This window comes from Quercus robur, chromosome 4, assembly GCF_932294415.1.
Source record: "Quercus robur chromosome 4, dhQueRobu3.1, whole genome shotgun sequence".
NCBI classification, from domain to species: Eukaryota; Viridiplantae; Streptophyta; class Magnoliopsida; order Fagales; family Fagaceae; genus Quercus; species Quercus robur.
Window position 1 is genome coordinate 11122982 of NC_065537.1, and position 144179 is coordinate 11267160.

At 35.5% G+C, this 144179-nt stretch overlaps 2 protein-coding genes and 2 long non-coding RNA genes across 6 annotated transcripts; 2 read left to right on the forward strand and 2 right to left on the reverse strand.

Moving 5' to 3' along the window:
* Positions 1-6779: 6779 nt before the first annotated feature.
* LOC126724367 (uncharacterized) lies at positions 6780-10307 on the forward strand. Its single transcript, XR_007654948.1, has 2 exons — positions 6780-7987; positions 10051-10307. It is a non-coding gene; the product is annotated as an uncharacterized LOC126724367 (long non-coding RNA).
* A 22961-nt stretch (positions 10308-33268) lies between these two features.
* LOC126720571 (G-type lectin S-receptor-like serine/threonine-protein kinase At1g67520) lies at positions 33269-84683 on the reverse strand. The gene is made up of 8 exons (XM_050423172.1): positions 83396-84683; positions 81956-82003; positions 35046-35138; positions 34753-34949; positions 34455-34665; positions 34105-34342; positions 33870-34020; positions 33269-33782 (listed from the first exon to the last, which is right to left on the reverse strand). Exons 1-8 carry the CDS (start codon positions 84615-84617, stop codon positions 33474-33476), a joined length of 2469 nt encoding a protein of 822 aa, XP_050279129.1. The 5' UTR covers positions 84618-84683; the 3' UTR covers positions 33269-33473.
* A 42452-nt stretch (positions 84684-127135) lies between these two features.
* Positions 127136-132268, forward strand: LOC126720572 (L-ascorbate oxidase-like). Of its 2 annotated transcripts, XM_050423175.1 has the most exons (6): positions 127136-127304; positions 129712-129876; positions 130046-130138; positions 130247-130459; positions 130545-130724; positions 131107-132268. In XM_050423175.1, exons 2-6 carry the CDS (start codon positions 129832-129834, stop codon positions 132061-132063), a joined length of 1488 nt encoding a protein of 495 aa, XP_050279132.1. In that variant the 5' UTR covers positions 127136-127304; positions 129712-129831; the 3' UTR covers positions 132064-132268. The 2 variants fall into 2 exon arrangements, with proteins under 2 accessions (XP_050279132.1, XP_050279131.1); XM_050423174.1 differs by lacking the exon at positions 127136-127304 and having other exon boundaries at positions 128728-129876.
* A 1623-nt stretch (positions 132269-133891) lies between these two features.
* Positions 133892-136962, reverse strand: LOC126720573 (uncharacterized). Of its 2 annotated transcripts, XR_007653512.1 has the most exons (4): positions 136525-136962; positions 136361-136432; positions 134971-135003; positions 133892-134146 (listed from the first exon to the last, which is right to left on the reverse strand). It is a non-coding gene; the product is annotated as an uncharacterized LOC126720573 (long non-coding RNA). The 2 variants fall into 2 exon arrangements; XR_007653513.1 differs by lacking the exon at positions 134971-135003.
* Between the last annotated feature and the right edge of the window lie 7217 nt (positions 136963-144179).

Sequence of the window (144179 nt, forward strand, 5' to 3'; positions counted from 1 at the left end):
ATCTGTAAGGAATGTCGAGGAATCCATGGGTACAATGGTGAGGATTACACTAGATTCAAATTCATGGATCCAAGCACATTGTTATGTGCTATTCAATTGTGAAGAAATCACCCCATTTCGTGAGTAAGTAATATGTCATTGCATATCCTTTCATGGCATTCAAGTACAATATTCTAACTTAACACTATCACGTTTGTCCACATATTGTACACATTGTGGAGATCAAGGCTGATTTCCCTTCTTATGTAACCGATGATGTTATTCAAAAGCAGCACATGGAGAAATTCTGCAATTGGTTTAGGAATTATGTAAGTAAAGCATATATATAAAACTTGGTTGTTTATAATAGGTGATGTTAATGTCTATATATAAAACTGTGTTGTAACACTTTAGATAGTATACTTATAATAAACATCATTGTCTATATTAGGTGATGTCAATGGATGTATCTAAGGAAAAGAAACTCTCTGATAAAGTCATATGGCTTGCTCGATATCCAGATAATGAAGCAAAACAATTCAAGCGTTATGTTATAAATGGTGTGAAGTTTCGCACCAAAGACTCTGAGGCAATTAGGAAAACTCAAAACAATGGAGTTTGTGTTGTTACTGAAGGTGGTGTTACTTATTATGGTGTACTAATTGATATTATTGAGTTGAACTACTCTGATAAATAGTGATTTTTTTTCTTCATTTTTTAAATTGAAGTACTTGTTTATATGTCCTTTTTATTTTGTTTAGTTCTTAGTTTTGGATGAAGTAGATAGAGTTCTGGATGTTGGATTTGAAGAGGAATTGAGGGTTGTCTTTAAGTGTTTGCCAAAAAATCGGCAAGATATGGGCTTTTGGTCTGCCATCATAGTTGTCTCCACCTACAGGTACTATTTCCTTGAACAATACAGTCTGAATTTTTGAAACAGTTTTCTAATGTTTGTTGTAGTTTATTGTCTTTCCTACTTGCACTTGCACATATAATCACAGTTAACATTTGGTTGTTGTGAACCTTTCAATAGCAATTTATGCATATGCAATGAAAGTAGCTTTTAAAAAAAAAAAAAAATTGTTTGATAAGTATAATTTGCCATTTTTTAATATGATTGTGTTTATAAAATATTCTGCATGTATATGGTCCAAGTCAATAAGACTTTTGAGTATGGATTCGAGTGATAACTAGGCTAGGGATTTTAGTTACTAGTTTGCCTTTGTTGTTTGAAACTTCAAGCTTTGAAGTTTGAAGTCACCAACATGTTGTATTGATGCCACTGGTTTGCCATTCTAATGCAATAATGTGAACCATTTCCACTTGCCATACAAATAGAGCACCTTTTTATAAGATATCAACAACAGTAGCTAAATCAACAATGCTTGTATTTGTGCATTCTGCACTAAATCAACTGCTATCAGTGGAGCCAACTGGTATGCAAGCTCCATTCATTTGACCCAGTAGCCCACTTCATTCATTTTTCTTCTCATTTTGTGCACAAAGATGATTATAGCAGTTCTGTCATTGAGGTATGGAATTCTTATCAAAATTTGTTTTTTACATTTGGTTTTAGGACCGAAGAGCTGGACGCTTATAATGTGATGGTACAAGGGATATGTCGACGGAGAAGCATATCTTATAACTAGAACTTCTCAGGATTAAACTATTTGAGCAACTATTCAATTAAATAGAATGTACATATTGTATATTAAACTATTTGAGGCAAATATTCAATTAATAACTAGACAATGTTATATGTAAATTGATAATATATTTTGATGTTACTATTACATTAGTTTGGAAACATTTTTGGTGTTGTTAATTAGTTACATTTGTGGTATTGTGTTAATTAGTTACAGGTTCTTTGTAACAGGTTTGTAAAAAAAAAAAAAATTAGTGGTTTTAATACAGGCTAGCCAAGGGAAAAAAAAAACTTTATAGCGGCAGTCAAAAAGCGCCGCTAAAGGCACACATATTATGATTAAAATGATTCCCTATAGCAACGTTTTCGCCCACCACTGAAATGTTTACATATATAGCGGCATTTTTACCTGCTGCTAAAAGTTCAATGAGTTCGTTTTATTTCTTTTCCTATAGCGGCGCTTAATGCCCGCCGCTACAAGTTGCCACAATACTGGCGGGTATAACCCGTCGCTAAAAATCAATAGACACGAATTCTAACAACATATGGCGGTGATTTTCTTCCTGCCACAAAAAACCAAAACCGCCACTAAAAATGTGAATTTATAGTGGCGTTTTTTGTTACGCCGCAATTGAACTATTGCGACAGTGCATAACAAGTGGGTGGAACTGCCACAATAGCACCTGCCGCAATAGGCCAAATGGGCCTTTAGCGGCATTTTTTGGGCTTTTGTGGTGGTTTTGGCCTGCCGTGGTAGCCCAGTTTTTTTGTAGTGTAACTCTAATGGTAAAGTTGGTTGTTATTGAATAAGAAATTTGAAATTCAAAGTCCATATCTCGTAAATACCAAAACTAATTTGTATTTTGGTCAGATGATAAAGATGAATTATTATGAGATGCTATAAATTTAAATTCTATTGTATCCATAAAATATATTCAAATATTCATTCTCAATCACATTCATTTTTGAGGTGGTTGAAGTCTACTAATGACATTTATTGCCACGTTAGTTTGTTAAGTTTTATATAGTAAAAATTATAGTAACTTTATCATTTTTCATATGGTAATACATCCATTGAATAACAACCAGAAATTTAGGCTGTGAGTAAGCTTTCCTTCTTATCAGGTGGCCATTTTATTGGAGGTAGTATTTCATGGACCAAATTATACAATTGTTCAATATATATATATATATATATATATGAGAGGATGCATTGTACATGTACACATTGAATAACTCCCATAATTTTTTTTGAGAAGAAGACCCATAAATTTAAGCTGAGTAAGCTTCCATTCTAGTCAAATGGCTATTTTTGAAGGGAGGTAGCATCTCAGGGACCAATTGATTAGGGCTTAGCTTACCTTCAATACTTTTTTAATTGGAAAGACATGTCCTTTTATTTTAAATATATAACGGCAAGTAGTAATGAGTTTTAATCTCTACATTTTATTTAGTTAGTGAATGACGTGGTAGTCTCTTATTAAAACAAAAAGAGATTCCTTTTTGAAAAGTATTGGAGGTAAACCAAACCCAATTGATACAAGCGTTCAACAATTTTGTCTCGGGAGCGAATCTAGAATATAGATAACCTCAAGGGCTTATTTTTAAACATTAAAAATTGTTTTCCTGCCATCTTTACATCATCTTGTAATAATATTTATTAGGTATAATGACCATTTTGCTATTTTAAACACATACAGACAACATTATATAAATTCTTTAGATGGTGAGTCTATGCAGCTTTTTATCACTTGAACTTTTTAATTTCTTGTCAATTTTCAAAGGGTTGGGCTTTCCTCCAGTACTTTTTTTTTTTTTTTTGAGATAGTTTCAACCTATGGCGTCTGCTCCTAATAATAGCTCTTTATTATTAGATCAAGACACCAATCGATTTTCAGTGTAGGCAGGGATTGAACCCCAGATCTCTTATTCAGCTATCAGAAATTTTACCAGTTGAGCTAACTAGAATCCACACCTTTAGTACTTTTTAACTGAACATGTCCTTTTGTTTTAAATATACAATGATAAGTGGTAGTAGATTTTAATCTTCACGTTTTATTTAATTAGTGGGTGACGTAATAGTCTCTCATTAAAACAAAAGGACATTCCAATTAAAAAAGTATTTCAAGTAAACCAAACCCATTTTCAAACATCCAATATTCCTACCCATATATATACAAACATTATTCTTAAAAATTATATTTACTGAAGAGTGTAAAAGGGAGGTTTTACAATAACTATTTTGAAGTGAAACTACAAGATATTCATGCATTGCAAACATGTCATAACTATTTTAGTAAAAGATCAATTACAAACTACAACCACATGCATTGCAAACATGCCAAATAGCTATTATACATGAACATCCATTTAATCGCAGGACTGACCTATTACAACATACCGAACATGCCATAAGAGTGATATATAGATGAAATCTCACATTTTGAAGTGGATCAATTCTATAGTTTCTAGGCAAATTTCCACATTAAACCCTATAGTTTAGGGTTAGTCCAAACTAAACCTTATAATTTCAAAGTTAATAAGTTAAACATTGAAATTTTAAAAGGTAAAATATTGAACTTTGATTCTAAGGTTTAATTTGGATTACAATTATAGGGTTTAAAGTTGAAATTTCCATAGTTTCTATCATTTATTTATTACTAATGTAATAGGCTGTTAACCTTTACAGTCTTTTAATAGGCAATTAAATAATTAGGTTTATAAAGAAGAGTAATGCAACAGACACAAACTATTTTACAATATTTTTACAAACTGTTGATGTGGTAAATTCTTACTAGTTGTAATATAGGCCCATCACTAACATCATATTTTTATTTACAATAACTATTTCAAAAATGTTAAAACCGCATCAGTAGTTTATAAAAATGTTGTAAAATAGTTTGTCTGTAGTATTACTCCATAAAGAATTGCACATACCTTTATAAGGTGAAAAAATCTTATTTAATAGGAGATTAACCTTCACTATCGTTTAAACCATTTTAACTTTTATTCCTTTGCAAATGTAGCGCCATCTATTTTAAGCAAATTGAAAAGTATGAATCAATGAAACTCAAATGTTGACGTAATACTTTCTCAAAAAATAAAAATAAAAAATAAATAAAAATTTGACGTAATAAAAGCTTTTTACTCAACTATGCCAACATTTACTTGGGCCGGACCTTACTTGATCTCAAAGTTGGGGCAATGTTCAATCTGGACTGTGTTGGAAGCTCAACTGACTGTGTTGTCTCAAGCGCATGTGATGATGTGAATAGTCCAATTATTTAGAATAAGTAAGGGACTCATATGGGATCTTAAAAAAAATAAAAAATAAAATAAAATAAAATAAAAAAGCAAAAATTAAATGAAATAAGTGTCTAATTTACATAGGGTCTATAGATAATAGGAAAAATAAACAATAAGGCGATAAATTATATATCAACTAGTACAGTGGAGCAATTACAGAAAGGTGGTAAATGATGGAGTAGCTAAATTTGATAAGTTCTTAGGATCATATTATTAATCAATTGTTGGAAGTTGATGGGCCTTTAAATTTTAAACACTCACACACCATTCATAATGGAAGAGGCTTACACTCTAGGAACAAACAACTTAGAATGGAAAAGAAGAGGCTTAAGGCCTATTTGGTAAGAGATTCTAAACAACAGTTTTCAGTGTTTAAACACTGAAAATTGAGGGCCAAAAAAAAAAAAAAACCAATACCTTCGATAAGGGATTTCATTTAGAAATATTTAAGTTACGTTTCTCATTTTAGGATGTTTAAACATTGAATTTAGAGAACTGTTCTTACCAGTTTTCATTTTTGTAATAACATTACTCAATTGCACTTTTGTAAATATTTAGAAAAATGTGAGACCCATGATTTTACAATACTTAATTGAAACTCTCTCTCTTTCACGTTCTCTTCATATCTCTCTCTCTCTCTCTCTCTCTCTCTCTCTCCAGGTCCTCTCTCTTTCATGTTCTCTTCATCTTTCTCTCTCCCCAGATCCTCTTTATTTCTCAAAGAAAAAAAAAAATAAAAAGCTCTCTCACCAATTCATCCTCTTTCTATTTCTCAACCACTACGAGCCACCTCCACAAGCAACCCACCTCAACCCACCACTGGATTCATCTCTCTCCCTCATTGCCTGCTCTAATCTCTCTCTCCTCATCTTTATGAAATTTCCCTTGTTTTATTTGGTTGATATGGCTATTGTATGGGTTTTAATTTAGGCTCCATTTGGGAGTTCATAAGGGAAGAGAATGAAATGGAATGAAATGATCATAAGAGAATGAAAATGAATGGAATGGAATATATTTAAGGGAAAATAATGGAATGAAATGAAATTAAGTAACCCTGATTGAATATTTTAAAATAAAGGAATGGAAAGAAATGAAAATGAATGAAATGTAAGTAATCTTGTTTGGGAGCAACATGAAGGGAATGAAATGAAATTATTTTATGACAATATTACTATTAGACCCTTATTTTAAAATAAAGAGTTGAATATACAGGGATATTTTGGGAGTTTTAGTAAAAAAAATCATTAAATCTAATTTCATTCCCTCTCAATCTTCCCAATTTCGGGGGGAATGAAAATTTGAGATTTTAAGGGAATAGAGAAAAATGAGTGTTCCCTCCTACCGATTTCATTCCCTCCTATTTAAACTCCAAATAAGGGAATGAGCTTTCCATTCTCTCCATTAAATCTCCCAAACAAGGAAATGGAAGAATATTCTAAAATGATTCTTTTCATTCCTTTCCATTCCATTCTATTCCTTCCTGCTAAATGAAACCTTAGGGTTTAGGGTTGATTTTGAAATGGGATTGTGTGGGTTTAGAAAATAGGGATTTTGCTATTGCTATTGTGTGGGTTTTGATTTAGGGTTTGGGATTCATTTGAAATGGGTTTAGGATTTTAAAAGCAGTTATTACGGATCTTCATGCTTCCAATATTCTCCATTCCATATTTAGTTTTCCTTGTATAGCAACAGTCTCTAAGTTTGGTAGGAAATTAGATCTTCCCTTTTCTGTATAGCATGATTTATGGCTTTGACTATTGTCTCTTGTGTTATATATACACACAGTTGTACATGTAAAGTATATTAATGTGAAATACCTTTTCCATATGATCTATTCACTTTCTAACAGGGTATCAGAGCAGCCTCCTCTGAATCTGAGGTGCCACCCACAAGTATTCCAATTTCCAGTGCCTCACATCCATTTATGGCCTCCAAGTCGTCTACTAGTTCGGCATCCTGACAAATCACGGATGTCTTATCTCCTTTCTTTCTCCATTCGGCAGATCATCCTGGTTCTGTATTGATTTCAACTCCTCTCAACAGTGAGAATTATCTCACTTGGAAACGTGCCATGAAGATGGCTCTCAATGCCAAGAACAAACCTGGCTTCATTGATGGTTCTATCACAAAGCCGACAGAATCCCAATCTGATGCACAACTTTGGGACTGCTGCAATGACATGGTTTTGTCATGGATTCTTAACTCCATTGATAAAAATCTTGTAGCTAGCCTTATATTTCATGACAGTGCTCAGACTGTTTGGCTTGATCTTGAAGCTCGTTTTTCACAAAGTAATAATCCACGAAATTACAAGCTAAAGCAGGACATCGTTACCTTAAAGCAAGAGTCTATGTCTATTTACTTCTGTCCCTCCATGCACTTGTGGGACCTTAAAATCTCTTCATCAAGTGCAAGAAACAGAGTAAGTTTTTCAATTTTTGTTGGGCTTACATGATTCTTATTCTTCAATTCGAAGTCAAATTCTGGCCACGGACCCACTTCCTTTTGTAAGCAAAGTGTATTCCATTCTTCATCAAGAAGAGAAACAGAGCCGCCTTCACTTGCCCACTCCTAATTCTGATGCTATTGCGATGTTTGTCAATAACAATTTTTGTTCAAATCGCTTTACTGAATCCAAGGGAAGGGGTCGTGGACGCCCTAAATGTGGTCATTTTGGGGCTCTTGGACATTGGAAGGATACGTGTTACAAGTTACAAGGCTATCCCACCAATCTTGCATAATCACGCAACTCGGATAGAAAGGTTACTCCACAGCCTACTGCTAATCAAGTTTCTGCTACTTCAAGCTCTTCATCTGACAGTGCAATTCCAGGTCTCTCAGCCGAGCAATATCGACAACTCATGGATTTTCTCTCACCTACAAACTCCACTTCAGCCAACTTTGCTGGTAATCTCGCTTCTTGCAATCTAGTCTCTTCACCTAATAATTCTGAGTGTGTCATTGATACAGGTGCCTCAGATCACATGTCATCCCAGTCCTCTTCACTTGTGGGCTATCATTCCCTTGAACATCCATGCCGCTTAAAATTACCCACTGGTGAAATTATTTCCATCACAAAAATAGGAACTATTCACTTGTCCCTTGATTTTTCCTTAACTAATGTCTTATATGTTCCTAATTTTAAATTTAACTAGTCATAGACCCGCGCGTTGCGCGTGATAATATTATTTTTTTAGTTATTATTGGTTAATAGTTGGTTTTTTATTTTCTTTCAAGTTAATATATTGACTTTTAAAAAATATAGAATCTAATATATTAATTCAACAACAATAATAATAATAATAATAATGTTGAATAAAATAATATGAGAAGAAAAAAATAAAAATAAAAGATATAACAATAAATGCCAGATTAATTATCTCTAAATAAATACCAAATTATTTAAATCATATTATTTAATATTAATGTTTTACATTCTTATATATTATTGACTTTTAAAAAATATACAATCTAATATATTAATTCAACAACAATGATAATGTTGAATAAAATAATATGAGAAGAAAAAAATAAAAATAAAAGATATAACAATAAATGCCAGATTAATTATCTCTAAATAAATACCAAATTATTTAAATCATATTATTTAATATTAAAATTTTACATTCTTATATACTATTGACTTTTAAAAAATATACAATCTAATATATTAATTCAACAACAATAATAATGTTGAATAAAATAATATGAGAAGAAAAAAATAAAAATAAAAGATATAACAATAAATGCCAAATTAATTATCTCTAAATAAATACCAAATTATTTAAATCATATTATGTAATATTAAAATATTACATTCTTATATACTATCTTTAATTCTTTACAATGCAATATGATAAAATTTAACAACCAAAAAAACAAACTTAAAACACAATTAAATTGGATCAACCTAAAGTAGAGTTCTAAAAAATACAAAAATTTCTCAACCTAAAGTAGAGATGCAAATTATATATATATCACCAAAAATTGAGAGGGAAAGAGAGAGAAATAAATTTTTTTGTGAAGAAAAATTATGCATATAATGGAAAAGAGAATGCCAAATTTATACTAAAAGGATAACAATAAGAAGAAACAAAATAAAGGGAAAGATGAAGAGTGATATTAAGACAGAGGGTGGTGAGGAGATGAAAATGTAAAGAGAAAGAGAAAGGTTGGAGAAAGTATAAATGTTAAAAAAAGTGAGTATAATTTCATTTATTTAAATTTAAATAAAATATTATATGTTTAATTAAAAAATATAAATAATTTAATTATATGGAGGATGTGACTAAGTTTAAATATTGAATAAATTTTTTAAAAAGATTAAAAAAGCAAAAATATAATATATATATATATAATAATAAATACCAAATTACCCAAATTATGTTATGTAATAGAATAATATATATTATATTCTTATATATTATCTTTTTTAATTTTTTTTATAACGCAATAGTATAATATTTAACAATCAAAGAGAGCAAAAAAAAAACTTAAAACAAAAAACTAAATCGTACCAACCCAACGTAGAGTTATAACAAACACAAAAATTTATCAACTTAAGCAGAGATGCAAGAAAAAAAAAGAAAAAAAAATCCAAAAATAATTGTGTGAGAGAGAGAGAGAGAGAGAGAAACAACCTTTCTGTAATAGAAAACTATGCAAAAAATGGAAAAGAGAATAACAAATTTATAGAAGATGGTGTGAATATGAAGAGACAAAATAAAAGAAAATGAATGGAAAGATGAATAGTTACATCAAGGTTGAGGGTAGTGGGGAGATGAAAAGGTAAGGGAGGAAAAGATGAAGAGACAAAATTAAGAAAGATGAAAAGTGATATTAAGGTTGAGGGTAGTGGCGAGATGAAAAGGTAAAGGCGTGAGAAAGGTTGGAGAAAGTGAAATTATTAAAAAAAAAAAGTAAATGTTAAAAAAAAATTATAGGAAAATTGAAAAGAAAAAGGATAATGACGTAGATGCTGATGTGGCTCAACGTGAATACAGTAACTTTAAATGCTATGCTTCAGCTTTTAGTAATATATAGATTTATTGTCAATTAGCGAAATAACAGCTGTCCTCAATTGTGTTGCCATTTTCTTTTCTACTTTCCGTCTCTTTCAGGACTTGTCCACGAAGAGGCTGATTGGAATGGGTGAAGTCGTGACGGTCTCTATTACTACAAACCTCTTCCTTCCATTGCTCTCCATTCTCAAAGCGCACCAGCCTCCGATGACTTGGACACCCTTCTTCTTCTTGCATCCTTACAAGTCTTTCCTATTCCCCACATAATTTTCCATGTGATGTTTGTGCTTGGGCAAAGCATACATGATTGCCTTTTCAATTAAATCATAATAAAATTCCATTTATTTTTCATCGAATTTATTTGTGACATCTGGGGTGGCTATTCAACCCCTTCCTCCTCTGGTGCTCATTATTTTTTTACTATCATTGGTGATCATTCTCATGCCACTTGGGTCTACCTAATGCGTATGAAATCTGATACATACACGTCTTACACATTTTCATGCTCAAATAAAAAATTATTTTCAACGTTCCATCCTTAACATTCGCACTAATAATGGCCAAGAATTTTTATCAACTAAAATGCAAAAAAGTTTCATCAAAATGGCATCTTTCATGAGCGCACATGCGTCAAAACCCCCCGACAAAATGGCGTTGCTGAATGTAAATACCGTCACCTCCTCAATGTAGCTATTTACGTTTTCAAGCCAATCTTCCAATCTCTTTTTGGGGTGTGTACATTCTGACTGCCACTTACTAATTAATCGCACTCCTTCCCCACGTCTTAATCACAATTTTATACTCATTTTCAACAAAACACCATCCTACACACATCTTCGTGTTTTTGGTTGCTTATGTTATGCCAGCACTCTTCACTCTCATCAGGATAAATTTTCTCCCCATGCTTTCCATTGTGTTTTCTTGGGATATCATCTCCATCATAAAGCCTATCGGGTGTTTGACTTAGAAAACAAATGGATTTTTTTGTCTTGTGATGTCACCTTCGTCGAACATGTATTTCCTTTTCAACTCACACCTCCATCTTCTCCTTCTGTACCTATTGTTCCTCTCCCTCTACCAAAGCCTCCCTTTCCACCTTCACCTACCCTACCACAACCACTCACTAACTCTCCACCTCCACCGTCCACATCTTTGCTTCCTCCACTTGCACCACCTTCTCGTCCTAAACGCCCTTTCACACATCCTGCCTATCTCCAAGATTACGTCTTTCCTACTCTTCCATTTGGATTGTCCACGACTTCACCCACTCCCCAGCCTTCTTCAGGTACAGCCCATTCCTTTTCCTTCTTCCTTTCTTATCATCATTTTTCTAACAATCATTGTGCTTTCTTTACTGTCCTTTCTCATTAAGTGGATCCCACTGCATATTCTCAAGCTATGCGTCATTCTCATTGGCATGATGCCATGGCTGCTGAGCCCCAAGCCTTGGAAGCTAACCATACATGGACCCTCATATCTCTCCTCCTGGTAAGAAACCAATTGGCTGCAAGTGGGTTTTCAAAACAAAATTTTAGGCTGATGGATCCATTGAGCATCATAAGGCTCGCCTCGTGGCCAATGGTTACACTCAAGTTGAAGGTCTTGACTATCGTGACACCTTTGCTCCAATTGCAAAACTTGTTACTGTTCGCAGTGTTCTTGCTATTGCCGCTAATAAAATTGGTCTCTCCATCAATTGGATGTAACCAATGCTTTTCTCCATGGCAATCTCCATGAAGAAATTTACATAATCCCTCCACCGGGATATTGCAAACAAAGGGAGACCTGTGTTTGTCGCCAACAAAAATCTCTCTACAGACTCAAACAGGCCTATCGTAATTGGTTTTTCAAGCTCTCCTCCGTTTTTCTTGCTGCTGGTTTTAGACATTCACATGCTGACCACTCTCTTTTCACTCTTTTACGTGGATCATCTTTTACTCTTGTTCTTGTTTATGTTGATGATCTTCTTGTGGCAGTTAATGATCTCTCTGTTATCAGCAAGCTCAAGTCTTTTCTTGCCGAGACATTCAAAATTAAAGATCTTGGAACATTGAAATATTTTCTTGGTTTGAAAGTTGCCCACTCTCCAACTGGAATTTTTCTTAAACAACGAAATTATGCCTTAGACATCCTCATTGATAGCGGTCATTGAGGTGCTCGCCCTGCTCACTTTCCCGTGGAACAAAATCTCACGTTCAATGACATAGATGGTGCTATCCTCCCTGATTCCAGCTCCTATCGTTGCTTGGTGGGAACATTAATTTATCTCACCATTACCCGACCGGACTTTGCATTTCCTATTACTATCCTCAGTCAGTTCATGCAGAAACCTCACCAGCCACACTATGATGTTGCTGTCCACATTCTTCGCTAGATCAAATCCTCTCCGGGTCAAGGCATCCTGTTTCCTGCTACCAACTCTTTACAAGTCTTTGCTTATTCCGACTCTGATTGGGCTAGTTGTCCACTTACCAGGCACTCTACCACTGGTTTTTTTATCCAACTTAGTAACAGTCCATCTCTTGGTGTGCCAAGAAGCAATCCACAGTTTCTCGTTATTCCGCTAAGATGAATATCCACTGAAGCTGAATATCGTGCGCTTGTTTCCACCACATGTGAACTCACTTGGCTTAAGAAATTTCTTCATGATCTTCAATTACCTCATCCTCGGCCCATGCTCCTTTATTGTGATAACCAAGCTGCTCTCCACATTGCTCAAAATCCAGTTTTCCATGAACACACTAAACACATTGAAATTGATTGTCTCATTGTTCGTGAAAAACTGCAGTCTCAGCTCATCTCCACTGCTCATGTCCCCAATAAACTTCAACTTGCTGACATTTTTACCAAAGCCTTGGATCGTGAACATTTTCAGAATTTGTCAAGCAAGTTGGGCATTATGGATCTTCATCCAACTTGAGGGGGAGTATTACGGATCTTCATGCTTCCAACATTCTCCATTCCATATTTAGTTTTCCTTGTACAGCAACATTCTCTAAGTTAGGTAGGAAATTAGATCTTCCCTTGTCTGTATAGCATGATTTATGGCTTTGACTATTGTCTCTTGTATTATATATACACACAGTTGTACGTGTAAAGAATATCAATATGAAATAACTTTTCCATATGCTGTATTCACTTTCTAACAGCTGTAGCCTGTAGCAACTGAATTAAGGGATGATATCAAAGTGACAGATTCAACTGACTTTGATTCAAGGTGATGGCATATACATCAGTGTAGAATGTGTTGAGCACAAGGAAGTGGCAAGACCAAAGTATGCAAGAGCAGTGGAGCTTGATTAGGACAACAAGCACTGCATAAACGACATTAAATAGCATTTGTACTCTATACACGACTTGTAGTTTAGTAGCTGATTTATTTCTATAAGTGATTGCATGTGGGAGTGTTAATTATTGTTGTGTACTCACGTGTAAGAGTTAATTACACGTGATATAAATTACATGTGAGATTTAGAAATAATTTATAGTAGCACTCTATTTCAACTGCTGCTCTTTGCCTAAGGAAGGTAGCACCTATAGGAGCTATGATATGGACAGGCTTGTATGTGAGAAAGTCCTATAAACCTAAGTCCAAAGGAATCCTACATATAAAGACTAGAAAGAATAAACCATGGGATTTGGCACCACTCCTATGAATCTCATCAAGTGAGTTAATGAAAAGAGATGGCAAACTCATAGGAGCATCAATGACAAGAGTATAAGAACACACATCTCTTAATGGGAATAGTGTGAAGATGAGAGATAGGCCAAATACAATGACAAGAAATCCAAAAAAACAAATAGTTGAGCTCAGTAAGCTCATGAGAAGTGACACGATGATTAGTACCCCAACTAATTGAAGTATTGGTGATGAGTGACATAATGTCATCGAGGTGAGGGGTCTCAGTGTGAGGGTACACGGGCTGTTGTACCAAAGGTACACCAAGAGCAGAGGCCACTACATCAGGAGTAATGACATACTCTTCACCCCTTATTTATTCTTCACATATTGAATGAGTTAGGATATATGTGATTCATGTTAGGAACATATGTCAACATTTTATGTAATTGGCTAATCTTTTGACAAAATACACTTTACTTGTAATTGGATAGATCTAGGATGTGTTTAATACTCCAAGAAACAAAATTTCAAGTGTTAAAACTATGCAAGTCTGTCCAAGAATCAAGTGAAGAAGTGTTGTTCATTAATCTCGACAGCTAGTATCTATCGAGGTTTAAAAGAGCTGTTTCGGCTCGAGGCTTGACAACTGCTCGACAAATAGGGTATCTGTTGAGATTTATGAAGTTCAATTTTCAGAGCTAATTTTCATCCAATCCGTGAATGTATGTTTGAGCTTTCTTTTCTCACAATCCTAAACATATATAAGGATTATTTTAAGGGCTGTAAAAGATGATGCAAGTTGCACAAGAGCACAATTTCACAAGTGTGAAGAAAATTGTGATCGGAAACTAGTTTTCCCTACTTCTTTTTTCTCTTGAAGAAGCTACTATGTTTGTACACCATAGGGTTTTGTGACCAAGTAACTTCATGATCTTCATCGTGTGATGAATAGAAGAACTTTCCAGTCAACATCCTTCTCAAGTTGGTGATCAAGTCACGTACTGGGATCCGCGCATCAATTGATTAGTCACGTACTGGGAGCCGTGCATTGAAAATAAGAGATTGTCACTACAGAACAACTCCAATTGGGTATTGGGGTAAGGGTTCAACTGTAAGTTGGTATAAGGTACTGGGATTCCTTTACTTGTAACCACTTGTTTTGGTAATAGTGAATTCTCGGGAGTGGTGACCTTAAAATCATCCAGTAGGGTTTTTGCAGTGTAGGTTTTCTTCATATGTAAACAAATCACCGTGTCAATTTATTTTCCGTTGCATACTTTAGTTAATTGGTGATTTGTTTGTGCTACCACGCGCTTTGCATGTTAATTTGATTAATTAATAAACTTGGCTAATTAATCAATTAACATATCACAAGAGGTAAATACATTCTTGTCCTATTAGAATGTTGGAGGAAGTGGAGTGGACAGAGAGGTTCAAATAGAACTCTCTAATCAAAGTAGTCGGAGGAGGATGCTCAACCTCTAAGAGTGGTAACCAACCCCTACACTTAAAATTCCTATGTATCTCAAGATCAACGTCATCTAAAATGACCTTACGCTCAGCTCAAACCGATCTAAAGATATTTAGCTTCTCATAAGTTTCTTGGTTTTTCATGGTTCTAAACCTATCACTCTGGAACTCCGGAGTAGATGGGGTAGGGGTTTTCTTAGCTCTAGTCTTCCTAACCATGATGCTAAGAAAAAAAAAAAAAAAAAAAACCAAGGGCATATTGCACTAGAGAGGGTTAGAGCACAAAAATCTCAATAAATAACAATCTCTATGATGCATGTAATGAATGCACATATGATGCATGCTCTAATGCATTGAAATTTGTTCAATTTTACTATATAAACTATCAATTGACTTGACCATAGAGTTTTAATCCAAAAACCCCAAATTTTGAAAACCCCAAATTCAAAAATTAAACCAAATTGATCAATTAACCATTATACTAGTTAGGAAACATCATATAATGACTTAATTTATCAATATCACAAGTTAATTTCATCAAATTAATCTCAATTGAACAAAATCTCCAATTTCACAAAAATTCCATACCTTAGAATTTCCAATTGTTCTTAAACCAACAAATTAATCAAATTAATGCATGGGAATCATGTTAATAGCATCCAAGAACAAAATCCCTTTGAAAAAAAAATGATTAAAAACAATTGCAACAAACAAAAATTCTAAAATTACTATGTTTGAAATTTTCAAAGAAAATGCATGAAACATGTGATTAGATTGAAAAAGAAAGGATATAAAAGGCTTACCAATGCTTGAGGACAAAAACCTTGGAAAATTTGTGGAAGAAAGCGACAAAAAATCCTTAGATTGGATCGGTCAAAGAGAGAAAGTGAGAAAAGGTTTTGAAAAGCTTTGAAATAATGAAGAACATGTGAGGAGAACCTTTTTCAAAAACTCAACTTTCAAATTTCAATCGGTCGAAATTGGGCTTCGATCGATCTAAAAATAGATCCGATTGATTGAGCACCAATCGAGCACCGATCAATCCAGGCAGATTCAAACCAAAATTTTAAATGCAATTTCGATCTGTCGAAAAATAGCTTCGATTGATCGAAAATTTGGAAAAGTTAAATTTTTGAAAAACAATGGAAATTTTACGTAGAAACCACTCAAACCAACTTATTTCAAGAATGAAATGCATAAGTATGAGTTTAAACATATTTTGTATCAAAATAAAGATTTTCACACTTGAATTCAACCTAGATCTTCCAAAAACAAGATTTTCACATTTTTTGTCCCCAAAACTCAAACAATAAACATATTTTGTATCAAAATCAAGGAACATATAATCTTGGATGGTCAAAACAAATTCACACACAATATCATGCACTAAGTTTAGCAAAGAATAACTTGTGTAGTATGTGTAACTAGAAATAACATGAGATACGGGTGAGGTGATATGTAAATAGTAATCAATCACAATTTCTACATTATTCATCACATAAGTTTGAAAGATACTATCACTTAAAAAGTTACATCATATAACTCTCATATCTCTTAGAAAACAAGCTTGCAATCATGTAATTTTTTTAATTTTTTTTTTCTACCTCATAATGTACACACCATTTTTATTTCATTGTGAAATTGTTATTTTTGCCATATAATGTACACACCAATTTTATTTCTTTGAGTAATCTTTATTATAGCCTAATAATGTACATATCAATTTTATTATTAATCTGAGTCTACACTTTATGTTCTTTTTGTGCATGGGCTACACTTTCTTGAGCATAAAATTTTATGATATGCACTAAGGTGTTCATGATTGGCTAGTAAATAGTGGTGAGATGGTTATTTATCCCTTTCTCTTAAGTTCTAGTCTTAACAATCAAAAGCATGTAACTTCAAAATCAAGATCATGTGATCAAAAACTATAAACAACTCCCACACAACATACACTACATAGCTAAAACTAGTAAAATGCATAAAAAAAAAAAAAATAAATAAAAAAAGCTCATCCAAGCTAAACAAGGTACACAAGCATGTTATGTAAAGATAATAAGCCAACCTTGATTATAAATCCAAGATATATAATACAAAACATATTTCTCCTTCCTCCCTTTTTAAAAAAAAAAAAAAAATTAAAAGGAATAACAAACACAACCTATCATGAAATACATGAATGTAATGCAATGCATATCCTAAAAAAAAAAAAAAAAAAAAAAAAAAAAAACAAAAATCAAAAAACAAAAACAAAAATCAAAAAACAAAAAAAAAAAAAAAAAAAAAATACAAAACAAAATATCAAAAGAAGAATGGTCACAAAGAGTATTGAGATGAAGCACAAGGACCATGTCAAAAAGACTCAATTAGATTGAGCTTTTTACATCCAAAACTTCTTAGATGCAACTCTGGCTTTGGAGTTATTATTCATATTAAAATGATGTGCAACTCTAGGATTGGTGTAAATGTTTAAAGCCTTTACCAATTCACCAATAAGTACCATAGGATCTTGTGCTTGAGGCATAGGTACTCTTGGCTTATTTGCTCGCTTTGGGAAAGTATGCCCAACCTTTCCACAAAAATAACAAACCCACAAAGGTCTATCATGCTTCTTATCCTTAGGAAGGTTAGGATTCTTAGGCTTAAACTCTTTAAAATCAACCCTAATCTTCCTAAGAGGTAGTGTAACTTTTACTGGTTTGACAATCTCACTCTTGGGGGGCTTAGAAGAAGAAACAAAGTTTGTGGAATGAGTTTCAGACACCGAGATGCTATCTACAAAACGTAGACTAGTTTTGTGTAAGGGAGACATCTGAATGCTCAACATGTGATTAAGTTTAGAACTAGCAGTCCTATCAGTTTGTTCTCTAAAAACAGATAGTTCTAGTTCTAAGTTTTTAATCTTATCAAGCAACATTATTTTTTCAGTCTTCACCTTATCAATCAAATTATTAGCATCAAGCAATTTTAGTAACAAGTTTTTCTTATCAAGTTCAAGGGAGGCAATCTTCTTTAAACCTAAGTCAACACTCATTGCATCCTTTGAAGCAACCTTGCATAGCTTATTAAAAGTTTCTTGCAAATCAGCACATTCAGAAAGTTCCTCATCAAAAGAGTTCTCTTCAACCACAACATTTTCATCAATTACAGCAGTAGTTGTGAAAACAATGAAGTTTCCATCTTCATCACTACCAGACTCGTGATCAAAAACTTCATCATTACTAAGATATACAGCCATAGCTTTACACTTTGATCTTAAGAATGTAGGACATTCAGATTTCACATTACCATACCCTTGACAACCAAAACATTGTTGACCTAGTGAATTACTAGAAGTTTAACAAACTTTCTCTTTTGATTTATTAGTATTATTAACCTTAGTTGGTTCATTCCTCTTAAAATTTCTAGGTTTAACATTGTTTTTACCTTTTCCCCTTCTGTTGTTTTTCCTAAGAAAGTTTTTAAAGTTTTTGGCAAGATATGCAATCTTGTAGAAGAGAGTTCATCATCAAATCCATTCCCATCAACATCATCAACTGACTTAAGAGCCATTGACTTGAATTTGTTTATCTTGGGTAAGTCTAACTCATAGGACTAGAGAGATCCTACAAGCTCATCAACAGGGAAGGAGTCCACATCCTTGCTTTTAGTAATGACAATCACTTTAGGTCTAAAGTCCTCAGTCAAGGATCTAAGTATCTTCCTAACAATCTTAGGTTGATCATAAATTTCACCCAAATTATAAGCAGAATTAACAATACCATTAAGTTTAGCATAGAATCATCAAAACATTCATCATCAGACATTCTAATGCTTTCAAATCTAGTAGTTAATTGCTGCAATTTATTAATCTTAATTGCCTTTGTGTCTTCATGCACAATTTGGAGAGTATTCCATGCAGTATAAGCAACCTCAACATTTGAGATTCTCTTGAATTCCTCCATAGAAACAGCATTAAAAATAGCATTCATGGCTTTGCTATTAAAAGCGAATGCCTTTTTTTGAGAAGTTGACCACTCACTAACAGGAGGTGTCGGTTTCTCCCATCCGTATTCAATAGAATTCCAAACTCTCTCATCAATAGATTTCAGGAATGCTTTCATCCTTATTCTAGTAGACATAGTTGTTCCCACCAAAATGAGGTGGGATCACAATAGAGTGACTGTGTTCCATGACAACTGGGATCAAGAATCAACTCTTAGATCAAAAGATCTAAAAACATAAGAGTTAACCTGCTCTAATACCACTTGTACGTTTTCAGACCCCTTAACACAAGTTGTTTAACCTAGTTATTTAGCCAAGTGATTAATTAGATAAATTATTCAGTTCTAGGTTAACACAATAAAATCATATCATGTAAATAATGCGGAAATATAAAGAACACAACGATATGATAATTCAGGAAAACTTAACTGGTAAAAAAAACCTAGGGAGGATTTAACCTAACTATCCTCCAGGTAAAACAGATCTATTATGAAAGAATTGAAGTTTTTACAATAGAACTTAGACCACTAACATCCTATTATTACCTCGAGTAGAAAACTTACTACCATGACCACGTGAGAGCTCCGAGTCCACAGACTACTTCTTTCCTTAATCTACAGCAACCAGAAGTTCTCTTACTTGTGACATTGAGACTCCACTCAAAAGTTTCAAATCTTCTTTAAAGTTCTTTATGCAACAACTAAAGAGATCATCAAGTTTTTGACTCAAATCTTATTTTGATAACTTTATGTGTGTGTATGAAGGTAAACATCTCTAGATCTCACAAAAGATTCAACACATAACACTCTAAAGACCTCTAAAACATAGCTAGGGTTTTTCTTTCTATACTTGGAGTAAAACACAAAACCCCACACATTAAACGGGTTTGGACTGAATTGGAATTTCTGTAGAAAATAAATTTGCACTTGTTTTGATCAATCGAGCCTAATTTTCGATTGATCAAGCCTTCCAGATTTTGTCCAATAATTTCTACAATCACTCGATTCCAATTTTACAATTAAATACACTTTGAGCAAGCCTAAATCTAGACTCTATGTTTTGATCATGGTTTCCCAACATATTACAAATTGAAGTTCTAATACATTAGTTCCTAAAGTCTTAGAACATAACACCATGGGTTTTGAGGAGATAGAGCAGAGACCCACTGAGAGAGACAGAGGAAAGAATAGAGATAGAAGTAAGTCAAGCAAGAAAGAACGGGGGGAAGCATAAGCAACAGTAATAAGTGGGAAAATTTGTCTCATATCAAATAAAATATTAGTAATTCTATTGTATATTTTAGATGAGATCTCACTTTTTTTTTTCCTTTTTTATATTTTTTTAACATATACACATACCAAACACATAATTATATTTTTTTACTTTTTAAAATATGTTATTAAAAATATGGTGCCAAACACATTTTTTGCTTTATGAGTATTTCAAATACATATTTTCACAACATTTTTTAAACCACAATTTTCACATCATTTTAAAAACTTTTGTTTGAAATCCGTACCAAACAATGCCTTATACTCTAGGAACACATAACTTAGAATGTAAAAGACTCGTTCTTATTTCTTAAAGGAAGGTAGGATGGAGAGGTAAGAGGAAGTGGGTATTTATGCAACACCATGTAACTTTAACTTCCACCATATTAAATTACATAACTTAAAAGATTTAATACTCTGTACAATAAATCCTCCTTTTACTAACTTATTTCATAATCTAAATTAAATTTAATTCCCATCCATCTTAAACTTAGTTGATAGGCCAAAAACAAATTGACCCCTTGTGATAAATTAACCAATTAATTTAGCCAAGTGAATTAATTAAGTTAATTAACATGCAAACACATAGTAGCACAAACAAATCACCAATAAACTAAGTATGTAGCGGAAAATAAATTTGACACGATGATTTGGTTATAAATGGGGAAAACCTAACGACAAAAACCTCATCGGATGATTTTCAGGTCACCACTCTTGAAATTCCACTATTATCACAACAAATGGTTACAAGTAAAGGAATCCCAGTACCTTATACCAACCTATAGTTGAACCCTTACCTCAATACCCAATTAGACTTGTTCTATAGTGACAATTTCTCCTTTCGTTGCACGGCTCCCAAGTATGTGACTAACCAATGCGCAGATCCCAGTACGTGACTTCAATCACTAACTAGAGAAGGTTGTTGGCTGCAAAGTTCTTCAGTTCTTCCACATGATGAAGATCAAGAAAATGCTTGGTCACAAAACCCTACGGTGCACATACACAGCAAATTTTTCAGAAGAGACGAACTAGGGCAAAACTTTGTCTCTGGTCACAATCTGCTTGAACAAACTATTCTCAAAGCTTGTGCAACTTGTGAACACTTTGACGGCCCTTAAAATAATCATTTTATATGTCTAGGGTTGTGAGAAATGAAAGCCCAAACACATAAAACCAAATTAGAGTCAAAATAGAACTAGAATTCTGTTTTTCATAAAGCTCGATAGATACCTATTTGTTGAGATGCTATCGAGCAGCTATCGAGCCACGGGGCTGGAATAGCTTCTTAAGCCCAATAGATAGCTAGCTGTCGAGCTTTAATGAACAACACTTCTTCAGCTTGAATCTTGGACAGACTTGTATGTCTTCAACACTTGATCTTGAAATACAGTTTCTTGAAGTATTAAACACATCCTAGATCTACCCAAATACAAGTAAAGTGCATTTTGTCAAAAGATTAGCCAATCACATAAAATAGTGGCATATGTTCCTAACAAGTGAATCACATATGTCCTAACAATCTCCCTCTTTGGCAGTCCGTGACTAAACCATATCAAACAAATGAACATATGAGAGAAGTCATAAATCACTTAACTCATATTCACTTGTTAAATACAATAAAATCTATCCTAACACAAACTCTTGAAAAACTTTGCAAGAAGAGAGTTTATGACAAGTAGACTTTGACAACCTATATTTCTGAAACACTTTAAACAAAACTCATCAAGGCATCTTTGTGTGAAACAGAAATAATAGATTGCATACAAGTAATAAGAACCATGTGTATAACGAAAGAAATGAAACAACACACATAAGGATAGGAGAAAGAAACATACATCCTCATATATAAAGAAAATAAGTACAATGTATGTCAGTAAATGTTTACAAGACCTAAAGTACAAGAATAATGTATCTATAAAAAAGAAAAGAAAAGATGCATACAATCCTCACTACATCCCTCAAGATAGATAGCAACTCTCCCCCTAACAAAAATGTCCTTTACTAACTCTCTCCCTAAATATGACTACTCTCATATACCAAAACTACTTCCCCTTTTTGTCACGAGTGACAAAGGGTAAGAGTGTCCAGTAAACATCTCATCGGAAGAGCTAGCAACTCCATCTTCATCATTAGAAGCATCATCGTCATCACCATCATCATCATCCTTATCCTCAGAATTAGAAGCCACTAAAGGAGGTGGTGGAGAAGCCTCAGGAGCAAAACCGCCCATAGTCGCTTACCGCTGTGTGATATGACCGACACAGATGTTCACCTAATACAGCTCTGTAGAGAGTGTATCAAGGTGAGCATCCATGCGCTGCAGCTGCGCCATGATGTCCCCTAGTGACACATCGCTCAAAGAAGAGGAAGGAGCGGATGTGGATGAAGCAGATCAGGATGGAGCTGAACGGGAGGGAGGAGCTGCTGAATCTGTCTGCCGTGACCTAAACTGTGCCTCGCTACATTTAACGATAGCGACGTCTATGGCACACATGACAGAAAAATGGGTGGAAGAGGGAAAAGAAACAGAAAAAGTGGCATAAGATCCTTGTGATAGCCGAAGGAAAGATGAGTTTATCACAGGTAGCCGTATCCCTAAACACATCTATAAGAGAATAAATAAAATGTGAAGGAAAATCAATAGTGAGGTGCTCTAACAAAGAAAGCAAAAATCAAGCACGAGGCTGTGGGTGTAGAACAAAAGTCATCACTATGTTTATGAATCTAGGACCTTTAGCAAAAGCCTTACATGGTGTAAATTGATGGTCACCCCAATCAGAAGGGCGCTCGCAGAAAGCAGAGATCATCTCATCTTTGGACAAAGTCCTTAGACGATCACATCCAGGGTAGTCAGGGTGCTCTACCCTTGGAACATGGAGCACATCCACAACAAGCTGCAGTGTGACAACAATGCGCGTACTTTGAACATGAGTAGAAAAGAGTGGTACTGAAGAATCAATTCCATGCATGTTGGAGTAAAACTCCTGAATCATCATGGAAGGACATGTGACCGGGACGTCACATAGTGACTCCCAACCCCTACTGTAAATGACAGTAGGTAGGTCAGTGTCAGTGAAGTCTGCCAAAATGACTCGATGTTCCAAATGAACACCTCGTCGAGAAAAGTTCTTCGAGAAGTCCTTTTGGGCATCCTCATCACAGAACCAAATATGAGAATGAGTAGGATCAAAGGAAGACGATGCCCTAAAATGAAGAGGGTTCTGGGACGGTGTGGATTTACATTTTGGTGCCATAGACATGATTTACGTAAACAACAAAGAGAGGGGGAAGAAAGAGACAATCAAAAAAGCTCTAAACAGTCCAAATATAGCAAGTATATTGAAAAGGAGTATGTATGCATGGGAAATGCATGAACATGTGACATGCAAAGTAAATTGCATCATGGGTTCAGCCCAATCCAATCTTACCAGCACACAATCAGTTTGCACACATCTAAATGCATGATAATATTGTTATTATGCTAATGTGATACAATGCATGAGATTTTAAACTCATTTAAGTAAAAACCCATCCCAAAATTTCAAAAATAACTCATCAATTTTGAAAAACCCCAAAATTTTGCAAAATCCCCAAAACCAAGGTTTCAAAACATGAAATACATGAAGAATGAGAGATTAAAGGCTTACCAAGTGAAGAAACACTTGATTAATCTCGAAGAATGCTTGAGGAAGAGGTTAGATGTGAAGGAGAGAGTGTTTGAGAGATGAACAGGTACGGACAGATCGAGAGAGATCAAGGAAATGAGAATCGGATCGCTAGAGAAGAATATATAGATCCTCAGTAATTCTTGACAGATAGAGGTGTCGAGATGTGTCGAGACATCTGTCGAGGAAGGTGTCGAGAAAAACAACGTCAAAAAATTCAGCTATCGAGGAGGTGTCGAAATACAAAGCAAAGTCACAAACAGAGAAGCTTGATCGATCCACCAGCTATCGAGGATCCAAAAACTTTCTCAATCGATCCACCAGCTATTGAGGATCTGTCGAGATTGCGATAAGAAAAAGCTTAAGAGCTCGACAGATAGCTAGGTGTCGAGGAGGTGTCGAGCTAGCTTAAAAACCGTGTTTTGAGAAGAGAAAAAACACAAACATGAATGCAATCAAGCATGCAACTCAACCAAGGATCCAATCAGCAATTTAAACTCTCTAAATCATCTCTCAACAATAATTTTAAGCACATAGATCCCAAAAACACACACACACACACACACTAAACAAGTCTAACCAATTTTATATTTCAAAAACAAGTTAAGACAGTTTAGTGAGCACACATTAACACATGTAAAACCTTGTGATGGCCAAATCTCATTGTACCTTCACATGTATCAAGAGTAGCAAAGAATACTGCGTGTTGTGTGTGAAAAACATCACGAGATTGCATAAGTGTATACATGTTATGACAATTTGAGATATGAGAAAATCACTTTAACTCACACACAATCATAACTGTTTGATAGGAACTATCACTTTCGAGGTACATCCTATAACTCCCACATCTCCTAGAATACATACTTGCAATCATATTTAAAATAATTTTTGATCTTTTTGATCTTTATTTTTCTTTGTATATTTTTCTTTTTAATAAAATCATGCATGGACATATAAGAGAGAGAAAAGAAATACCTAATTATGTTAAGCTTGTGACATTCTAATTTTACTATGCCGAAGCACACAAATGTCATTGACATTACACTTTTGCTATGTCGAAGCATACTGATGTTATTTCATGATTGGCGGGCAACAATGGTGAGATGGTTATTTATGCCTTTCTTTTAGGATTTTTTAGTCATTCCCGTCAAAAAGAGTGATACGAGTGTTGAGTACAAGAGATTACTTAATTTTACTCATCACAAAAAAGAGCCACAAAACTTACTTGCTTAGTTGTGCATAGAGATGCTTATCTAAGCTACAAGAGATACAAAGTTTAAAAAACTTTGTTTTAATAGCCATCCAAGGTACACAAGTACCAATGTACACAAAACACACACTATTTTTATATTTTTCTGATTTTTCAAAATTTTTTATTTTTATATTAAAAAAAAATAAACAAAATTGAAAACAAACAAAAACATGTTAAACAAAGAAAAGTATAAAAACTATATGCAAATGCATGAGGAAGAAAGAGGAGAGAAGGAGATCAATCCATGGAGATGACACCAATGTTTTGACGAAGGAATTCAAAACGTTTGTTGTCAAGAGTTTTGGTGAACAAATCAGCCTTCTGATCATCGGTGTGAATAAACTCAAGAGTGAGAATATCATCTTTGACAAGCTCCCTAATGAAGTGATGTCAAATCTCTATGTGTTTTGTTCGAGAATGTTGAACCGGATTCTTAGAGATGTTGATGGCACTGGTATTGTCACAATAGATGGTGAGATGCTCTTGACAAATACCATAATCATGGAGGATTTTTTGCATCCATAGGAGTTGGGTGCAACAGCTACCGACAGCGATGTACTTAGCTTCTACAGTGGATAACGAGATGGAGTTCTGTTTTTTGCTTATCCAAGAGACAAGATTGTTACCCACATAAAAACAACCCCCCGATGTACTTTTTCTATCATCAACATTCCCAGCCCAATCATCATTAGAATATCTAGCTAGGACATCATTTGTGTCCTTGCTATACCACACATCGAACTCAGCAGTGGTATTGACATACTTTATAATTCTTTTTAAAGTAGTCATATGGTATTCTTTGGGATTAGCCTGATATCTAGCACACACTCCAACATTGTAACTAATGTCAGGTCCACTAGTAGTAAGGTAAAAAAGACTACCTATCATGCTTCTATATAGAGAAAAATCTACACTTTTACCTAACAAGTCCATAGTGAATTAACATTTGGGCTCATAGGAGTTCTAACAGAACTAGCAGATTCTAAACCAAACTTTTTCACAAGATTTTTAGCATATTTAAATTGAGATAGGAATATACCTGAATCTTGTTGACGAATTTGCAATCCAAGGAATATACCAAACTTTTTCACAAGATTCTTAGTATATTTAAATTGAGATAGGAATATACTTGAATCTTGTTGACGAATTTGCAATCCAAGGAAGTGAGTCAACTCTCCAATCATACTCATCTCGGATTTTGCTTGCATGAGTTTTGAGAAGCCATGAGCAAATTCATCCTTAGTTAACCCAAAGATGATATTATCTACATAGACTTGAGCAACTATCAACTCGCCATCTTCCTTTATAATGAAGAGAGTCTGATCAGCTTTTCCTCTTGTGAACCCATGTGATACCAAGTATTGTGTGAGTCAATCATACCAAGCTCTAGGAGCTTGCTTTAAGCCATAAAGTGCCTTCTTGAGGTACAACACATGATCTGGAAAGTGTGGATCAATGAATCCTTTTGGTTGAGCCACATAGACATCTTCTTTAAGTAGCCCATTCAAGAAAGCAGTCTTTACATCCATTTAGTAAAGTTTGAACTTCAAATGACATGCTAGGGCAAGGAGAATTCTGATAGACTCCATACGGGCAACTGAGGCAAATGTTTCATCATAGTCTTGTGAGTATCCTTGAACTACAAGTCGAGCCTTGTTGTGAATTACATTGCCCTTCTCATCAGTCTTATTGCGGAATATCCACTTTGTGCCGATGATGTGCTCACCCTTCGGTTTAGGTACTAAAGTCTAGACATCATTCCTCTAAAACTGAAGCAGTTCATCATGCATTACTTCAACCCAACTTTCATCTTGAAGAGCTTCCTCAACTTTTATGGGTTTAACCTGTGACAAATAACAAGGATAAGACACAAAGTTAGAAACACATTTATCAACTGTACATTTCCTTAATGTGAGTTCATTCTTATTTCCCACAATAACTTCTGGAGGATGATTTAATTTAACCCTGGAGGAAGGTCCTTTCTCTTCATGCGATTCAAAATCTAGTGAAGTGGGTATATCTACAGAATTGATAAGAATGCAAAATGTCATATTTTTCTCTCTTAATGTTTAGTCTTTTATATTTATTTGGTGCCTAAATGTACTCATTATTCTTATATTTTGATTTAGGATGCAAACGGAGGCATTAAGTGCAAAACGTAGCTAATTGGGCGATTCTGGACAGCTTTGACATTGCTTCATAATCTGGGCATAACTCTCTCATCCAAGCTCCGATTGAGATGATTCAAGATGCTATGGAACGCCAAGACCAATCTCTACAACTTTCATTTTGAGTTTTGAGAGAAACGGGCTGCATTAAGGTCGAATCCGGGCTTGAAGTTGCTGCACCTGCACTGCTGACGATCTAGAATATTCCTTTGCCTGAAATTCTAATACGCGTATCTGATGTGGTTTATTTTTGGAAGCCTCCAGATTTGATGCACAAAATTTCCAGTTGAAAAACACCACTTTCCTAGTTGTATTAAGACTTTGTTTTATTTTTAATATTTTTCCTTAATTAGTTAGATTTGGATATTATTATTGAGGATATTTTTAGAAGATTTTGTAGGCTTGGGAAAGGGGGAATTAACGTGTAAAAGGGGGAGAAGAAATCAGAATTGGACACACACACACACGCCTCTCTCTCCCCTCTTCTCTCTGATTTTTTCCTTTGAGTTTTTATCATGGCCTTGCGTGGCTAAATTTTTATACTTGGTCGAAGGAAACTGAAGCCTCGGAATCAATAAAACTGTGATATCTAATTTGTTTTTATTGTTCAATTTATGCTTTGAATATCGGATGTTCTTTTGTGCTTATTTTCATGATTGTCTCGTTTAATTACTAGGAGGCCTACTAGTTTATTATTCGTTGCAATCTATTGCTAGATTAGATATCAAATCCGTAATTGTTTGATCTCTCTAACTTGTGAAGCAACCAAGATTTAATGATTTGCTGTGTCAGAAATTATTAGATCTTAGGAAGAATGCTCGACTAAATTAAATGCAACCGCTTGTGTTTGTGTTGTTTAGTTTCATTGATCTCTCTAATTCTTAAGGCTGCTACTAGATTAAACCTTTAGTGCTTGTCTTGGGTTGTTTAGTAGTTAGGGTTTATTAGATCGCTTGTTTTCTAATTAACTATGACTAAGGAGAGATAGGAAAATAGTTCCAACGGTGAATATTCAAAGTGTGAATTGATATATACTTGCATCGATAATCAATTGTAAAATTCCGATGGTGGATGTTGACTTGGACCAAGGTTTGTTCTCTTGATTGATTTCGATACTTTAATTTGAATTGTTTCTTAATTGTTTTTCTTAAAATTGTTTTCATCAGACTTAAACCCCCTCCCCCTCCTTGTTCACATAGCATAAAATTAGGCTAGATACTCTTCGTGGGAACGATCCTTACTTGCACTACTACATATATTTTTAGGAGTATAGGTTTTATTTTTGCTTGCCTGCGACAGCACACCAAGAATCTTCCAGAACACTGGGAGTACCGGGAGTACTTGGAGATGCAGGTTCTTGTTCAATAAGTTCTTGAACTTCCTTAGGCTCAGGAGGAAGAATTTCTTTGGGTAACTCCTCAATACCTTTCTCAGAACTGAAGACTCATCAATAACAACATTCACTGTCTCCATTACCTTCATAGTTCTTTTGTTGTATACCCGATAAGCCTTGCCTGTGGAGGAGTAGCCCAGAAATATACCTTTATCGCTCCGAGAGTCAAACTTTCCCACATTCTCTCTATCCTTGAGGATGAAACAAGTACTTCCAAAAATTCTAAAATACTTCACATTCGGCTTTCTTCATTTCCATAACTCATACGGAGTCTTCTTGGTACTGGGTCTGAAGTACACCCTATTAACCATATGACAGGCAGTGTTAACGGCTTCTTTCCACAAGTTTCTAGCCACATCCTTGTTGTATAACATGGCTCTGGCCATCTCCTGAATAACCATGTTCTTCCTTTCTGCTACACCATTCTGTTGAGGAGTAATAGGAGCAGAGAATTCTTGAGATATACTTGATTTTGTGCAAAAGGACTCCATATATGAGTTCTCGAATTCTTTACCATGGTCACTTCAAATTCGATCAATCTTCAGGCTCTTCTCATTCTGCAATCTTGTGCACAAAGCTTCAATGTGCTCAGGAGCATCAGACTTGGATCATAGGAGAATGATCCAAGTGTACCTAGTGAAGTCGTCTACCACAACCATGATGTATCTCTTACCACCAAGAGACTCGATTCTAGTTGGACTCATAAGATCCAGATGTAAAAGCTTCAATGGCCTAGATGTAGCGGATGTCTGAGTGCTTAGATGCTTAGCTTTCGTCTGTTTCCCAAGCTGACATGGTCCACCCACCACATTACTCATTCTATTAAGCTTTGGTATCCCCAAGACTGATTCATGCTTAGATACAATAGAAAAATGTTTGTAACTAGCATGTCTCATCCGTTGATGCCATAGATCTTCATTTGGAAAACAAATGCTATTGCACACAATATCAGCATTAGGAACCAATCCATAACAATTTTCTAAAGTGTGAACACCACTTATGAGTTTCTTTCCAGACTCATCCATGACAAGACACTTTCCCTCTGAGAATAGTACCATGAAGTCTTGATCACATATTTGACTTATGCTTAACAGGTTCACCCTTAGACCTTCTATATAAAGAACATTTGCAATGTCTGGCAGTCCAGGTAAAGAGATAATTCCCTTCCCTTTAATCTGTGATTTGCTCCCATCACCAAAAGTGACATTGCCACCTTTCTTAGTCTCGAAAACCTTGAAGAGAGATCGGTCTCCAATTATGTGTCTTGAGCAACCGTTGTCGAGGTACCAGAAATATGTGTCCATAACTTTAAATGTGGACTTCATCATAAAACACACTTCATGTTTAGATGACAGATCAGTGGGAATGGTGCTTTTTCTCATCTGCCTTTTTCGAGCTAAGTCTTTAACTTTCACTCTTCTCAGACGAACTCCTTTGCACATTTTCATTCTGAGACAATCTAGTTTCTTCTTAGCCAAACTGAGATCTTTTTCAATAGTCATCATAAGAGAATTCAAATAACTTTTAGACTTGTATTTTCTAATCAAATAGAGATTAGAAAAACAAGATGTATTTGAAAACAAAGATCTCTTCAAGCCAGTTACAACAAGGGTCAATGGATCAACACAACAAAGATTAAAACCTAATCAGAGTGTGCCTGCTCTAATACATTAACCAATTAATTTAGCCAAGTGAATTAATTAAGTTAATTAACATGCAAACGCGTGGTAGTACAAACAAATCACCAATAAATTAAGTATACAACAGAAAATAAATTTGACACGATGATTTGTTTACGAATGGGGAAAACCCAACGACAAAAACCCCACTGGGTGATTTTCAGGTCACCACTTCCGAAATTCCACTATTATCACAATAAGCGGTTACAAGTAAAGGAATCTCAATACCTTATACCAACCTACAATTGAACCCTTACCCCAATACTCAATTGGACTTGTTTTGTAGTGACAATTTCTCCTTTCGATGCATGGCTCCCAAGTATGTGACTAACTAATGCGCGGATCCCAGTACTTCAATCACCAACTAGAGAAGGTTTTTGGCTGCAAAATTTTTTAGTTCATCCACATGATGAAGATCAAAAAGATGCTTGGTCACAAAATCCTATGGTGCACATACACAACAACTTCTTTAGAAGAGATGAACTAGGACAAAATTTTGTCTCCGGTCACAATCTGCTTGAACAAACTATTCTCAAAGCTTGTGCAACTTGTGAACACTTTAACGGCCCTTAAAATAATCATTTTATATGTCTAGGGTTGTGAGAAAAAAAAACCCAAACACATAAAACCGGATTGGAGTCAAAACAGAACTGGAATTCTATTTTTCATAAAGCTCGACAAATACCTGTCTGTCGAAATGCTATCGAGTAGTTGTCTAGCCACGGGGTTGGAATAGCTTCTTAAGCTCAATAGATAGCTAGCTATCGAGCTTTAATGAACAACACTTCTTCAGCTTGAATCTTGGATAGACTTGCACGTCTTCAACACTTGATCTTGAAACACAGTTTCTTGAAGTATTAAACACATCCTAGATCTACCCAAATACAAGTAAAGTGCATTTTGTCAAAGGATTAACCAATTACATAAAATAGTTACATATGTTCCTAACAAGTGAATCACATATGTTCTAACATTAATTTCTTAGTAACTCGAAGCAAAATTCATAACTTGTATAAAGACTTGTACTTGAGAGGTGTGGTGCAGTTAATTGCCACTTGCTCATGATATTTTATGAACTTGAGTTGAACTTCTCTCTTGGTTATAAAATGATAATTCGTATCAATGTGCTTGTCTCGTTTATGAAAAATTGGATTCCTTGTAAAAGTTAATGCTGGCTTGTTGTTCACAAATATCTTTGTTAACTTTGAATCTTGTGGCAAATGCAGCTCCTTTAAACATTTTTTTATGCCAAATCTTATGATAAATGCTAAAAGTGGCAGCAATGTACTCATCTTCACAAGTAGAAACAGTTAAACTTTGTCGCTTTGTATAAGTCTATGTGAATGCTGTATCATAGTTATCTTTAGCATAACCTTCTTGAGAAATGAAATTACATCCTCTCCTAAAAAATACTAGGATTGCTGCATATAAAAAATAAATAATCTATGTACAAACAAACAAACAATCAAGGTGCAGTAGCAGTGTTGTTGAATTGATTGATTTTGACCATGGTGGTGATTTGGATTAGAGGAAATTTTTAATAGGTAACCTCTTCACATTATCTTTCTATGCATTTGGTGGAAGGCGATGTTACAATCGATAGTTGCTTTTTCTACCACAAAGGTAGATTAATTGGCGGCAACAGAGGCGTTGAAGGAAACAATAATATTGTATTTTTTTTTATGATAGCCAGAGCCTAATATATTGGACTGAATATAAGATGTATCATGAGAGAACCAAAGGCATTGATGTTATACATCACATCATTTGTGAGATTGTATCGCTGGGTACTGCTGTAATAAGAGAGGTTACAAAATCAATCCAACATATATACTATGACTAAGTTGATTCGTTTGCGTTAAGTTCAAGCAGATAGCCTTTAGGGGCTTTCTCAATATATTCTTGTCATGCATGACAAAACAAATACTTTCTTACTCCTATATGAATTTCTTAATGTCCACGGTAAGCAAAAATTGACCTTGCACTTTATATTCAACTTACTTGGTTTTTGCTATTTGATAGCCTCTAGGGGCTTTGTCAATATATTCTTGTCATGCATGACAAAACAAATACTTTCTTACTCCTATATGAATTTCTTAATGTCCACGGTAAGCAAAAATTGACCTTGCACTTTATATTGAACTTACTTGGTTTTTGCTATTTGATAGCCTCTAGGGGCTTTGTCGATATATTCTTGTCATGCATGATAAAACAAATACTTTCTTACTCCTATATGAATTTCTTGATGACCATAGTAAGCAAAAATTGACCTTGCACTTTTATATATAACTAGCCATGCTCAATTCTTATATATGCTCACTGTGGTGAGAGAGATCTTTGGGGTGTGCATTTTGTGAGAGTGCATTTTGTGAGAGATCTTTGGGGTGTGCTCAATTCTTATTATTTTTGTGTGACTATTAATTATTTTTCTATTTTTATTTTGCATAAGCCCATTATAATTGACTATAATAACAAGAAATTGACATCAAAGGTTTAGTAGTTATATTGTGAAGTCTGTACTTAGATTTATTGTTTGTTTGCACTAAATAGGTGGTTATCATTTGTCCTGTGTATTCAATTTCAAAGAATTTGATTAATCGTGTTTGTTTCATAATGCACGTTAGAGGCACATGACAATGCCTTGGTGTTGTCAAATTTTCTAGAAGAAAGGTTCAAAAAGAAAAAAAAGAACAAGATAATGTCTATAATGAAGAAAATTGTACAATTTCACTGCAGCCTAGTTTAAACTTGAAGTTTCAAGAGCATTGTAGCTCAATGACATAACCTACTAATCTTTATTAGGAGAACCGGAGTTTGAATCCTCTTCCCACTGTTGTAAGTATTGAATTATCAAAGATAAACTTCAACCAACAAGATGTTTGAACTAATTACTTAGAAAATATGAAGTAATAATTCTTTACTTAGTGCCCTGATATGAGCTACCTCATTGCTATACACAAGGTGTTTTTATTGTTAAAGAAAAGGAAATCTGATGATATTATTCTCACCTTCCATCTATCGTGCATCCATTTCGGAAATGGACAAGCCATTTAGTGAATGGTTATTTGATTCTTTATCAGAAATATTAGCCTCAATTGCTTTCCTTCCAATAGAAAATGCTGGTTTTTTCGGTAAAGGCAACGGCATACTTTCATTTGTCAACAAAAATAGCACATCTGACATAGTAGGTCGATCAATTGCACCATCCTCTACGCATAATAGACCGACATGAATGCATCTCAGCACTTGATATTTGACACATGAATCACTTATTGCCGGATCAACTAGTTCTATCCCTTCACCTTTTTGCCACAAATCCCAAGCCTAAAGAAAAAGGTTATAGTCATTGGAATGTCTAAAATACGCAACAATCAAAATACAGAGTCCATAGTTAAGGTTTTCTTGACATACGTATCCTACTAGATTGAGAGCATCATCAACATGTTGGAAGCTGTTGTTTCTTCTACCACTAACGATCTCAAGCATTAAGACCCCAAAGCTGTAGACATCAGATTTTATTGAAAATACACCCTTCATAGCATACTCAGGAGACATGTAACCACTACACAAGAACACAAAAAGGAAATTTTCATTTCATGAACACATAACTGAAATTTTTTAAAGATAAATGATGAATTTAACGTACTATGTCCCAACAATTCTACTAGTATTTGCTGCCAATTCATTTTGTTCAAATATTCTTGCCAGGCCAAAATCAGAAATCTTTGGGTTCATACTTTCATCAAGGAGAATGTTACTAGCTTTTAAATCCCTATGAATTACTCTTAGCCTTGAATACTTATGGAGGTATATCATTCCTTGAGCAATTCCTTCAATTATCTTGAAACGTTGCTTCCAATCTAGTAGCTTGCTTGTATTATGATCTATCCAATACAAAAAAATTAAATTCTAATTATTCTAATATATAGATAAATCTTATAAATTCATTAAAGAAATCAATTGAAGTCGTAAGATAAGAGTGGGTGTCACTCAAACCAAACAGAAAGTAGTCCAAGCTTTTATTGGGCATGTATTCATAGATTAACATCCTTTCCTCTCCATGAATGCAGCAACCTAGAAGCTTAACAAGATTCATGTGTTGGAGTTTAGATATGAGTATCAACTCATTCTTGAACTCATGTATTCCTTGTCTTGAATTTTTAGATAGTCGCTTTAGAGCTATTTTTTGTCCTGTTAGCAGTTTCCCCTGATGTGATGATCAAATAAGGCTTTTAGTCAATATTAGATATAGTCTAATTAAAACATCTTTCTTTAGAAATTTATTGGAGCTTACCATATAAACAGATCCAAAGCCGCCTTCTCCAAGCTTGTTTTCTGCTGAGAAGTTATTTGTGGCGGTCGTGATGCATGCATAACTTAAAACACTTAAATCATGCCTTTGTTTCCTATCATTTGGAATGCCAATGACGGTAGATCTCTCTGATGTCACTAAATCAAGTAATTCAATTTCTCTTTTTGTTTCATTCTTCCCTGTATAAATTTACATAAAACATCTTAACTTAATTTGAACAATAATGAAACTGCAAATGTAATTTAACAAAATTCTTGCATATCTGAACTATCTACCTTTAAGTGCAACTTTCCTCCACAGTAGATAACACAATATGCATAAGAATATTACAAGTAGAGAAATGCCAATAGGAATCCACTTCTTTGGTCCTACATTTGGTAATAAGTATTTGTGTTAGTAATCCTCAAATTATATAAATAATTTGCTTTTGGTCAAAATTATATATATAAACGGTTAGATTTTATGGAAATATAGAGAAATAGTGCAAACAGAGAATAAAGAGAACAGAAGAATTGTATAGTTTGGCCTAATGACCTCCACTCATAGAAGACACCCTTGATGACTATATCTTTACTATAATCTCAATTCTATGTTAGAATGAATCATAAGCAAGACATATAGGGATTAGGAGTTAATGTTAGGTATACATGGGCTTCACAATATAATTTGGCCGTTTGAGCCAATACACAAACCTTTTATCTCTAACATCCCTCTCAAACTCAAGGTGGAAGCTTGTTGAAGACAACTTGAGTTTGGAATGTAACTCTTGAAGATAAAGATTCCTTAAAGATGACCATGTAGAATGAATGTGAAATTCCTAATTATGAAAACAAACAACAATGCCGGATGAAGCCGAAAGACAATAAAAACCTAAGAAGGTTGCATTAGTGATCAAGGAGGGTCTGCTACTTGAGGTGGCTACACCAAGGGCCTGAGGACCATCTGCAAAGAACAATGTTGTGATGAAGCACATAAATGAGTTAATGAATGTAACTGATGTTGAACCCTAGGAGAGGGGTTAATTTTGTGTTTTGGAAGCCTCAAATCAGAAAATGAACCCAAAGTCAGAATCTATAAGAAAAAAGGGTGGGGCACACTCGATTTGAAAATTCAACTCTAGTCAAAGTTAAGATAAGGCCAATGGTCTGGTTTAGATCGACTTAAGTCAACAATCTAAATCTAGAAAAAGTTTATGGGCCAATCTGACGTTGTTGATTCAGTCATATCCAGATTGGTTTAGTAGTCTGGTCAGCAAACTAGTTTCGTTTCGGATCGGATCGAGTTAGACATCCAAGTTAACCCGACCTTTAGAAGGTTGGTTTTATTTTATTTTATTTTTACTAAACACCCTAGAAGGTTATTGTTGTGGGCCTTGTGACATGCAGTGTGGTAGGACAGGATGAGGCACATGAGGTCATTGTCATTTGTCGAAATCTTTTGAAGGCGCTTGGAGGCTTCAATGAGGCTAATTCTAATAGATTTGAGTAGACTGACATGAGCTCTACCCAACAGTATGTGTGGTGTTACGATCAGACCCCTTTGATTTTCCCACTTCCCAAGTCTTCACTTTACTATTCTCACGGCCCAATCCCATACCCCTCTGTTACTCAATAACCCCTAAACACTCAAACCCAACATACCATCACGACCCTCTCATCTCCCCCTCCACCCAACCAGTAGTCAATCTTTCTTAACCAGCAAAACCCACCTAGAAAATTACCATATAGCACTAAAAAATTCACCTTTTTGGCTTTTTCCCACTTGGACTGACAAAAAAAATAAAAAATAAAACCCAGATGGGGAAAACAGCTAGATCACAAGGTAAAGATCAAATTTTTGACTAAAATTTTGAAAACTCAAAGAGAAGAAAAACGAGTACTTAGCTTAAACCAAAGAGAAGCAACAGGTAGTGTGATTTAGCTTCAACCTTTTGGAGGCCAAAATCAATGACACAACATGGTTGGGGTGAGGGAGAGTGAGAGTGAGAAGGAGGCCAGAGAGATAGACAGGGAGAGATTGAGAGAAACACGAAGAGATTGAGAGGAATTGAGGGCAACTAAGAGAGCAATATTACTAAAAAGGGCATGCAACTTACCTAAAATTTCAATATCTTTTATTTGGGCTAGAGTTTGAGCCGGTATAGAACTTGGGGGTGGGGTTAGCTGCACCGAACAAGGCAACGTAATGGAAAATTTCCCCCAATTCTGGCCAGAATAGAACGGAATTCAAAACTTTGGCTTACATGGTGGTGGAGCTAGACCAAATAAGTCGAAGACAACTAATAAGCATTTTTTTTTTTGCTGAATAAGACATATATTAACACAAAAAAGAAAGCAGAAACACGCAGAAGCAGGGGAAGGGGAGAGAATTAGCCATCACCTCCTTCCACCAAGCTAGATACAACAGAGAGAGGGGGGGGATCCAAAACTATTACAAAAGTAAGCCCATTGGGCAAGGGAATGAGCTCCACAGTTAGAATCTCTAAATACAAAGGAAGCATTCCAACATACAAAAGAGTTAAGGACCAGCCGGATATCCTCAATGATAGCATTGATGGACCTATGAGGAGTTGTAGATGGGTTTAGGATAGCCTTTATCACTGATTGGGCATCTCCTTCTATCACAACTCTAGCAAAACCTTCTTTGCAGGCCAAACTAGCTGCTAAGAGAGCTGTTTTAGATTCCGTCCATAAGGGCTCACCTGGGCAATCTTCTTGAGAATCAGCTGCTACTATGGATCCGTTGCTGTCTCTGCAAACCACTGCCAGCACCACCTTATCAGGCTTCACTGCTACATCAAAGTTACATTTGATCCATCCAAGAGGAGGGGGCTTCCATGAGGGGGAGTTCTCTTTATTCCCAAGAATAGAAAGCCAAGCTTGCTTGTGTTGAGTAAATACCTTATTTATTTGGATGGAAAGCTTTATTGAGTCTACTGGTTGGTTTCCCCACATTGTTTGGTTTCTATTCTTCCAAACTTGGTCACAGAGCACCGCTGCAAAAAGAGAAAACTCCCTTGCTTCCCTGCCTTGGATCTTTAACTTTTCAAGTGGATTTATTATAATCTTTATCCACTAATCAATATTCATATCTTTGAAAACATTCATGTTTAGGGGCCAAACTGAGTTAGCCCAAGCCTGGACTGTGATGGGGCAGCGTATAAAGACATGTTCGACAGTTTCAGCCTCTTCCCCACAAACTGGACAGCTTATGTTCGGAATTGGGAATCTTTTACTAAGAATCTCCCGGACTGGAAGACATTTGCAGACAATTCTCCAGAGAAGAAGCTTAAGCCTCTCATGCATTTTGCTCTTCCACAATATCTTCCAATGCTCTTCATGCATTGGTCCAAGTGAGGTGCTGCTTTGTTGCATTTTTAACATATATGTTGATTTTACTGTAAACTCACCTGATGGACTAGGACCCCAACATAAGGTATCACACTTTGGGAAAGCGGGAATGTGGATATTGAGGATCCTTATAGCAGACTGAGACTCAAATAACTCAAAAATTTTCTCCCTATCCCATTGTCTTGATTCATGGTTGATGAGCTCAGCTACTAGCAAGATATTTGTAGTCACCCCAGCCTTGAGTTTTGGCCTAAAATCTGGTTCTTTGGGGACCCAAGGGTCATCCCATATGTTAATACATCTTCCATCTCCCACTTTGTAGCACATGCCTTTCTTAATGAGCTTGTTACAACTAAATAAGCTCTTGCAAATCCAAGACGCTTGTATAGGTGGCCTTGTATTGGAAAAGCTTCCACCTCTTAGATATTTTCTTCTAAACATTTTTACCCAGTGCTTATCCTCATTTTTTTGGACCTCCCAAGCTAGTTTGGTTAGGAGAGCCTGGTTGAAATCTTCAATTTTTCTGAGGCCAAGGCCTCCCATGGACTTGGGTTTGCAAATAGAATCCCATTTCTTCATGATGCAGCAACTGGAACCATTCTCCTTTGAACCCCACCAAAATTTCCTATTTAAAGCATCAAGCTTCTTTGCTGTTTCTTTTGGGAGTTTGAGAGAGGACATAACATATGATGGCATGGCTGAGGTAACTGTGCGAATTAGGGAGGTTCTAGCAGCCTGTGAGAGGATTTTAACTTTCCAGCCTTGGTACTTCTTCTCCACTCTTTCCACCACCTCTTGAAATGTGCCTTTCTTTGACTTTCCTATCAGCATTGGCAGCCCCAAATATTTTCCTTTTGCCCCTTCAATTTTCAACCCATACTCCCAGCTAGCAAGTGTTTAGAATGCCAACTAGTTAGATTTTTGCTGAAAACCATGGTAGATTTGTGGGTGTTTATCTTCTGCCCTGACCAAGAAGAGTAAGTGGATAAACATTCTTTAATGGACCTTATGTTCTCTTCATCTGCTCTCCCAAAAATGAACAAATCATCTGCAAATTGGAGAAGAGATATTGGTTGGCATCCCTTAGCAATCTTGATACCTTTTAGCTTTTTACTCTCTTCTGCTTTTTGCAAGAGTTTGGATAGCACTTCTGCTGCTACGATAAATAGGAATGGGGAAAGAGGGTCCCCTTGTCTTAGACCTCTTTGTGGTTGGAAGAATCCATATGGGGAGCCATTTATGAGAATAGAAAAAGAGGTAGTTGAAATGCATTCTGAAACCCAATTTATCCATCTCTCATCAAATCCAAAATTTCTTAGTACATTGAGAATAAAAGGCCATTCCAATCTATCATAAGCCTTTTCCATATCAAGTTTAATTGCCATCCACTTTTCCTTACCTTTTTTCTTTCTCATCGCATGAATGATTTCATGGGCTAATATGCTATTATCTTGTATTTTTCTACCTTGAATGAAGGCAGCCTACCAGGGAGATATCATCTTGTGGAGGAGTGGTCTCAATCTGTTTACTAATAATTTTGAAATTATCTTATATAGCACATTACAGAGCGAAATCGGCCTGAATTGGTTCACCATGGCAGCCCTCTCATTCTTGGGGATTAGGGTGATAAAGGTATGATTTATTTCTCTTAACATACAACCACCTTGGAAGAAGCTTAGAACTGCATTCACAACATCACCTCCTATCAAGTGCCAGTAGTGTTTGAAGAAAAGGGGAGACATTCCATCAGGCCCAGGAGCTTTATGAGAATCCATCGAAAATATTGTTGTTTTGATCTCTTCCATCGAAGGCATGGCTAGCAACATTTCATTATCTTCTGGGGTGATGCACCTTGGAATTAAATTATTAAGATCATAAGGAATGTCTGGGGTTGAAGAAGAGAACAGGTTATTAAAGAAGGTTTGAAAGCACTGACCAATCTCCTCCCAACTTGAAATCCACTCACCATTTTCTTTCTTCATAAAATCAATGGAATTTCTTCTTCACCTTATCACTGTACTTAGATAGAAGAATCTTGTATTGAGATCAGAGCTTGTAAGTGATTTGATTTTGGATTTTTGACGCCATAATATTTCCTCCCTTTTCAACAATTCTTGGATTTCCATACACAAATTTGCTTCCTTTTCCAAGTTTTGTGGATTTGGGTCTAAGCATTGAATTTGGTCTAAATTCTTCCAAGCCTCCTTGATTTTGGATTGTACATTGCCAAAGCAGGATCTATTCCATTGTTTTAGCTCTAGTTTAGCTTGTTTGATCTTCTTGCATAACCTAAGCACTGGGGAACCAGGGGCATTGAGCCTCCAAGCATTCTCCACCACAAGATTACTTGCCTCCTCTCTTGTCCATATTTCTTCAAATTTGAATGGTCTTGGTCTACTTCCCTCTTCTCCTTCAGTGAACAGAACAATTGGGATATGATCAGAGGAATTTGAGGGAAAATGCTTCAGCAGCGCTCTTAGGAAAATTTCAGTCCATCTAGTATTAACTAGAGCTCTATCAAGTCTTTCTTTTATGTTGGCAAGGCCTGGGCGTTTGTTGGACCAAGTGTAAGGTGCCCCCACAAATTTAACATCAATTAAGCCAGCCGAGTCTACCAATCCTTTTAATCCCCCAGTAGAAGATGAAGAAATTGGTTTCCCCCCTTTCTTATCACTTGGCCCCAACAAGTTGTTAAAATCTCCCATACACAACAATGCCCCAGCAAAAGACTCCCCAACCTTTTGAAGATCTTCCAAAAAGGTTTGTTTCTCTAACCTTGCACATGGCCCATAGATCAAAGACAATAGCCATGGTTCATTTATTGGATCCGAGAATACAAGGCCATTAATCATGTTGTCATTAGACATCACAATTTCCACATCTACACCATTTTTCCATCCCAAAATGATGCCTCCTGTAAGACCTCTTGGTTCAACACATTCTAATTTATAGAAACCCAAAGAATAAAGTAGAGCTTTGACTCTATTTGAACTAATTTTAACTTCAGACAAGAACAGCAAGTCAGGACATACCTTATTTACAATGGCTTTGAGAGATCTTTTCGACTCAGCTTGGGCAAGGCCACGGCAATTCCATGCAAGGAGAATCATAGCTTGCCGAAGTTGATTCCCAGCCAAAAGTGATGCCGACCCCCTCACTGGTTGTGGATTTAGGGTTATTCCAGCAACCAAGACCCACAAAAGGCAGAGCAACCCGCTGTACAGAGCCAGCAGACCAGACCCACAGACCAGAAAGAGAGGAGCAATAGCTGAAAGGTCTCAGCTAAGAGAAAACAGTATACTTTCTAACACAATCTGCCCAAAGAGAGAGAGCCGACCAACCTATGTACCTAGACAAAACCGCCCCAACTCACAGGTGAGCCAATATGACGCCTCCCTGAGCAAAAACTCGCCGGAATTGGTCTAAAGGGTTTTAGGGGAATGTTGATAGGAAGAAGCAATTTTAGATTAACAGAGAGACCCACGGCCACCGAGAGATCCACGACCACCCTGAGAAAGCTTGCGTGGGAATGGGTTTGTGGAATGTGGGTTAGGGTTCTATTAAGTTTAGAGGCTTGATTGATAGGGAAAACAGGTTTAGGTGAGAAAGTTAGGAGGAGTGCCACACGGAGGTGGAGATGAAACCACACAGAGGTGGTAGAAGAAGATCACACGGAGGTGATGGGTAAAGGCCACACAGAGGTGGAGAGAGATGCTCCTACTAGGGAGAGAGTGCTTTTGCAACTAATAAGCATTGAGAAAGATAAGATCGTACTGAAACATCCGATTACACTATAAGATAGGAGTTGTGGCTATAATACCGTGTTAGATTTAGGAAAATACAGAGAAATATAGTATAGAGAGAAGAGAGAGCACAATGATTATGTGGTTTGGCCTAATAGCTTATCTCTATGGAGGAAGACTTCGACATTTATAGCTTCACTATAATCTCAATTATATATTGCAATAAACCCTAAGGGGGTATATATAGGGATTAAAAGCCAGTGTTATACATGTAATTTAAAATATAATCAGGCCTCTTGAGTCTTGATTCAATACACATAAACCTAATCTCTCTAACATAAACAATCTACAAATAAGAGAAAAAATGGTTTCAATTTTTTTTTTCCAAGAGAGAGATTTCGATGTTTGCTGTGGCTTTGAGATGCCTAATTAACTTAAGAGATCCAGTTGGACCTAGAGTTGAACAACATGCGTCTGGGTTTGACACCAATATGAGCGTCAAACCCAAATAATGAACTTTAAAAAAAATAATAATAAATTGAAGGAAGTTTTATTGAGATAGTATAAATAGTGTACAACTTGAGCAATACATTGCATAATACAATGCAGAATAACATCCATCCTAACCAAAATATGATAGAGGCTTTCTATTTAAATGAATTGGGTAGCACATTCCACAGCCCTTCGAACAAGCAAATCGTGAGAAATGTTAGATTGTTCCAACCTTAACCGCACTTCATTTTTGTTATTCCAGAGTCACCAACTAAAGGTTCAAAAAATCTCAATGTTCCGGCCAGCTACTGTAGGAGTTCAAACATACTACCAAGCATTGACGGAGCCATGGTTGGACTTGGAGGGCAATAGTCCTCCCTTCCAATTTTTTTTATTTTTATTTTTAATATTATTATATATATGGGTATTAATTATAGTAATTTTGTTTTATAAAAGTACACTTTTACCCCTTAACAATATCATTGATTATTTTAAGAGTATTGTTATGGTCACAAATTTTTTTACAACATTTTCACAAACTATTAAGATACTAAATTCTTATTGGTTCACATTTAATCCCACCATTTACATTATTTTTTTACTTACTAATAACCAAAAAAGTTTATAGTTCTAGATTTTTCCTCATTTTAAAAAGACCATTAAAAACAATTTATAGATCTAAAATCTAAAACAAAATATACAAGCTCAAAAAAATTAGTCCAACAAAAATTAACAATAGTAAATCTAAAAAAAAAAAAAATTAAGCCTAATCAATCAATTTTACCCAAAACAAACAACTTGACATCTTAAAAATTTAACAAAATCATTTTGTTCTTACCCAGTAGCGCACACATCAAAGCCAAAAAATAAAAAGTTAAAAAAAATAAATCAGCTACTAAGTAGCAGCAAAGTCGTAGACCAAAGTCATTGCACACAGTCAACATCAAAGCCCCCTAACTTTGGATTCAAATCCTCTAAATTTCTTAGAATACTCTACCGAATAAATTTCCTTAAATCTTAACCATTTTTTAATGATGTAATGGTCTAAATCTTGCGATGTCAACATTCCACTAACAATAATCTTAATTGTTTTTTTTGCAATATTATTTTATTATTTTAAGAATATTATTAATGAAATGCTGAAACAAAATCTAGACTATTAAATCATTAAAGAGTGATTAGAATTTGAGGAAATCTGTTGGTAGAGTACCCTCAAATATCTAAAAGATCTGAATCCTCCTAACTCTAAGTTGTGGCTCTGTCCCTGCTATCAAGGACATCCGTGAAGTTGTAATGTGTACGGATTGTAAAAACTGCACACAAGCAGCTTCTCCTCCTCACTGCTTTTGCTACTACACGTGGACGTGATCGACGACATCCTCATAGCCATTTCGGAAACAATCATGAGTCAGGCTAGGTGGCTATTACTTTACATTGGAAGAGATTGTCTCGTAGTAGGTAATATGTCATTATATCCTCTCCACACAACCCTTGACCTTCTTAGCCAATCTAAGGTTCCACAAATTCTTCCATAAATGATGAATGTGTGTTTGGTTTGAAGATTGGCCATATATAGTGCGAAAGTGTTTGGTACAGAGCATAGCCTTGGCACTACTAACAATTTAACTGAATACGTTCCTAAGGTATTTCCTATCCAAATTAGAACATCATTCGGTCACCTGTAACTCAAAGGTATTCTTTTGGTAATTGAAGCCGCATGAGGAAAAAAATTTGACACATAAGTGGTACATTCAATTGTTGAGTGGTTCGGTTAATGAGTGCCTCCACTTTAGCGGTATTAGGGTAGCATTGTGTACAAGGAAGTGAGTTTGAATGAAGTGGGTGTCGGTAGTCAACAATCTCACCAAAACTCAATTGTTTTTAACGACCTACTCTCCATTGTGATCCCTTAAGCATCATAGTGTTAGGATTAGTGCTCTAAGATCTTATTGTATAAATCTATGTATGATATTATGTATGACATTATGTTATAAATAATGAATTTGTTTTATCATCTAAAATAATGGTAACATAAATATTTGGACATAATCAAATAATCGTTGAGATGCATAGGATGTGATTTATGTGATTAGTCACAGAAGATATAAATCACAAGTTCTTTGTAAACTCAAAACCTTAGTTCATAGTCGGTGATGAAATTGAGCATTTCATCTGTGAAGACTATAAAGGGTCAACTAAGATGGTTTGTCTTGATCATGGAAATGAAGATTTCTAGTTGATATGTTGATGTGTCTTAAGTGTATAAGACATATTGAATTGGATTATTGTGAGATTAATTATTCTAATAACGACTGTCAACTGAATAATAAACCTCACGAATTTAATTTACATAAACTTTTAATCCTGAGAGGATAGCGAACCCAATTATGAAATGTAGACTGCTTTAATATACTAGGAGTGAGATCTAATTCAATGGTCAAAACCTCAGTATGTTAAGGAACACTTATCCTCAAGATGGAATTCATAGTCTCTTTGTAGAGATATAAATATTCCCTTGAGATAAGTTTAATGAGTTTGGTTATTCAGAGTGTTAGGCCTAATCACTTTAGTAAAGAGTTACTAAAGTTTATATTTTATGAAATTTGATTTCATAAATATCTATGAATAACTTAAAGAATTAAACCGGGTACTCAATGATTAAGAGGTAGTAATTTTCAAAGTGGCAGTTATATATTATGACTTTATATTACTACGAATATTTCATGAAGGGGCTAATTGTTTAGATAATAAAGTCTTGGGATTTAATTTTATTAATAAAGTCTAGAGTGCAATCATATTTATATAGTGGTATTAAATATAATTAATGGTAACTTTCGACTTGTCAAGAGTTGACAAATAAGCCTGAAGCTCATTGGAGTTAGAGTTTTATTTGTCACTTTGGTCCCATCCCAAGCCACACACTAGAGCCCAAATGGGCTGGCCCAAAAGGCTAGCCTAATTAGATAATCAGTTGTTTATTTAACAAGAGTTATTAAATAAAGTAATTGCTTTTGATAGTTAAAAACGTATGTATGATTAAAAGAGAAAAATACAGTTTTCTCTAAATACATTCTCTCTTGAACAAATGCGAACATAACTGATTGAGAGACCACACATCTTAGGCATATGTGGAATTGGGGTGAAGATTGAAGGTCTACCCAAGTTCGAACTTCGTTTGTTTTGAATTTCACTGCATCAAAGTACGCCTTTCTATTCTTTGTTCTAAAATTCTAGATATTTCATTTAATCTCACATGAATGAAGTAGATGCTTTTGTTGCTTTCACTGTGGGTTTTGTATGAGATGTAAAACTAGTTTTTCCAACACATAGTTCTTCCTGCCAAGATATTGTTTCGATTTACAAGCAAAAATGCCTAGTCCACAAGGTTGGGCATGTAAAAATGAGGAGTAGGGAAAGTAACTTGATTTGAAGAATCTGAAAATAATGAATAAGTGTTCTTCAAGAGTCGCCTATCCTGCCTTTCTAACATAAAGGTTGAATTTGCCTAAATCACGAAACCCAATACCCTATTTTATTTTGCATGCACATTGATGATGCAAAAAATCAATAGTTTAGCTCCTCGTCATAGTGGATGGACGATGCTGTGAATGTGGTCGTCTCTGTAGATGGAAACTTGCAAAATGGCCAGGGTGGAAGAGTAACACGCTGATGTAGCATCAACCAAACCGCCTTCGATGCTTAAGTCAGTAAGGGAAAAAGATTCTAGAGAGAAAATGAGTAGAGAGTGATTTCGTAGAGTATTTATGTGTACCTTTAACTTCTGTTACCTTCTCTTTTATATTTGTGTGCCTCATTAATGGGCAATGATTTGTTGTATTTATGCTCAACGGCTAGTACGTTACAAAATCTTTGTCTGAAGTTCACAGCTCATTTTGTGACCGTTGCTTCGTCTGTTACGTTTGGTCATCAATGAGCATAATAAATGCACAACATCTTCTCTAGGTCAATGACGATCTTCGCTTAGTGACGACCATAAATTTCTGACTCATCAATTGCCCCTTTGTTTGAATTCTTGTCTGTTAGACGAGATAAGAACAAATTCGTCTGACGCTTCGTATTCCATGTATTGCGCATTTATGATGATTTGATGTTTGAGTAGTTGAATGCCACATGTACAGCCAGTATGGGTTCGATGTGCGGACATGTCTAGGTTTTCCCACGCGTGCTTTAGCCACTTGTTTTACATTTTTCCCTCCTCTTTCCTTTCTTCTGTATTTTTTTCTTTTTTAGTTTCTATTCTAGGGGTTTTTTTCTCCTCCGAGCTTCCTTTCTTTGTCCTGCATTTCCTGGTGAGTTCTTTGTGCTCCTGCTTCTTTTTTGGTTCTTCCATGGTCGATTATTCTACTGTTAGGGTAGAGTGTCCTTTGATAGCTTTCTTTTTTGCACATTTAGGTTGTTTACTCGATTCTATAGAGGGGGAGTGTCTCGAGAGGGTTAGTCTCTTTGTAGGGGAGGACTGTCCACACACTTCTGTCCTTTCTTCATTATTCCCTCTAGTTTCCCATTCCGTTGAGGTAGCCAAGTTATTAAAGATGTCTGAGGTAAGGTCTAATGACCTAGAGACGGGGTTATCTTCGTTTTATGATCGTGTGATCTCAGAGGTTACTTCTCCTTCCACCCCCTATAAAGCCTGGATCATTTCATATTCCCTCATAGGAAAGGATGAAATACGGATTAGGGATAGATTTTAGTTCCTTGACTCCGTCAAAATTAGGATCTCGAGTGACGAAGAGAGGGCTTATCACTCTACGCTGACGAGGTTTGTTTTTATGAGGCTAATTTTACTAGTGGCCTTCATTTCCTGACTCATCCCTTTGTTAGGGAACTCTTTTCTTATCTGCATCTTACTACAGCACAATTAGTGCCCAACTCTTGGCGAATCATCGTCTCTTGCATGGTGGTGTGGATGTCTACCAATGATGGCGATGTCAATAGGAGGGACGAATTCCTTCATTTTTAGCATCTGAGAAAGTCAAAAGACCCCGGTTATTATGAGTTTAAGCTGTGGGATAGGGCTTCTAGGTTAATACTTGACTACTTATCATCTCTTCGAAACTAGAAGCCAAATTTCTTTTTTGTTTCTAGAAATGGTTGGGAGTTCATCCTTAGTGAGGACTTGGACGAAGCCCCCAAGTTTTTTTCATAGTTGGGGAGTTCTTGTGTCTGATGCGTCTTTCTCATTTTTCTATTGTTTTTCTTTTCTTTTACGAGTGACAATTGTATGTGACACTTGTGTTTTTGTTTGTAGTTTACCAATGTCCTCGTTTGAAGAAGAGGTATCAGCACCGAGCTAAAAGAGTAAGGGAGTATTTGGAGTCCATCAAGGATTTTGACGAGCTTGTTTCTCCTCAATCTTTATTTCTTCACTTTTTGGGTCTAGAACCGTCTACTAAGGTTTGGAAGAATTTGGAAGTTGTAAAAAAGATAAAGTTCTCCTTTCCTTTTGTCTTCTTCTTTCTCTTTTTATTTTATTTTATTTTTCTTCGTCCTTTCAGGAATGACAACTAGGTTTAGTAAGCAAAAATTGGCTAAGGCCTAAGAGAAGAAGGCCAGGGGTGGCATCATCAGTGGCCTTTTGTCCAAGAAGTGTTCAAAGGCAAGTGACTCTTCCAAGGAAGACCCAGTGATAATTTCTCCTTTTGCCCATTCGCCCACCAAGCGCCCTGCCTTTCCCACATCATCATTAGAGGTGATTGCCTCTGGTGGAGAGGAGGTTAGGAAGAAGAAGAAGGCTGGTGGTAAGTCTTTTCTTCCCACCTTTTAGGATGATGCTGACGTAGTGGCTTTGAAGGCTCATGAGGCGCTCTCTGTGGATGACTTAAGTCCTCTAATGGCTAAGTCATCCAGTGAGGTGATGTCGTCCCACATTCAAAAGCTTGTGCAAGTATGCGTTGTTGGTTATCTTTATCTTTTTTCTTTTCCTTTACTTTATTTCTACTAAAGGATATTTTTTGTAGGCTTTGGGGGAGTCTTTGTTCGTTTCTGGGAAGCTCTTGGATTTGGAGAGGAAGGTGGCCTCGTCCAAGCTTGTGGTCAAGTCCCTTTTTGTCTAGAACGAGACACTTAAGAACATGGTTGCCATCCTTACCGTTGAAGCTGTGAATGATAAAGAACGGGTGGCGGTCTTGGAGAAAAGCCTACAAGTGGAGAAGGACTTCTGCAAGCTAAAGGACAGGCAAATTGGTGACCTGGAGCTGAAACTATAGAATTTTGGGGCCACGTCGGTAAAGGACTTCAAGGATTCTAATGAGTATTCTGATGAGTTGTGCAAGTACTATGTGGAGGGCTTTGAACTTCTCGTGAAGTGGATGGCAAAGCATCACCTTGGCTTGGACCTCTCTAGCTTGGTTGTGGATGATGTTGAGAAGGAACTTATGTCTGATTGTCCTTTTGAGGCTACAGTGGAGAATGTGACCTAGGAAGCCACAGACGTTGCTGAAGTAATGGAGGAGGCTGCAATTACAACCCCTGCAAACCCTATCCTTGATAAGCAATAATCTTTATTTTTTTTCTTTTTAGTTTTTTTTTTCTTATTTTTTTTGCAAGGCAAGAAGATTATTTCTCCTTGGGCCCGTTGTTTTGGGCAATTAAACAATCTCTATAACAATGATAGATAGGTTAGTTGTAGCAAGCAACTCTTTTTATGTTTGGTTGTGTTTGGACAACCTTTTATGACTATGTGCTAAAGCAACTTTTTTGATACTTAACTTGTATCTGAATAGCTCTCTATCTTTGGCTGTGTTGGAACAATCGTGTTTGAATGATAATTCTAATTGTGTTTGAATAGCTTAGTGTTCTTTAGCTGTGTTTGAACAACTTTTATTGAGTCATGTTTGAATGACGATCTTTGTTGCGTTTGAACAACTTAGTATATTTTAGCTATGTTTGAACAACTGTCTATTGAGTCATGTTTGAATGACGATGTTAGTTGTATTTGAACAACTTAGTATTTTTTAGTTGTGTTTGAACAGTTGAGTCATGTTTGAATGACGATCTTAGTTGTGTTTGAACAACTTAGTATCTTTTAACTGTGTTTGAACAACTAAATCATGTTTGAATGATGATCTTGTGCTTTACTCGTGACTTAGAGTCAGGATATTGGAGCGTCCTTAGTTTAACTTTTTTTTTTTCTATTCGTGTTTGAATGATGATAATGTTGGTTGAGTTTAAACAACTTTGGTTTAGTCAACTTTGGTGGCTATGTGTAAACATCTTTTGAGTTGGAATTTTAATGACAGAGGTTCTTGAGACGTCTCCCAAGGATGACTCCCTAAATGTTGCATATAGTTTTCTTGGCGAAAGACTCATGAATAATCATTGATAAATACGCATGGATAATGCTTTCATGTATTATTGATCTATGGATGAAGAAAGTAATAACTATCGTACATAATGATATGAAGATTAGGCAACTTGAGATGTAAAGCATTCCTTACTATTAGGCAACTTGAAATGTAAAGCATTCCTTACTGGTAGTATTTCTTCAAGTGTTCTATGTTCCATGGTCGAGGCAATTTCTTGCCGTCTAGAGACTTCAGATAGTAGGAGCCTTCTTTGGAATGACAGATTACTTCGTAAGGGCCTTCCCAGGCTAGTCCCAGTTTTCCTTAGGATGGGTCCTTTGTTGTCTGTGATACCTTTCTAAGGGCCTTCTTACGTTAACCTTTCTGTTATAATATCTGACCATTGCATCCTTGCGTTTGGCCATTCGCTTCATAACTTCTTCTCTGACTTCATTAATTAGGTCCATATTGTTGTTAAGCTCCTACTGGTTCTTCTGGTCTTCATAAGCTTTGACTTGGAAGCTCATCAGTCCTACTTTTATTGGTATGATGGCCTTAGTGCCAAATGTCAGTCTGAATGGTATTTCTCCTGTTGGGACTCTTATGGTCATCCTATATGTCCAAAGAACATTTTATACTTCATCAGGCCATGCCCCCTCAAGCCTAGTTTTGATAATTTTGAGCAAGCTTCTGTTCGTCACTTCTGTCTTGTCGTTGGCCTAAGGGTGCTTTGGAGAAGAGTAGTGATTCTTGACTCCTAAGTCTTGGCAAAATTTTTGAAACTTGGGGTTGTCAAATTGCTTTCCATTGTCTGATATTATGACGTGTGGGACTCCAAATCTGCAGATGATGTTCTTCCATACAAAGATTGTGACTTTAGCCTCTGTTATCATCGTCACTAGCTTTGCTTCTACCAATTTCGTGAAATAATCGATTGCAACAATCAGACACCTGAGTTGGTTCTTCCTTAGAGGGAATGGTCCCATAATATCAATTCCCCATTGGGCGAAGGGCCATGATGAGGATATGGGTGTCATCATTTCTCCTGGTCTTATTTGGACATTTGTAAAGCGTTGACACATGTCGCATGCTTTAACGATGTCGTATGCGTCTTTTTGTAGGGTTGGCCAATAATATCCTGCTTTGAGCACCTTTCCTACTAAGGATCTTGCCCTAGCGTGATTTTCGCAAATTCCTTTGTGTATCTCGCGAAGCACAAAGTCTGCTTCTTCTGAGTCGGCGCATCTTAGGTATGGGAGTGAGTATCCTTGTCTGTACAGTACTTCGTCAATAATGATGAAGCGAGCTACTCTGATCTGTATCTTCCTTGCTTCCATCTTCTCTTCAGGGAGCCATCCTTCTTTCAAGTAACGGACGATGGGAGTCATCTACTCTTCTTGTTCTTTTATCTTCAAAACTTGCCCACCCTCTGTGCTTGGCTGCCTCGTTATCTCTATACATAGTTCAGAGGCTGCATTGTAGTTGTCTGATGAGGCCAATCTTGCTAGGAAGTCAGCTTCTATGTTTTTGGTTCTTGGGATTTGCACAAAGTTTAGGCCGTCAAAATGTTATGAGAGTCGTTGGATGATCTTCAAATACTTATGCATCCTTTCTTCTTTGGCTTTGTAATCTCTCTTCATTTGTCCAATTATTAGTTGAGAATCAGCAAGGATGACAATATTCTTTGCTCCTAGTGCTTTTGCTAGACTTAGCCCTGTTAGCAATGTTTCGTACTCTGCCTTGTTATTCATTGCTGGGAATTGCAATCTGACTGCATACTTCAATGTTTCCTTTTTTAAGGAGACGAGCACTACTCTTGCTCCCCTACTTTCTTTGTGGCAGATCCATCTGTTTGAACTATCCATGTTTCCATAGGAGTTTCTTTTTCCTTATAGGGGTAAGTGAATTCTGCAATGAAGTTTGCTAGCACTTGGGCTTTGATTGCTGCATCTATCTTGTTCATTGTCTTTCTTATGGGCTGATTTGTCATGATGACAATGGGGTGTGCTTGGAAATAAAGATGGAGCTTTCTGGAGGTGACCAATAATGCAAAAGCTATCTTTTCCATACTTGGGTAACTTGCCTCCACTCCTTGAAATGCATGGCTGGTGTAATAGACGGGCTTTTGTACATTCCCTTCTTCTCTGATCAGTGTCAAACTTACTGCAATGTTGGATACCACTAAGTAGAGGTATAGCTTCTCTCCCATCACCAAGGGGCTTAGCAAAGGTGGCTTCGTCAGGTACTCCTTTAACTTAGCAAGGGCTTCCTCGCATTCGTCAATCCACTGAAAAGTTTTTTCAATACCTTGAAGAATGGTATGCACTTGTCCGTTGCCCTAGAGACAAATCTATTTAGGGTTGCAACCTTTCTTGTCAAGCTTTGCACCTCCTTCACTGGTTTTGGTGATTTGACCTCAATTATGGCTTTTACTTTTTCTGGATTTGCCTCTATACCTCCTTAAGACACCATGAATCCCAAGAACTTTCCTGAAGCAATAGCAAAAATGCACTTCGCAGGGTTTAATTTCATATTGTACTTACATAGTGTGCCAAAGGTTTCTTTTAAATCATCCAAGCGATTGGCTTTATCCTTGCTTTTCACCAACATATCAATAATGTACACCTCCACATTCCTTCCAATCTGGTGAGAGAACATGCAGTTTACCAACCTTTGGTATGTGGCTCTTGCGTTCTTCAATCCAAAGGGCATAACCTTGTAGCAATACAACCCTTGCCTAGTAACGAACGAGGTCTTCTCTCAATCATCTTCGTCAATAAGAATTTGGTTATATCCAGAGAATGCGTCCATGAAACTTAAGAGTTTATGTCCAGCAATTGAGTCTACCAATTGGTTAATCCTTGGCAAGGGGAAGCTATCTTTTGGGCAGGCTTTGTTCAAGTTTGTGAAGTCAACGCACATCCTCCACTTGTCATTCCTCTTCTTTACCATGACCACATTTGCAAGCCAATTTGGATAGAAGACTTCCCTGATGAAATCAGCTTCTAGTAGTTTCTCTACTTTTTTAATTATAGCTTTGTTGCATTCTGGTGCAAATACTCTTCACTTCTGCTGTACAGGTTTGCATTTCGGGTTGACGTTGAGATGATGCTGTATGATCTTCCTATCAACTACGGGCATATCCTCGTGTTTCCAGGCGAAAAAAATCTAGGTTTGCCCTTAAAAAGGAGACCATTTTCTCTTTCTCTGAAGTTGGGAGTGTCGTTCCAATCTTCAATACCTTCATCGAATCTCTTGGGACGATCTCAACTTCTTGTGGTGTTTCTGACGGTTTGGGAATGGGCTCTAGTTCATTGATCATCCATGTGTGGTTTTCTTCAGATGCTAAGGTGGCTTGATAGCACTCTCTTGCAAGAACTTGGTCTCCTTTGATTTTTCCTACCCCATGGGCTATTGGAAACTTCACTTTCAAGTAATATGTTGACGTTGCTGCTCTTAGTCTATTAAGTGTAGGTCTTCCCAAGATGATGTTGTATGTTGAAGGGCAATCAAATATGAGGAAATCAATTTTGTTGGTGACCTGTGCAGGATAAGTTCTTGCAATTACCATTAGAGTGACGATGCCTCTAGGGACGACTCTATCCCCTATGAAGCTTACCAGAGGCAAGGTGAAAGGCCTGATCCTCTTCTTATCCAGCTTCATTTACTGAAATGCAGGCAAGTAGATGATATCTATTGAGCTTCCGTTGTCAATGAGCATCCGGTGGATGTTGAACTCTTCTACTCTAAGCATGATTACTAGTGGATTGTTATGAGGTTGCTTGATGTTGCAACTATCTCTCTCTGAGAAGACAATATCAGGCTCGTCATTCTTTAGTATCTTCATTGGAGGGAGCCGCGAATGGACACTATTTATTTCTCTTCCCTGTGCTTTTTTCAAGGACTTCAATGTTCTGCTTGCTATTAGTCCTCCCGAGATCGTCTTTATTTCTCCTGCAGGGGGTTTGCTATCCCCTACCTTCAAAGTTCTGTCTTGGTCGTCCTTCTGTTAGTTTCTGTGGGGCTCTGTCTTTCTGACGTACTTCTGTAACTTCCCTTACCGGATTGAAGTCTACACTTGGTCCTTCAAATGCGTACACTCATCTGTATGATGCTTGTGGTCTTCGTGGAATTTACAGTACTTGCTCTTGTCTCTTCTTTCTACTAGAGTGCTAATTGGCTTTGGCCATTGTAGGGAAGGATCGTCTCTTATCTACATAAGGACTTGCTCAATTGGCATTATTAGAGGAGTGAAGTTAGTGAACTTGGGTTTCTTGTCTGGAAGTTCCTTCTTTTTCCTTGTGGTTTACCCAACACTTCGTGTCTCCTTCTTCTTATCACGATTACTACTTGTTCCTTCGTCTCTCTTCCTCTTTCCTTTCATTTCCTTTATGAGCACCACATCTTCTGCATTCCTATACTTCTGAAGCAACTTCACGACTATTTTTGGTGGACTTTTAGTGATTGAGAAGAAGAAATCGCCTAGTAGCAACTCTGCTTGGAAGGTCGTTAAGATAACTTGATGAACCCCAAATATCTCGATCTCTCTCTTTCTTCTCTCTTGACCTAAAAACCTCTTTTTCACCAAAATCAATCTTCCCTCTTCATTTTTAGTCTTATTCGAGCTTCTTTAAGTTGGTAAGTCTCTCTAATCTCTCCTTCTTTCCATTCTTCATGTATTCATGCATTTCGACCTAAGTTTTTAACTTTGGGAAATATTTGGGGTTTTTATGTTTTTGTCAAAAATTTTGGGTTGGATTTTGTTGAAATGAACTCATATGATCATGCATTGCATTCTAAGTTCATTATAACTTTGTTTCATGCATTCTAGGATTTTGTAACTGATTATATCTTATGAGTGCTATTAGGTTGGATTGGGTTTTTGCCCATAAGGCAATTTATTTTTTACAAGTCACATGTTCATGCATTTTTACGACTATTTTTGGTGGACTTTTAGTGATTGGGATGAAGAAATCTCCTAGCAGAAACCCTGCTTGGAAGGTCGTTAAGATAACTTGATGTTCAGCTTCATCTACCTACAATAGCTCTCTATTGAATTGAGTGACATACTGTCTTAGTGATTCTCCTTCTGCTTGCTCAATGTTGAGAAGATGGCCAATTGGTTTTTTGTGTCCTTGTCCCCCCAATGAAATGATGAACAAAACCCTTGCTGAATTGTTCAAAGTCTGCAATAGTTCCTAGGGGTATCTTGTTGAACCATACTCTAGCTGCTCCCTTCAATGTTGTTGGGAATGCCCTACACATCACCTCGTTTGGGGTCATCTGCAATAGCATCAGCATCTTGAATGATTCGATGTGATCTAAGGGATCCTTGGAACTGTCATACGACTCCAACTGTGGGAGACGAAATTTTGGTGGAAGGGGACAGTTCAGCACTTCATTGGTGAAAGGGGAGTCCGTCCTTCAAATCATCCCATCTAGATTCTCTCTGCCTTTATCCTTCATAGCGCTTTTAAGTTCGTCCATCTCCTTCCTCATGTTGTGAAGCTCATTCTCCACCCTGGTATCCTGAAGTATTGTCTCGCCTATTTGCTTGAGAGTTCGATTCTTCTTTATTTTGGTTTTCGTTTTGCATTTTGAGACTCCATTGTCTTTCATAGCTCTTCATTCTGGTGTGTTAGCTCTTCCACATTAGCCAAGAGGGCTTGGATTTGTTGTTGTTGCACAGCATCTAGCTGAGGTGCAGTCTCTACTTCCATCTTGTGCTTCAAGGAACTCTTTTGTCACTGAGAAAGATGGCTTGAATGATTAGCGTTTTCCATAGACGATGCCAAACTGATGTTGTAAAAAATCAACAGTTGAGCTCCTAGTCGTACTAGATGGACGATGCTATGAATAGGGTTATCTTTGTAGATGGAAAACCTGCAAAATGGGCAGGGTGGAAGAGTAACACTCTAGTGTGGCATCAGCCAAACCACCTCCAATGCTTAAGTCAGTAAAGGAGAAAGATTCTAGAGAGAAAATGAGTAGAGAGTGATTTCGTAGAGAATCTGTATGTACCTTTAACTTTTGTTACCTTCTCTTTTATAGTTGTATGTCTCATTAATGGGCAATGATTTGTTGTATTTATGCTCAATGGCAGTACGTTACAAAACTTTGTCTGAAGTTCACAGCTCATTTTGTGACCGTTGCTCTGTCCGTTTCGTTCAGTCATCAATGAGCATAATAGATGCGTAATGTCTTCTCTGGGTCAATGGCGATCTCCGCTTAATGATGACCATAAATTTCTAACTCATCACACATCTTAAGCTAGCTCATCCAATGTATTTTCCTTGTGATTTTTTGCCCACCAAAAACTATTCATCATGCAAGCTAGATCCTTACATTATCCTTTAGGTAATAGAAAGCATCTCATGGCATAAGTGTAAAAGGGATGTACCATTACTTTTAACCAATATCTCCCTACTAGCTTGTGAAAGAATTTTCTCTTTCCACCCTAGAAGCTTATGCCAAATTCTCTCTTTTAATGTTGTAAAGAAGGGTGTCAATTTGGATTAGCATGTCAAGATAGTGTTGTGTTGAAATAAGGGTATTCGATTAAATGCCTTAACCTGAACTCAATCTATTCAATAATCTTGTCATAACTCTTCAATCCTAACCCAACCTGTTAATGATGAAGGTTGACATGACCCAACCCACTTGACATGCTTAATAAACGGTTTGTGTTGGGTTGACATGAATGTGACACAACACATTTCAACCTGCTTAATATCAATATAACATCCATATAGAAATACGTTTTTTACACTCCAAAAAAAAGTGCATACACTTCAACCAAAATTCAAAATAATATAGTTCAACAAAAATATAACCTCCACAAATCTTGCCAAATGCTCAGTATCAATATTGAAAAAGTTGGTGCAAACAGTAGACTGATCATGACTAGGGTTTATAAAGTTTCAATTTTCAATGATATCACTTGTAAGTTTTCATAATTACTCACTTTTCTTTTTAAGTTTAAAATTTAAGAATGAGAAAAGATAGTTTTGGGTTGAAAATACCTCTTCTAAATATGAACTTATAAAAAAATATAGATGACAAAAAATATTATTATTATTTTTGATTGCTTAATTTAATGATTTGTGATATTATCTTTCTTTATGTTCTTTTTTCCCTCCTTAGCTAATATTAGTACTTCAGTTCTTAAGTGAATTACACAATTTTAGTGTTTTGATATGATATAATTTGAATTTTAAGACTAATTTATAAATTAGTTAGAAATTAAGAGATTATTATAACTATAGTTTTCATACGCTTTTAAATGATTCAATTAAATAAATGAAAGTTTTTTCCTATTAGCATGTGAAACTCATCTTGCAATCTGTAAGTTATTCAACATTCCATGAAAGAAGTTCCATTATAATAAATTTAGTGTGCTCTCCATTCTCTTACTAGAATGATCATTTATATTTTATACAAGCACTTGAAATAGTTAATATGAAAAATTAAGGATGCACGAAGCAAGTTCTATGTTGATGACTCTATTATGTGGTTGGAAGAGGTGCCAAACATTTTACTAAACAAAAATTAAAAATTAAAAACTTGACATTAGAAATTGTAATTGTCCCACACATTGCAAAAGTTTGCAACTAGTTTATCTAAAGTTCCCACTCCAGGACAAAAGCTTTCTACATTCATTATGTAAAGTTGTAATTTACAGCTATGTGTTTCGTTGGCTTTTATTCTGTGCCAAATTTGATTGTAATTTTATTTAATCTTTTGTACCCTGTATTTATTGTGGGATTTAATTATAAGGGTTGTGTGTGAGAGAGAGAGAGAATGTGAAGACTAAAGCAAATTGAAGACTGAAGAGTTTTCGCGGGTAGCTCGCGACTAAGCATCCCGTGAAATGATGCATGTGCCTTACACATAACTAGAATGTGAAGAGTCAAGATAGGATGGAGACAGCTGTGTTTCCCGAGTAACTCGCGAGTAAGGCCTTCCCATGAGACACTCACGAAACATTCTGTTTTGCCAGATTGTCCTATCTAATGCACACTTTCTCTACCCACACTATATATACCCACATTACCCACAAATGTTGAGGAGTGCTTCTGAGAGAAAACCCTAGCCACAAAACCTTGAGAGTTAGAGATTGTTATACCCACAATCTTCTACACAATTGCTTGTGGATTTTCCTCAACTCCTACCTCTCCATTTTCATATCCTTGAGAGGTTGATAGTCCAAACACTTACCACACCCTTTTCAGAGTGTTCAGTGAGGTTTTGGTGCTGCTGGGAAGCATTGGAAGAAGCCAAGGATGGCAGATGCAACATGGAGCTTGTTGCGGGATCCGGAGAGCTAAATAAGACACGATTCCGAGAAGCCTTGTTGGAGTAGGAGCTTAGAGGGTTTAGGTACATCGGGTAGATTAGGCTTGGAGTGTCTCTTGCTAACCCATGTATCCCAATTGATTTTCTAGTGGATTGATTACCACTTGGAGGGCGGCAGAGAGGTTTTACGCCAAGGACTTTAGTTTCCTCTTCGATAATACATTGTTATGTTGTCTTTGTGTTTGCATTTTTCTTCTCTACTATTTTACCTTTTATTTTACTACTGTGTTATTATGAATATGATTTAGAGTAGCTTGTTTGTTTATACGCTCACATTTACTCTTTTTTGCACTTAATAAAAGTTAGAGTAAAATCTATCGAGCCGTAATTTTTATTTGGGGGGTCTAAATAGATCTTGTATTTTCACACATTTTAGAGAATTCAATTGGTATAAGAGCAGGTACACTTGTTGTGGTTTAATTACCTTAGTATGATCCTTGACCCCATTTGAGATGGACCGGTCTCAATCTCTAAATGCTCCACCATATTTTGATGGTAGCAACTATGCCTCTTGGAAAGTTCGAATTAGGGCATTTTTGTGTTCAATGGATGAAGCCATTTGGGATGCGATGGATGTTAGATGGCAAATGGATGTTAGATGCGATGGAGTTCCACAGGATATCTCGTATCTCTATTGCAAAGGAGGCATGGCAAATATTGGAGACCACGTATGAAGGAACAAAGAAAGTGAAAGACACTAAGTTGCAGATGCTGACCACTTGGTTTGAGGAGCTGAAAATGAATGAGGACGAGTTATCTGACTCATTCTATAACAAGCTGAATGAGGTGGTTAATGGCAAGTTCAACTTGGGTGAGAAAACGAAGGACTCAAAAATAGTGAGGAAAATCCTTCAATCGTTGCCAAAAAGCTTCCATGCAAAAGCTACAGCAATTGAAGAGAGTAAGGACCTTGATGATATCAAAGTTCAAGAACTAATTGGCTCACTTCAGACTTACGAGCTGTCATTGCCATCACAAGGGAAGAGCAAATCCCTTGCTCTTAAGATGATCAATGAAAGGGTAGAAGCTCACGACTCATCGGATGAGGATGTTGTCGATAAAGATGTGACATATCTAGTGAAGAATTTCCGAAAGTTCTTGAAGTTCAAGAAAAATGGAAAGTTTACTGAGAAGGGAAAATTTCCAAGTTTCAAAAAGGAGAAAAAGCATTTTAAGACGAGATATGGAAAGGACTCTTAATCCTCTCAAGGAATCACTTGCTTCGAATGCAACAAACACACACATTTCAAGAAAGAGTGTCCCAATTATTTGAAAGCGAAGGGCAAAGTGTATGCCACTACTCTAAGTGATTCAGACTCCTCTAATTCAGATTCAGAAGAGAGCTGTGATGGAGAAGGGAATTACTCCACTTTTATGACTATTGCTCCTGGTGAGTCTTTGGATGAATTGAGTTTGCTTGTAGAAGAGCTTGGGGAGCATAGTGAGGTGGAATCAATGGGAGTAGTTGAAGAATCCGATGTTGAGGAAGATGAAAGTACAGTGGGACTTCAAGAGAACTAAAATTCCCTCCTTGAGAAGTCAGGAGAATATGCAAGGGTGGCCAAGGCAGCCGTTAAAAAGATGAAGAAGGCAGAGGAGGACTATAGATGTCTCCTAGTGTAATATAAGGAGGCCAAATGTGAAATAGAGACGTTAAATGGAGAGCTAACTAAAGCTTACTCGAAGATAAAATTTCTTGAGCTTGAGGTGGTTCAAGCCAACACTAAAGTAGAGCAAGTTTCCTCCAAGAAGCTTGATGAAGTCCTTTCTCATCAAAATCCTTTCTCCAACAGAACCAGATTGGGATATACTAGAGAGAGTAGTTCAGCTGTCAATATCTCCAAGGAAGTAAAGTTTGTGAAAGCCAAAGAACCAATGGTAGCTACCAAAAAAGCTGAGAAAGTGAAGCCAGAGAAGAAGAGGAATGTGACTGACCAACAGGTGTTGGATGAGCCTTGTAACCAATCAGTGGTTAGGTTTGAAGACAAGGGGAAATCACTTCCAAAATAACAAAGAGGTCTGAGAACAAAATATTTCTGCCATCATTGTGGACTTCAAGGACACACCAGAGCATTGAAGAATGCAAATGATCAGAGGTTAAGAGGACTAAGAAATGACAAAAGGAATTGGGCTGTTGAGCAATCAAGAGGTTGAGATGGTGATTCTGGAGTGATGGATGTGATGAAAATGACTGATGCATTCACCAATTGTTTGGCAAGCTTCAACAGAAGGTTTGAAAGCCATAACATTTGTACCCAATCCTTTAGGGATAACACCCCAAATGCATGTGTCGTGTGGGTGAAGAGGGGTACTCATGCATAAGCATTACAACATGTCCATGCATTAATACTTCCTATACTTTGTGACTTTGATTGGTTGTGTGTTGTTTGTTATCGTTCTAGCATGGGTTGAAAATTGTGTTTTTTTTTTTTTTTTTTTTTTTTTTTTTATGTTTTTACATTTTGTTGATCTTACTTTACTTGTTATGTTTTTTGAGTGTGTTAAAAAATTCAAAAACCCATAAAAATTGAAAAATCTTCAAAAAGTCTAATCGTTTGTGTTGTGTATATCACTAGTGAGTTTGGCCTAGTACCTTTGTACTAATGGCGTAGTGCATTTACGAGCTTAGCTTGTTATGTATGCACATATATCTTTGTTGAAGAAATCTTGAAAACTATGTGTGATTGTTGTAAATAGATCTTCAAGCTTGTCATGAATGATTGGTCAAAAGTCTTGATACTTACATAAACTTGTGCCTATATATCTTCCTACCTTTACTTTTATGTTTTTGCAACAGAGCTCACAAAATGTAAATCTCAAAATGATAAAGAGATTATGAGTTGCAAAAACCTATCGCACATACTAGTATTTGACTAGGAAAAAGGGAAAGCGACTTTTGTATTGAAATGTATGGTGCTAAAAAAGCCAAAGGCTAACTCTCAATGTTGAAATATCAAAAATTTCATGCACTAATCTCAAAAAGAGATGTATTATCCAAAAAGGATCAAATGTTATGATTTATGCAGAAGCCAAATGAAAAGCTTCTAAGTTTTGTAATCATTCTCTTATGGGAGGTCATATATGTTCATTTCTATAATTGAGATAGACCACTTCACTTAGTACCAATTATGTATGACTTGATTGAATTGATCATTGAAACTTCACTTTGGTCTAAGGACTATTTCACATTTGATACTCACCCACAACACACAAGATTTTGATTCAACTAATGCTTATCTCATTTGTGTGATTGTACATGTTCAAATGTGATGTGTATGCTCAATTACTTGTGGATCAAACCCAAAAATATTTTGAGTGTTTTATATATTGAAAGTGTTTTTATACTTTCGTGCTTTTAGTTTTTGTTCAAAATGCATTTTTGTGTTTTTCTTCAAAAACTGGTTCAGAGGCAGTTTCGCGAGAAGCTCGCAACTTAGAGCTTCCCGTGAAAAGTGTTTAAGGGAAATTAAAAAGTCACAATCTCATATAGAGAGTATCGTGACTGTTTCGCGAGTATTTCGCAACTAAACCCTTCTCGCGAAATGACTTTTAGGCAAAAATTGGAAATTTCTCAATTTCATACAGAGGCTATTGCGATTGTCTCATGACTGTTTCGTGACTAAAAGCTTCTCGTGAAAGCTTCTGTGCTTTTCACAACTAATATCGTGACTGTCTAACCCGCTAAAAACACATGTTTTCAGTTTTATATAACAGATGTGACAGTTTGTCAAACTCACGTCATTTCCCTAGCACTACCTCTCTTGAACCCCTCTCAACCCAAAATCATTTTTCACTCAAACCCCTTCACTCTCAAGCTTGTTTTCTACATTTTCATCTTCAAGGTATGTTTTCTAAAACATTTTCTTCTCTTTTATCTTAGATTATGCAGAAATTAAGTTAGGGTTTCCAAAATTGGGGATTTTTTTTTGAAAATGGGTTGGGGTTCATGATTTTGTGAAAAAAATTTCACAATTTTGATTGGGCTGAGTCCCATTTGATCTTTGTGTATCTGTGTTGGCCCCTTATGGCATATTAAGCTTGTACTAAGGCAGATTTCATCTTGTTCATGCATTGTTCATTTGTGTTATGCACTGTTGCATGCTATGTGTTTAATAGAATGTTCATGCGAAATTCTTGTGTTGTATTGGACTCAAATGAGTTCCAATGTTTGGGTTTACCCGTGATTAAACATGCTTGACATGTTTTGATCATTGGGTCCGTGTTTTTCACACTTTCTCATTTTGTGCCTCACAATGCCTTGGCATGCACCTTCTAGGCACCCTTTAGGCACACCCAATGCATCACCTGCTACACACACATGCATAGCACATGCGGACACATGCACAGTCACTTTTTTCATGCATTATGATATTGTGTACATGTTTTAATAGTTATAGCATGTTGTTTTACCTGTGTTTTTGTTCTGTTTTAAGTTTTTATACTTATGATTTTGGACTAACTTGAATCTAATCAAGTTTGTGTTTCTGTTTTTGTGTTTGTGCACCTATTTCCTTTCTTTGCTTTTTGTGTAAATGTGCAGATGTCTCCTACCAAACATTCAGCTCCTAAGAGACCAACCTCAAAGTGTGCATGCACGGACTCTGATAATTTTAAGTCTATTGAGGCAAATTTGAAATACAATGACTACTACAAAAGAGCCAAGATTATCATGGAAAGGGTTGTCAAGTTGGATACTGTAAGGTTGAATTTATTCAACCATCTAATTGGCTTTATTCCGTGCCAAATTTGCTTGTAATTCAGCATTTAGTAACCCTGTATTTAGGTGGGATTGTTGTAAGGGTAGTGAGTGAGATAGTGTGAAGATTGCTCAAGAGTGTGCAAGAAAACAGAGAGTCGCGGCTGGGACTCGCGACTGGACTCGCGGCTTCAACCCGCCAGAAGATGCACACGTGCCAAGCATGCTGGAAGATGAACAGTCATGCTAGCTGGAGCACTACAGGACAAAACAGGACAACTGGCCATACGGTTAACTCGCGACTGGAACTCGCGACTTAGTCAAGCAGCGAGGTCAAGCCGCGAGCCACCCCTGTTTTGGAAAAACCTGACGTTTCGCATTCCACTCCTCTTCAGTATAAATACCCTTTTAACCCACGATTGAAAGAGAGCTTCCAGAGAGAATTTTGAGAGAGAAACCCTAAAGAAAAACCAGATTGTTTTACCCACAATCTCTACCTTAGAGTCTCATCAAAATCCCTCACTCTCTTCCTCTCCATTGTCAAATCCTTGAGAGGCCTTTATACCAAACCTGGTTCTCACCATTATCATCTCTGTGAGACAGTCGTTTGGAGTTCTGGGAAGCAGTTAGGAAGGAGCCAATCTTTATTGGTTGATGCTACGGTGAAGTAGCGGAATCCGGAAAGCTAGAAAAGAAAAAGGTTCGGCGCAACCTCGTTGGAGCAAGAAGCTTGGACGGCTTAGGTGCATTGGGTAGATTAGGCTTGGAGGGTCTATTGCTGTCCTTGTATCCCAACTGTATTTTCTAGTGGATTGATTACCGCTTGGAGGGCGGCGGAGAGGTTTTTCGCCGAGGTCTTCGGTTTCCTCTTCGATAACATATCTGGTGTTATCGCTGTGTTTGCATCTTCCTTCCTCTCTATCTCTGCCTTTACATTATCTGCTGTGGTTTATTTTGTTGTGGCTTAGATAGTTGTTTAATCAATACCATGTTATAGCATATGTTAAGTTTCCGCACACTATTGTTTAACATATTGCATGTGTTGATTAAATTGGTTTTTGGGGGTCTAAACGTTCAAAAGTGTTTTTGTACACGTTTTTGAACTTTCAATTGGTATCAGAGCGGGTACACTTGTTGTGGTTTAAATACCTAAGTGTGATCCTTGACCCCTTTTGTTTATTTGCCATGGATTGTGCTTTGTATGCCTCTTTGCATGATTTGGTTGGTGATGAATGTAACATGCCACGTGTTTGTGAAAATGTCTCTATGAGTGCTAATCCTCATGATTGTGATGACATGTTAATTGAATCCATGGGTGTTGTTGACAAACTCTTGAAGAAAAATGCTAAGAAGTTTCAAAAGAATTTGAGCAAGTTATTTTGTGAAAAGGATGATTTGATTGCTAAGCTCAATGAATCCAACAAATTGGTTGAGAAATATAAAAAACTTGTTGAAATTTCTCTTGAAAAGCTGAAAGAGTTTGAATGTTTGAATATGGACTTGGATGCTAAACTTGTTTTGTCTAACAAACTTGTTGATGATCTTAAATGTGAAAATGAATCTCTTAAGATGCATGCCAAGTGTTTGATTGCTGAACCTATTGTTAAAAAGGATGAAAATATTTGTTGCAATCATGTTGTGATACCCGATTTTGTGCCTAGTGTGTGTTCTACCTTAAAGGACAAATCGGTGTACATTCCTCCACATAAAAGAAATCAAAAGGTGGAGAGAAAGGCTGTTAAGTCAAAGCCTCTGTTTAGGTCTCAACCTAAGGCTCTGGATGGATCTAAGTTTGTTCCAACTTGCCACCATTGTGGTGTGATTGGTCATATAAGACCTCAATGTCATAAGTTGAAGAGGGAACAAAACCATATTGCTAGATCCCTTCCCAAAAGGCCTAGTGGACCTAAACACATTGTGTGTCACCATTGTGGTGCCTCTGGTCATCTAAGACCTCAATGCTCTAAGTTTCATGCTTTTAAAAGAATCAAAAGAAAAGAAAAACTTGAGCTTCTTGGAAGTTGTGCTAAAAAGGATAAACAAGATTTGAGTGATAATAGCATGTTGTTAAAGAAAGTGTTTAATGCTCTTAACTCCTTGTCTATGTGCATCTCCGGTTCTCATTCTTCCAACCCTCGTCTCACTTCTCATGAGACACTCATTCCAAACAATTGTTCTGTTTGGATGAGGAAGGGTTCCTATGGTTGAGCTTTTGCTCCTTTGGTCCTTGATCTAATTCTTTCGATCTTTGTAGGACCCTTCATGCATTAGATGCTTCATTGTCATGCATTTGTGCATCTTGCATTCATTTATATGCATTGTTTTGTTTTTGATCTTACTTTTATGTTTCAGTTTTGTGTGAGTAAAAAATCCAAAACCACATAAAAAGTGAAAAATTCAAAAAGTTTGATCGTATATGTTTGAGCACATATCACATGTGAGTTTGGCCTTGTACCTTTGTACAAATGGCTTTGTGCATTTACGAGCTTAGCTTGTTATTTTTGCACTTATATCTTTGTGGGAAAAATCTTGACATCTTTGTGTGATTGTTGTAAATCGATCTTCAAGCTTGTCATGAATGATTAGTCAATAGTCATGTTGGTTTTGATACTTGCGTAGACTTGTGCTTATATCTCTTCCCACTCTTTTATTTTTATTGCTTAAAGAGCTCAATAAATGTAAATCTCAAAATGAAAAGAGATAATGAGCTGCAAAAGTCGTCGCAAATACTAGTATTCGACTAGGAAAAAGGGAAAGCGACTTAAATGAAATTGTATGATGCCCAAAAAAAAAAAAAAAAAAAAAAAAAAAGCCAAAGGCTTGTTCATCAATTTGAAATATCAAAAATTTCAGGCATCAATCTCAAAAATGAGATGTATTGCTCAAAATGAGTTGTATTGATTCAAAATGATCAAATGTTATGAATTGTAAGAAGCCAAATGAAAAGCTTCAATCTTATGTAATCATTTTCTTGTGGGAGGTCATATATGTTCATTTCTATAATTGAGATAGACCATTTGACTTAGCACTAGTTGTGTATGACTTGATTGAATTGATCATTGAAGCTTCACTCTAGACTAAGGACTATTCCACATTTGATACACACACACAACACACATGCCTAATGTTCAATGAATGTCTCATTCATTTGTTAGATTGTACTTGTCTAAATGTGATGTGTGTGTGCTCAATCATATATGGTTCAATCCAAAAAGATTTTTGATCATTTTATATGTTTTTGGAAGTGATTTTTATCACTTTTTGTGTTTATGTTTAGTGCTTACTTTGTTTTTCAATGTTTAAACATGTTCTGGTTTGAAAAACAAGTGTCAGATTTTTTGGCCACTCATTTTGGCTGGTCGCGTGAGCTGCCAGCAAGCTGCCAGTTTTGGCTGGTCGGTTTGGCGGCTTGCAAGCCGCGAGTCTAAGCCGCGAGTTCAGACAGAGAGGTTTCGCGGCTCACTCGCGACTTGGCTCGCGACTCGCCAGTCGCGAGTCGCCCAGAATCAGCTTTTTAAAGAGCTTTTTCGTGGGAAACTTGTTTTAAACCTCTCCCATCCTCTCTAAAACCCCTCTTTCAATATTTTTACATCAAAACCCAACCAATTTGAATGGTTTTTCAATCCATTAACATCTCTAAGGTAATTATAAACTCTTTTCATTGATTTTGATCCTTAGATTATGTTTTGGAGAGTTTTGTGCTCTTGGTTGGGATTTTCATCATAGGGGTTGGGAAAACTTATTTTTTGTCAATTTTCTTCATGGGATTGGTTTCTTTTGTTGATATGCATTGGATGTTGGCCCCTTGTGGCAGAAAGAACATGTATTAAGGGTGGATTTCATGATGTTCATGCATTGTTTCACATTTTTGTTCATAGTGTGCATGCTAGGTGTTTGATAAAATGCCTCTTAGACATTTTCTCGCTTGTTTGGACTCCGATGAGTACCAAACTTTGGGGTTTCTCATGTTTCCTCATTAGGAACATGTTTGGTTCTTTGGTTGTGTATTTTAACACACTTTGCCCCACATGTGCATTTTTCATGCATTGGTCATGCATTGCACTTAGCCACCTCTTGCACACACCTTTGCTACCCTTGTCATGCATTGGTCTTTACCTTATTTCTTCATCCTAGCATGTCATGCTTACCTTATGCTTTGTCTTAGGATTGAGCTTCATTTTCTCATTCATCTTGCACCCCTCATGCATCATTGCATTGTTCATACCTTCATATCTTGCCCTCGTTTCTTCTTGACCCTTTGTCTATTCCTGACAAAAAGGGGGAGAGTATACTCTAGAGTATGTTTCGGAGTATTTTGTCATTTCTATATGACTCTTGTGCACATCCTTAGAGGGAGAAATTCTATTTCTCATGCACATTTGTAGGGGGAGAGATATTCCATAGGGGAGATGCATATACCAAGGGGGAGAAGACATTGTGTTAACTAGAAAACCTTGTTCTGTTTGTTTTCTTGTTGACTTTATGGTGCTTTGTGTTATGCTTTGGTGTTCTCATTGCATCATGTTTGTGATTTGGACATGCATATATCCCTATGCTATTGTGCTTCATTGAATGCATGTTCGAATGATCATTTGCTTTGCTATGTGATCATTGTAGTCATTTCTATATGACTGGTTCGGTGTATGATCAAGTTGCTCACATGTTTCACATCATGTTTACTTGATCGTAATTTGCTTGTTACATTATACTTGTCCTTTTATTACTTGCTTTACCTTGAGGGTCTAATGTGTTTTGTGCAAGTGTTTCAGGTTACAAGTATATATGTTCCAAATGCATCACAGCTTCTCATCACATCTTCTCATCACTTTGAAGGGGAGAAACTTTATGCACTTTTAGTTTATATTGTTTAAGTTCTTATTCTATATAATGTGTTTGTACCCATATGCTTCTGTAAGCTTTCAGGGTTTATGTTTTATGCATAGTTTGTAGGCCTTGTGGTATGTACCATGCTTAAGTGCAGCCTTTATGCTATGTGAAATCAGTATTTTAAATCTAAATGTTCAGCATTGTGGTTTATGTACTGTCACTCTTGTGCCCTTGTAGGATTGTTCCTAGATGCATATGCCTTGTGTGCTATGCATTGGTTGAGTGTTGAGCATACAAGTGTCTTGCCTTGTGCTTGTTAACTTGTATGTCTTTGTGTTCATTCCAAGTGTGAATGAACACTGTGATCACTACCTTGTGGTGTTCACTTGGTTGATCAAGCCATGGTTTGTTCATTAACTCCATCTTATGCTTGATCTCTTTTTGCCTGTTTCATATGCATTAATAATTTTCTGCTTACAATGATCATGGTGTATTGTTGTGTTTCAGGAGTTTATGTTCATATGATTCAAGTGCTTCACAGCTTCTAGAATTAGGTGTGAGTGAGTTTTGATCAACTGTTCCCAACTCACATGTTAAGTCTAGAGTCTGTTTTAGGGTTTTGTCACGGAATAGCCAAAGGGGGAGATTGTAAGGTTGAATTTATTCAACCATCTAATTGGCTTTATTCCGTGCCAAATTTGCTTGTAATTCAGCATTTAGTAACCCTGTATTTAGGTGGGATTGTTGTAAGGGTAGTGAGTGAGATAGTGTGAAGATTGCTCAAGAGTGTGCAAGAAAACAGAGAGTCGCGGCTGGGACTCGCGACTGGACTCGCGGCTTCAACCCGCCAGAAGATGCACACGTGCCAAGCATGCTGGAAGATGAACAGTCATGCTAGCTGGAGCACTACAGGACAAAACAGGACAACTGGCCATACGGTTAACTCGCGACTGGAACTCGCGACTTAGTCAAGCAGCGAGGTCAAGCCGCGAGCCACCCCTGTTTTGGAAAAACCTGACGTTTCGCATTCCACTCCTCTTCAGTATAAATACCCTTTTAACCCACGATTGAAAGAGAGCTTCCAGAGAGAATTTTGAGAGAGAAACCCTAAAGAAAAACCAGATTGTTTTACCCACAATCTCTACCTTAGAGTCTCATCAAAATCCCTCACTCTCTTCCTCTCCATTGTCAAATCCTTGAGAGGCCTTTATACCAAACCTGGTTCTCACCATTATCATCTCTGTGAGACAGTCGTTTGGAGTTCTGGGAAGCAGTTAGGAAGGAGCCAATCTTTATTGGTTGATGCTACGGTGAAGTAGCGGAATCCGGAAAGCTAGAAAAGAAAAAGGTTCGGCGCAACCTCGTTGGAGCAAGAAGCTTGGAGGGCTTAGGTGCATTGGGTAGATTAGGCTTGGAGGGTCTATTGCTGTCCTTGTATCCCAACTGTATTTTCTAGTGGATTGATTACCGCTTGGAGGGCGGCGGAGAGGTTTTTCGCCGAGGTCTTCGGTTTCCTCTTCGATAACATATCTGGTGTTATCGCTGTGTTTGCATCTTCCTTCCTCTCTATCTCTGCCTTTACATTATCTGCTGTGGTTTATTTTGTTGTGGCTTAGATAGTTGTTTAATCAATACCATGTTATAGCATATGTTAAGTTTCCGCACACTATTGTTTAACATATTGCATGTGTTGATTAAATTGGTTTTTGGGGGTCTAAACGTTCAAAAGTGTTTTTGTACACGTTTTTGAACTTTCAGATACCTATGAGGACTCTTGCATACCTGTAGTGTTCAGGGAAAGGACATGGACAAAGCTCCTAAATCCAGTTGGAGTTGTATACTTGGGGATCATAAAGGAATTTTTCTCAAATGCTAGTGTGGAAGGGGATCGTATAGATTGTTGGGTGAGACACAAAGAGTTTGTGATTACAAAGGACAACATTCAAGAATTTTTGGAGATTCGTCCTCCCTCACAGCCAATCACAGTCCAATATGAGGATCGCTTGGACTTTATTGAGGAGATGGTGTTAACTCTTGGTGGTACACTTAAGAAGACCTCTATGAACACAATTCCGTTCAATCCAAAGATGAGGACTCTTGCTCATGTGATGATCCACAACTTATATCCTGTCACCAATCTGACAAGATTGTCTGCTCCAAGGACAATCTTTTTGTACGATCTCTTTACTCACAAGGAAATTGATATATGTGGACACATCTTCCACCTTTTGAAGAAGAGCATTGAGAAGCAGAATTCCAGAACAGTCATGCCATTCCCCTCACTCATAATGGGCCTCATCGCAAAGTCAAGGCTTAAACTTCCAAGTGGTCTCACTGTGGTTCAAAGAGACTATCCCATTGGTGCAAATAAAGTGACTCGGAGCATAGCCCACATCTAAGGCTCCAGAATAGTTGTGTGTTCAATACCAAGGGATTGTGTTGAGGAAGAGGGTGGTGACACAGAGGAGGAGATTGATAGATTCACCACTACTCCAGAGACTTCAGCTCAGCCGTCATCTTCAGCACTAGCACGAGGACCAAACAAACTTGATCGCCTCCTAGCTAGAGTGGAACAAATGTTTACCATGCTTGACTCCCATGTGCAGCATACCGCGAACTAGTTTGCATACGTTCAGGGTCAGATCATGGCATTATCTTCTTAGATCGATGACTTATCCATGGACCAGGGATCAAATTTAGAGTTTGATCAGTTCTAGCCTCTTTGGCCATTCCGGTAAAAAAGGGGGAGAAAATTTTGAGGAGGAGCTTGCATAGCTAAGGGGGAGCATAGCTTAGATCATAGATACATTGGTTCATTACAGGCGGTTTAGCTTTATTTATGTTTTGGTTTAAATTGTTTTTAGTGTTTATAACTCATGGATAGTTGACTTTACTGCTTTTATTTAAAGCTTTAGTACTTTGGTCTTCATTTCAGTTTATATTAAGTATTTGTGCTTTTCTTATTGCTTTGTAGCATTTTTTTGTACTTTTAAGATATTGCTAATATGTCTTAAGTATCTCACACATGTAACCTAGTAGGATCTTGTATCATAAATGCATATACTTCGTATTTTGCATTGGTTATGTGTTGGACATGCAATTGATCATTGTGATTGGTCTTCATTGCATTGCATGTCCGGATAAGCATTTACTTGCTAAATGTTCATTGTAGTCATTCTTTAATGACTGACCTTGATTGATCAAGATGTGCTTATAGGTTTTATAGTGTTTACAAACTTGATCGTACTTTATTTGCTCATGTATGTACCATGTATTCAACTTGTCATAAGCTTAATGAAAGTTTTGTTTGTGTGCGTGTGTTTTAGGTTACAGGTATATACGTGCAAGTGCTTCACAGCTTCTAGATTAGGTGTGAGTGAGTTTTGCCACTGTTCTCAAACTCACGTTTAAGTTTAGAGTCTATTTTAGGGGTTTTGTCACAGAATAGCCAAGGGGGAGATTGTAAAGTTGTAATTTACAACTATGTGTTTTGTTGGCTTTTATTCCGTGCCAAATTTGATTGTAATTTTATTCAATTTTTTGTACCCTATATTTATTATGGGATTTAATTGTAAGGGTTGTGTGTGAGAGAGAGAGATTGTGAAGACTCAAGCAAATTGAAGATTGAAGAGTTTTTGCGAGTAGCTCACGACTAAGCATCTTGCAAAATAACGCATGTGCCCTACACATGACTAGAATGCGAAGAGTCAGGATAGGATGGAGGTAGCTGTGTTTTGCGAGTAGCTCACGAGGAAAGCCTTCCCATGAAACACTCGCAAAACATTCTGTTTTGCCAGATTGTCCTATCTGATGCACACTTTCTGTACCCACACTATATATACCCACATTACCCATAAATGTTGAGGTGCGCTTCTAAGAGAAAACCCTAGCCAAAAAATCTTGAGAGTTAGAGATTGTTATACCCACAATCTTCTACACAATTGCTTGTAGATTTTCCTCAACTCCTACCTTTCCATTTTCATGTCCTTAAGAGGTTGATAGCCCAAACACTTACCACACCCTTTCAGAGTGTTCAGTGAGGTTTTGGTGCTGTTAGGAAGCATTGGAAGAAGTCAAGGATGACAGATGCAACATGGAGCTTGTTGCGGGATCCGGAGAGCTAGACAAGACACGATTCTGAGAAGCCTTGTTGGAGTAAGAGCTTGGAGGGCTTAGGTACATCGGGTAGATTAGGCTTGGAGGGTCTCTTGCTAACCCATGTATCCCAACTGATTATCTAGTGGATCAATTATCGTTGTGTTGTCTTTGTGTTTGCATCTTTCTTCTCTACTCTTTTACCTTTCATTTTACTACTGTGTTATTATGAATATGGGTTAGAGTAGCTTATTTGTTTATACACTCACATTTACTCTTTTCTACACTTAGTAAAAGTTAGAGTAAAATCTATCGAGCCGTAATTTTTATTTGGGGGGTCTAAATAGCTCTTGTGTTTTCACACATTTTAGAGCATTCACATTAATCTACTAACATGCTTGAAACGTAATAATCCCCTTAACCTATACTACCCATGGTGTAAAGATAGCCTCCTTATAGCCTTTCTTAATAACCCATGCCTCCTTAAAAGTTAATGTTTTTTTTTTTAAGAAACATTCTAGTGATTTTTATTCAAAAGCTAGTAAATCAGTAGTTACAAAAGAAAGAATGTCTAGTGGAACAGATTCCATCCAGACTAATTATGGTGAAGATTCTCTAGCACTTTTAGCTAAAGCATTCATAACAAAGTTTCCTTACCTAAAGATATGAGAGACGGAAAAAAAATCTGAAAAAAGCTTACATAAGGCAACATGTGTGGGCGCAAGCACTAGCAACAGTTCCTCTTGTTAGGAAGTACCCTTTTGGTAGAGGGGTGGATAATGGAGTCGCCACCTAGATTAAGTCTAGGAACCATATGTATAGTGTTAGGTTCTAAAAGTTTATAATAACTAGCAATCCGTGAGTACAAACTTGTCTATATACAGATTCCTAAGTCTATAGGTTTGATTAGACTATGCTTAAGTTGATATAGGTCAAGATTCAAGAACCTACAAGCTTCAGAAAGAAGAATTCAAAATCAACCTAGTTTGACCGATTGAAAAATTAGATCCAACCGATTGAAAATCACAGAAAATCAAATTCTACAAAATTTTATTTTAGCCCAACAGTCCATTGGCCCATCAAGTAATTAAGGTTTCAAATCTATTTCACATAGTACTTACAGGAAACCCTAAGGCATGTTTTGTGATGACTTTGGAGGTGCTCTTGTGAGATCTAAAAGGTTTTGTGCTTTCTCTTTTTAAAGTCACTACCGAAAATCATTCTTATACCATTAGAACTGGTAGATCTAAAGTTGCTACTACAAGATCAACAACTACTGATGATCTTAACCTTCAAGGGTATTCTTGGAGTCACAAAAACTGGAGAGTTTGTGTTGCTAAACCTTTGAGTGCGATCTCAAAGTCATAAGCGTAGGAGCTTGTGTTGCAACAAATCCAAGGAGAGAAAGAGTTCGTGGCTTTAAAGCTTGCACATGGTTATGTCAGTAAGTTACTACTGGAGGTAGCAATAGATTTAGGGTTAAATCTTATTGTAAAAAATTTGATTCTCTATTAGTGGATTTGTTTGCCTTGAGGATAGGTTCAGTCCCCAGGTTTTTACCATGAGACAGTTCGTTTCATTGGTTTTCTTGGGTGATCATATTCATGTGTTATTTACTTTTCCATTGCTTGACATGATACGATTTATGCTTGTTTAACCTTGATCTAAATAATAAACCTAATAATCAACTTGGATAATTAATTAGGTCAAACGAATCTGGTTTACAAGGGTCTAAACAAAACAAACCCCATCTGACTAGAGCATTATCTAGAGTTTAGGTATAGGGATACGATGGTGTTAGGCACCAAACCTGATCTGACCTTTTGGTTATCCTCTATTCATTATGTTCCACATCGTAATTCCATGAAAAGGTCCTCCAATAGGTTATTCTACACACACACAGAGTAAGCCTACCTTAACATGCATTTAACACACAAAATGGCACATATCCAAGGGCAGCAAACATCAAATGGCAATAACATCAATAAAGTAGCAAAGTCACAACCATGGCATTAATCAAGCATGTTCAATCATTCAACCACTTGCATCAAGGCATTCATCATTCAAAGAAACAAATCATCATATCCAAAGATGCATGTTTATATTCATATGCATGACTTACCTTACTTACCTCATTGCATTATAACACCTACACATCAATGCATGTTCATGTTCTATGCATGTTCATATTGTTCACATAAGGCATAAGCTATAATCATCGTTCTAATCAATCTAAGAAAACAAACATGTTATTCAATTGACTATAAACTTAAACATGAGAAATCTAGACTAAATAGAGCCTAAATATGTAATTAAAACTAAGCTAAACAATAAAATATATATATATATATATATATATGTTTAAAGGAGGAAATTGTAGGGTTGCCAATTTAAAAATAGGAAATGTACCTGGAATCAAGTAATCACTAGCATCAAACATTGACTTATTTGAATTTGAAAATGAACCTTAACTAATGAACCCCCCTCCACCCCAGATTTCTCAGTTTTCCACACTTGTATGAACCACCTCAGAGATTCTCCACACCCCTCAGCCACTGTTGATGGAGCCACCACTGTTTTGCTATCCATCTCCCTTGGGCAAACTAACCTATTTTCATAGTAACCTAGGACAAAAATAACATTTTTATAAGACAATAGGTATGGAGAGGCTTGCAAATTGGGACCATACTGTTGCTAATCAGGCGTGAGAGACCCTATACTTCGAATCCATAAATCACAGTCTTTGTTGTCATGGTTCAAGCAACCACACCAATAACATAAGTTTAGCAAACATTCACATTTGAAAACTACCTAGCTTTTCTCGCCACCTTCTAGAGACACCACCCTCCCTAGGGAAAGGGGAAGTGACACACCAATAGTAACTCGAACCTAAATAAAACTTCCACCCTCCTCAGTGGCCTCTCCTAAGGACCGTCTGACTTCCCATTAGTCTCACATAGACCTTTGGCCACCTCTTTCATAATAAACCTAACTGGGATGTCATGAACTTGTACCCAAAAGGTGGCCTTTGCAAACTTCAAATTACATAACAGAATATCTTTATCATACCTTTCCAAAACCACCAACTGCTTGTCAAAGCTTAATGGATCGATGTGAATGATTCTATCCATGTCAATAGGATTGTCGAAGACAAAAAGAACTTTGTGGTCTCCTAAATTTCATAACATAAAACCACTAGTAGACTGCCATAATTGTTTGAAGGTTCTTGCTACAACCTCCATGTGTGTCACAGGGTTAAATTTTCTGCCTATGATGGCACTAAGCCCACTGACTTAGTCTCAGCCAACACACCACACACACGCACTGTAGGAACACTATGATCAGAATTATCAAGAGAATGCACACACACACAGCACACACAGTATTTACAGGGCACCAACCCCAACCTTCATTACTCAATATCAAGTACACAGGAAGCCTGAGAATCCACACGAATTTCTCAAAGCCAAAACAATACACTCTCTATACTGTTGACAACCCCAACAGCCTAGGATAATATTCAGCATAAACTGCCATGGCAGTTACTACCAAGTAACTGCCCCATTTCCTGGACTTGCTGCCACATGTAGTCTGACTTAGGACACCTTTGCTGCTGCTGCCTTACACGTTTCCAGCCCTTGCATTGCATATCTGAAGCACCCACAATGCTAGGAAACGTTGGTGACTGCCACCAACTGCTGCTGCACACACAGCACATGCCAGCCCAACACTCGGCATCTCATCATGGGTCTTCTGCCCATGTTCCAGCAGCCCACATGTGATGCCCATCACGTTTTAGAAGCCTTGGCCCTCTACCCAAGCCCTTCCTTATCAGCATCACAGCCCACATATCATGTCCATCAGCAGCACACTAAGCAACTGCCATCAGCCCACTCACATCAGTCCATACATTCAGCCAGCACCAACCAGCCCAATGTCTTGCACAGCATATCATCAACATCAGCAGCCCAGCACTGCCTTGCACACAAGCCACCAAGCCCACATACGAAGCAACCAATAACCAAGCCATCATGCCATGCACTACCACGTAGGGTCAGCACCACCTGCTGCTGCCCATCATCAACAAACCGTTGCTGCCCACCATGGCCCTCCTCTGCCATGGCCTTAGGGCATCATGTGGAGCAAGGTGCCTCCATATGCTGCCCCTCATCATGCTCATCAAACTGATCCCAGCAGGAGGACTGGGCTTGTCCCCCTCAAAGAGCACTTAGGAGCTTCACTAGATAGGCATGAGGAGCCATTGGTGTCTTGAGAAAACATTGAGCCATGTGACTAGCCTGATGTTGTCCAAGCACTCCACTTCCTCATGCCATCATCAGCAACTTGCAAAGCTCCTAACAAACCACCCCCACCAGAAGAAGCCGACGTCCTCGTCGGGAGGGTATCCTCAAATGCCTTCACCTCTTTCTCAAACTGCCACAATGTTGATGCTTTCTCCCAACTTGCCTCTGATTCAGCCACCCCTTTCCACTTCACTAAGTAGTAAGTTATCATATTTCCTCCCTTTCGATAACCTGTCACCTTCTTATCAAGAATTCTGTCCACTTCCTTGTCGAACTGAACCATGACAGTAGGCGGGGCACGCCTTGCCTCATTCCTAGCAGGCTCTTCTGCATCACCATGATAAGGCTTCAAGAAGCTAACATGGATCGTTGGGTGAATCTGCAACCTTTCTGGCAGCTTTAACTTGTAAGCCACAGCACCAACCCTTTTTACTATCTCAAATGGACCATCATATTTCGGGATTAAACCTCTGTGAATTTGCTCATTTCGAAACTTCCTCCAAATCTGTGGTGTCAGTTTCAACAGCACTTTGTCCCCCACTTGGAACTCAAGAGGTCTTCTCCTTTTATCAGCATACTTCTTTATTCTTCTTTGTGCTTTCAACAAGCTGTCTTGTGCCTCCTGCATCAGCTCTTGCTTGTTTACAGCAAATCTGTATGCTGCAGGACATCTACCCCCTGATTGTTGCTTAGCAATTTCGTGAGGTGTGAGAGGCTGCTGCCCCATAGCCAACTCAAAGGGACTCATACCCGTTGATGCAGACTTGTGCAGATTATAAGCAAACTGCGCAAAATCCAGCAAGTCTAGCCAATTCCTCTGGCTGGCAGTCACATAATGCCTCAAATAATCCTCCAACACAGCATTTATCCTTTCTGTTTGCCCATCCGTTTGTGGGTGATTTGCAATAGAAAACTTCAATTCAGAACCCATCAAACCAAACAGAACAGTCCAAAATCGACCAGTAAACCTAGAGTCTCGATCACTTACAATATCTTCAGGCAACCCAAAGTATTTCACCACATTCTTATAGAACAAATCAGTAGCCACCTCTGCTATACATGTACTCGGTGCAGCCATAAAAACAGCATACTTTGAGAATCTATCAACCACTACAAACACTGAACCCATCCCCTTAGCTTTTGGCAAACCAGTAATAAAATCCATTGAAACTGAAACCCATGGACTTTTTGGTATGGGAAGAGGTTGTAGCAAACCTGCTTCCTTTTGAGTTAAACCTTTGTCTTGTTGACAAACTAGATAGGTTTTCACATACAACTCAACATTTAACTCCATTTTAGGCCAAAAATAAGAACGGGACAATAAAGCATACATCCTATCCTTACCCGGATGTCCTGCCCACTGTGGATCATGAGTTTCTTTCAGCAACTCCCTTCGGATCTTTCCACTTGGTACAAACAGCTTGCCACCCTTGGCATACAGCAACCCATCTTCCAGCCAATAACGCCTCACAAGGCCTGCAGTCACATCCTGCACCAGCTTTTGATAAGTAGCATCAAGCTTAGCACTCTCCCTGATCCTATCCACAAAATATGACTCCACTCTAGTCAAGGCAGCCACATGCTCTTGCACTTGTTTACGACTAAGTGCATCAGCTACTTCATTGTGCTTGCCTGGTTTGTGCTCCCACACAAAATCATATTCTTGCAGTAACTCTTGCCACCTAGCTTGCTTTGGTGACAACTTCTTTTGTGTGTTAAAGAAGGTATTAGCCACATTGTCTGTTTTCACCACAAACCTTGGTCCTAGCAGATACACACGCCATGCCAATAAACAATGGATCACTGCAATCATCTCCTTTTCATGGGCTGAACACTTCTGTTCTGCCTCATTTAACTTCCTGCTCTCATATGCAACAGGATGCTTTTCTTGCACTAGAACACTGCCAATTGCTTTGTCAGAAGCATCAGTATGGACTTCAAAGGGTAACCCAAATTCTAGCAGACGCAGCACAGGTTCACCGGATACAGCCACCTTCAACTTGTCAGACGCTTCTTAACATGCATCTGTCCACACCCATTTCTTGTCCTTCTTCAGCAAATCTGTGAGAGGAGCAACCTTCTTGGAATATCCTTGAATGAACTTTCTATAGTAATTAGCCAAACCAAGGAAAGATCTCAATTCCGTCACTTTGCTTGGTGAAGGCCAATCAAGGATAGCTTGCACCTTCCCCTCATCCATCATCACCATGCCTTTGCTGATTCTATGCCCCAGAAACATAATCTCTTACTGGGAAAACTCACACTTCTCTTTCTTAACAAACAACTGATGTTCCCTCAGTTTGGACAGCACCTTCCTAAGGTGTTCCAAGTGATCCTCCAAGGATTCACTATAAATCACTATGTCATCCAAATAAACCACAACAAAGCGATCCACATACTCATAAAAGACATCATTCATCAAATTACAGAATGTAGCAGGGGCATTCGTTAAACCAAAAGGCATAACTAAAAACTCATAAGAACCATACCGGGTCACACAAGTAGTCTTAGGCTCATCCCCTTCAACAATTCTCACTTGCCAATATCCTGATCTCAAGTCCAACTTTGTGAAGTACACAGCTTTGCTCAATCTGTCAAAGAGGTCTTGAATCAAAGGAACTGGATACTTATTCTTCACAGTCACTTTGTTCAAGGCTCTATAATCCACACACATCCGCAATGAGCCATCATGCTTCTTCTGGAACAACACAGGAGCACCATAAGGAGCCTTGGAGGGCTGAATGTAACCTGCATCAAGCAATTCTGTCAACTGCTTCCTCATTTCAACCAACTCCATTGGGGACATTCTATAAGGAGCCTTCGAGGGAGGCTTTGATCCAAGAACCAATTTGATTCTATGATCAACAGCACGCCTTGGTGGAAGGGTCTTAGGTAGTTCTGGGGGCATCACATCAACAAACTCCCCCAACAATCCATCCACAGCATCTGGAACTTCAACATACTTGTCCCGCTTCATCTCAATCAGTGCAGCCAAGTAAGTTATCTCACCCTTCTTCAGCCCATGCTCAACCTGCATGGCTGAAACCATAGGTCCTTTCCCCTTGCTAGTCTTGCTATTTCCTGCCCCACGCCTCACAGGAACATAGCATGGCTGCTTATGGGTTTGGGAAGGTGCTAGGCACCCAAGCAGTGTGTCGGCCACCACTAGACCATTTTAAATAAAGAAATTAGGATAAATTACAAAGTTGGTCCCTATCATTTACACCATATCTCAATTTAGTTTCTAATTTTTCAATTGTGTCAATTTCGTTCTCAATTTTTCAATGTCGTGTCGATTTAATCCATGCCATTATCTCTTAGATGAAAATTGTTGACATGGTAAATGGCCCAAATAAACATAAATAAAAATTGCCACTTCAATGGACACTTGTACTACCACATCATCTGACAACCAAAATCTCTTACTCAACTCCATCTGCTTTCCCCCTTTCTTGCTAGTCACCACTAACCAAACCCATCTCCATCTCCTCTCCCTCATCCTCTAAGAAGTTGCAAACACCAGCAAGTTCAACTTAAGAATAATTGATTGAAATATTTATCTTATGTTACCTAGAAAAGATATAGAAGTCATGTCGGTCCTTCCAAAGTGAGAAAGTATGGAACTTTTGAAGTTTGGGACAACATAAGACTTTCACCATATCCTAATATTCCCACCAGATCCTAAAATCAACCATATGTATAACAAATGAAATAAAACCCAAAACACATAACCTAGTGGGTTCAGTAAAAACAATGGAAGAGTTCCTAAGTCTATAACTATGGATACCGCCATAGCCAAATTTGCTTTATCATTTTGTGTAAGGTTGAATTTAATCAACCATGTGTTGGCTTTATTCCGTGACAACTTTGCTTGTAATACAGCACTTAGAAATCCTGTATTTAGGTGGGAATCATGTAAGGGTAGTGTGTGAGAGAGTGTAAAGAAATGCTCAAGACAGTGCAGTGAAGCAGAGACTCGCGGCTAGGACTCGCGGGAGGCTCGTGGCTTGCAAGCCGCCAAAAGTTGCACACGCACAGAGCGTGCAGGGGAGCTGAACAGTCATGCCAGCTGGAGCACTACAGGACAAAAATCCAAACTGGCCATTTAGTTAGCTCGCGGCTTGAACTCGCGACTCAGTCAAGTCGCGAGATCAAGTCGCCAGCCAGCCCTGTTTTGGAAAAACTGACTCTTTACATTCCATTCTCACACCAGTATAAATACCCATCATTCCCACAAAATATGGGTGGCCATTCAGAAAGAAAAACCCTAAGAGAGGTTTCTTCAAAACACCCACCCAATTAGAGAGAGCTACTCATTCTTGGAAAGAAATCTTTGTAGTCTCTTCTCATTCCCTCTCTCATTGTCATACCTATTGAGAGGAGATTTCTATCCAAACACTACCCACGCCTATTTAGAGTGTTGAGTGTTTTTGGAGCTTTGGGAAGCATTGGAAGATGCCAAGGATGGCGGATGCTATGGATTATAGCGGAATCCGGTAAGCTAGAAAAGAAAAAGGTTCGGCGCAACCTCGTTGGAGCAAGAAGCTTGGAGGGCTTAGGTACATCGGGTAGATTAGGCTTGGAGGGTCTTTTGCTGTTCATGTATCCCAACTACATTTTCTAGTGGATTATTGACCGCTTGGAGGGCGGCGGAGAGGTTTTACGCCGAGGGCTTCGGTTTCCTCTTCGATAACACATCGTGTGTTGTCCTTGTGTTTGCATCTCTCTTCTCTTTATCTTTGCCTTTTATTTTCTGCTGTAGATGTGTTTTTAATTGGCTTAGATTGTTTACCAATTCTGTTGATAACTTTTGTTCATTTTCCGCACACTAGTTGTTTGTCATAAAGCTTGAATTGGTTATTTTGTTTTTGGGGGTCTAAACGTTCAAGGGTGTTTTATACCATATTTGAACTTTCATTTTGTTTTAATAACAGAAATCTACTAAGTGCTCTGCAGTTAGCTTGTAAGGTAGATTTCCTTTCAATTGTTCCCTTCTTTGGTTGGTGGAGACTAACGAGAGAGGGGGAAAGGTTTTTGTTGACATGGGAAATAAATAATTTTTTTTGGCCGTTTGCCACATCAAAATTTTTCATCCAGTAGATAACGGCCGGGACTAAATTGATACGACACTGAAAGGTTAGAGACCAAATTGACACAATTGAAAGGTCAAGAACCAAATTGAAATATGATGTAAAAGATAGAGACCAACTTTGTAATTTACCCAAGAAATTATTAATGCAGCCCTACCCCAATAATGCATTTATTCACATTAAGTAAAACGCACACAAGGCATATATTCAAATGAGTAATACTACAGCCACAAATTATTTTAGAACATTTTACAAAATGTTGATGTGATTAACATCTTATTGGTTTTCATCTAGGTCTACCATTAATATCACATTTTCATTTACCAATAATTACTCATCACATCAGTAGTTTGTAAAATTTTTTGTAAAATTGTTTATATCTCTAGCATTATTCTATTCAAAAATCACATCACAAACACAAAAGGAAATTGATTTGAAATTCAAATTAAATTAGATTCAACCAAATTAGAAAACGACCAATCAAATCAAAGATGTCAGGTTTCATTCTTGACCTATTACGGAAATGTTTATAAACAAATCATAGAAAATAAGTAATTGTCATTTATTAACTCAATTCTAGAAATTTAAAATCAAACAAGTCCCAGAATCTATAGAAAACAATCAATTTAATAAAGACACGATGTTCTGCTCATCCTATGTGTCAGCTGTGTATGCATCCTGCTTACAAAAAAATGAAATCTTACATTTTCATATTGAATTAACTGAAAATGTAACACATAAACTAAAAAAAAAAAAAAAAAAAAAAAAACACTAACGAATAAATATGATGAACTCATGGTCAGATTAAAACATATCAAGAAAGGCCATGATCATCACATAAATGAAACAAACATTCAAATAAAATACATCAACAAATTCATGCGGATCGCATTTAACAAAGTAAGAATATCGTTGAAGGGAAAACTTACCACGTCTATGGATCACGGATTTGAAGCTTTTAACCGATCCCTCAGTACCTACAACAACAAAATGAGATTAAGAATACAACAACAAAATGAGATTAAGAATGCAAGGAAATGGAAGAACTCTTTAGATTTTCGCAAATCATTACTCAAGAATAAAAAGATTATTAAAAGAGGTTTAGGAAAACAAGACTGAAAACCACTTTCTATCCATAGGATTACTCCAGTGATTTTCAAAGCCTAAAAATTTGCTAGTTTTGTGTGCTAGTGAGATAGAGAGATAAGAGAAAAGTAAGAGAGAGATCTAGAAGAATGATAGCCTAAAGTGTGACACCCCAACTCTTCATTGGCAATATATTGTCTTTTTTGGGAGTGACACAAAGTCTCTTCCTCAAGGTTTTAAAAGGCCTCTTGCCAATTAGAGTTCAAGGTTCTTAGATAAGGCTAATAACCTCTTCTTACCTAGGCAATGTGGGACTAAGTCAAGATTTGGTTTTTCCTCACTTTGCCCCATTTAAAAGGTTATTAAATAAGAGGTAAAATGGATGAGACATAGATCGAACTCAGGAATTCTTGTTCTGATACTATGTTAAATTACTGATTGTCCTCGAAGTTTAAACTATTAAGATATGGTAAATTTTAATCATTTAACCATATATACTTCTAACATATATTACTAACTATACTTTTGCACGCCATATATGTACATGCACCATAAAAAAGCCTATGAAAAGTTGAAAACAAGCGAGGTGCTTGGAAAACCAAAATAATGCAAAGATTGTAAAGAAGCCCCCAAAATTTTGAAGAACCAAAAGAGATAATGAGAGAGATATTCCTGGCAGTGGAAAGAAGATAAAATAGGCAAAGAAGAAAGAAAAAAGAATTAAGCTATAGGCGTTGGGCACGACTCTATCTCAATTGAAACAGAGAAAACCTAAGATTTTATTTTCTGAATCTGGCAATGTACAAAGTGTTATGTTATTTCAAAATTTATATTAAATGGCATTGGATATAGTTTTTTCATTTATTTATAATATTTAATTTGAATCATGGGATAAATCCATTTAAAATGAGGTGAGAGAGAGAGAGAGAGAGATTGGTAGTGTTAGCGGAAAGAAATAAGTCAAGAATAAGAGAAAGAAGAAATAGATACAGGAGAGGGAAGAGGTTAAAAAAAATATATTGTTTAGAACTTTTTTGAAATGGTTGGAACACTTAATACTAAATATGGTAAGCCTCTAGCTCCAACTCACCCAAATGGTGCGATGGTGAAAATATTAATTTATATTGAGATTGTTGGATATTGAAATATATCCTTCTCATAGAGGAATTGAATTAGTGAACTTACTACCAAGAGAGGTTTCCAATTGAGATATGGAAGGTTCAAATCCCTCCTCTTGACTATCAAATTATTAAAAAATAAAAAATAAAAATCAGTGAACTTACCATTGAGAAAAGGGCTTGAATCGTTTGATGATAGAACAAAAATGGACGGTGGCACACTAGGGCCGGGAAGAAACTCCCACTTACCGGTCCAAAATCGGCATCCAGTGTCATTAGGAAACCAAGAAGTAAAAGCCACGCAACCACAGTTGTTCCAGCAAATTGCTCTGCAGTCACTGATGCCAAGACTCGAATTATAGTTGGCTGAAAAGTCTCCAGCTACTAAAAACCCAGTTCTAAGATCGAATATGTCACCCTGATGCCTACACACTGGTTGCTTCCATCTCTGACACCCTCCATTAGTGTTATAACCATAACAATTATCAGCTCGAGCAATATCTTGTCCTTTTAAATCCTTTAGTTGCCCCATGGTTGTAAGCAACCATTCTGACCTCTGGCTTTGATTGCTATTAACGTAGGTGAAGGAATCTTCATATTCATTTGAAACAATGATGAAGTCATACATAGATGTTACCTCTGGTGAAATATTCCTAAATGTCTTACCTCTCAAGACTCCACTTGTCCAATAAACCACCCCATGTTGCTTAATGATCAATTGGCATCCCTTGGGGTCCCATTCAAGAGCCAAAGGCCCTGGAACTGGGATTTCATCAGTTAACCATGATGTGAGTGACCAAGTTTGGCCAGTTTTGTGCCTGATCCCTAATTTCATTCCAGGCAAAAGTGTGTCGGCAGGATAATCAAAACTTTGCCATAAGACCCTTTTAATTGATCCGTTTGATTGAACTTCTTTTAATATAAAATTGCCTGAATCCAATAGAGTAGCAACAGTATTTTTGGTAGGTTGAGGAGGAGAGTATAAAACTATAGGATCCCCACCTTTTTGTACAATTTTCAATGTTCCATTGTTGTCCAAGGTAAGCATGCCCGAATTGTTAACAATTGGTCTGTCTCGACTGCCAAACCATACGAAAAGATTAAAAGGAAGAATTTGATCAGCCTCAGCCATCTTTGATATTGCTAAGTAGGTGTCGGTAGTGGTAGTAGTACTATCGATCCGGTGGAAGAACCCCAAAGCGAATGTCCCTTTTTCAGAAACTATGTAAGTTGAGGAATTGAGCGTATCACCAGGATTAATACTGTTACCCGCAGATGATATGCCCGTAGATGATACATGTACCCACTGTGCATCATGAGGAGTCCACATGCATGGGAAGAAGAGCAAGAAAACTAATTTGAAAAACTGTACGACGTTGGTATCCATGGTTAATACCACTGAAGTTTTCACAAGGCTACTACTTGAATGTCTAGGAAGACTTGAGGAGTAATTGGATCAATACAGTAGGCAATTTTAAAGAATGAAAGAAAATTTCTCACTGGTGTAATGATGTAATCATGGGTAAAATGTACAATAAATTTAGAGTCATGAGTAATGATGAACCAAAAATCTGTGGTCGACATTATACATAGATCATCATTCACCCAGAGAATACGTTACGCATTTATTACGCACATTGACGACGAAACGTAACGGATGGAGCAACGGTCACATAATGAGCTGTGATCTCCAAACAAAGATTTTGTAATGAACTAGCCGTTGAGCATAAATGCGGCAATTCATTGCCCATTAATGAGGCACATAACTATAAAAGAGAAGACAATAGAAGTTAAAAGTACACACAAATACTTTACGAAATCACTCTCAATTTATTTTCTCTCTAGAATCTTTTTCCCTTACTAACTTAAGCATCGGACGCGGTTTGGCTAATGCCACATTGGCGTGTTACTTTTTCCCTCAGTTCATTTCGTAGGATTCTCACCTACAGAGACGACCCCATTCACAATATCGTCCATCCGTTACGACGAGGAGCTTAACCGTTAATATTTTGCTTCAACAAGTAATAAGTTGTAAATTAAAGATGATAAAGTGATGTCAATAATGAGTTCAAGATGAGAATCAATAAATATTTGCCAAGTCAATTATAAAAAAAATGTTGTCTTTAAAATGTGTGAACGTAACTCACAATGAGTCAATGATTATGTGTGAAATAATTACCCTTGATGCAATGTAATGAACGACAGATAATAAACTTGTCAATTCAAGTGTCGCCAGTGAATGGATCGGTTGAGTCGGTGGCTTTATTTGGTCAATATTACTTGAACGTGTCTTGGAAGTAGTCTTAACTCCTTGTGCTAGACGTGAAAGACTTGCAAATAAAGTCCTAGTGGGTTTAGGACTTGTTGTAGCCGACTTAGCCTATTGTATATATACTATTTGATGTGCCGCAATAGTATATTGAGTGAGAAAGAGTTGTATTATAAGACTAGTGCAAATACAATAAAGTGCTCTATTCTTTGTGTGAGAGAGCCAAAAGTTAAGGGTGTATTTGGGGATTGGGTCTAAATCCTTGTGTTTATTATTTTTCTTCTCTTCTTTAATCTTGCGTTAGTGGGTGTATTTTCACAACAAGATTAATAATTATGTGTGAAATATGATCTCATTCACTACGGTATGTTTAGGTAAAGAATTTTTAGGCAAGTTTTGTTCATCTTAGAACACTCCCATCAATGCTTATATAATAGAAAAATTACCACATTTTAGTCAATTAAGCACAAAATTCACTCATATCAAGGCATGCGAAATTGTGTAAAAATACATAGTTGATTTTTATTCTTTGTTTACGTATCCTAGGAATGAAAAAGATAATGAATGATAGTTATTATGTGTGAATACAAATGAACAATTTTTAAAAATTGATATTTTAATGAAATATAGTCTAAAATAAATAATTTAATGTGAGATGTTTTGAAAAGTGAGTATGTAAAATAAAAAAATAAAAAAGAATAAAAAAAGTATGTTCTTATGTTAAAATAGACATAAACTTTTTAAAATTTTAATATGAAAATTTCATAGATTGGGGAAGGAGATAGATTTTTCAAATTTAAGCCAGGATTTGTGTGGTTCACTGATTTAGCATCTCCTAGGGTATAGAATTTTTAGGCAGGATTTAGTCAATCTTGGAAATTTCCTGGTTTAGGAGAATGAGAGAGAGTTTTTAAATTTAATCAGGATTTGTGGGCTCCAAATCCCAATTAATTATTCCACCCAATGAGGCATCATTTCCCAATTTCAAACAAACAGCACGTCTACCAATACCATACACTGATTTTTGAAATTTAAGCCAGGATTTGTGGTTCACTGATTTAGCGTCTCTTAGGGTATAGAATTTCTAGGCAGCATTTAGTCAATCTTGGAAATTTCCTGGTTTAGGAGAATGAGAGAGACTTTTTAAATTTAATCAGGAATTGTGGGCTCCAAATCCCAATTAATTATTCACCTAATGAGGCATCATTTCCCAATTTCAAACAAACAGCACGTCCACCAACACCATCACACTGGGTTCCAATCTCACTTTCATCATAGAAAATGATTGACAAAAATCTGTGAATTGAGTTTCAAAGAAGAAACAATTTGTGGGGCTTTTGAGTTTTGTGGTCTGCTGGGAGGCCGTAATCGTCAACTTCATGGAAATGACTTGGGACTATAAATGCATGTCGGTCCCATGGAAGCGCTGCAAGTGGGATTGCATTGTCTTCCGTATTGACTTCGTCGTTTGCAAGCTACTCCGTCACATCATGGTTTCTATGCAAAATTTGTTTCTGTGTTGGGTTCTTTTTATTGCAGGAAAAATGAAAAGTTGCAAATTTTTGTTTCTCTATCGTCTTTGATCAAGAGAGATTAGGGGCTATTTGGCACTATTGTTTAAACAATAATTTTCAGTGTTTAAACAACAATAACATTTTTTATGTGTATTTTTATAACACTCAAACATATATTTTCACAATATTGAAAACTGAATAACATTACTTAAACACTGCTCTCAAATGAGCCCACTGCTTTGAGATTTCTGGCTGATAATCAAGTGAGAACTTTGCCAACGTCTATTATGGCTAGGCTGTGGTAAAACTGACATGAATGCATCATAACCCTTGATATTTGACACACAAATTACTTATTGCTGGATCAATTAGCGTATCCCTTCAACAGCTTGCGATAAATCCCATGCTTGAAGAAAAGTTTAGGGTCAATTAGAATGTTTGAAACACACGATCAAAATATACATAATCCATAATTCAGGCTTTCTTGATGTACATATTCTACTAGATTGAGAGCATGGACAACATGTTGGAAGTTGTTTCCTCTTCTGCTAATGATTTCAAGCATTAATGGAATGTGATAATGTACAAAAATCGTTAGTGAGTTGATCGTCCACACATGTGCTAATAGGTGTACTAGAAGAACAAAAGAGAATAACCAATCAGAGAGCGCTAGTGGAGTGCTAGCCAAAAACCCCTCAAAGGTTAAGTTAGTGGTAAAAGAATCTCCAAAAACTTAGGAGTGCAAGAGTTAGGGAGAATTCACATACCTTAAGAATGTTTGGGTTTGTGGTTTATATAGTAGTGGAGAGCTGACTCAAATCCCTTTATACGGGCAAATTTCCTTATAAAGAGAAGGATCCCAAGATATTTGGGATCACCTTCCCATATATAAGAGATCTGATTGTGTGGTAGGATCGTTGTTCGTGATGTGCAAGTAATTTCCATGAAAGGACATATGAGTGGACCCCACGCAAATTCCATGGGAAACCCTAAGGTGATGGGTCGTCAGGATTGGGGGTTGGATCATCAACCTGACCAAACGGCCCATGGGGTAGGTCATCCCTTTAAGATCAGTTCGGGTGTAAGGCTGATGATCATACAGGGAAGGTTTGGCACACAAGGAAGGTTTAACACCCCGTGTTGATCAATAAAAACTTATCCTCATCAGCTGCCCCCTACTCCATGAGTCGTCGGGCTAGGGTGAAGCAATGAGTGATCATACAACGTTAGTCCATATGGGTTCGAACGACAACTTGTCCAGTCATTCTAGGCTTAAGTCTATGTCAGAGGATTCCTTGGTTTCTAATAAGGAGTCAGCGTCCGATCCTCCTTCTGAGGAAGCTAGTCCCTCGGGGCGACATCCTAGCAAGGTTATCCTTCTTGACAACTGGTCAATTCATGATTTTCTAACTGATATGAGTGACGAAGTTTTCAGCAGGTTGAGGCCTCGCTTCCAAATCCCCAACGATGTGCCCATTAGGAAGGGCGATATAAGGGAGAAGTGTTACACTGGGCGGTCGTCAGATGTGGGCTTTTATGAGATTGCCTTCATAGTCAAGCTTAGTTTGCCCTTATCCTCCCTGCATCGTTGGTTGGCCACTTACATGGGCATATATGTTAGTCAGATTGCCCCCAATGCTTGGAGGATATTTATTGTGGTCAAGGTGCTATAGGGTCAGCTTAGTAGGGTTCATCGGTCCCTAACTTTAGAGAAGTTCTTCTATTGTTACAAACCCCAAAAGGTCCCTCGATCTAAGGGCTTTTACAATTTTGTGTGTCATTGGGCTGACAACTAGATCGAGTTTCAAGAGTTTGTAAGTGCTTTTGCTTGTCGCTTTTAATTTTTTTTTAGTTTGAAGCTCCCACTTTCTAACCTATTTATCGATTTCAGAGATGGATTCCTTGATGAAAAAACAAGCTGCAAAGAACAGGCAAGAGGAGAATAAGAAGGCTATTGTATTGAGGGCTCAAGGTGGGGGATCATCAGCCCTGCCCCCTCATACATCTAAAAAAAGGAAGTACTCTTCCGATCTTCAATCATTGGTTAAAGGTACTAGTGTTTCCTCCACCCATCCAGAGATACACAAGGTTGTTGCCGACGCTCCTCACCATGGGGTTCAGAAAGGTCTAATGACTTCCCAAGGCCCTATCGCCCCTTTTCCTCTTCCTTTGTTGGTGAAGGATAAGGAGTATGCGGTGGACACTACCCGTTCCATCGTCTGGGATGCTGATCCGGATGAGTGCTTAGAGCATGAGACTAACCCTTTGGGTGACTTTGGTCTCCATGACATGATGAGGGTATGTTGTATTTTCATTCCATTCATCCCCTTTTCAAGTACTTTCATCCCTTTTCGGCCCTTTTATTTTATTCGTCTCTTTTTGACATAGATTCGTCCCTTTTCTATCAAGGTTTGGTAAGGATGCGAGCTTTGCAAATCCACTATGCTTCTCGTGAGGCGTCGATTAAGCACCTAAAGGATCGTCTAGAGTCCAAAGCAGATGCTGTGAAGAAGTTCAAGAAATCTTCTCAGACCTGCGGCTAGGAGGTGATTAGTCTGAAGGCCAAGCTTAGTGGGATGACTCACCAGACCGATAAGCTGATGAAAGAGAATGGAAATTTGAAGTCTAAGGTGGCTACACTTCATGAGCACATGGAAAAAGTGAAGGAAAAGGCCATTAAGTTGTACCAAGTGTCCCAACCATATATCAATGAAATGAAGGGTTACTATGGGGAAGGCTTTGAGGACTTCCGCAGGCAAGCTGTCCTTATGTTCCTAGATTTGTGCTTCTCTCAAATCCAGATCAAGCTTAGTGCCCCAATGACTCCAGTTGTCGAGCCTATTCCTGACGACATGGGGACTGATGATGAGGTGCTGGTGACCGATGGACCTAGCGATGTGGTTGACGACCTCATAAACCTTCAAGAGCAAGCCAATAAACCCCCCGCAGATCCTTAGAAAAAGTTTTTTTTTTTTCCAGTATTTTTTCTTCTTTTTTAGTCTTCAGTTTGTAACTTAAAAACAATGATGGTGCCTTGTTTTGGGCTTAAGTTACTATTTCCCTTTGTTTTGGTTTGACACATGCATCTTTTAGTAATTTCATAACATGTTCTGTTTACTTTGTAGTGATTTTTCTTTTGCGTTTTGTATGCAAGTGTTTATAGTCGTTGGTTTTCCTTATATCAAATTAGTGTTTGTTTACTCGTCAGTTTAGAGGGGTTGTCTTAGAGTGTTGAGCACTTAAGAAAGTCATGATTCATTGGTTACTCCAATCCAACCCCCTTTTATTTGAGTCATCGATTTACCTTTTGGGTAGGGTTTAGAACTTACATAGATTAAGTGTTCGAGGACTTCCTTGATCGTTGGTTTTATCCTTTGGGTAGGACTTTGAGTTTTGATAAGGATCAGATGCTTGAGGGTATCCTTGATCGTCGGTCTATCCCGTAGGTAGGACTTAGGATTTGAATGCCACCACTCTTCCATTTAGGCTCTATACCTCTTTGACAGACTTTGAATGGCTCATCTCTAGGATTGCTTGGATCTTATCGAGGTTGGCTTTGACACCTCGTTGGGATACCATGAAGCCAAGGAACTTTCTCGATGATACTTCAAATACACATTTGTTGGGATTAAGCTTCACACCATAGAGGCGAATAGTTTAGAACGTCTCCCTAAGATCATTCAAGTAGTGTTCCTCTTCCTTTCTTTTTACTAACATATCATCCATGTATACCTCAACATTCTGTTCAATCTGTCGAAAGGATATCTTGTTAACGAGCCATTGGTATGTTGCCCCTACATTCTTTAATCCGAATGGCACGACCTTGTAGCAGAAAAGGCCTTGGCTTGTGACGAACGACGTCTGATAGGCCAAAAACAAATTGACCCCTTTGTGATAAATTAACCAATTAATTTAGCCAAGTGAATTAATTAAGTTAATTAACATGCAAACGCGTGGTAGAAAAAAAAATCACCAATAAACTAAGTATGCAGCGGAAAATAAATTGGCACGGTGATTTGTTTACAAATAGGGAAAACCTATATGGCAAAAACCCCACCGGGTGATTTTCAGATCACCAATCTCAAAATTCCACTATTATCACAACAAGCGGTTACAAGTAAAGAAATCTCAGTACCTTATACCAACCTACAGTTGAACTCTTATCCCAATACCCAATTGGACTTGTTCTGTAGTGACAATTTCTCCTTTCGATGCACAGCTCCCAAGTACATGACTAACCAATTGCGCGGATTCCAGTACGCGACTTCAATCACCAACTAGAGAAGGTTGTTGGCTGCAAAGTTCTTCAGTTCATTACAACAATGAAGATCAAGAAGATGCTTGGTCACAAAACCCTATGGTGCACATATATAGCAACTTCTTCAAGAATGATGAACTAGGGCAAATTTTGTCTCCGGTCACAATTTGCTTGAACAAACTTTGCTCAAACAAACTTTACTCAACACTCGTGCAACTTGTGAACTCTTTGACGGCCCTTAAAATAATCATTTTATATGTCTAGGGTTGTGAGAAAAGAAGGCCCAAAGACACATTCATGGATCCCAAGAAAACAGAACTGAAAATATGTTTTTCTTAAACCTCGACATATAGGAGCTATCGAGCAGCTGTCGAGAAGGTGTCGAGCACACAGGCTAAACAACTTCTCAAACTTTGACACATGCTAGCTGTCGAGCTTTAATGAACTTGCACTTCTCAGCTTGTTTCCTGGACAGACTTGATGACTTCAACATTTGATCTTGAAACATAGTTTCTTGAAGTATTAAAAACACCTAGATCTACCCAATTACAAATAAAGTGCGTTTTGTCAAAGGATTAGCCAATTACATAAAATAGTGACATATGTTCCTAACATGTGAATCACATATGTCCTAACAACGTCTTCTCTTGATCAAACTCCACAAGCTTGATCTGGTTGCAACTAGACAAAGGATGCATGAAGCTCAACAATTGGTTTTAGCCAACGAGTCTACAAGGAGGTCAATTCGTGGGAAAGGGTAGCTGTTCTTCGGACAGGCTTTGTTTAGGTCGGTGAAATCCACGCACATCGTCCACTTCCCATTTGCCTTCTTAACCATTAACATATTAGCCAACCATTCAGGATAGTAGACTTCTCTAATGAAGCCAACGTCCAACAGCTTATGAACTTCTTCGGCTATGGCCTTGTCCTTTTCCTATGTAATGGCCCTCTTTCTTTGTCAGATAGGTGGAAAGTATAGGGAGACGTTGAGCTGATGAAGTATGATCTTTGGATTGATCCCGGGCATATCCTCATGGCTCCAAACAAAGATGTCCAGGTTGTCCCGTAGGAAAAGGATCAGCCCGTTTAAGACCGAAGGGCTTGCTTACGTGCTAATGCGAGTGATCCTATCTGTGTGTTCTTCATCCAGGGAGATGGTTTCCAATCCCTCCGTTAGTTCTACATTCACTCGTCGTTCCTCAATGTTCATGGTAGTCATTTGTTCATCCATCTCCAGCATGGCTATGTAGCATTCTCGAGCTGCCATCTAATCACTGTAGGCCTCTCCTATTCCATACTCTATAGGTAACTTCAATAGTAGGTGATATATGGATGTGACTGCCCTCCATACATTTAGCATTGGTCGCCCAATGATGGAATTGTAGGCCGACGAGCAATCCATTACCAAGAAGGTGACATCCTTGGTGATCTATTGGGGATAAGTGCCGATGGTGACTAGCAATGTGATGGATCCAACAGACATGAGTCGTTTCCTACCAATCCTCATATGTTGGAAGGCTGGATAGTAGAGGATGTTAGTTGAGCTTCCATTGTCGACTAAGACTTGTTGGGTATTGAAGTCTGCTATGGTCAGATTGATTACCAAGGCATCGTCATGGGGTGGTGGAGTTGTCTGGCATCCTCCTCAGTGAAGCTGATCATCAGTTCATCCATCTAAGTAAGCTTGGGTAGACGATTGGTGAGCTGGACATTTTACACCATCCATAGGTACATCTTCCTCACCTTCCTTAAGGACCCAACCATTGTGCTCCCCCTAAAGATCACTCTTATTTCTCCAAGTGGGGCCTTAGGTCGTTCCTCGACTCGTCAGTTTGGCTCTTGGTCCTTTAGTAGGTTTTCTCCTACTCTTTCTCGCCCTACGAATTGTTGCAATTTTCCTTGTCTAATGAGGGCTTCAATTTGTTGCTTTAGGTCATAGTAATCAGAGATGTCTTGACCATGGTTACAGTGGAAGCAACAGTACTTATTCCTCGGCCTTTTGATTAGGTTGCTCTTTAACTTATTGGGTCAAGTCAAGGCGAGCTCGTCCTTAATTTGCATCAGGACTTGATCAAGCGAAGCGTTAAGTGGAGTGAAGTTAGTGATTCATCCCGATAAGGGCCTTGACCTTCAATCATCCCTCCTATCACTCGTTTGAGCTGCCTTTCTTCCATTTTCCGAACGAGGATTGTCTTGCTTTTCCTTCTTCTTCGGCCCGCCTCTTCTAGCGATCACAGCATCCTCGGTGTTCATGTACTTCGTGGCTCGTTATAGCATGTCAGCCATGGTCTTTAGATCATTCTTGTAAACAAAGAAGAAGAACTTTCTGAATCAAAATCCATTGGTAAAGGCTGTGACTAGGACTTTATCATTAGCTTCGTCGATCAGTAGTGCTTCCTTATTAAACCGAGTGACATATGACTTCAAGCTCTCATCATCACACTGTTTGACATTTAAAAGGCTTGCCGAGGACCTCTTGTATCGCTGACCCCTAATGAAATGTGTGATGAAGAGCCCACTTAATTCCTTGAAGGTTGAGACGGAATTGGAGGTTATCTTGCTAAACCACACTCGGGCTTGTCCTTTGAGTGTAGTGGGGAAGGTTTCGCACATGATCTTGTCTGGGATCCCTTGCAGGTTGCATGAGAGTTTTGAACGACGTCAGGTGGTTGAGGGGGTCTTTAGACCCATCTTATTCTTCCACTAGTGGAATTTTGAACTTGGCTGGAAGGGAGAAGGATGCGATCGGTGTAGCGAAGGGAGAATCAGTACGACGGACTAGTTCATCCAAGCTAGTGGACACCTGACCCTTTAGGGAACTCATCATCATATCCATTTTCTCTTTCATCATCTGCATCTCTTGCACCATGTGCAACGTGCTGACTTCTAGCTCGGAGGGATGACTAGTATCCTGTTGGTCCCGTCTACTAATGGCATTGCTTTCTTCTTGGTCATCCCTTTCTTGGTGATCATTCGTTGGGGGACAATTGTTGTCGTGTTCATCCCTATCCTGTCCATCATTCTGATCGTTCGGCTCTGGATCATTTCGTTGCTCCAACTGTTGTTCCAACTCATGGTTTCGCTGAGTGAGTCATTCAACTATTGCGGCGAGGGTTTGTACTTGCCCTTCCAATACGTTGGGCAAGTTCTTGGTCTCTTGGTTGGTGGTGGCCATTGATCGTGTTAGGACCATACAACTCTTTGTCCTTGAAATGGCAATATGACTTATCACTCGTTCCCATAGATGGTGCAAACTGATGATGCACAAAAATTGACAGTGAGTTGATCATCCACATATGTTCCAATAGGTGTACCTGAAGAACAAAAGAGAAGAACCAATCAGAGAGTACCAGTGGGGTGTCGGTCAAAGACCCTCTAAAGGTTAAGTCAGTGATAGAAGAATCTCCAAGAACTCAAGAGTACAAGGACTAGGGAGAATTCACGTACCTCAAGAACGTTTGGGTTTATGGTTTATATAGTAGTGGAGAGCTTACCCGAATCCTTTGATACAAGGATCCCAAGATATTTGGTATCACCTTCCCATATATAAGAGATCTGATTATGTAGTAGGATTTTTGGTCGTGATGTGGAAATAATTTCCATGTAAAGACATATGAGTGGACCCCACGCAAGTTCCATAGGAAACCCTAAGGTGATGGGTCATCAGGATTGGGGGATGGATCGTTAACCCAACCTGACGGTCCATGGGGTCGGTCATCCCTTTAGGATCAATTTGGGTATAAGGCCGATGATTAGACAGGGAAGTTCGACACACGATGAAGGTTCGACACCTTGTGTCATTCAATCAAAAATTATCCTCATCAGAATGTTTGGTTGGGTTGATTTTGGGGAGGATGGAAAAAGAGGAGTGGAAAGTACGTGAGAAAATGGGTGGGAGAGGTATTTGGTTGGAAGAGAGAGAGAGAAAAATGGTAAGGCCCACTGTATTTTCTCTGACTCACCAAAACTCAATCTCCTCAAATAAGTAAAAGTAAAAGTGGGACTAAAAATTTTGGACTAAAATGCTCATATCTACCAACGTGACAATGTAAAATTTTACTTTTTCTTTTTTCCTTACCAGTTGTTTCTTTTATTTTGCCCTTGCCAATGTGGACAACCTCATTGAGGTACTTATCCTCATCGTCCAAAAGATCAAATTCTTCCCCTTCAGAATGTACACCAAGTTCATCAACCAAATTGCTTAAATCATCCTTAGAATCAACTGTGGTAATTGCCATGAAAGCTGAATAGTTTCCATCACTATCACATTCTCCTTCCACATCAGAGTTTGAGCTCTCCGAGTCATTAAGGGTAGTAGCAAGCACTTTACCCTTTCCTCTCAAATAGTTTGGACATTCTTTCTTTAAATGCCTATGGCCATTGCATTCATAGCACACGATTTGTTAGGTTGATGATGAGTCTTTCCCATCCTTCTTCTTGAAGTCTGTCTTGTCATTTTGGAGGATGAGAATTTTCTTTTGCCAAACAACTTCCCATTTTTCTTCATCTTGAGAAATTTCTAGAAGTTCTTTGCAAGGAATGCCACCTCATTTTCAACATCATCTTCATCAGAAGAATCACCAATTCTCTTATTTATGGTTTTGAGAGCAAGTGATTTGCTAGACTTGTGAGGGGGCAGTCTGAGCTCATAGGTTTGAAGAGAGCCAACAAGCTCTTAAATATTGATCTATTCCAAATCTTTACTCTCCTTAATGGTGATGACCTTAGCCTAGAAACTTTCTGGTAAGGATCTTAAAATCTTCCTCACCACTTTGGTGTCTTCAGTCTTCTCTTCAAGATTAAGCTTAGGAATCACAATCTCATTGAGTCTCCCATAAAAGAAATCAAATGACTCATCATCACTCATTTTTTCTTTCTCAAATCGAGTAGTGAGCATTTGAAGCTTGGTGTCCTTAACCTTCTTGGTTCCTTCGTAAGTGATCTCAAGAATGGTCCACGCCTCTTTGGCGGTCTTCACATGAGAAATCCTGTGGAATTCATTAGTTGAAACACCATAAAAATAGCATTAATAGTGTTGTTATTAGTGTTTGACAAAACAAGAGCAGCCTTATTCCATTCGGCTTTGGCTATTGTGGGTCTCACCCACCCATTCTCAACGGAATCCCAAACGATCTTATCAATAGCACATAGAAAAGCATGCATACGTACTTTCCAAAAAACATAATGACTCCCATCAAAGTAAGGAAGTGCTTTGAGGGATTGAGATCTATCCATCTCAAATGGGGTCTTGGATCACACAAGGATATTGAAATTCGTCAAGTGTACCCTTTCTGATACCAACTAAAAGATCAGATTTGTGTGAAAACACATGAGCTTGTTTAGACCCCTAATTAAAAATTACGGCTAGATTGTTTTTACTCTAACTTAAACAAAGTGCGGAATAAGAGTAAATATGAGCAATAAGTCTACTCTAACCCATATCCAACCACAATAAACAATAAATAGCAAGCTTAAAAAGTAGGGAAGAGAGATGCAAATAAAAGAGAACACCAAGTTGTGTTATCGAAAAGGAAACTGAAGAACTTGACAAAAAACCTCTCCACGACCTTCCAAGTCGAAATCGATCCACTAGAGAATAAAGTTGGAGTACATGAATAACAAAAGACCCTTTATGCCTAGTCTACCACATGTACTTGAGCCCTCCAAGCTCCTGCTACCAACGAACTTCACAGAGTCTTGTCTTTTCTAGCTTACCGAATCCCACGATTCAGCCTAATTGCATCCGCCACTAAATGGCTCCTTCCAATGCTTCTCAATAGCACCAAAATCTCACTTAACACTCAGACTATGTGTGGTAAGTGTTTGGGCTAAGAACCTCTCAAGGATCTAGAGATGGAAAGGTAAGAGTAGAGGAAAATCACAAGAAAATGTGTAGATGATTGTGGGTATAACAATCTCTAATTAACTCTCAAGTGCATTTGTTAGGGTTTTTTCTCTGAAAAGAACTTCTTACAATTTATGGGTAATGAGAGTATATATAATGTGGATAAAGAATTTGGTAAAGCACTTTATCTTTTTTCCAAACAGAGAGTGTCACGGGTACCTCGCGGGATGGCCCTTCTCGCGAAACACTCGCAAACTTGACAGCCTACCTCGCGGGATGGCCCTTCTCGCAAAACACTCACAAACTTGACAGTCTGGCATGACTCTTCAACTTTCCAGACATATGCTTCACACGTGGCCTTTTTGAGAGTTACTCTTCTTGCGAGCTAGTCGTGAGCTGCACCAATTCATCTTTGAAGCTTGATTCTTCACCAATCTCTCACACTCATCCCTTACAAATAAACTCACATAAATACCGGGAAATGATTGAAGAATTTACAATCAAATTTGACACAGAATTAAAGCCAACAAAGACTAGTTGGAAATCACAACTTTACAAAGGTAAAAACCTGGGGAGGATTTGACCTAACAATTCTCAAGGTAAAATAAATCCATTATAGAGAATCTAAATTTTAACAATCAGATTTAACCCTAAATCTATTGCTACCTCTAGTAGTAACTTACTGACACGACCACGTGCAAGCTCCGAATCCATGGACTCTTTCTTTCTTGGATTAGTACCACATAAACACTCACACTTGTGACTTTGAGATCTCACTCAAGGGTTAAGCAAAAAAGAATTTAGTTTGTGACTCCAAGACCACCCTTGAAGGTTTAGATCATCAGCAGTTATTGATCTTGTTTAAACAACTTCAGATCTACCAGTTCTAATGATATGAGGATGATTTCTGGTAGTGACTTTAAAAGAGGAAGGCACAATACCTTTTAGATCTCACAAGAGCACCTCCAATGTCTTTTCAAAATATGGCTTAGGGTTTCCTTTATATACTAGGAGAATTAGAGCTAAAACTCTAATAACTTAATGGGCTTAATGAGCAATTGGGCTTAATTAAAATTCTATAAAATCTGATTATTTGCCATTTTTGATCGATCGGATCTAATTTTTGATCGGTCGAGCTTCATAGAATTTGAACTCTCCTTTCTGCAACTTGAATGTTCTTGTATTCTGACTTATAGTATCTTGAGCATTGTTTCAAAAACTCTATAGACTCTAAGATCTATACCTAGACAAGTTTGTTTTTACGGTTTGCCAATTATTCTAAACTTTCAGAACCTAATAGGCCCAGAGAACTCATTGATACCAATGCCAAATATTTTGAGATTTGGAAGAGTAAAGCCTATGTTGGCTGGAAGAGTGCCATTAAGTTGGTTTTGTGAAATTGAGATGATAGTGAGTGATGACATGTTATAAAGGGAGGGAGGAACTGTCCTAGTCAATTTATGTGAAGAGGCTGTGAAGATTGATAAGCTTTTCAAGCGACCTATTTCATCAGGAATTGTTCCTGCAATATTATTATAGGCTACTGATAAATTTGTGAGTGATGAAAGATTTGTTAGGATTAATGCCCTTAAATTCTATTGTAAGATGGTATGTATGATATTATGTACGTTATTATGTATGACATTATGTATGACTTAATGTTGTGATTAATAAAGTTTCTTTATGATTATCTAAAATAATGGTAACATGAATATTAAGACATTATCATATAGTCCATGAGATGAATAGTATCTGATTTGTGTGATTTAGTCACAAAAGATATAGATCACAAGTTTTTTGTAAATTCAGAATTTTGGTTCGTAACTAGTGATGAAATTAGGCATTTCATTTGCAAAGACTATAACATAACAACTAAAATGATTTGTCTTGATCATGGAAGTGGAGATTTCTAATTGATATGTTGATATGTTTTACGAGTTAAGACATATTGAACTGGACTGCTGTGAGATTTATTATTCTCCTAAAGACTGTCAAATGAATAATAAATCTCACGACTTCTATTTGCATGAACTCTTAATCCTGAGAGAATAATGGATTTGATCATGGCGTTTAGGTTGCTTTGATATATTAGGAGTGAGATCTAAAGTAATGGTCAAAACCTCAGTATGTTGGGCAGCCACATTTAATGTTGATGGAACATATATTCTCAATATAGAATTCATAGTCTCTTAAAGAAGATATAAAAATTCCCTTGAGATAAGTTTAATGGGTTCAATTATTCAGAGAGTTAGGCCTAACCACTTTGGTAAGAAATTACTGAAGTATATATTTATGAAATTGGATTTCATAAATATATGATGAATAACTTAAAAGATTAAATCGGGTACTTAAGGATTAAGATGTAATAATTTTCAAAGTGGCAGTCTACATTCATGACTTTGTATTACTATGAATATTTTATGAAGGGGTTGCATATATAATAAAGTCTTGGGATATAATTTATTAATAATGCCTAAAATGCAATTATATTTATATAGTAGTATTAAATATAATTAATGGTAACTTTGAACTTGTCAAGAGTTGACAGAAAAGCCCAAGACCCATTGAAGCTAGTGTCTTTTTGGTCCCACTCCAAACCACACACTAAAGCCCAATTAGAAAGGCCCAATAGGCCAACCCAATTAGATAATCAGTTAGTTATAAAGGGAGAAACATACAGAATTTTATTTTAAGAGAGAGACATCATTGTGAAATGGTGTGTATGTGTGAGTGAAGCCACTCGATTATTCTCTCTTGGAAACTGATTGAGAGACCACACTTCTTGGACGTAAAGTGGAATTGGAGTGAAGATTAAAAATGCTTCCAAGTACTTCTAATATTTTATTTTGAATTTCACTGCACCAAGGTACGCTATATTGTTCTTAAATTTTAAAATTTACATAGTGCATGTTATCAATTATGAATGAAATAGATCCATATTTGTTGCTTCCGCTATGTGTTTTCCAACAATTGGTATCAGAGCCAAGTTTTCATCTCATGCTTGTATAACATGTGATTGAATTTTAGAATCAAAGAATATCATTTACAAATTCATTCATTTCAGCCAACACAACTCTACTTCTAGGAGTATAGTTATTTATATAGTCATTTTCCAAGAATTTGGCATTTGTACTAACAAACACTTTGTTATCCTTACGACTATAGAATAAATAACCCCTAGTTTCTTTTGGATAACCTACAAGCAAACACACTTCTGATTTTGGTTCCAATTTATCAGGCTTCCCTTTTAACACATGTACTGGACAACCCTAAATGTAGAGATATTTCATACTAGGCTTACGCCCACTCCACAATTCCATGGGTGTTTTGAGAACAGATTTTGATGGAACTAAATTTAAAAGATGTATTGTTGTATTTAAGGCATAACACCAAAAAGAAATCGGTAAAGTTGAGTAACTCATCATGGACCTAACCATTTCTAAAAGAGTCCTATTCCTTTTTTCGGCTACACCATTTTGTTGGGGAGTTCTAAGTGCAGTCAATTGGGATAAAATCTCATTTTGAGTTAAGTAATCCTTGAAATCCCCAAGAAGGTATTTGCCACCACGATCAGATCAAATGGCCTTTATGCGTTTACCTAATTGATTCTCAATTTCAATCCTAAACTCTTTGAAATTTTCAAAGGCTTCCGACTTCCATTTCTTTAGGTACACATAACCATATCTTGAGTAATCATCGGTAAAAGTGATGAAGTACTGATAACCTCCTTTTGCTTGGGCTGACATAGAACCAATACATCCGTATGAACTAATTCAAGCAACTCTTGGGCTCTTCTACCTTGTGCATTAAAAGGTCGTTTGGTCATTTTGCCTTCCAAACAAGATTCACAAACTGGAAATTCATTAAAGTCCAATGGCTCTAAGAGTCCATCTTTGATCAATCTTTGAATTCTATTTGGATTAATATAACCCAAATGCAAGTGCCAAAGATATGCTTCATTAGTAGAAGGAAACTTTATCTTTAATGATTTTACATGAGAGTCATTATCTAATTCATAATTATATAATTCATGCGTATCAGGAGTTAAAATATAAAGACCATCCACAATATTGGCAGAACAGATAAACACTTTACCCTTCTTTATTACAACATTGTCTTTAAGGATAACACAATATCCATGTTTACCTAAATAAGTTGCAGAAATTAAATTCCTATGAACATTAGGTACATATAGACAATCTTCCAATATTAAAACCCTAGACTTAAAGCATAAATTAACAACTCCAACAGCTACAATCAAAATCCTACTCCCATCAGCCAAAGTAAGAAACAATTCCCTTCATTAAGCTTTTTGGTCTCCTAGAACCCCTGCAAAGAATTGTAGATATGATTAGTACAACCCGAATCCACACACCAGAAATTCATGGGATTTTGTATTAAACATATTTCAAGGAGGAATGAACTTTTCATACCCTTATTTTTGGCAGCCTTGAATTTTGGACAATTCCTCTTCCAATGTCCTTTAATAATAAATCTCACGACTTCTATTTGCATAAACTCTTAATCCTAAGAGAATAATGGATCTGATCATGAGGTGTAGGTTACTTTGATATATCAAGAGTGAGATCTAAAGTCACGATCAAAACCTCAGTATGTTGGGCAGCCACATTTAGTGTTGATAGAACATATATTCTCAAGATGGAATTCATAATCTCTTAATGGAGATATAAAATATTCTCTTGAGATAAGCTTAATGGGTTTGGTTATTCAGAGTGTTAGGCCTAACCACATACAAAACCAGATTTTCCAACAAGATTCCCCAAGTAAGGTGGTATTCCTCCAGACAGATTATTTACACCAAGATTAAGCACAATAAGCTTAGCCAAAGATCCAAGCTCTGATTATTTTGACCAATAAGACTGTATACTACGAAGTCGACATTCTTGAGCTCAGAGCAGCAGCTCAAGTTGATTGGAATTTCTCCTCCTAACTTGTTACGAGTAAGGTTGAGATGTTGCAGTCGAAACAGACGGCCAACTTCCTGTGTTATGTTACCCGTGAAGCTGTTGTTGTGAAGGAAAATGAACCTTAGAAAGGTTAGGTTGCCAATGTAAGGTGATATAGACCCACCCAAGTTATTCCATTTTAGGTTCAAGGTGGTGACTCGTTGATGCCTTAGGCTGCATGTAACACCTTGCCAGTTGCAGAAGTGAATTGAGTCTTTCCATGAGCTCATAAATTCATGTGGATCATTGGTTATTGATTCTTTAATTTTAAGCAAAGCCAAGTGATCAGTCTCATTTCCTAATGCACTGGCAACAGTAATAGGTTGGAACCATAATAGGTTCATGGAAAGGAGAAGAATCACAAGATAGTTTTTGCACCAAAGTTCACAAAGATTGGTGTTTTGAAGCTTCATTTGGTTAAGCAGAGGGTGAAATATTTAAGGGGAGGCAAAGGTGATAAATGCAATCTCGGATTGAATTCAAAAGATAATATATATATATATATATATATATATATACACTCTGAATGAAGCCAATCAGGTGTGAATACATTAGTTGTTTAAAGTCAAATTTTTTCGTTTCCTCTTCAGTGCTTGTTGCCTTGTTCGGCAATAACCACAATGTTTTTTAAATGCCAAGCACACATTGTCTTTCCCTTGACATTCAAGCAACCTTGGCTTTCAAGAAATTAGAAGATTTTTTAAATTTTATTAGATAATTTCTATCTTACAAATGAGTTCTACCAAAAAAAAAAATGTTGTGGTACTTCTTTTCTAAGGTTATGTGCTACATTTGGTCAAAGGTCTAAAATAGAACACGGATCATGTTACTAATAATATCATTTTAGTATTAATCTGGGATCAGGATCACAATGATCACAATGCATAATATCATTCTTTCAAACGTTTCGATTCAATGTTTACATTTCTATGTGATGCAGTGTTCCTTTCTACCCACCGCTGCAAACTTTTTAATGCGTATATTATATAGTATAAAAGACATTATCTTAGCTAGGAAAGCTTGACTGCCTAACATAATTATCATTATTTCAAAAGATGGACATGTCACATGTGAACTGAAAATGAAGCTGCTGGTTTCATTGAGAAGGACATGACATCACAGTTCGGACTATGACGGTATGACCTCTAATAAATTCCACTAGGATTTGAAATCAACAACAACATTGATGACAATGTTTTTATAAACAAAACTTTTGTACTCAGCCAAGGAAATCTAGCTCCAGTGCATTAGATTGTGCAAAATATCTTAAGGAAAAAATTTGCCCAACCATCCCAAAAACCACCTACATCAGTTTATGTAAAATTATGCAAAACCTATCCAAGCTACAATAACCATGGAAATATACACGGGCACTATTCATTTGCATGGTTTTTTATTCATTATTTACCTATCCTAAAGATGAATGAAGATAGTAAATGATGATTGTGGTATGTGAAGAGAGAGAAACAATTAAAAAAAATCAAGAAAATTTGATATTTTAATAAAATAAAGTTTAGAATAGATATTTGATGTAAATGTTTTTTAAAAGTGATTAGGTAAAATAGAGAAAGTAAATTCTTGTGCTAAAATAAATGTGAATTTTTGCATGAGCTGATGTAAATACTTAATGGGAACTACTAATTCATATGAATATTTAGCTATTTCTTTGTTATCACTAAATTCTATGTTAACTAAAAAATTTTCGTTATCATTGCTGTAAGACAGTTTTCCCATTTAAACATCTTATTGTTCATGAGATCAAACAAAAACTATATGAGTTTTTGTGAGTATTGTTTTGTTATTGCAAGTGTAATCTTGTGATGAGTACACAAGGTAAGAAGGTGAGTTACTTGATAGATTCCACAAACCTATCTATATAATATCTAAAAACAGAAGTATAGCATTTATTATCGCTACACTCCTGTTGAACCACATCAATGTAATATTTTATCCATTTCGGTCTACTTCAATTCACTTTGGTCCATTTTGATCTACTTTGATATATTCGGTCAACTTCGGTTTATTTGGTCTACTTTGGTCCATTTTGGTTTATTCGATCAATTTCATTCTACTTCTATCTATTCAGTCTACTTTGGTCCATTTCGGTCAACTTCAATCCAGTTCGATCCATTTGGTCCACTTTGGCCTACTTCAATCTATTTTGATCCATTCAGTGATGTATTGGGAAGAGATATTTAAGTAAAAAGAGGAAATGTTTCATTGACAAGTATGTCACATTCTCAGGGTATTATTAGTAGGTTCTTGATAAAATTACATTTTTATTATACTATTAAAGTCCATTCTTTTATTTGTCTAATATAAGTGATGAATTTTATAGATAGAGAGAGTGATGGAATTTATTTTAGGATATATTATTATTATCGTCAATATAAAACCGAAACCTTTGAAACTCACAATTTTCCACATCAACACAATATTTAAATAAAATTATCATATATAAAACCAAAACCTCTGAAACCTTCACAATTTTCCACGTCAGCACAATATTTAAATAAAATTATCATTTTATTTAAATAAAATTATTATTTTTTAGTTCAAACTTAATCAGGAGTAAAACTCTATCTCTCTAACAAGTCCAACTTAAACTCAAACTCATCATTTTTTAAATAAAATTATTTTTGCTTAATCCAAAGTTAACAAAGAGTGAAACTCTATCTCTTTAATGAATCCAACTCAAACATATATAAAACCGAAGCCTTTGAAGCTCTAATAATTTTCCATGTCAACACAATATTTAATTAAAATTATCATTTTATTTAAATAAAACTATTTTTTTTAGTTCAAACTTAACTAGGAGTGAAACTCTATCTCTCTAACAAGTCCAACTTAAACTCAAACTCATCATTTTTTAAATAAAATTATTTTTGTTTAATCCAAAGTTAACAAAGAGTGAAACTCTATTTCTTTAATGAATCTAACTTAAACTCAAATTCAAACCGAAGCCTCTAAAACTCTCACAAATTTCCATGTCAGCACAATATTTAAATAAAATTATCATTTTATTTAAATAAAATTATATTTGTTAGCCCAACTTAAACTCAAATTCAAACTGAAGCCTCTAAAACTTTCACAATTTTCCATGTCAGGGCAATATTTAAATAAATTATTATTTTATTTGAATAAAATTATATTTGTTTAGTCCAAACTTAACAAGGAGTGAAACTCTATTTTTTTTGGCAATTCCAACTTAAACTCAAACCTATCATTTTTTTTAACAAAATTATTTTTTTTAATCCAAATTTAACAAAGAGTGAAACTCTATCTCTCTAATAAGTCCAATTTAAACTCAAACTTACACATTGATAATTTATCTCCAAATTTGTGAGGTTAATCATAAACACCAAAAAAAGCAATGCAAACCCCAATATATTTTCTTTTTTTTAAGCCACGTAGAGGTATGAGCTCTTCTTATATTATTTTACTCTCCCCTACTTTGTTAAAAAAATATATATATATTATTTTATGGTATTTCATTTTTTTTTAAAAATAATTTTCTTACATGAACTACCAAACTCTCTTTAGCCATTTTTAACAAAATAAAAAGTTTGCAATAATTGAAATTATTCTTTTGAATGTAACTCATCTTTCTTTTATATTTCCCTATTATTTAGTATTATATATTTTGTTTTATTTTAATAATTTCTAAGCAGTGAATCATCTAATTCTTTAATATTTTTTGGTCTCCTAGAAGTTTTAATATCTATATTTTGAGTTATTTTTTTGTAGTATCTGAAATTGTTTTACAAATTTTTTGTAAGTCATTGCACGTTTAAACAATGGTTTCTTCATCAAATTGTAACATAAATTTAAGTTATACAATAGCAAATTATGCAACGGTGTAGTTTCTTAATTAATTTAAGATTTTTATAAAATTATTTTAGTCTACCTCACAAATAGGTAGGTTTTCATGCATAGCACAGGTTAGCGATTAGTCTATATATATGTATAAAATCAAAGTCTCTGAAGCTCTCACCATTTTCTAAATAAATTTACTTAAATAACATTATTTTTTTTTAGTCCAAATTTAACAAGGAATGAAACTCTATCCCTCTAACAAGTCCAATTTAAACTCAAACTCATCATTTTTTTTTAAACAAAATTATTTTTGTTTAATCCAAACTTAACAAAGAGTGAAACTCTATCTCTTTAATAAGTTCAACTTAAACTCAAACTCAAACATTGATATTATTATTATTATTATCTTTCTACTTCACTAACGTGATATTTTATGATAGGGTGGATTATTTTTTTGAATGTAACACAATCTTTTTCTTATATTTTTCTATTTTTTAGTCATATATATTTTGTTTTGTTTCAATAATTTCTCAGCCGTGAATCATTTGATTCTTTGATATTTTTTGGTTTTTCAGAAGTTTTAATATCTTAATTTTTAAGTTATTGTTTGCAATATCTGAAATTGTCTGACAAATATTTTGTAAGCCATTGCACGTTCAAATAATAGCTTCTTCATCAAATTATAACACAAATTGAAGTCATACAAGAGTAAATCATGTGATGGTGTAGTTTCTTAATCAATTTAAGATTTTATGAAATTATTTTAATTTACCTCACAAATAGGTAAGTTCCCATGCATAGCACAAATTAGCAATTAGTTATTATTATTTTGGTTTATATACTACCCTTAAAGTTGGTATGTGAGAAAAGATGAAAAGATTATAATCTAGAGTTAATTGAGATTTTAGATGCGCCCACTACTAGGTGATTGGGTACTATACATATTAGCTAGTCCAATACCGAACAAACAAATGTAGAGATGTGCTCGAGCTATATAGCGGCCCAAGTTTTGGAAAGAGACGATTTCAGGCCCCTTTACCTGTAATCTTTTGTTGGTCTGACTCACAGAAGCTTCTATAAGCCAGATTAAAAAATTGGAAAGAGGTGTAAAATGCCTAAATAATAATAGGACTAGTGAGTTTTAGAGAGAGCGAGAGAGCGCAAAAGAGGAAAAGAGAAATTAAAAAAAAAAAAAAAGAGAAGTAACCAACAGTATTTGTACGATAAATTTCATATTATATGGTCGTTAGTGCTTCCTAATTGAAGACAATTACTTAAAATATGAGCTTATTATTCGCCAAATGCATGTTAATCCTGTCTTATTATAAGATAATTTAGTTTTAACCCTAAAGAATTGATCTAATAGACTAATGGTACTTATAGTTTCAAGAAAATCCATTAGGTTCTGCATATAATGGATAACAGACACTCAAGGAATAATTAGGTTCATTAAGAATTGCACACGTCTATTAGGGAAAGGAAAAAAAAATCTAATTTAACATACGATTAACCTTTACATTAATCATGTACCACCATTTTCATTTTTATTCCTTAGTACACGAAGGGCATTCTTGTGAGCAAATTGAACCGTAAGAATCAATGAAACTCAAATATCTTGATGCATATTATCTTTTAAAAAAAGGTGTTGACGTAATGAAACCCAACATGTAAGTAATGACAGCCCATATTCAGTGTCTCCTTCTTACACAAAGCATATGACACTTTAACCTAGCTAGGGCAACACATATACTTTACTTTTAGTTTTCTTATTTATTTATTTATTTATTTATTTATGAAAAGTTAGAACAAATATACTTTACTTTAATTAATTACCTAACAGGAAATAATTAAATTCTCCGTACTTAAAAGTAATAAGAAATATGTGTAAAGGAGACATGCATCCAGAAAGAAGATTGATAAAGTTAACCTTCCATGATGATGATACTATGATAAGGATTAAGGACTAAGGAGAGATAATATTATTAAAAATAAAATAAAAATGAAAAGAAAAGAGGGAATCATTGACAGTGTAACCTGCACGAACAAAAGCGAAGAAGAAGAATATAAAAGATGTTTAGATATTCACAGTTTCTTGCAAGAAGACAACTTTTCTTTCAAGGAAAACAAACAGAGGGAATCGACTTTTGCTTCTGAAATACATTTGTGATTTGTCTCCAATAAAATTTTTATAATAGTGTCTTTTTTAATGTAATTCACAGATGGTATGTTGTTATTTGGTAAAACTATAACTCAGTTTACAATAACAATAAAGTAATAGCTCAAATATTTAGAGTTGCTGGGAATTCTCAACAAACTAACTAATAGTGTTATTCATATAATTTCTTTTATATATATATCAATTTACTGTTTATAATCAAGAAAATTGCACTGATCTCTTTAGAAGTTTTTCTGTTATTAACTTATTATACTCATGACCCCTCTAGTTTTGAATAAGACATTTATCTCTTTTAAAATGTAAGCTATTTACAATGACCTCTCTTGAATGACTGAAAACAAGCTTTAAAAAATCATGAGCTTTCTATTTATTCACTTCAACTGTCAAGCTCACTTCTAAATAAAAATTTTGAGATTTTTTAAAGCATTTTTAGTTCATTTAAAGGAGGTCAGTAAGAATAACTTGCATTTTAAATGGTAAGTATCTTGATCAGACTAGCCAGGGTTTTTTTTTTTTTTTTTTTTTTTTTTTTTTTGTGGGGGGGGGGGGCTAAAAATACTTCTTTTACTGGAACCAAGCATAAAATATTGTGACCATCTCAGCATTGCCCATACAGGCACTGCAATATCAGCAGGAAAATCAGGCTGTATAGCAGGATAAACTTGTCGTGTTTGAATAATTCGCCTAAGACAAGATGTTGAGATATTCAATGCCTTTTATTTATTTATTTTTAATGGAGTTTTTGTCCCTTTTTATTCAATAATTCGCCTAAGACAGGATTTGAAATAAGAGAAGGATCCCCACACGAGAATATGACATAAATTATTCCATATAAACACAAATCACAGATAGAGTATCCAAAGGCCAAAGAGTTCAAGACTCAATAATTCAGTGATTTTAACGACATTGTGCACAATTCACAAGTAAACAGTAACAGAAAAGGGTTAAATTAATAGATTAGAGAGTACATATGTTTTTATATAAGCCATATGTTGCTTACATGATTAATCCTCGAAACATTGAAGGATTCAAATTTTACACGAAACTGATATGTTTCTAGCTCGCCTACACCTAATACCCAAAAACAAAACTACTTAAAACTCATCACATAAAACCGAGCATACCCATCTTTTGGGCCATTTTTTTTTTCGTCAATGTTGCCTATAAACAAAGAAAGATTATCAGTTAACTCTAATGGTAAAGGTGGTTGTCATTGAATAAGAAATTTAAGATTTCAACTCCAAACCTCATAAATACCAAAACTAATTTGTATCTTGGTCAAATGATAAAGATGAATTATTATGAGATGAACATTATAGATTTGAATTCTATTGTATCCATAAAATATATTTAAATATTCTTTGTTAATCACATTCATTTTTGAGGTGGTTGAAGTCTACTAATGACATTCATTGCCACATTTGTTTATTAAGTTTTATATAATAAAAATTATAATAACTTTATCATTTTTCATATAGTAATACATCCGTTGAATCACAACCAGAAATTTAGGCCGAGTAAGCTTTCATTCTAGTTAGGTGGCCATTTTATTGGAGGGAGGTAGTATTTCATGGACCAAATTATACAATTGTTCAATATATATATATATATATATATGAGAGGATGCATTGTACATGTACACGTTGAATAACTCCCATAATTTTTTTATTTTTTTTTCTTGAGAAGAACACCCATAAATTTAGGCTGTGAGTAAGCTTTCATTCTAGTCAGATGGCTATTTTTGAAGGGAGGTAGTATCTTATGGACCAATTGATACAACCGTTCAACAATTTTGTCTCGGGAGGGAATGTAGAATACAGATCACCTGAAGGGCTTATTTTTAAACATTAAAAAGTGTTTTCCTGTCCATGCCATCTTTACATCATCTCGTAATAATATTTATTAGGTATAATGACCATTTTGCTATTTAAAACACATAAACAGACAACATTATATAAATTCTGTAGATGGTGAGCCTATGTAGCTTTTTATCACTTGAACTCTTTAATCTCTTGACAATTTTCAAAGGGTTTGGCTTACTTCCAGTACTTTTTTTTTTTTAGATAGTTTCAATCATTAGAGACTTTACTAGTTGAGCTAATTGGAACTCACACATTCAGTATTTTTTTAACTGAACATATCCTTTTGTTTTAATATACAATGATAAGTGATAGTGAGTTTTAATTTCCACCTTTTATTTAGTTAATGGATGACGTGGCGGTCTCTCATTAAAAGAAAATGAGATTCCAATTAAAAAAGTACTTGAGATATGCCAAACCCACTTTCAGACATCCAATATTCCTACCCATATATATACAAACATTATTCTAAAAAATTATACTTACCGAAGGGTGTAAAAGGGAGGTTTTACAATAAATATTTTGAAGTGAAACTACAGGATATTCATGCATTGCAAAAATGCCATAATTATTTAAGTACAAGATCTATTACAAACTACAAACACATGCATTGCAAACATGCCAAATAGCTATTATACATGAACATCCATTTAATTGCAGGACCTATTACAACATACCAAACATGCCATTAGAGTGATACTTAGATGAAATCTCAACTTATTCTCACCTTTTGAAGTGGATCAATTCTATAGTTTCTACGGAAATTTCCATATTAAACCCTATAGTTTAGGGTTATTCCAAATTATACCTTATAATTTCAAAGTTAATAAATTAAACATTGAAATTTTAAAAGGTAAAATATTAAACTTTGATTCTAAGGTTTATTTTGGATTACAATTATAGGGTTTAAAGTTGAAATTTCCATAGTTTCTATCATTTATTTATTACTAATTTAATAGGTTGTTAACCTTTACACTTTACAGTCTTTTAATAGGCAATTAAATAATTAGGTTCATAAAGAATTGCACATACCTTCATTCGGGTAATTATTGGGTACTCTCGGAGTACCATAAATGCGTATTCCTCCTCTCACATAATTGTGAGTCCTACTAATTAAATTTATGGTGAGATCCACAATTTATGTGAGAGAAGAGAGTACACATTTATGGTACTCCCGGAATATTCAATAATTTTCCTCTTCATAAGGTGAAAAAATGTTATTTAATAGGAAATTAACCTTTACAATCGTTTAAACCATTTTAACTTTTATTCCTTTGCAAATGAAGTGCATTCTATTGTAAGAAAATTGAAAAGTATGAATCAATGAAACACAAATGTTGACGTAATACTTTCTCAAAAAAAAAAAAAAAAAAAAATTGTTTTGACGTAATAGAACCCAGCATATAAGCAATAACTTAGCCCATATTCAGTGCCTCTTTCTTAAACGAAGAATATGATACATTTTTTTTTGCCAAAATTGGGAATTAACACTGATTACCAAACAATATAATTAGTAGGCATAGTTTCAAAAGTATATATTTTACTAACATCTCAAGTCTAACAGACTCGATTCTGGGCTATAAATCGAGTCTTTGAGGGTTGGTTTTCATGTTCTGATTAGGTTTGATGTGGCGTTTTTTTCACGTGGTTTCTACCTGGAAATCGAGTCTCTAAGACTCGATTTATATGCCAACCATTTAAAAATCAAGTAAAATGTTTTATAAATCAGGTCCTCTCTCACCGCTCTCTCTTTTCTTTCTTCCTTTTCACCATTCTCCCCCTCTCCTCTCTCACCTGATCTGCAATCCTTTTCTTTTTTCTTTTTTCTTTTTAAATTTTTTTTAATCTGGGTTTGCGGACTGCATGTAGGTGGTGGTGGTGATGGATCCAGGTGGTAGTGATTGCTGATCGGTGATCTTGATGGGTGGGTGGGTGGGTGGGTTTTGATGGTTGATGATCGGTGGGGTTGCTGATCGGTGCTTTTGATGGGTGGGTGGTTGGGTGGGTTTTGATGGTTGCTGATCAGTGGGGTGATGGGTGGGTTTTGATTTTGGGTAGGTGGGTTGGGAGTGGTAGACGGAGTGGTGGCCAGATCATTTTTGGGTTTGCCACCATGGGCCTACGTTTTGCTTGCCGTAAATTTGCCGTCGTGGATTTGGGTTTTGCTCGCCATGGATTTGGGCTTGCTTGCCTTGGGGTTTTGCTCGCCGTGGATTTGTGTTTGTGTTTTGTACTCCAACACTAGTGAAAATTTTCAGTGTGAACATTTCACAGAACAAAAAGAGTATTTAAGCGTCGATATATAAATCAAGTTTCTAAGAATCGATTTCCAGGTAGACAAAGTGCCACCTCAGACCTTATCAGAACATAAAAACCAACTCTCAAAGACTCGATTTATAGTCCAAAATCGACTCTCTTAGACTCGAGATGTTAGTAAAATATATACTTTTGATACCGTGCTTATTAATTATATTGTTTGAAAATTAGTGTTAACTCTCAATTTTGGCCTTTTTTTTTTTTTTCTATTATTATTGTTGTTGTGGTTGTTTTTTGTTATTTCTGAATAAGCATATTGACCTAGGACAACACATACGTTACCATTCGATATATGATGACACAATGACATGCATTAAGAGAGATAATATTTTTAAAAGATAAAATAAAAAAGAAAAGAAAAGAGGGAATCATTGACCGTATATGCCTGCACGAAAGAAAGAAGAATCAAAGATATGTAGATATATCTGAATGCATGTCTTTTCAACCACAATTTTTCTCTCAAGGAAAATAACAGAGGGAATCTATTTTTATCTTCCAAAGTAGATTTGTGATCTGTCAAAAAGGAAAGAATTTATAATAATATATAATAGGATAGTGGTCAGCGTCAAAATTTATCACATGATTTACATTCACATTTTGGAGATTTTTAAATTTTTACCCTATCTGTCAAAAAGGAAAGAATTTATAATAATATACAATAGGATAATGGTCAACGTCAAAATTTATCACATGATTTACATTCACATTTTGGAGGATTTTCCCCTATCCATTGGTTATAGATGAATTCACAAAAAAACTATTTCGGATAGCGTCTTTGTTCATGTTATTTACATATGATATTTTGAAACAAAGCAATGCGAAGAAAAATTATTAATAAATTTCTTGATATAAATTTAATAATACATTATTATTTATGTTCTTATAATTTTATTCCAACAAAACACATGTAATTTTTTGTTTTGTTTTGTTTCTTTGGGTTGTTAAATGTGTTATTATGCATTTGAAATAATATTTTACTCATTTCAAAATTTAACATCTTTATAAACCTCAAAATCCATTTATAAATTTTATAAATAGAGAGAGAGAAAAAAAAAAAAAAAAGTAAGAAGATAATTGAGGTTGTGTTAAACTTGCATTTGCACCCTGACTTGCTTGAAAGTGTCACCATATTCCATAGTATATTACTCCAAAATGTTAAACTGACACAAGAAACAAGTTAACAGTGCATTTTTAATTTTTTATAGGTAGATACTAGATGAAGTGGGGAGTGAAAGTTAATCCAATTGGTAAAATATCTTGTCGTTCAATAAAAAATTTTAGGTATGAACCCTACTTAATTACGTTAAAAACTAATTGATATTTTGATCTAATTATAGATACTATAAATTAAAATTCTATGGCATATATATATATATATATATATTTTTGGAGAAGGATCACAAATCATAATTATGTAGCATCAGAAGCAATGGAATAGGTCCCCAGTTGCTGTCGAAAGCTGCAGGATATATTATTTCATAGCTATAGCAAGGAATTATCATACTAGCCAGTGCTCTCTTTTTTTCGAGCAAAAGGTAAGGACCAGCCAGTGCTTTTTTGGGCTAAAAACACAACTTTTATTTAAACCAAGAACAAAGTAAACAGACAGTTAACTTTTATAGAAAACCATCTCAGCATTGAGTCATTGGCCATACACTATACAGTCACTGCATCAGCAGGAAAAGGAAAAGCAGACAGTTATAGTACGATAAAACTTGTCGTGTTTAAATAATTTGCGCACCAAGATGTTAAGATATTCAATGTCTATTACTTTTTTCTTTTTATAATGAAGCTTTATCGCTTTTAATCTTTTGGTCATATATACACAGTGGTAAAAAAATTTGAGATAAGGGGAGGATATATGCCCACCCGCCAGGACTCAAAAGTCAATGACCAATTCAGATTCAATGGTTTTATAACGACATTGTGCTTCACAACTGAGAAAACAGAGGAGTAAATTAATATATTAGAAAGTATATTATTTTTATATAAGCCAATGGGTTGCATATAGTTAACAACGAAGTTAATTACATAAGAAAAGTTCACAACAATTTCACAATATTTTAAAATTAGTCTATTTCTTCACTCATGATTCAAGAGCCAGTCCCAATGTGTTATTAGAAAATTTTCTAATATTAATTTGAGAATGTTGTGAAAGTATTATAATTTTTTGTTGCATGCCTTTCATGACTCATATACTCCAATATAGAAGGATTCAGATTACACATAAAATGAATTTGTGTCTACATGACCTACACCTAAAACTGAAAAATTACTTAAAAGCTATAAGCACTAAAAATGGAGAATAGCCTTCTTCTTCCTTTTGTGTTTTTTGTTTTTGTTTTGTTTTTTTTTTTTTTTTTTTTTTTTTTTTTTTTTTTTTTTTTTTTTTTCTTTAAACGTTCAGATGAGAGAGAGGGAATATGCCGATGTTGCCTATAAAGTATAAACAAATATGCTGTAAGTCATCTTCCTTCCTTCTTCTTCTTCTTCTCTTTTTTTTTTTTTTGGTTTATGTATTTATTTATTTATTTTTTTAAGGTCATAAAGTAATTGTCCAATCTAGTCAGGTACTTTTTTGGAGGGAGGTAAGGTAATATCTCATGGAGCGATTGATACAGCTGTTCAATAATTTAACTTTTTTTTTTTTTTTTGGAGGCATATTTTTGAACATTAAAAAGTGTTTTCGTACCCATCACTTATTAACAATATCTATTAGGTAAAAATACAATGACCATTTTGCTATTTTTAAACTCATTTAGACAACATTATGTGAATTATTTGGAGGGTATACCTATTCAGATTTTAATCACTTGGACACTTCATTTCCTCATTTCTTTTCAAATATGTTGTCCAAAAAAGTTATTAGTCCAAACGGGTTGTCCAAAAAAGTTAAACTATTGGGAGTTAGTTAATATAATTATTTAATGTAACATTCCACTAAGATTGGTAGAGATAAAGTTTGAACCTAAGATCTCTTGCTCTTAATCTTCTAATACAACAACAATTTATCTATTTTCCAAAAATACCTAAAGCTGTGAGAGTAGTAAATTTAATAATTTGAAATAGCTAAATTGCAAAGTAACGATTTATTTTATTATATTTTTTTTATGGGAATCCTCACCGAAGCAGTTTCCTGGATATATCCATGGGATGCAAACAAATGGATAAACATCCCATCCGCTAGAAACACAAAATATTTGGATCTATGTATAATTCATTCTAAGCCTCCAAGGGATGGCGCTGGGGCAGGACCGAAGAATGGGGGTCTTCGTTCCCGTCCCGCCCCGTCCCATATGACGGGGAGTTCCATGAAACCCCGTTCTATCTCGAAAAACTCTACTTTTTGTTAATTTGCCTTACAACTAGTACAATTTTTTTAATGAAACTTATTTTATTAATAAGTGTAAGGTTGAATTTATTCAACCATCTAATTGGTTTTATTCCGTGCCAAATTTGCTTGTAATTCAGCATTTAGTAACCCTGTATTTAGGTGGGTTTGTTGTAAGGGTAGTGAGTGAGATAGAGTGAAGATTGCTCAAGAGTGTGCAAGAAAACAGAGTGTCGCGGCTGGGACTCGCGGGTGGACTCGCGGCTGCAAGCCGCCAGAAGCTGCACACGTGCCAAGCATGCTGGAAGATGAATAGTCATGCTAGCTGGAGCACTACAGGACAAAACAGGACAACTGGCCATACGGTTATCTCGCGACTGGATCTCGCGACTTGGTCAAGCCGCGAGCCACCCCTGTTTTGTAAAATCCTGACGTTTCACATTCCTCTCCACTCCAGTATAAATACCCCTTTAACCCACGATTGAAAGAGAGCCTCCAGAGAGAATTTTGAGAGAGAAACCCTAGAGAAAAACAAGATTGATTCATCAACAATCTTCACCTAAGAGACTCTTCAAATTCCTCTACTCTCTTCCTCTCCATTGATACATCCTTGAGAGGTTCTTGGCCAAATCATTTTCTCACCATACCCATATCTGTGAGAAGGTTTATTTGGTGCTTTGGGAAGCAGTTAGGAAGGAACCAATCTACATTGGTTGATGCTATGGTCAAGTAGCGGAATCCGGGAAGCTAGAAAAGAAAAAGGTTCGGCGCAACCTCGTTGGAGCAAGAAGCTTGGAGGGCTTAGGTACATCGGGTAGATTAGGCTTGGAGGGTCTATTGCTGTTCATGTATCCCAACTACATTTTCTAGTGGATTATTGACCGCTTGGAGGGCGGCGGAGAGGTTTTACGCCGAGGGCTTCGGTTTCCTCTTCGATAACACATCGTGTGTTGTCCTTGTGTTTGCATCTCTCTTCCCTTTATCTTTGCCTTTTATTTTCTGCTGTGAATGTGATTTTAATTGGCTTAGATTGTTTATTAATTCTGTATTAAGCTTTTGTTCATGTTCCGCACATTAATTGTTTGATATAAAGCTTGAATTGGTAATTTGTAATTTGGGGGTCTAAACGTTCAAAGGTGTTTATACACGTTTTTGAACTTTCAATTGGTATCAGAGCGGGTACACTTGTTTTGGTTTTATTACCTAAGTGTGATCCTTGACCCCTTGTGTGTTTTGCCATGGATAATGCTTTGTACGCTTCTATGGATATTGTTGATTGTAACATTCTATGTGTTTGTGAAAATGCCTCTATGAGTACTAATCCTCATAATTGTGATGACATGTTAATTGAATCCATGGGTGTTGTTGACAAACTCTTGAAGAAAAATGCTAAAAAGTTTCAAAAGAATTTGAGCAAGTTATTTTGTGAAAATAATGATTTGATTGCTAAGCTCAATGAATCCAACAAATTGGTTGAGAAATATAAAAAACTTGCTGAAATTTCTCTTGAAAAGCTGAAAGAGTTTGAATGTTTGAATATGGACTTGGATGCTAAACTTGTTTTGTTTAACAAACTTGTTGATGATCTTAAATGTGAAAATGAATCTCTTAAAATGCATGCCAAGTGTTTGATTGCTGAACCTATTGTTAAAAAGGATGAAAATATTTGTTGCAATCATGTTGTGATACCCGATTTTGGGCCTAGTTTGTGTTCTACCTTAAAGGACAAATCGGTATACATTCCTCCACATAAAAGAAATCAAAAGGTGGAGAGAAAGACTGTTAAGTCAAAGCCTCTGTTTAGGTCTCAACCTAAGACTTTGGATGGATCTAAGTTTGTTCCAACTTGCCACCATTGTGGTGTGATTGGTCATATAAGACCTCAATGTCATAAGTTGAAGAGGGAACAAAACCATATTGCTAGATCCCTTCCCAAAAGGCCTAGTGGACCTAAACACATTGTGTGTCACCATTGTGGTGCCTTTGGTCATCTAAGACCTCAATGCTCTAAGTTTCATGCTTTTAAAAGAATCAAAAGAAAAGAAAAACTTGAGCTTCTTGGAAGTTGTGCTAAAAAGGATAAACCGGATTTGAGTGACAATAGCATGTTGTTAAAGAAAGTGTTTAATACTCTTAACTCCTTGTCTATGTGCATCTCCGGTTCTCATTCTTCCAACCCTCGTCTCACTTCTCATGAGACACTCATTCCAAACAATTGTTCTGTTTGGATGAGGAAGGGTTCCTATGATTGAGCTTTTGCTCCTTTGGTCCTTGATCTAATTCTTTCAATCTTTGTAGGACCCTTCATGCATTAGATGCTTCATTGTCATGCATTTGTGCATCATGCATATCTTTATATGCATTGTTTTGTTTTTGTTTTGATCTTACTTTTATGTCTTTGGTTTGTGTGTGTAAAAATCCAAAACCACATAAAAAGTAGAAAATCAAAAAGCTTGATCGACGTTGTTGAGTTTTGTCTCAAAACTTGTTTTGCCTTGTATCTTTGTGCTAATGGCTTTGTGCATTTTCGAGCATTGCTTGTTTCTTTGCACTCATATCACTGTGGAAGAAATTTTTAAATCTATGTGATTGTTGTAAATAGATCTTCAAACTTGTCATGAATGATTAGTGAATGGTTATATTGATCTTGAAACTTGCATAGACTTGTATCTATATATCTTCCCACTCTTTATTTTTGTTTTTGCTAAGAAGAGCTCACCAAATGTAAATCTCCAAATGAAAAGAGATATTGAGCTGCAAAAGCCTGTCGCACATTCTAGTATTCGACTAGGAAAAAGGGTAAGCGACCATATATTAAAGAGAATGTTTATTCAAAAAGCCAAAGGCTTGTTAATTAAAGTGAAATATCAAATATCACTCTCACAATGAGAGGCGATTGTCTCAAGAGATCAAAATGATCAAATGTTATGGAGTCAAATGTAAAACTCCAAGATATGTTATCAAGTTTTGTGGGAGGTCATATATACATATTTCTATAATTGAGATGGATCACTTGATCTAGTGCTAATTGTGTATGCCTTGGTTGAATTGATCATTGAAACTTCACATTAGACTAAGGACTATTTCATTGTTGATATCCACACACAACACACAAGTTTATGTTCAATAAATGTCATATTCATTTGTGTGATTGTACTTGATGAAATGTGTTTTCACATGCTCAATCTTTGTTAATTCAAGCGCAAAAAGATTTTTGAGTGTTTTAGGTGTTTTTGGAAAGTATTTTGTTAAAAAAAAAAAAATCTGAAATTTTTCAAGAAACCTAGTTTTGCCCTGTTTTGGCGACTCAGTCGCGGGTAAGTCAAGTCGCGAGACTCAGTCGCGTCTTCGCGGGTCATTTTTGGCAACTTGCTCGCGAGTGGAAGGTCCAGTCGCGAGGGTTACTCAGAGATTTTGGCGGCTCAGCTCGCGACTCCCTCGCGGGTAGACCCTCCAGTCGCAAAAAACACTTAGAAAATTTTTCAAAATTTTGTCTTTGAGCGTTTTGGCGGCTTGCCCTGGCGACTTAACTCAGTCGCGAAAATCGCATGTTTTGCATTTTGAGGGTTATTTTCAAAGTTGTTTTCAAAATTTTTTTTATTTTTCCCCTCATGCATCATTGGCATTGTTTGTACCTTCATCTCTTGCCCTCGTTTCTCCTTGACCCTTTGTCTATTCCTGACAAAAAGGGAGAGAGTATACTCTAATGAGTATGTCAAAGTGTTTTGTCATTTCTATATGACTCTTGTGCACATCCTTAGGGGGAGAAATTCTATTTCTCATGCACATTTGTAGGGGGAGAGATATTCCATAGGGGAGATGCATATACCAAGGGGGAGAAGACATTGAGATAATAAGAAAACTTTGTTTTGAACAAGCACAGGCTTTATGGTGCTTTGAGTTATGTTTTGTGATTCTCTTCGCATCATGTTTTTGTTTTGGACATGCATACTTCCTTATGCTATTGTGCTTCTTTGAATGCATGTTCGGATGATCAATTGCTTTGCTATGTGATCATTGTAGTCATTTCTATATGACTGTTTTGGTGTTTGATCAAGTTGCTCACATGTTTCACATCATGTTTACTTGATCGCAATTTACTTGTTACATTATACTTATCCTTTTATTACTTGCTTTACCTTGAAGGTCTAATATGTTTTGTGCAAGTGTTTCAGGTTACAAGTATATATGTTCCAAGTGCATCACAGCCTCTCATCACTTTGAAGGGAAACTTTAAGCACTTTTAGTTTATATTGTTTAAGTTTATATTCAGTATTTTGTGGTTTGTACCCATGTGCTTTTGTAAGCTTTTAGGGTTATTGTTTTATGCGTAGTTTGTAGGCTTTATGGTATGTACCTTACTTAAGTGCAGCCTTTATACTTTGTTGAAATCAGTACTTTAATCTAAATGTTCTGCATTTTGGTTTGTGTACTGTCACTCTTGTGCCCTTGTAGGATTGTTCCTAGATGCATATGCCTTGTGTGCTATGCATTGGTTGAGTGTTGAGCATACAAGTGTCTTGCCTTGTGCTTGTTAACTTGTATGTCGTTGTGTTCATTCCAAGTGTGAATGAGCACTGTGATCACTACCTTGTGGTGTTCACTTGGTTGATCAAGCCATGGTTTGTTTATTAACTCCATTTTTGCTTGATCTCATATTGCCTGTTTCATATGCATTTATAATTTTCTGCTTACAATGATCATGGTGTATTGTTGTGTTTCAGGAGTATTATGTTCATATGATTCAAGTGCTTCACAGCTTCTAGAGTTAAGTGTGAGTGAGTTTTGTTCAACTGTTCCCAACTCACATGTTAAGTCTAGACTCTGTTTTAGGGTTTTGTCACGGAATAGCCAAAGGGGGAGATTGTAAGGTTGAATTTATTCAACTATCTAATTGGATTTATTCCGTGCCAAATTTGCTTGTAATTCAACATTTAGTAACCCTGTATTTAGGTGGGTTTGTTGTAAGGGTAGTGAGTGAGATAGAGTGAAGATTGCTCAAGAGTGTGCAAGAAAACAGAGCGTCGCGGCTGGGACTCGCGGGTGGACTCGCGGCTGCAAGCCGCCAGAAGCTGCACACGTGCCAAGCATGCTGGAAGATGAACAGTCATGCTAGCTGGAGCACTACAGGACAAAACAGGACAACTGGCCATACGGTTATCTCGCGACTGGATCTCGCGACTTGGTCAAGCCGCGAGGTCAAGCCGCGAGCCACCCCTGTTTTGTAAAATCCTGACGTTTCACATTCCTCTCCACTCCAGTATAAATACCCTTTTAACCCACGATTGAAAGAGAGCCTCCAAAGAGAATTTTGAGAGAGAAACCCTAGAGAAAAACAAGATTGATTCATCCACAATCTTCACCTAAGAGACTCTTCAAATTCCTCTACTCTCTTCCTCTCCATTGATACATCCTTGAGAGGTTCTTGGCCAAATCCTTTTCTCACCATACCCATATCTGTGAGAAGGTTTATTTGGTGCTTTGGGAAGCAGTTAGGAAGGAACCAATCTACATTGGTTGATGCTATGGTCAAGTAGCGGAATCCGGGAAGCTAGAAAAGAAAAAGGTTCGGCGCAACCTCGTTGGAGCAAGAAGCTTGGAGGGCTTAGGTACATCGGGTAGTTTAGGCTTGGAGGGTCTATTGCTGTTCATGTATCCCAACTACATTTTCTAGTGGATTATTGACCGCTTGGAGGGCGGCGGAGAGGTTTTACGCCGAGGGCTTCGGTTTCCTCTTCGATAACACATCATGTGTTGTCCTTGTGTTTGCATCTCTCTTCCCTTTATCTTTGCCTTTTATTTTCTGCTGTGAATGTGATTTTAATTGACTTAGATTGTTTATCAATTCTGTATTAAGCTTTTGTTCATGTTCCGCACATTAATTGTTTGATATAAAGCTTGAATTGGTAATTTGTAATTTGGGGGTCTAAACGTTCAAAGGTGTTTATACACGTTTTTGAACTTTCAATAAGAATGTACTTGAAATTACAACTAAACTTATCCTATCAAATCAAATCAATTTTTAGAGAAAATTGAATAATATATCCAAGTGTTTAACAAGACAATCACAAAAAAAAACAAAAAAAACAAAAACTCATAGTATAACATATAACAAAATAAAGGCAGAGAACCACATTGGGTAGAATAAAATAAGTTAGTATTGATATATTTGTTTAAATAGTAAGGTTTTAGAATATGAAAAATTTACGATTATAACCCCTTAGCAACACGGGGCAGGGTGGGGACAGGGAGGGGTGGGGCGAGTTTAAAAAGTTTAAACCCATCCCCAACCTGCCCTGTGGTGCGAGGCTAAAATCCTACCTCATCTCCGCCCTACCACATTTGCGGGGCGAGAAAAACTCGCATGGGGTAGAGTCGGAAGGGCGGGGCAAAATTACCATCCCTACCTCTAATCACTAGGTTACACCTTAAAGAGTGTATAAATATGATAGTTACCATTATTACTCAATTAAAACTATATTTGGTTACACATCATTTCAATTAGGCCGACCTCCCTCAAGAGAAGAATTTCAAATCCAACCAGTCAGGAATGGAACCATGACTTGAAGTTAGGGGGGCCAACTTTGTTGTTGGTTATGTGCGGTGGCTCTAGCTTCCAGCTCAGTTGTTTAATAGCTTTTTTTTTTTTTTTTGGTGTTTTTTATGTGTGCATCCAAATTTGAACAAAATTATTTTGTTTAAATTTTTTGAAAGAGTCAGATTGTTTGTTTTGGGTAAAATTAGTTGATTGAATTTAATTGTTTTTAGCTTTACTATTGTTAATTTTTATTGTTGAATAATTTTTTTGGGCTTGTTTATTTTGCTTTAGATTTTAGATTTGGCATTTAAAATGAGGAAAATGCTAGAATTACAAACATTTTTACAAATTATTAATGTGGTGAGTAGTTATTAGTAAGTAAAAATTTGATATAAATGATGGGCTCAGATGCAAACCAATAAAATTTTACTATGTCATCAGTTTGTAAAAATGTTATAGAAAATGTTGTGGCTAGAGTAGTACTCTTAAAAGAATCAATGATAATGTTAAGGGAGGCAAAATGTGATTTTATAAAACAAAATTGCTAAAATTGGTGCCTATGTATATATTAATTTAAAAAATAAATAAATAAATTAGAGGGGCCATTCCCTCGTAGTCCAAGTCTCCCTCCGTCCTTGCAACTAGTCAGGGTGTACCCATCCCTTTCAATGTTTGCCACTCACCTTATAGTATCAGTGAAAAAACTTAGGTACTTTTGGAGCAATTCTCCCTTCTTTCACATGAGGGGTGGACCCCACACGTGGGTCTTACCATGGAACCCACCCCTCATGTAAGAGAAGGGAGCATCGCTCCGGGAGCATGTAAGAATTACCCCAGTATCAGACCTTTCTATGAAAGTTCAAGCTGAAATTAAATATCCCAGCGTAGCAAATCGAACCAGAATCAAGGGCAAACAAAACACAGAGAAAACATAGATAATGCGTACATAGATTAACGACAAAATCATTAAATTTCTTTAGTCTAGGGATACAAAATCATTAAATTTCTTAATAAAGCAAATACATTGACAATAATATATGTCCTTTGGCCATGTGTATGGTGCTATTCATAATAATTATGGGCGTCCCGCATTGGCTTTCAATTTACGCAACAGTAATAATAATGTAGAAACAATCCAGGAATAGCAAAAGTTGTGGCTGCAATTTTGCCAGTCAATTTGTGTCCCCCACCCGCGCACTAGCTAGATCTATATACACTCATCAAACTCGACTCTTTCTTTCTTTCTTTCTTTCTTTTTTTCTTTCTCTCTCTTGCATTTATTTTTATTTTTTGTGCGTTAAAAGGGATTTTATTGCAAACACTGAAAATACAGCCAAGTGACTTCAAAGAGTTACCAACTACAGACACATTCTCTCTTGCAAGTTGCATAGAGACTTATGGTTCTTACATGTCTAAAAAGACTAAAATCCCCCATATGCATGAAAAGAAATTGGTTTCCATCAAAAAAGAAAAGAAACTCAGCAAAAAAAGTGGGGACCTATAATAATATTTGATCATGTGAAACAGAGAAGTACAGAAAGAAAATGGGAAAAATCTAGCAACCCAAATTCAAATGGACTTTTTTATTATAATAAAAAAAATCAAATGTACTTTATTCTAGTTAATCATAAATGGATTACATACGAGGAGCGATCGGATTTCAACTTTGAAGTTTAAAAGCATGCTAGTAATGAAATGCGAATGCTTTTCGCAGATTTCATTTAAATAAAAAAAAAAAAATTGCAGTTATATTGTGCATTTATTAGAGATTTTCTTTTGAAGTATGTACACTCTTTTTTTTAGTCAAAAAGTATTTACACCATTCCTTTTTTGACAAAAGAAAAGTATTTACACTTCAAACTATTATTTCATGCATATAATATATATATATATATATATATATACGCATATTAATATATAGCTTCTTTCTTTCACAACATATGAGTCACACAATTGTGAAATTCATTTATTGTTATAGATACTAGGTGTATGAGATAACTTTTCGTAAACTTCATATTCAATAACCAGGAAAAAAAAAAAAAAAGTAAATTTTTTTTCTTCTTTGTTAGAATAGATGGTTATAATATGGCGTGTATATATATATATATATAAATATATATTTATATATATATATATGAGATTAAATTTAATAAGGACGAGGTGTAAACCCTTTAGTTTACACCAACCAATAAATAAATGTCACATCAGATTTTTACTTAAACTCATTGTAAAATCAATACATCTTAATGCACCTAATAACATTTCAACAAACAAATAATTAAAACCTATTTCACATTTCCTAGAATCTCATATCACTTTTCAGCTCATGCGTCTCCAGCCCATCCTCACCGGACCAACGTTTGCCGCCGCACTACCTCAAATGGAATTCTAATGACGACATATCAGATTATATTGTATAACTTTAGAGTCAGATTTTTTTTTTTTTCCTGTTAATTATTATTTGATAAGTTTGCTGATCTTGCTATTATAAACCGACCTTAGCCATGCCATGAAAAATCAATATTTTGACGTTGATTTTATGTACAATCATGTTGGGATTTAGGTTCTAAGATTTGTGAGGATTAACACCACAATTAACAATGTAAATATGTTAACAGGACCTCTGGACATAATATAAGGCTTTTCTTTCCATCAATTACCGAAATTCGTGTTTAATAACGAGTTGCTTCACTTTGGGGATCGAATCTATGTAGTCAAACAATGGAAGAACTCAAATATAGCATGCATGAACCAAAACAGCAAAAAAAAAGAAGAAGAAAAAATCGTCCCTACTAGGACAAACCCATATCTGTCCTTATTTCGAAAGAGCAACATACCCAAACCACAAAGATATGAAAATATAGCAATGGCCAAAATCAATCAAAATATAGCAAAACCAAAAAAAAATTTGAGAATAAGAACAAATCACCTAGGTCCGGCGAGGTTGTGTGGCGGCGGATGGAGGTCCGACGAGATAGTGCAGCGGCAAACAGAGGTCCGGTGAGGTAGTGCGGCGGCAAACGTCAGTCCGGTGAGGATGGGCTGGAGGTGCATGAGCTGAAAAGTGATATGAGATTCTAGGGAAACGTGAAATAGGTTTTAATTATTTGTTTGTTGAGATGTTATTAGGTGCATTAGGATGTATTGATTTTACAATGAGTTTAAGTAAAATTCTGATGTGGCATTTATTTATTGGTTGGTGTAAACTAAAGGGTTTACACCCCGTCCTTATTAAATTTAATCTCTCTCTCTCTCTCTCTCTCTCTCTCTCTCTCTCTCTCTCTATATATATATATATATATATATATATTAGTGAGTGTTGTAACATTACTTAGAGTTACTCAGTGTAGTCTAAGCAATATTGCACAACTTAATAAATGTTTATTGTATTAATATATTAAAAAAATTCCATTGTTTGATTATATTTTCTCAAATCTCAACGTTCTTAACATGTACCAAGTTTTATGTGATTTAGATGTGATTTTTTATTCAATTTAAAAGCCCATCTGTTACGAACAATTTAAATGAAAAACTCAAAATCTAAACATGTAAACGATGACATAGTTATTGATCTCAGATTATCTTGTCAACTTTCAAGTACGTAAAATATAAGAAAAAATCTAATCTAACGGTGAATTGATTAAAATTTGCATCCAATTAAAAAATATTAAATAATGTATGATATCTTAAAGTTACACATATCAATAAGAAAGAAGCAATTTAGAGGAAATCTTATAAAGTTTCCTTTGTTGGTTGAATTGGATAAGGGAAATGTTTCTAAATACCAACTATCAAGTGTATTGGATTCAAATCTTCAATGGGACATTGAAGTGCATGGATTGGAGATTTACGTTGTAGCAATTTACTATCGGAGATATATGGGACTCAAAGTTTAGTTTGGTAACCGTAGTTAGATTTACTACGAATAGGGTTATTCTGCTTGTAAATCTTTATCTTATAGTGAAACTGTTTTCCTCAGGATTGATAAGGTCAATCCCCCCTAGATTTTTGCATAACAGAACTAATAATCAACTTGGCTTTAATTTGGTTAAATATAGTGTTTATTCTGGGGTCTAAAACTAACATTCTCTTTAATAAGTGGAGCCTAAAAAGTTAGATTTTTAATATTTTAAATGGAAGGAAGAGTGGAGATAAGGAATGAATACAAGATCTCTTGTTCTGATACAATTGTTCCAAACGTTCATTCTATTTGGAAAAGATAAATTGAATCACTAACCATAAAAAAATGATAAATTACCAATTGTTCTAAAACCTTAAATTGTTAAGAAATTGTGAATTTAATTGATTAACCATATTTCTAGTAGCTTGATTGATTTTTTTAATATATATATATATTTGTCATTTAAATTAGTACTAAGTTATAAGAACTGGATGAAATATTATTTGTGAAACTTTTGTTGCCAAGAGGCTTATAGATCAATTGGCACATATTCTAGTGTTTGCAATAAATATGTTTATGGTTTAAATTCTTTATCCTTCATTGTAATTATCAAATTATTAAAAAAGAAAAAAAAAAAAGGTTAAATAAGCTTGTCCATCCTAAATCCACCGAATGTATAATATAATAACCACAAAATGGTGTGATTTTGGAAAGGATACAAGGCTTCATGTCTGTTCCTAGTCCTTGCATTCATTTTGGTCTCGTAGACCAACTTCCCTAAGCTGCACCACTAGTGAAGTTCCTTCCTTATAGTTACAATTTATATGGGACTTTATTAAACCACTTTTTAAAAGTGTACTACATTGCACTTAGTTGTAGTACTCTTATTTTCGAACGTTTATTGTACTACTTATTTAATTTGTACCTAGAACATGTACTATCATTCATGGGTAAGGGTGGCATTGTTCAGGGTTAATATTCCTATATAAGTTTTTGGGAAAAACCTAATTAAGGTGGGCATTGATCAGTTCAATTGATCAGCTCCCTCTTTCTTTTTTTCTTTTTTTAAGTTCAATAGCTAAGAGATGAGAAATTTAAATTCTAAAGATCTTTCTCGGAAATATCATAAAGTGTCAATTGAGTTACAAAACTTGTTTTAAAAGTTGTTTATTTGTAAAGATTTGTTTCAAATGTGATGAGACGAATGCAAATATCTCTATTTTTTGTTTTCAAAGGAGGACAACGCACTTCATCAACAAGATTTAATTTTTCACGAATATACAGGTACTGCAATGACTTCTTACTTTTTATTTTTATTTTTGGTAGTAGAGTGATTACATGTATGTGTCTAGCTTTCATGGTATAGAGTGGAGGTACCTCTAGTGATTAGCGGATAAAATGGGCTTCTACCCTTTTCGGGGAAATTAATTAGCTTTATACTCTCTTTCCCAAATTAAGTAAGGAAATACCCCTCTTTTAAAACTCGATTTATGATAAATTGAGTTAGAAATTTTTTTTCTAAAGCCCTATAGTGCCCTTTTAATGAGCCTATAGTGACATTTTTAAGACCTATAGTGACGTTTTTTAACTCGACTTTAATGAAATCGAGTTATACACAATTTTTTTTTACCTATAACTCGATTTCATTGGGGTCAAGTTTAAAAACGTCACTATAGGTCTTAAAAAATGTCATTATAGGCTCCTTAAAACGCCACTATAGGGCCTAACTCGATTTATGATAAATTGAGTTAGAATTTTTTTTTTCTAAAGCCCTATAGTGCCGTTTTAATGAGCCTATAGTGACATTTTTAAGACCTATAGTGATTTTTTTTAACTCGACTTCAATGAAATCGAGTTATAGGCAATTTTTTTACCTATAACTCGATTTCATTGAGGTCAAGTTTAAAAACGTCACTATAGGTCTTAAAAAACGTTATTATAGGCTTCTTAAAATGCCACTATAGGGCCTAACTCGATTTATCATAAATTAAGTTTTAAAGAAAGGCATTTCCCTTCTTAATTTGGGAAAGGGAGTATAAACCTAATTAATTTGCCCAAAAAGGACAAAAGCCCATTTTGTCCAGTGATTAGCCTCTTAATGATAAAGTGGACTCCTTGCGGTTGTGAGGATTGAGCTTTTAGTATATATTATACTTTTATCAAAGTTTAAAGCTACCGTTTGAAAGGATGGAATCTCGATGCGATCATCGTGATGGATATCACAAATGAGGAGATATTATTATGGTGCACTACGTGCGTACCTCCATGGAAATCTTTATATATTAACTAAAGGTCTATTTTCTTTATAAAAATAAAAAAGAAAGAAAACTAAAATTATATTATTTATTTATATTAGGTTTCATTAGTTATTTAGATTCTTGGTTTTTTATTTGGGTATATTTAAATTAAGCATAAGAATTATTACAAATATTTACATAATGCGTCGTATACAAGTTCAACATACCAAAATCTAAGAGAGTTCTTAGTTGCATCCACTTTTTTTTTGAGAAATCAGCCACTTGATTTCCTTTACAATAAGAAATCAGCAACTCTAAACAGGATATTGCACTCTCTAATAATAGAAGAATAATAGTTTTGTAAATCAGAAAGTGTAAAACTAGTTTAGCATTAATTTTAATTATCAAATTATATGAATTCTAATTAACTTAATTGGTAAAGTCTCAAATCTTTAAATAAAAAATATTTAGAATTTAAATCTTGCATACACTAAAAATTAATTAAAATCCGATAATAAAAGAAATTATCATGAAGTGAACATTGTTTGTTCAACTGATATACCATCCTCGATTCTCCACAGCTCATTTTTAAAACACTCAATCGGTTGTCTTCTTATTACATCTTTGTACTTCTGTTCCTCACACAAAAAAAATCAATGCTCCACATGCACAATGATTTAACTCAGTAACACCGATAATTTGGATAACTTCGTGGCTACATCTGATTTATATTTTCAAAACATTATTGCGCGAACATACGCATGTGCTTCACATGTCTTTACAGAATTTCTTCTCATACTTATCTTCTCCCTATGATCGTGCAATTGATAAGTTTTTTCTTTTTCTTTTAAACTTCTATATATTCTTTGTTTCCACACAACAGTCGATGGCTGAGATATTTTTAATTAATTAAGATTCAAAAAAGTTTTGAAACTTCTGGGAGAAGGCATTCCTACACATGGACCAAACAAGCCATCATATGTCCTACCAGATTTGTTTTTCCTTTTTGACATAAAACTAATTCATCAACAACGTTGGTAACTTTTTTTTTAAAATTTAAATTTTGGAACATAGTGGCGCGCATTTTCATTGGTCCCAAATTCAGTCTGTTCTCACCTCTGTTTATTTATTTATTTTTTTGGACATGAAAAAATCTCCATTGTTGAGATTGTTTTTAGTGTACAATAAGACACTGTCAGAAATATAATTTTTTGCCATCAGACTAGACCCAAACTTTGAAACTTCCTATAAATAGATGAGCATTCTTGTAATGAAAATCCATACGTGGTGCCTATCTACATCACTTCAATTTCAGAGCTCTCAGAATTTCAAACATGGTTGAGACTCAACAATGTAGAAGAATTTTTATTTCTTTGCTGGTCTTCTGTATCTTTTATTCAATCAATGTTCTAACCGTTGAGGCAAAAACTCACTATCACGTCTGGGACGTGAAGTATACCTATAAATTTCCAGATTGCTACAAGAAGCTAGCTATAACAATCAACGGGGAGTCTCCAGGGCCTACAATCTATGCACAACAAGGAGATACAGTTGTTGTTAGGCTTACAAACACTATGTTAACTGAGAATGTTGCAGTGCATTGGCATGGAATCCGACAGGTATTGTCATTATTTACATTGTGCTTTTCATATTACTAAACCCCACTGTTGAAAACAAAGTAACAGACAAAAAAAGTTAGGACCGAACTGTTCTTAATTATTGAGATTTTGATTTCTATTTTTTATTTTTATTTTTATTGCAACTTTGTTTGTGCTTGCTTGGCTACAGTATGGAACACCTTGGCATGACGGAACTGATGGAGTTACTCAATGTGCAATTATGCCCGGAGAAACCATGGATTACAAGTTCGTAGTTGATAGGGTAATTCTCAAATTAGCAAACATTGCAAGAAGATCCATTCAGATTTCAGTACCAACAATTTTTTTTTCTTTTTTTTTTCTTCCTAACACTATGTTTTTGAAAATATAGGCTGGGACATATCTTTACCATGCGCATTATGGAATGCAAATATCAGCGGGGCTGTATGGATTCATTATTGTAAAACTACCTGATGGAGTTTCTGAGCCCTTTGCCTATGATCATGACCATACCATTCTTCTTAAAGATTGGTATCACGGTAGTACTTACGAAGAAGCCGTAGGCTTATCTTCCATTCCCTTTAAATGGGTAGGAGAACCACAGGTAACAGATTTCATCATACTACATATAAAAATAGAAATGTGGTTTCACATAAAACCATAACAATATTTCTTAATCTACTTTTCAGTCACTCTTGATAAATGGAAGAGGAAGGTTTAACTGCTCTGCTGCAGACACAGCTTCCGGAGTTTGTAATGCAACAAATTCAGATTGCTCTCCCTATTCTTTGACAGTAGTCCCTGGAAAAACGTATAGACTAAGGATTGCCAGCTTGACTTCTCTATCGGCATTGAGCTTTGAAATTGAGGTAATTTTTGATATCTTGGATTATCTCCATTTGATTACATAATGGTCCGTTTGGATTGAGTGGGTGTAGAGTAGAGTAGAGTAAAGTGGAATTGGTATAAAATTAGCCTATTTTCAGCCACCTCTACTCTACTTCCCTCCGTTTTCTCTTCCTTCCACTTAATCCAAACGGGCCCTAAGTGTTTGTTATTTTGTCATGTGTTGGGTTTTAGGTCAGATAATTATTAGGCTAAGTTAGGCTATATAAGTGATTATGAGGAACTCTGATTATAACTTGATTTGTTCCTTTGGAGCAAAACGCCATACGTGACTAGTGTATTTTTGGGTTACCACATAATTAATGTCATAAAGTTTCATAACAGACTTTCTAATCTATGCTGCAGGGCCATAACATGACTGTGGTTGAAGCGGATGGAAGCTTTGTTGAGCCATTTGTAACTAAGAACCTATACATAAATTCTGGTGAGACATACTCAGTGATAGTAAAAGCAGACCAAGACTCTAAAAGAAACTATTGGATCACAACTAATGTTGTTGGCCGAAAACCTTCAACTCCAACTGGTCTAGGCATCTTCAATTACTATCCAAATTATCACTACAAATACCCAACAACAGAACCAACCACTGGTCCTTTTTGGAATGACACGGCTTCAAAATTGGCTCAAAGCCGTGCCATCAAAGCCCACCATGACTATGTCACAGCACCACCTCCTACATCGGATAGGGTCATTGTGCTTCTCAACACACAAAATTTGGTCAATGGTATTTACCGCTGGTCTTTAAATAATATATCACTTAGCCTTCCACTTACTCCTTTCCTTGTTTCACTAAAACATAATTTCACTGATACATTTGATCAAAATCCACCTCCGGATACTTATGATGTTGAAAATTATGACATATACAGCGTAGCTGAGAATAAAAATGCCACTTCTAGCAATCCCATTTATAGTATAGACTTCAATACCACAGTGGATATTATACTTCAAAATGCAAACACTATGAGCAATGCTACAAGTGAGACACATCCGTGGCATTTGCATGGCCATGACTTTTGGATATTAGGCTATGGAGACGGTAAGTTCAATATTACAAAGGACCCAAAAAGCTATAACCTCGCAAATCCAATCATGAGGAATACTGTGCCACTATATCCGTATGGATGGACTGCTTTGAGATTTCGGGCAGATAATCCTGGAGTTTGGTTGTTCCATTGTCATATTGAGTCTCACTTCTATATGGGCATGGGAGTTGTGTTTGAAGCTGGAATAGACAAAGTGGGTACTTTGCCAAAGTCTATTATGGGCTGTGGTAAAACTAAACACATGATCAATCCTTAAGTTTTGAAGATGAGATGAGTGAATATTTTGTATTAACTAATGTGGATTAATTAAGCCCATTTTCCCTAAACAAGCCTGTATTGTTATTCCTTCTGTGTTGTATGGTACATCCAATATTCAATTTTGGGAGGTCCCAAAACATTGTCTATTTTAATTTATCTGTTTTATTGGAAAAGAATATGTGTGTGTTAGTACTTTTGCAGTATTGCTAGTTTTGTACGACTCCAAAAGCTTTTTACTCAACTTTGCCAACATTTACTTGGGCCGGATCTTACTTGATCTCAAAGTTGGGCCAATGTTCAATCCGGACTTGTGCCTCCGATTGAATACTGTTTGAAAGCTCAACTGACTGTGTTGTCTCAAGCGCATGTGATGATGTGGACAGTCGAATTATTTAGAATAAGTAAATGCTTCGTGTGAGATCTACAAATAGAAAAAAAAAAATTTAAATAAATAAATATGTAATTCACGTGTGGCTCATATATAATAGGGAAAATAAACAATAAGAAACAATAAGGTAGTAAATTATATATCAACTACTACAATGGAACAATTACAAATGAGGGCAAAAAGTTGGTAAATGACGGAGTAGCTAAATTTGATAAGTTCTTAGGATCACATTAATCAATCGTTGGTAGTTGATGGGACTTTAAAGTTTAAACACTTACATACCTCTCACAATGAAAGAGGCTACACTCTAGGAACAAACAACTTAGAATGGAAAAGAAGAGGCTTTCACTCTAGGAACACAATTAGATGGAAAAGACTCACATTCTTAAATTAAGGAAGATAGAATGGAGAGGTAAGAGGAAGAGAACTCTTATTCTTTCTTTCTTAATGTTTTTTGATAGGCCAAGAATGTATTGACCCCTTTGGTAACTAAATCAATTAATTAGCCAAGTGAATTAATTAGATTCAATTATATGCAATAAGCATGGTAGTACAAAAAAAATCATTAACTAAGTTAAATGCAGTGGAAAATAAATTTGACATAAGTGATTTGTTTACGAATGGGGAAAACCATCGAGGCAAAACCCCATCAGGTGAATTTAAGGTCACCACTTTCGAAAATCCACTATTATCAAAACAAGCAATTACAAGTAAAAAGAATCTCAGTACTTAATACGAACTTACAGTTGAACCCTTACCTCAATAACCAATTGGACTTGTAATGTAGCGGCAATCTCTCCTTTCAATGCATAGCTCCTAGTATGTGACTAACCAATGATGCATGGATTCCAGTACGTGACTAACACACCAACTTGAGGAAGATGTTGGCTACAAAGTTCTTCAATTCATCCAACAATAAAGATCAAGAAGCTCCTTCACTACAACAAAAGTGGACTACGGTGACGAAACCAATCGTCATAATATGTCCTTATTTCGTCACTGAATACATATGGTGACGAAATGGTGACGAAACAGTGTTCGTCACCTAAGCTCCGTCACAGAATGTATTGGTGACGAAAATGTTTCGTCACTAATAAAAAAATGATAGGTGACGAAATTTTTTCGTCACCAATAAAAAATGATAGGTGACAAAAGTTTTTCGTCACCTAATATTTTCGTCACTAAACCTTATTTTCAGTGACAGAATATTTCGTCACCAAATGTTTTATTTTTTCCAATTTCAATAGATTAGGTGACGAAGTTTTGTGTCATCGGTTTTTTATTTTTATTTTTTTTATTATTAATTTCAATAGATCAGGTGACGAATTATTTTGTCACCAATTTCTACTTATAGTCAAATATGGCGATGAAAATTATCGTCACCAATTTTATTTTTTTATTAATATTCTTTACATTTGATTGCCATTACATTAAACTATTCATTTCTAACCAAATCCATAAAAACAAACGTCCATTCATTTCTAACCAAATCCATAAAAAAAAACGTCCATTCATTTCTAACCAAATCCATAAAAAAAAAAACATCCATACAATCTAAAAATGCAATAAAGATGTTCACAAAGTAATTACAACCATTTATATACAAATGATGTCTTAGCTTCCAAACTTTATAGAAAATTATTTGAGTTCAAGTAGCCTCACAAAAGCTATCTTTTTGCCACCAATCCCATATCTGCACAAGTATAAAGGAAAATACATCAATAACAAACTAAATTGCAAACCTATATCCCTGATAAGATGTACTGCAACAAAAAATATTATTATTAGTAAGACAATGTAGAAAAAGTCCACAAAATACCCAATAACAAACTAGACAAAATAATCATAATGCAACATCATATGAAGCCAAACTATCAAAGAAAGAAGACTCACAACATTCTCATCAAATAAAAACCAAACCCACATTACAAATCTTGGAGAAATCATAAAGAATGCAAAAAAATCCCAATTTAAAACAAAACAAATAAAGTGAAATCCAAAACAAAAACCCAGCCACCATCATAAACACAAACCCAACCACCACAACGAATAAAAAATCTAGCCACCACCATTGACAACTAGCTAGCATTGAATAGCTTCTTCTAGCTACTTCATTTGCAATGACATACAGAATGATAATGATATTAAAAAAAAAAAAAAATCAAAAACATCTAGCAAATTAGCAATTAATAGGGTCTTCTCTCTTTAACTTTTTTAAACTACTAATATTTTCTTGTTTCCTAGCTAGTACTATTTATCTACCTTGATTAATAACCATTTTAAAAAAATGTATGAAAAGCATCAATATGCATAAATGAAAAAAAAAATGATATGATGATACAAATTATAATATTGTTTATAATATATATATTGTTTTAACAATTTTATATATATATATATTGTTTATAATATATTGATTATTATAATATTAAATAATATATTATAAGAATTTTAAAAAAGAAAGCAATGAAAAGAAAAAATTAAAAAAAAAAAACTAAACAAAGAAAATACAAATACCTGGAGCAGACAGCACAAGCACAAGCACAGAAGCTTCACAAAATAGAGTCACAAATTCAGGGGCCCACAGCAATAGGTTATTGACAATGATAATGAGAAAGGGACAAAATTAGTCACTCTTTGTTGTCTAAATTCAACACATAGTACGTTTACCAAAGAAAAATTGAACACATAGTACATACATTACACTATTGCAATTTTGGAAAGTGCAAAACATTTACTTTTAAACAAAGAGACAAAACTTTTACTTTTAAACAAAGGGATGAAAATTACACTTTCTATTTTCTTTTCCCTGTCCAGGACGAAGAATATGTGTAGTGAAATTATGTTGGGAAGCAAATTCTCCCTTTTTGGCACAATCAGTGCATCAACTACTTCGTTCAGTGGTGGGGAAATAACAGATGAACTTGATGTGACTCATTGGACAAAGGTTTTTTTTTTTTTTTTTTGGGATACATTATAGAGGAATAAAAAATTTAAAAATCCTCTTTGACACAAACATTGGTCCAATACCATGTGTTATACGTTTGAAGTCAAATAGTCTAATCCTTAGTGAAAGGTATTTATTTTTTTAATTTTTTTATTTCGAGAATGTAGTGAAAAGTGTTTATAATATGAAAGGAAGTTTATGTATTTATTTAAAGAGAAAAGGAATGCATATTTAACCTAAATTTCAAAATTTTTTAATATAATAAAAGTGTTGGGGTTAACCCCTACGAGATAGAACAGTTGGGTTGAAATGGGTATTTTAGTATAGAGAGAATGGAAGACTTACCTCCCATTCAACCAAAAAACAAAAAGATCTTTTTTTTTTTTAATAATGCCAGTTTGTAATCTTTTTGGCTTGGGGATAATGTTCTTTTATTCTAAATCTGAACTGGGTTTGTTTGTGTGGTTGCTATATAAAAAGCAAGCACGTCATACTCAAGCTAATGATCATTCAGGAATTTCAACAAACAGGTGAGAGACATATTAAATTTGTCCATGAAACACATGCATTCATGCGTATAATTTGAACAAGGAATCTTTATAAATAAACCAAGAATTGGTGAGCATCATACCTGAGCAAAAACAAGAAAACATTTTTTTTTTTTTTTTTTTTTGGTCACAATAAGATCTTTAAGGTCCTAGAAAAACCCAAATTCAGTACCAAACAAAAACTACCAAAACCCACAAAAATTAAACTTAAAAATCTAACATATCAAGTCACAAAATTGCATTTATTTAATAGACACATTTATGCACACGCATGAAAGGGGAAAAAAATTATAAAAGCAATGTCCAGAATCCATAATGATATACATAAATTTGCTGCTAAGTTTAAATATTATAAAATCAATAGGGATTGTTGTTCCATATCTCAAAAAATCAATAGGGAAAGACTCATTACCTTCTCCAATCCCAAAAGCTATGTCCTAAAATCAACACCCTCTCTAATCCCAAAATCAATATCCTGTTAATCCTGAAAGAAGAAAAAATAATCCACAAAGTCACCAAGTTTAACATGAGAGAGAGAGATAGAGAGAAGAGTGATGAGAGAGAGAGAGAGCTTACCAGTCTTTTTGGGAGAGGTTGAGAGGCGTGGGTCTGTGTATGGGAGGAGAAAGAGGGAGTAACAATGTTTTGTTTACACAAATAAAATAAAATAAAATAAAAGTAAGACTTAACTACAATACTTAGATGCTGTTCCTTAGATGCTATTCTTTAGATCACTCTTGTAAGATTTTATCACGTGGCTTTTTTCTCATGATAGAAGTGTATTTTTAAAATTAAGTAGCCACATGGAAGAATCTTAAAAGAGAAACTTAAGTAACAGCACCTAAAATACTATACATAAATTTTATCCAATAAAAAATAATGAAAGAAAAAGAAACCTAAAAAGTTTAGAACCCGCCAGAAAATTGGTCACCGCGCGAAAAGAAATAAAAAAAAATTCACTACGTGCTGTGCACTACTCAAAAGAAAAAACTGAACCTCTACTTTTAGTTTGCTTTGCTAGTCTGCTAATTCTATTTGTATACACAAGTACACAACAATTCAATGAGAGCCACACCTTTGTTTTTTAGTTTTTAATATAGAATGAATGTGAGCCACATAATTGTGATATTCTTTTAAGCCTTGAGATTTTGTTTTACTTGCAACACTGTACATTATACTACTTTCTTCTTATTTTTTGTTGAGTGTAGCAACGTACTACTTCTCAAAAATATTATTATTATTATTATTATTATTATATATATATATATATACATATTACCACTACTACTTTTTTTTGAGAAAGATTACCACAACTACTTGATAATTATGATTTAGCTTTGATATTCACATAATTTAGTTTTTTTTTTCTTCTTATGATAATTATGATTAGAAAAAAAAACAATAGTTTTGATTAATTAAGTGAATAAATTTAAAAAGTACTTAATTTTTCTCTAACATTAATTCATTAATATATATATACACAAATAAACAAATAATAAACATTTTATTTTTAAGATTACAATTCAATATATGTGATGTCCATTTTGCAAAAAAAAAATTAAATCTAAATGAAAGTATCACTAAAATATGTGATGGTCCATTTTTACGTTTTGCTATTTTTATTTTCTAAATATAAGATGTGAAAACCCACAAAAATCTTTTGCAAATTTTTACTTACATAATATTAGTAATAAACTTATTATATTTTTCCTTTTATAATTATAAAATAAATATTTATGACGTCACCGGTCAGACCAAAAAACTGGTAACTAGTCACTTTTTTAGCTCCTTGTTCGTATCAGTTTTTAAAACTAGACTAGACTTGCCAATTCAACCAGGAACCAATCACTGATCTGGTTTGGTTATAACTAAAAACCGAAAAATAGTAAAAAACCAAAATTAACTACGAATCGGTTGATCAATCGTGAAAACTGAAAACCAGGACAGCTCAATCGGTTTTTGAATATTTCTGTTAAGATGCCAAAATGATCCCGAAATAACAGGTGTTATAGCAATCAAAATTCATATCAAATTAAGATATGTAGGGCTGGGTTCAAGTTACACCTAATGTAACTCTAAAAAATGTTACACCACCCAATAACTTATTACTGAATGCATATTTTGAAAATCCAACCATTAGATTACATGATCTATCTATTCTTAACATGCATACCAATTTTCATGCCAATTGGGAATAATTTATCATTCATCTTTAAACTCATCTTTTATGCGTTATTTTAAACTACAAAAACTTGAATTTAGACAATTGATTGATGACATGCCTATTAATCTTTGATCACCTTGAAATTTTGCAAGCATGAAAAATTTATGAAGATAATGTAATCTAACGGTAGATTTTCAAAATTCACATCAAATTAAGAAATATAGGACTGGGTTTAAGTTACACTTGATGTAACTCTAAAAAATGTTACACCACCCAATAACTTATTATTGAATTCATATTTTGAAAATCTAACCGTTGGATTATATTTTCTATATGTTCTTAACATGCATGCCAATTTTCATGCCAATCGGATGTAGTTTACCATTTGATCTTTAAACTCATCTTTTATGCGTTATTTTAAACTACAAAAACTTGAATTTAGACAATTGATTGATGACATGCCTATTAATCTTTGATCACCTTGAAATTTTGTAAGCATGAAAAATATATAAAGATAATGTAATCTAACGGTAGATTTGTCAAAATTCACATCGAATTAAGAAATATAGACACCTGCTGTAACTCTAAAAAATGTTACACCACCCAATAACTTATTATTAAATTCGTATTTTGAAAATCTAACCGTTGGATTATATTTTTTATAAGTTCTTAACATACATGCCAATTTTCATGCCAATCGGATGTAGTTTACCATTTGATCTTTAAACTCATATTTTATGCGTTATTTTAAACTACAAAAACTTGAATTTAGACAATTGATTGATGACATGCCTATTAATCTTTGATCACCTTGAAATTTTGTAAGCATGAAAAATATATAAAGATAATGTAATCTAACGGTAGATTTGTCAAAATTCACATCGAATTAAGAAATATAAGGCTTGGTTTAAGTTACACCTGCTGTTAACTCTAAAAAATGTTACACCACCCAATAACTTATTATTGAATTCATATTTTGAAAATCTAACCGTTGGATTATATTTTCTATATGTTCTTAAAATGCATACCAATTTTCATGCCAATCGGATGTAGTTTACCATTTGATCTTTAAACTCATCTTTTATGCGTTATTTTAAACTACAAAAACTTGAATTTAGACAATTGATTGATGACATGCCTATTAATCTTTGATCACCTTGAAATTTTGTAAGCATGAAAAATATATAAAGATAATGTAATCCAACGGTAGATTTGTCAAAATTCACATCGAATTAAGAAATTTAGGGCTGGGTTTAAGTTACACCTGCTGTAACTCTAAAAAATATTACACCACCCAATAACTTATTATTGAATTCATATTTTGAAAATCTAACCGTTGGATTATATTTTCTATATGTTCTTAACATGCATGCCAATTTTCATGCCAATCGGATGTAGTTTACCATTTGATCTTTAAACTCATCTTTTATGCGTTATTTTAAACTACAAAAACTTGAATTTAAACAATTGATTGATGACATGCCTATTAATCTTTGATCACCTTGAAATTTTGTAAGCATGAAAAATATATAAAGATAATGTAATCCAACGGTAGATTTGTCAAAATTCACATCGAATTAAGAAATATAGGGCTGGGTTTAAGTTACACCTGCTGTAACTCTAAAAAATGTTACACCACCCAATAACTTATTATTGAATTCATATTTTGAAAATCTAACCGTTGGATTATATTTTCTATATGTTTTTAACATGCATGCCAATTTTCATGCCAATCGGATGTAGTTTACCATTTGATCTTTAAACTCATCTTTTATGCGTTATTTTAAACTACAAAAACTTGAATTTAAACAATTGATTGATGACATGCCTATTAATCTTTGATCACCTTGAAATTTTGTAAGCACGCAAAATATATGAAGATAATGTAATCTAACGGTAGATTTGTCAAAATTCACATCGAATTAAGAAATATAAAGCTGGGTTTAAGTTACACCTGCTGTAACTCTAAAAAATGTTACACCACCCAATAACTTATTATTGAATTCATATTTTGAAAATTTAACCGTTGGATTATATTTTCTATATGTTCTTAACTTGCATGCCAATTTTCATGCCAATCGGATGTAGTTTACTATTTGATCTTTAAATTCTTCTTTTATGCGTTATTTTAAACTATAAAAACTTGAATTTAAACAATTGATTGATGACATGACTATTAATCTTTGATCGCCTTGAAGTTTTGTACACATAAAAAATATATGAAGATAATGTAATCTAATGGTAGATTTGTCAAAATTCACATCGAATTAAGAAATATAGGGCTTGGTTCAAGTTACACCTGATATAACTCTAAAAAATGTTACACCATCCAATAACTTACTATTCAATTCATATCTTGAAAATCTAACCATTGGATTACATTTTCTATATGTTTTTAACATGCATGCCAATTTTCATGCCAATCGAATGTAGTTTACCATTTGATTTTTAAACTCATCTTTTATGCATTATTTTAGACTACAAAAACTTAAATTTAAATCAATTGATTGATAACATAACTATTAATCTTTGATCACCTTGAAATTTTGTAAGCATAAAAAATATATGAAGATAATGTAATCTAACGGTAGATTTGTCAAAATTCACATCGAATTAATAAATATAGGACTTGGTTCAAGTTACACCTGATATAACTCTAAAAAATGTTACACTATCCAGTAACTTATTATTCAATTTATATTTTGAAAATCTAACCGTTGGATTACATTTTTTATACGTTCTTAACATGCATGCCAATTTTCCTGCCAATCGGATGTAGTTTACCATTTGATCTTTAAACTCATCTTGTATGCGTTATTTTAAACTACAAAAACTTGAATTTAAACAATTGATTGATGACATGACTATTAATCTTCGATCACCTTGACATTTTGTAAACATGAAAAATATATGAAGATAATGTAATCTAACGGTAGATTTGTCAAAATTCACATCGAATTAAGAAACATAGGGCTTGGTTCAAGTTACACCTAATGTAACTCTAAAAAATGTTACACCATCCAATAACTTATTATTGAATTCATATTTTGAAAATCCAACCATTGGATTACATGTTTAATATGTTCTTAATATGCATGTCAATTTTCATACCAATCCGATGTAATTTACCCATTATTATCCATTTAACTAATTAAATCTTATCCAAACCTAACTCAACCAAATTATTATGAGTAAACCCCAACCAACCCAATTACCCAATAATCAAAATTACCAAATTACAACTAAAACTTGCAAATAAACAAAGTACTCCTAAAATCCTCTAAAATTGCCAAAATGCACCCTAAACCTAAAAAATGACCGAAATATCTCTAAAATCATAAAATTACTAAAATACCCCTTAAACTTAAAATATTACCAAAATATCCCCGAAAACTATAAAAATACCAAAATACCCCATAAACCTAAAAAATAACCGAAATACCCCGGAAACCTTTAAAATGACCGAAATACCCCCCGAAACTTAAAAATGACAAAAAATACGTCCTAAACCTATGAAATGACTGAAATACTTCCCAAAACCTAAAAAGTACCAAAATGCCCATGAAACCTAACAATGACCAAAATACCCTCAAAATATTAAAATTAACAAAATACCCCCCCAAAACCTAAAAAATGACCGAAATAGCTCGAAATTATAAAAATGAGTATTTTGGTCATTTAGGGGTATTTTGATCATTTTTAGGTTTAAGGGTATTTTGATCATCTTTTAGGTTTAAGTTATATTTTTATCACCATATAGGTTTTAGGGCATTTTTGTCATTTTATAAGTTTCAGGGGTATTTTAGTCATTTTTTAGGTTTCGGGGGGGTATTTTGGTCATTTTTTAAGGATTAGGGGTATTTTGGTAATTTTCAAGCATCAAGGCTATTTTGGTCAGTTTTTTTTTTTTTTTGGAGGTATTTTGGTAAATTTTTTATTTTATTTTTATTTTTATTTTTGTTTCGAGGGTATTTTAACCAAATTTTAGGTTTTAGGGGTATTTTGGTCATTTTTTAAGTTTCGTGTGTACTTTGGTCATTTTTTAAGATTTGGGGGTTTTGGTCATTTATTAGGTTTAGGGGATATTTTGGTAATTTTTAGTGGCTTTTGAGCATATTTGGTGATTTTTGGGGTATTTTGGTCATTTTTGAGGTTATTTTATGGGTATTTTGCTCATTTTAGAGATTTTGGGATATTTTGGTCATTTTAGTGGTTTTTTTTAAGCATAATTGGTGATTTTAGAGATTGTAGGAGTAGTTTGGTCATTTTAAATGTTTCATGAGTATTTTGCTTATTTTAGAGATTTTGAAGATATATTGGTCATTTTAGTGGGTTTTGAAAATATTTGGTGATTTTATAAAAATTGGCTTTGGGTAGGGTATGGATATCTATGGATAAACAGACCGAGTAACAATTGGGTATGAATACTAATTGGGTAAGGTAATCAGATATCCATAGAAAAATTAATTGGGTCGGGTATATATGGGTATACCTTACCCATGACCATCCTTAATAGGTGATGAACACTTATTTCTTCACCAAAAACACCTCCATCTTAATAGTGGATGATAAATTTGGAATTTTGTCACCCTCCAGTTAGTCTTTGGTTAAACAATAGGAGACCAAAATTTATTTCGTCACCAAAAACACCTACATCCTAATATTAGGTGACGAGTTTAGAATTTCATCACCTTTGGTAAGTCTTTGGTGACATGAATATTTCGTCACCCTAGGTTTGCCTTTTTTTCATGACCTATAGTGACGAAATAAATATTTCATCACCAATTTGTGCATCTTTGGTGATAAAATATTGATTTCGTCACCAATCGGTACATCTTTGGTGACGAAATATTGATTTCGTCACCAATTTTAAATTTTTTATAATATTTGGTGACGAATTCTTCTTTTCCTCACTAAATGTTATCATTTGGTGACGAAATTGTTTATCCTCACTAGATTTCGTCACCATAGCCCACTTTTGTTGTAGTGCTTGGTTACAAAATCCTTGGCGCAAAGACGCAGTAGCTTCTTCAAAGAATATGATGAACTAGGACAAATTGTCTCTGGTCACAATATGCATGTCTTATGACTTTGCTTCAAGTTGCATCATCATGTGACGGCCTTTAAAATAATCCTTATATATGTTTAGGGTTGTGAGAAAAGAAACCCTAGACAAATACATATGGATATGTGTGAAATCAGATCTAGAAATTCTAATTTGGTAATTTTTGATAGATACAGCTGCTATTGAGCTTCTGTCGAGTTTTAACATTAAACCTCTATAGATATGATTTTGTTAAGATATTTGTCGAACTTTAATGAATAGCACTTCTTCACTTGTTTCTTGGACAGATTTGTATGGCTTCAATACTAAACTTCTAAACTTGTGTCTTGAAGTATTAAATCTATCCTAGATCTACCCAATTACAAGTAAAGTGCGTTTTGTCGAAGGATTAGCCAATTTACATCTCATATGTTTCTAACACTTTCTACATATATCCTAACAATCTTCCCCTTTGGCAATCCATGACAAAACCACAACAAACAAATGAATCATGAAAGAAGTCTTAAATCATTAAACTCATAATCACTTGTTGAATTACAAAAAAAATCTAACCCTAACACAAACTCTTGAAAAAGTTTGCAAGAAGAGAGTTCATGGCATGATAGATTTTCACAACCTGTCTTTCTGAAACACTTTAAACAAAACTCATCAAGGCATCTTAGTGTGAAACAAAAATAAAGATAGCATACATAAAGAAACATGTGTATAAAGAGAGAAAAGAAACAGCACATGGAGAGATAGGTGAAAAACAACATACATCATCATATATATATATATGAAAATAAATACAATGTATGTCATAAATAAATGGTCACAAGACCGATGTACAAAAAGATAATGTAACCAAAAAGAAAGAAAAGAAAAGTACATAAAATCCTTACTACATCCCTCAAGAATATATAGACACTCCCCCTAACAAAAATTATCCTATGCTAACTCTCCCCCTAAATACAAGACTACTCTCATCCAAAACTACTTCCCCTTTTTGTCACGAATGACAAA

Bases quoted from the DNA above. Each gene is read 5' to 3' on its own strand.
- LOC126720571 (XM_050423172.1), bottom strand. From the start codon at position 84,617: ATGGATACCAACGTCGTACAGTTTTTCAAATTAGTTTTCTTGCTCTTC. The intron at 34,950-35,045 runs GTAGATAGTTCA...AAATTTATACAG, and splicing joins GAGGAAAGTTGCACTTAAAG to GGAAGAATGAAACAAAAAGA. The intron at 34,343-34,454 runs GTTTGAGTGACA...TGTATTGGATAG, and splicing joins CTTGGACTACTTTCTGTTTG to ATCATAATACAAGCAAGCTA.
- LOC126720572 (XM_050423174.1), top strand. From the start codon at position 129,592: ATGGTTGAGACTCAACAATGTAGAAGAATTTTTATTTCTTTGCTGGTC. The intron at 129,877-130,045 runs GTATTGTCATTA...GCTTGGCTACAG, and splicing joins ATTGGCATGGAATCCGACAG to TATGGAACACCTTGGCATGA. The intron at 130,139-130,246 runs GTAATTCTCAAA...TTGAAAATATAG, and splicing joins ACAAGTTCGTAGTTGATAGG to GCTGGGACATATCTTTACCA.